The sequence below is a fragment of the Cricetulus griseus genome, chromosome 6 (genome assembly GCF_003668045.3).
Source record: "Cricetulus griseus strain 17A/GY chromosome 6, alternate assembly CriGri-PICRH-1.0, whole genome shotgun sequence".
In the NCBI taxonomy this organism is placed as follows: domain Eukaryota; kingdom Metazoa; phylum Chordata; class Mammalia; order Rodentia; family Cricetidae; genus Cricetulus; species Cricetulus griseus.
Window position 1 is genome coordinate 74,528,293 of NC_048599.1, and position 144,179 is coordinate 74,672,471.

Below are 144,179 nucleotides of genomic sequence, written 5' to 3' on the forward strand. Positions count from 1 at the left end.
CTTGTCTTTAATCCCATTAATCACATTCAGGAGGCAGAGGCGGCCTGATCTCTGTGAGTTGGAGGCCAGCCTGGTATACAAAGTGAGTTTCAGAACAGCTAGGACTATAACTCAGAAAAACCCTGTTTTGACAAAACCAAAACACCCCCACAAAAGAAAGAAAGAGAGAGAAAGAAAGGAAGGAAGGAAGGAAGGAAGGAAGGAAGGAAGGAAGGAAGGAAAAAAGGAGAGGGGAAGGGAGAGAGAGAAAGAAAGAATGGCAGGATGGAAGGAGGGAAGGAAGGAAGGAAGGAAGGAAGGAAGGAAGGAAGGAAGGAAGGAAGGACAAACACTAAGCAAGCCATGTGAAGCAAGCCAGTGAGCAGCACTCCTCTATGGCCTCTGTATCAGCTCTACTGCTTTCAGGTTTCCTGCCCTACTTAAGTTCTTGTCCTGACTTCCTTTGGTGATGAACAGCAATGTAGAAGCATAAGTTGAAGAAACCCTTTCTCAACTTGTATTTTGTTCATGGTGTCTCATTATAGCAGTAGAAACCCTAACTAAGACAGCACTTAACATGAACTTCTGGTATTCACATTACATACCCACAATTATACATCACACATACATGAGCACACATATACATATGCACACAGAACATTTGCCCCCTGTATAAAATTAAATAAGATTAAGAATGGAGGAACAGAAAGCAGGCAATAGTCATCACAACAGAAAATTAGGATCTTTTGTTTCCAGATCTGAGTCAATCCTTAGGTTCAGAATCCACTGAAGTCAAAAGGGGTTGACTTATCCCATTTAATAAAGTGCTAAAGCACCATGGAAAGTGTCTAGCCATGATTCATTCAGTTCTTTGCCAATAGAAGCCATAGGTATTTGCAAAGATACCTATATCCTGAGGAAAGAGGAATCTCCATTCTTCCAAGTACTATTGGATCCAAGATTATCTTGATCTGTGAGAGTGCCACCAGGTAGGAAGTGGAGTTCTAAGAATGTCTTGGAACTGTATTGACTTCACAGATGCATGTAATTATGTTTGGAAGGGTTGAGGAAAATCCTCTTGCTTCCATTTATTCAACACAGAAGATCAAAAGACTGTAATTTCAGGCAATGGCAGATTGCCTTGTACATATTCATTGTGAAGGGGAGGTCACACTCAAAACATCCCCATAGAGCTTATCAGAGTGGCTTATGAGAAAGTAAATGTTTAGGGGTATCCATATGTTACTATAAATTTAGCCAAGTAGTATCCCCAGCTATAGATGGTTTTCACTAGAGAAAATAAACACACACACACACACACACACACACACACACACACACACACACACACACACACGTACACACACACACACACACACACACACACACACACACACACACACACACAGTACACTTGCCTAGTGTGGATTTGTCCTCAGTACCATAAAACAAACAAATAACACCCCCCAAAAAATCACAAAACAACCAAACAAAAAACAAACAAAACCTCAGAAAGAACTGGAATTGTTGACATGCAAAAGATGTGATGAACAACTTACCACATTTGAAATTTTGTCTCAGAGATGCATTTGTTTCACCCTTTTCTGTGTAATCCTTAAGGATCTAATCTATATAGTGGCTGTAGTAGACCATTGCACTGATCCACTGCCTGTTAATAAGGCCATATAAAAAAGTGGTATATTTTCTGGATGCTTTCGAAAGGTACACATGGTTCAAGGAGTAGGAGATAACACCTGATGAGTTGCATTGTAAAGTTCTTAGGAGTCCAGTCAACTAGGGTGTATGGAGTTGTTTTAAGAAGTTGCTGTACTTGTATCTTATGCAAATAAGAAAGAAACATAATGGACTGTGGAGTGCTGACCCCTAAATGGAACATCTGTATAAACTCCCTGGCCAAGGATCAGGGTTCATTTTGGAAAAGGCAGTACAAAGAATGTAAGATCTGGAAAATGAGGAGGAATGCTGTCAAATGATGTCTTCTGGACCTGACAGGACAATCACACTCACAAACCCACTACAACTGTTGTCAGAATCCCAACATCAAAGCAGCAAATCTGCTGGCATTCCAATGGGCAGCATTGATTGCACTCAATGGGTTATGTAAGTACAAGGAAAAGACAGGACAGTGGAGTAGGGGATATGTTAAGGGGGTAGTATCAGGGGAAGAAAGGGAGGGAAGAGGGGTGAATTGATCAAGACATTGTATACACATATGTGATTGTCAAATAATAAAAGATATCCCTAAAAATTAAACTAAAATAAAATTAAAAAGAAAAAAGAAAGACACAATGTTTGGTAGATATCTCTGGGTTTAGAAAGTAGAATTACCCATGCTGGAGCATCAGTCATTTTTATGGACTGACATAGAAGAATACTAGATGGATAGGAATCTAATATTCACTCTATTAAATCTAAGTTATCATTTTCTTCTTAGGCTCTGCTTCTAGGGACACTGACCCAAGATGGGTGCCTCAGAAGAGGCCAGGCTGTTCTGAGCCAGGGAATAGGAGACCTTGATCTTAGCTCTGAGTTTCTTCCACCCAAGAGATCTAAGCATGTTCTGTTACCTCTCTGGGGCTCCATGTTCTCAAGTGTAAAACATGGGGTTTGTGTTGTTTCAGCACTTCTTAACCTTCTCCCATCAGATAACAGACATGACAGATAAGATTTACACACATGACACACTTCCAAGGGTGTGCACCTTGGCACCCAGAAGAGAGGCTGCATGTTACGTACAACTCCCAGCAGGCAGTCAAATAACTCCACCTCTTCTTCTCAGCCAAGAAAAGATACTGGCATGCCGAAGATAAAAGTGGGACAATATGGTGGGGGTCTCCTGAATGCTGTTCTGGTTTGTGTAAGCACTGTTCAAATGGACCATAGTTGAATGTGCTTTTTGAGATTGACTTTGAGCAAAGCTCACAATGAGCATATCTTGACATGGTTCAGAACCTGTAGTTTACATGTTCTTTGGAAGATTGACTTCTAAATAAGTTCCTCTGGAAGGAATTCTAGATTCTTTGTATAACATCAATGTCTCTTTGATACTTGACATTAGGACACTTTTAGGTGTAAGCTAACTATAGAACAGACAGGTCATTCACTCCCTGTTTACTGAGTTGGTGCAGTTTTTCTGCCTTGCTTTCTTGTAGCATTTTGAAAGGTTCAATGTCAAAGAAGAGAGGGGTTCTATAGTCAAGAAACTTTGGAGTGATTAAGCCTCCAAAGATTTCTGGGTTACAGAGTTTCTCGGGCCTTTTAATCTAATTGGTTACTATGTCTGTAAATCTCTAACAGAGGAATTAAGTTCACAGTGTTTTCCCAAGATTTTGAATATGGAACCAAGTTGTTAAAGAAATGCTAGAAGAATTATCCTTACAGTAAACTGCTTTTGTTCGGGTTTGATGGCTCATGAGTAGTTTGAGATAATTCTCTGATCCTATCTATGCTTGCCTACCCACCAGTGGGAGAATTGCACTGCTGAGTTATTTGAGGTGACATCTACTAAATAGTTTTCCCATCCCTCCTCATTACTTCCTTCCCGGATTATTCCAGAAAACACAGTGACTTCACCCCTCTGAGGTACTAACAGGTTATTTGTGGACTTAACAGACCAACAATCAAAAGATCCACCTTTGGACTTTCCTTTGAGTTGTGTTAATAAGATACAATAATTAAAAGAAAACCTCTTATGTTTGTGACTTCCAACAATGCTTTAAAATGTCACTTAAACCTGGCAGTGAAGGCTCACACTTTTAATCCCAGCACTCAGAGAGGCAGAGGAAGGCAGGGCTCTGTGAGTTTGAGGCCAGCCGTGTCTGTAGAGTGAGTTCCCAGACAGCCAGGACTACACAGAGAAATCCTGTCTCGAAAAATCAAAACAAAAACCAAACAAACAAAAATGTCATTTACTCGTAGCTGGCAAGATGCCTCGGTAGGCAAAGGCAGTTGCAGCCTATCCTGACCAATGGAGTTTGGTCCCCAGGACCAACATGGTGGAAGGGAAGAACCAAAGAACTGACACCCATGAGTTATCCTCTGACATCCACATTCAAGCTGTGGTAATTGCCCATACCCACACACCCCATGCCCACAATACATAAATAAAAAAATTAAATAAATATAAATTGAAAATTGAAAAACAAACAGAATGTTGCTTAGAGATACATTTGAAGAATACAATAAAGCACCTCCCATAGATCTCACCTCCCATAGATGTAAGCACCCATTAGCATCTTGAAGTTGAGAACCTGGAAAGTAATATAGATGTCCCAGTGACTAGGCAGTCAGATCTTTGCTTAGATGCCGTCTGCTCAAAGATGACTTGTATAATTATATATTGCAAATAAGCTGCCTGTTATCCTCTGTGCCCTCACCAGGCTTTACACATTTTAGAATTTGTCACCACCCAGCATTACTCCATTCTGTCTGCCTTACCCACTGGAATTTAAGTTCTGTGTAGTCAAAGCTTTGTTTCTTTTCTTCTAAGCTGTATCCCTACCATCTAGAACAGTGTACACAACATACACGTCCTTGGTAAAGGATCTTATACAAGAAAGAAATAAGTGGATGCTCTCAGGGAATTCTAAACGCCCTGGGAGCAAAGTCCTATTATTATCTCCAGGAGACCAGGCCACAAACAAGGTTAAGTCACTTGCTCAAGGACATGATGCCCAATTAGGAAGACAGTGTTAATTAGGTTCCTTTTGAGTTAGCAAATCTGCCAGTAAAGAGACACAGCCTTGTCCCAGATTCTAGAATCCTCAGAAACGGCAGAGGGAATCTCAGTCATGGGACAGCAACAGAGAGGGTGAACTGCCAAATATCAGGGTCATTTGCAAAGCCCTGTGTGATGTCATCTGGGCACTTGCAGAAAGCCTTGCAGGGTAGGCAGAATTTGCCAGCTTGGAACTCTCATTTTAAATTAAACCAGCATGGTGCTAGCTGCTGACAGTTGAATTGTTTCTAATCATTCTTTCTCTCCCCTTGTCAGGTCCCTGTTTTCCTTTTGTCTCACTGGGTCTGTGGTTCTGCTTCCTGAGGCCATGCTGATTTACTGAGCTTTGACACTAGAAAGGTGAACCAGAAAGGAAGACCTACGAACCAAGTGCAACATTTGTCTTCTCTTGATTTTTTGGGCTCTGTGTGTGTGTGTGTGTGTGTGTGTGTGTGTGTGTGTGTGTGTGTGTGTGTGTGTTGGGTGGGGTAGGGTGGAAGGAGGGCTAGAATAATAACTCCACAGGCAGATTCAGAATTAGCAGTGAAGTCCTACATTCAATGTCCCATCTGGTGGATATGGGAAAGAGAAGAGTCCCTTACTTTCTATTGATCCAAGCTGAGAACCTTGTGTTCTACACAGTGTCCCAGGACATGGGGGAAAGCTTTCTTGAGGTCCCTCTGGTCTCACCAAGCCACTCCTTTATTTACATATTGGTTAGGTGAAGTACATCCACTCTGATTGTGAAATGCCTTGTATTGTTTTTAGTGAGTTGCTGTTTAGGTGTGGGCAAGAGGTCTTCGAAAGTGTCTCATAGCACTATCAATCTGATAGATGTGCACCTAAGCAAAGCCATTGACCTGAGAATGCTCACAATAGGTGAGGTAAGTAATTAAAGAAGGAGCTGTGTTTCATTATACAAACCACACCACATTTACAATGAGCTAAACTCCTGTTAGTCCTTCTACAGTCCTCACACGTAATGGCTTAATCACTAAGAGCAGGTTCCAGGACTTCAGAACAGAACAGAACACGTCTGTCCTTTACATGCCATTGGGAAAGAGAAACTAGATTGCTTTGGGAAAAGGCAGCTTTCCCAGTCTCTAGACATTGGAAGCTTGGCTTGGCTTCAGGGCTGGAATTCTGGTTTTCCCCCCAAAACTCCCTAGCACTGGGTTATGCAAATCTTAGGTGTAGCAAGAATTGGGCATGAAATCAATTGCAGGTTTTAGACTGTGGCTTACCTGTGTGTTGGTAGAGCATATTACTGTTTTCTTCTCACCTGGGATGTTTTCCTCATTTCTCTGGAGATGGGAAGAGTATAAGCATGGCTTCAGAATCCCAGTGAACACCATACATGGATGTTCAATGTCTTCCCCTAGAGGTGGGCAAAACAGCTACTTGATTCCCCCATCATAAGGCCAAATATATATATACATACACACATATGCATATGTTCCTGCCAAAACTGATGACTATGTCCAGGTCAGATAGTCCATGCAGATGTTCTTTTCCCAGACCCTGAGAAGAATATATTTTCAGCCTCGATGCCAAGGATAATGATAATGACAAGCGATGTCTCACAAGCAATGTGATAATGAGGGGGGGAAAAGAACAAAGCCTTTAAGGGATTTCAAAATGCTAGAATGATTATCTTGTAGAAGGTGTGAGAACTAGCTTTGTGATCATATACATTTGTCATATTTAATATGTATTTATTTGTTGTTGTTACTTGAAACTGAGTCTTGCTATGGAAGCCAGGCAGGCCTTAGATTCAGAATCTTCCTTCTCAACCCCTCCATTGCTGGGATGACCACTGTTCCCAGCTAGAAAATAGTATTTTAGATCCCAGCCTTGGTATCTGGAGCTGAGATGAAATGAGGGCATGGTGTTCTTGGCAAGTGATGAGAACAGGTAATGTGTCCCCCACACTACCCAGCCTAAATAGGTTTGTTTGTTCTTGTAACAGCCTTTACTTATTATAAAGATGGCTGGTTTCCTTAAGAAGTGTATATCCAACTAATCCTCCACATAGATTCTTGGCTTCAGCAAAGACAATGAGTTTGCCATATTCAGCGTAAAACTTGATTGCACTTGCCTCCAGGCCTTTGAGCAAGCAGGCCTGCCTTACCTGTGATCATGGCTCTACAGGGATAGTGCCTAGGAGTGTTTCAAGACCCAGGGGGGAGGGAAACAAAGAAATGCTTCATTTTCATTGAACACTGTGAAAATACGTAGGGATGTCAACTTCATTAGTTATTAAATTTAATATTCACAAACATCTAGTAAAAAACAATTTGTGGATGAGTTGTGTTTTTAACTTAAAAATTCTCATGGGTACCTAATGATTGCTGAAAGAAATCATTAGCCAATTATAAAATAATTAAAACAATTTCATTATTTGGAAATATAATTATATAAAAATTGTAACCAATTATGAATCAAAGGAGTTACTAACATAGGAATAATTTCAAAAGCCAAATTAGAAAATATTTTGCCCCAGAGTTATGTTGGCTGTGGGTACATTCCTGTATGTTTGGTAAGATTGTGGGTGGATGTACATAAGATTCAGGAATCCCTGGTGGGAGGTATTTGCCCTTTCTGGAATACTCTATTGGGTAATTTCTGCCATCTACATTCTTTCTCTACCTGAGATCTGTAGTAGAAATCCTCCCAAGAATTTTTCTTTACTTCTACTCTACTTACCTCCCTCAGTATTTCTTTAGCAATCAAACACAGACTTTGGATTTGCTTATGTAATAGACAACATATATTCTTACCTTTTTTGTTTTAAAGACGTTTCTTAACGTCTATTTTACATATTTGTGTTATATTTCAACTAAAATGAGAGCCTAAACTAAAAAGAAGGAAAGTCTTTTGCCCTGGTCTTCTGAGACATCTAAGGGCTAAAAAAAATAAGAGAAGCTGTGTGATAGCTAAACGGGGTTGGACTGCCTCCTGGAGGGGGACTCAGTTGCTGAGCCTGGCTCTGGGCTCAACATGTTTATACTTAGTTTATAAGAACGCTCTGTGTGTCCTGTGTTCAGCACTATTTTAGCACAGAAACTGATTGATGCTTTTACAAATATTAGCCCATTTAATTCTAAGAGAACTCCTCCTGAGTGTTCCTGCTAACCCGTTTTACAGCTGAGGATCCTGAAGTCCCAGGTCAGTCACAAGGCAAAGAAATAACAGAAGCAAGATTTGAGCCTGGTTGGCCTGTCTTCAGAGCCCTCACCTGACTTGTAGTGTGTGACTTGAACTAATGAAAGTGCAAGGAAATGCTGCATAACTGATTAGGGTCAGGGAGGATGATAAGTGGAGAAGCCTCACAAACAGGGACTGGATCAATGCTTTGCACGGAAATACAAACTTGGTCAACAGACATATTTCGGGTTCGAGACTGAAAAGGTATTCCAGACAGAAAGAATGGCCTGTGTCATTGTCTGTGTAGGCCAAGCAGATTCTGTGATTTGTCCTAGGAGATGCAACCCACTATATGATTGGACTTTGGTTTCCTTGGAGACAATTGACAGAGGAGATAGGACTTGAAAGGGAACCAAAGAAAAGAGAATGGGGTGTTTGGCTTTTGATCAGTTTTGACTTTGGTAGGCTGACTGTTAGTTCTCTCTCTCTCTCTCTCCCCCTCTCCCCCCCTCTCTCTCTCCCAGTTTCTACATGAGAATTATGAAGGTATATCTTGATAAATGCAGCTATGCAAATAAATAAATAATGAAACAAAAATTTAAAAAACGAGATTCAATTTACAGGAAGTGTTATGCATCCGTATGGGAGAAATACAGACAAAAACATTTAAGTAAGAGATCATAATCACCCTAGGTTTTGCAAAGTTTAAAGAGCTCAGAGCACACTGGCTTGGATAGTGTTTGGGGAACTAGCCCCTCTCCACTCTTGCTATACTGAGAGTAATTAGAATAGTTCCCATGAAAGCATTTGCTATCAAAATCATGCATGTTTCTAATCTAGCAATCCCACCCCAGATATATTCAAATATGGAAGTGTCTTTGTGCTTACAAGGATATCCATATCACAGCATTATAGCACAAGATTGAGAAGAAATCCAAAAGTGCCTTTTAAAGCATTGTTTTTAATATTTAGTCTATCTTTAATTATGCAGATGTGTGGGGCATCTGTCTATGAGTGCAGGTGCTCACAGAGTCCTGAGTTGTTGGATCCACCTGAAACTGGAGTTACAGGCAATTGTGAGCTGCATGACCTTGGTGCTGGAAGTGACGCTGTATCCTCTGCAAGTGGAGAACACACTCGAAACCACTGAACCATCTCTCTGGCCCACATAGAAGTCCCTGTTGGGGAACTGGTGCAGGCCCTGTGCAGTGTATTTATAACTTGAAATTCTTTGCTGTCTTAGACAAAACAAGCCTACCTTATGCACTTCAGACCAGCTGACTCTCCAAGAAATGATAAAAAAGGAGCAATGGGATGGGTTTGTCACTGTATGCATGTGCATGTTTACATTTAAGGAAGACTGGAGTGATTCTCAACCTGTGGGTCACAATCCCTTTGGGAGTTACGTGTCAGATATGCTGTATATCATACATTTATATTATTATTCATAACAGTAACAAAATCACAGTTATGACGTAGCATTAAAAAGCTCAAGAACCACTGAGCTGAAGAATGTATTAAAGGGCAGAAGAGGCGGCAGGAAGAATGTAAGAGCCAGAGAGGATGGAGAACACTAAGAAAACAAAATCCTCTAAAGCAACATGACCAAAGTTCATAGGAACTCACAGAGACCAAAGCAGCATGCACAGGGCCTGCATGGGTCTGCACCAGGGACAGAAAGAGACAGAAAGAGAGTGGTTCTGGATGGGAGGAGAGGTGGGGGGACCTGGGGGGAGGAGAGGGAGGGAAACTTTTAATCAGGAAAAGAATCTATTTTCAGTAAAAGGGAAAACAAAGGGTAGTTAGTAGCTCAGAGGGAGTATGCTTGCCTAGTTTGTAGACAGCACTGCAAAACAAACAAACAAACAAATAAATCATTAAATACTTCTGGAAAACTCAAAGTCAGTAGCCTCTAGGGGCAGAAACCTTGTCACTGAACAGAGAGAGACAGAGAACATCAACTTACTGTGTAATTCAAGCTTTTTTTTTTTCATTTTAGATTTTTTTTTTTGCTGCATATTATCTACCTTCAGTTCTTTTCTCTTTTGTGATATATGATCTGGATTGAAATCTCTAAGTTTGTTTTTTTTGTAAGAGACAATCATTTTGCATATCAGTCCCCACCCCCCTGTTCCCTCTCCATCCTCCTATGCCCCCTACCAACCCTCCCAACCCACCCTCCACCCTCTCCCCAAGGACAGTGAGGACTTCCATGGGGGAATCATCAAAGTCGGTCATATCATTTGGGGGAGGGCCTAGGCCCTCCTCCGTGTATCTAGGCTGAGAGAGTAACCCTCTATGTGGAATGGGCTCCCAAAGTCCATTCGTACACTAGGGATAAATACTGGTTCCACTGGTCCCATAGACTGCCCAGACCTCCTAATTGGCACCCATATTCAGAGGGTTTGGTTCAGTCCAATGCTGGTTCCTCAGCTTTATGATTGGGGTCTCTGTGCTCCCACTAGCTCAGGTCAGCTGGTTCTGTAGGTTTCTCCAGCATGGTCTTGACTCCTTTGCTCATCTCTCCCCCCTCTCTACAACTGGATTCCAGGAGTATGGCTCAGTGCTTAGCTGTGAATTTTTGCTTCTGCTTCCATCAGCTACTGGATGAAGGCTCTAGGATGGCATTTAAGGTAGTCATCAATCTCATTATAGGGGAAGGGCATCAAAAGCGGCCTCTCCACTACTGCCTAGATTCTTAGTTGGGGTCATCTTTGTGGATCTCTGAACATTTCCCTAGTGACAGATTTCTCTTTAAAGCTATATTGTCTCCCTCTTTAAGGTATCTCTTTTCTTGCTCTCCTCTATTCCTCCCCATCTCAGTCTTCCTGATTCCCTCTTGTTCTCTTCCCCTCTTCTCTTCGTCCCTTCTCTTTTTCCTATCTCCCTCCTTCTCCTCCCATGCTCCCAATTTGCTTGGGAGTTCTTGTCCCTTTCCCCTTCTTTGAGGGACCATGTATTTTTCTCTTAGGTTCCTGTTTGTTTCCTAGTTTCTCTGGTGGTATGGATTGTAAACTGGTAATCCTTTGCTCTATATCTAAAATCCATATATTGGTGAGTACATACCCTGCTTGTCTTTCTGTGACTGGGTTACCTCACTCAGGATGGTTTCTTCCAGTTCAATCTATTTGCCTGTGGATTTTAAGATTTCATTGCTTTTTTTCCCCACTGAGAAATACTCCATTGTATAAATGTACCACATTTTCTCCATCCATTCTTCAGTTGCGGGACATCTATGCTGCTTCCATGTTTTGGCTATTACAAACAATGGTGCTATGAACATAGCTGAACATTTGTTCTTGTTGTATGAATGTGCATCCTTTGGGTATATGCCTAAGAGTGGAATTGCTGGATCATGAGGTAGACTGATCCCATTTTCCTGAGAAACCATTGGGCTGGAGAGATGGCTCAGCCACTAAAGGCTAGGCTCACAACCAAATATATATATATATATATATATATATATATATATATATATATATATATATATCTAAGTTTTAAAATGTTGGCTCACCCTCATTTCATTGTCCTTTATTTGGTAAGCAGGTCCATCAATCTATGTCTCATGGATTTAGCTTTCCACAAAACTCTCAGCAAAGTTAGCTTCCCACAAGTGGGAGAAGGGCAAAGAGCTTGAACACAGTCTGCAACATTACTGGCAGAAGCTGGCTTTTGGGAATGGCTGCTTTTGTCTACTGTCTGGGCTTTCTGTGTCTCTGGCCTTCCTATGGCACAGGCAGGTGACAGACACAGTGTGTCTCAGGCAAGGTGCTCAGCAGAGCTCCTGGTAATACTTTTATTTATGCACTGGCTGTCTTAGCACTTAAACTCAGAGATGGAGGCTGTGAAACTTCTGCCTGGCTTCGGTTTGGGTGACAGTCCTATGTGTGTGTGTTCCTTGACACATTCCAGCACAGAAGTAATTTTTTCATTGACCTTTGTCAGTGTGAAGTTTGGGCTTGCTGAAAGGGATAAATTTTTGGCAAGTATCTGATATCAGTCTGATTTGTCTTAAGATGCATACATGACCTCACTGAAGGACTGCAGGGGAGAGTACAAAACAACCAAGAGCCCCATAGACCGCATGAGCTATCAGTCATAGCTAATAAAGGAAGCCAAATGTCAAAGACCATTTCAACTGACAATGCCAGGCCCTTCTCATCGGTGAAAACTGCCCAGTTGCTACCATGTGGTGTTTTCTCTGCCAGAAGACAACTCCTATCTGAAATGTCAGTGCAATTTCTTGCTGAGCTGGTTCTGGGATTAAGCTGTGTAATTTCATCTCTCTCAGGTGTGGGACACTTGTGTGTACAGTAATATGATTCTGTACGTCAGGGAAACAGTGTGCCTTTGTCAGCACTGTTGACTGTCGAATCCCTGAATCATGACCTCACTCACAGGCAATCCCTCTGCAGGCCTAAGCCCCTTGTGGTTGCTGCTTGCCCTTCTGCTGGGAGGTGCAACACTTTGGCTGCCTGCACTTGGTCATGTCACTCAGCGCAGTGAAGCTAATGAGTGTCACCAGCCAAGCCGGACCTCAGAAAGACTTTCCTTTCTAATCCTTTGGAGTCAGCTCCTTGGCACTAAGTGTCTGCTAAAAGTACAATATTTTTAAGAAAGGGGGAAGATAAAAATATTCAATAATTTGCATTTGTTTTAGTTGACAGTTATGTCAGTTACTTTTCAGATGCTTTTGTTTCCTGCTGAATTCTTGCATCTCTGAAGTGTTATATGTATTCTAGAATATAAAATTCAAGTTAGATTGGCAATCCTAACAACTAATGTTCACTGCATTCTCAACAAGAGACATGTACTATTGTACATACTTCATACACAGTTTGCTTATTAGAGCCATTCTTGTTGAATACTGGGGATCAACTCAAGGTCTTAGCCATACTAAGCGAATGCTCTACAATTGAGCTATAATCAATGCTTTACAAGAGTTATTGCACTTAATACAAGATGCAATCTCATGTTTACTTTACAGATTGGAAAATGAAATATTGGTGAAGTTAAATAACTTGACTAAGGCATCCATTCAAGCAAGCAAGCAAATAGTTAATAAAAATAACAGTTACAATAATACTTTCCTATTCTTTATTTTACAACGTGAGGTCATCTGTTTTTGAACACTAAGACTTTAGTTTCTTTATCATAAAGCTATACAGACAATTTGAGAAAGATAAAATTGCTGCTATCTTACAGCCAAAATTTGAATATCATCGATTTCTTAGGGTTCTACCTGGTGTGTGTGTGTGTGTGTGTGTGTGTGTGTGTGTGTGTGTGTGTGTGTGTGAAGCAGCTGTGTGCTTGCGTGTGTGTGGTCAGAGAATATGCTTGTGCATCATGGGTGTTGTTCTTTAAGTACCATACATCTTTTTCCTTGTGCTGCACCTTGAGCTCTTAGTAGTGTCTACCATATAGTAGGCACTCAGCAAACATGTCAAACAAACGAATGAACAAAATGCAATACCTTTGGATTCCTATGTTCCTCACTCAGCAAAGCCAATGTAGGAATATTTTCTGTACATTTAATTTCAAGTAGAGATATTTAGAAGATACCTATTTTACTACCTTTAGGGGAGCCAGCCAATAGCCTATAGCAGGTAGAAATGTTTGCAAGAGTGCCAAGAGTTCTTGAAATGTCTTTTTTTTTTTTTTTTGGTTGAGAAGCTAGTATGTAGACTAACTTAAATATGTGTATCAAGCTTTAGTGAGGGGTGGTTTTTAAAATCTATCTGCGACATAGCATTGTGAGCTTCTGGGACAAACACTCTGACAATCTCTAACCTCCCTGGTCAGTACATACAGGAAGGGAGAGCCTGTGGACCAGTCATGTGGACACTGGCGGATAGGGATTTTTTTCTTAGGCAACAGGTGCAGGAGTTACAGGCAAGCTTCTACAAGATTAGTTCATGGGGTCCAATATTTTGTATAATGTGTTTGCATAGGTTGGGTGAGACCTGGGACCAACTGAGCACAGTAGAGGACATGCTGGGACAGACTGAGAATTTTCAAGATTTTTGAGCCAAACTGGAGCCTGTGTCTACTGTCACCTATCAGTTTTTAATTCAGAGGAATTGAGTTGACCCTAAAGGCTAACTTTACAAAAGTTATCCCAGAGGCCTCCCCACCTGCATCCCAAAGCAGGACCCAACATCATATTCCACGTCTTTGCAGAGACTATGACTTCTAGTGACTTCTGTATTTGCATACGCTAATGCACAGAGTGCTTTTCCTACACCTGGGACCAGGACAGGGTGACCTGACACTTTAACTGCTCTCTGCTGCTTAGCAAAGATCATTATCTGCAGGTAGGGCGTGCTACAAAGAGCAGTCTGTGCCACTAACATTGCATGGAGAATAAGATGGTCTACTTAGGGCGCATGAGAAAACCAGGTCCTGGGAAATTGCTGAGGTTGATTGCTTGCTTGGTAATCCAGCTCATCAAACAGGATGTAGTTTAAATAAATAGTCTATGCTAAGCTTGAGTTGGTGGTGCATAGCCAGAAAGCTCTAGCTCCATCTTCATGACACACTTCTTCAAGGAGTGAAATAGGCATATTCTTTAAGGTGATATCTCCTTAGTCCTCTGACATCAGGTCCTCTACCATGCTGGGTCTGAGTTTTCTGGTACTTTCTATAATAGTACCCACTGTTTCCCAAATGGCTCCCCACTGTCCTCATTGCCACAGTCCAAGTAAAGGGAGAAGGAAGTGAGTTTGTAGCCTTTTAACTTGAGGTGAAGCCCTGTTCTTCTACTACAGGGATGGAAAGATAGAGTCCTTCTTACTGTCAAGTTCAGAGTCTCCAGAACCGAGATGTATAGTCGATTTTAATGTCTGTCTGTGTGGCTGACCACATTGCTCAGCTAAGAGGCTGTAGCATCTGAACAACAGCAACAATCGAGGCCCTAAATACTTATCAGGAAAGCCCCCTTCCAATACCCCTCCCCCACTTCTTATAAGAGGGCACATAGTGGAAGACTGTTGCGGTGAGGTTGTACAGGCACTGGAAGATTCCATAAGACAGCGCTTGTTGGATTTTAAAGTTTCCAGAATTTAAGCAAGTGTCCTTTAGCAATTATTGGGCTTTTTTTTCCTACTTCATATTCTTGATTATTTAGCAGGTTATGATGTTTAACCTTCTACCCTTTTGAAATTCTCATATATTAAAGATTTGCTTCTATTTTTTTTTTAATTTATGTGCTCCCGTGTGAATCTGTATGTGTGTATGCCTATTATGTGCAGGTGCCAATGGAACCCAGGAAAGGAAGTCAGAACCTTTGGAGCTACAGGTGGTTGTGAGTCACCAGATGTGGATGCTGGAGGTGGAACTATGATCAGCGGCAAACACAGAAAGTACTCTTAACTGCTGAGCTGCCTCTCCAGGCCCAGAGATTCTCATATCTTACTACACACTCTACTATTCTGGTTTCCCACAAGTCCTCTTTCTCCATTTCTATAACTGATTCCTTTCCTCTCTTATGCTCCCCACCACATATGCTAACTTAGGGTTTCTCTACACCAGTGGTTATCAAGCTGTGGGTTGCAACCCCTTTGGGGCAGTCTAATGACCCTTTCACGAGGGCCTCCTAAGAGCATCAGAAAACACAGATATTTACATTATGATTCAGAACATTAGCAAAATTATAGTTGTGAATAGCAATGAAAATAATTTTATGGTTGGGGTGACCACAACATGAGGAACTGTATTAAAGGGCTGCAGAATTAGGAAGGCTGAGGATCACAGATCTATATCCTTGGAAAAAAATCATTCCCACTCATGGCCTCAGTCATCTCTTTCATCATCCTACCAGATTCCAAATTCTAGAACGACAGACACCCAATCTCTCTTTCCTTCTGCCAAAACCCTAGTATCTCAAAATGTTCCTGAGACATTTTCAATAAATACTATTGAATGAACAAGTAAGCAAGTGAATCACTGGTGTGCTGAGAAGTCTTCCTCTTGCTTCAACATCCATACTTTACTTCTAGAAGTTATTAGATAGTTCCAACTTAGCATCCTACCATTGCTGTGAAGTGGTACTAAAAGTTTAATAGAATATCAAAATTTTCAGTAGTTTTCTGGGCTGCAACATTAGTTGGGCCCTCTTGTGTACTGGATTAGCAAGTTGGGGTATAGGCTTCCTTCCTGAGAAATAGCAGCTTGATTTCTTCCATTGATATTGATTCAAGATCTTTTGATGGGGAGGAAGGTCCCAAAGAGGCAAGCTGTGTGACATACTTGCTAAGCAGACATTGAAGGAGGATAATCGGCACATCTGAAACAACTGGTTGCTCATTTGAGGTGACAATATCACCACATTCATTTGGGAAAATGTGTCTATGTATTCACCTAAGAGAGGAAATTTAATTCCAGGTCAAGTTTAGACACGGGAGAGTAATGAGCTTGTAGCCATGCAGTCTGATCCTATCAAGGCTTCTAGATCTGTCTCCTTGTTGCCTCCTCTTGCTGCTTCTGCAAGTTCTTTATATGCCCATAAAACCTGGCTATGAATGTCAAAGTTAGAGGCTGTCCTTAGTTCCTAGGGGTGCGGTCCATTGAGGATTTGTGTTGCTTGAAATAATTAATCAAAGGCAGGATTATCAGAGAGAGGTTTAGAGACTGGATGGCATCTCCTGGCTGAATCATCCAGTCCTCCTAATTGCTTCATACCTGTTCTGTAGTGTGCCCTACAGAACAGGTGGGTATTAGCACAATTCCAAGATGTTTAATACTCTGTGTCCATGGATGTATCTGTTCTCCATGCTTCTATAGCAGGCTGGTTTAGTCTCACTTTTCTTGAGAGAGAGCATAGTACAGCTTCAGTCCACTCTTGGCTTGCATGTCTAAACCAAATTGGCCCTCCCAGAAACAAAGCCCAGGTTTTGTGTAACAGTGATAAATGATGTGGAACCCCGGGCTATCTGCTTTTTTGGGTTGCTTGTGACCTCTGTACTAGCTCATAAGTGACACCATGTATCCACTTCTGGGTAGGTACCTAGATGAACCACCACTTAGTGGGTCTGATAAAACTCAGCTCTTAGCAATGAGTATTTTAGATGCCTGGCCACTTGGTATATTAGGATACAACAGATAAACAGATGACAGTTGATTGTCCCGCGCGATAGTCTCACCGGCAAGAACCACACAGAACATTCGGATCCTTCTGCAGTAAAGCTTTAATGCGTCTTGAGAGGAGAGCATGAGCTTACCAGAGGGGAGACCCCGAGCCAAGAATCCCGTCCCCTAATAAAGGCTGGCAACTGCCGCCTGGGACGTGTCACCCCATGATTGGCTGTAGCTCATCGGACCATATGACGCCATGGAATAGGCAGAGATCAAGGAATGGAAAGTTACCCAGCGCCTGCGCGCATTAACTTGTTTACATTCAGTGCCTGCCGGATGCAGGCGCCATCTTGTAATGGAGAATGCAGGGACGGCTCCCTACAAGTTGATATGTATCTTAATGTATGCAGGTGGTACTTATGATGATTCTACTTAATGACAGACTTTATGTTGGTATAAAAGTGGATATGCATTTAGTAGCAACCGTACTTCAAATTTTGATCTTTTCTTAAGTTGTCTGATGCTTTCTTATGATGCAAGGCAGTGGCACTGTGAACCACAGCTCCCAGAAACCTGCATAATCACGATGATAAAAATAATGAATACTAAATTATATAATATGCTGCATTTGATAAGCTGTATAAGATATTCACTACTTTATTAAAGGCATTCTGTTAGTTGATTTTGCCCAGCTCTAGGGCAATTAAAGTGTTTTCAACACAGATAGGTTAGGCTAGGCCACTATATGATGTTCAGCAAGTGAGGGGTATTGAATAAATTTTCAAACTGAAATACTTTTGTTTGTTTATGATAGATTTATCAGGCACAGTCTCATTACAAGTTAAGGAGCATCTCTGTATACATATATATAATATACACACAAGGAAAGAGGGGGAGGGGAAGGAAAGAGAGATGGAGGTAGAGAAATGGAGGGAGTGGGAGAGGCAGAGTTTTAGTGAATTGGTCCATACCACTGCAGAGTTTGACACACCCATAATTTGCAGGCTTCAGGACAACTGGAGACTGGAAAACTGATGCTTTAATCTGTGGTCCAAAGGCAGTGTGGAAGCAGAGGTCCTTTTTCCTCAAGGGATTTTGGTCTTTTTCTTTAAGTCTCATTGTCTTGTGTCACAGAGGGGAATTTGCTTTGCTCAGTCTTTTGATTTAAATATTAATCAGATATATACTTTTAGAGTAACCTCGAGACAGATGCTTTACCAAACATCTGATCACCAATGCTCCCTTGGTGTTTCTGCCAAGGTCCAACACTAGAGTTTTCAAAAGACAAGTAATTATTCCCTGTAAACAGGATGGCCTTGATGACTGCCACTGAGATGTCACTATAATGTTCCCATTATAAACTCTCATATATTACAGGGCCTTCCAGTCATTCATTTCTAATGTCAGGGAACTATTACAGAACTTTCTTGCTCTGAGTCCTACTGGAAACCCGTTGACTATTAAGACACCCAATATGTGGACCAGGTCAGGGTGATCCCCATATGTGAAATACACTTAATTCCGAAAAATGAAATTGTAACATTTGCAAAAAAATAGCCGAACCTGGAAATCATTAAGTGAAATATTCCAGACCCAGACAAATGCCATCTATTTCCCTCATACAAGTAATGTAGATTTAAGGAGAGGAGGGAGAAGATCTAAGGAGGGGTGGAGGGTGATAGAATTCACAAGCAGAATGGAGGGGCATTTGAGGTAGAGGGAAGAGAACCAGCAGGAGGTAGATAGAGAGCAAGAGAGGAGGAGGGAGAGCGAGGAAGAACCAATCAAACAACACTCACATGAAGCTGCCACAAGGAAAGCTGTCTTTGTATACTAAAAGACTAAAAGCCAATCACCCTCAAAAATAATCACTCCTCAAAATGACAAAACACCTCAAATTAGATGAATGTAAGGAGAATTTCTAAAAATAAAGCCTCTTAAAAAAGAGTAGAATAAAATCAAACTATCACTGGAAACATGAACTGGGACACAAATAAAAAGAGGGGACACTCAAAAGGCAAAGGGGGGATTGGAAATGCATAAAAAGTATTAAATAAACATTAAAGGCAAAGAAAAATGCAACTCAATATATAGGGGAAATGGAAGGGGTAAACGCATGTGCTCGTGTGTGTGTGTGTGTGTGTGTGTGTGTGTGTGTGTGTGTGTGTGTGTGTGGTGTGTGTGTGTTTCTAGTTCTTGAAGCTTGAAGACTTCCAGGATGTGCTAGCGACCAGAGTGTGAGGTGAACTTGGGCCTCTATGGTTTGTGTGTGCTGTGCTGATGCTGCTGAGCCTGAGCGGGGGAGGATTCTGAGGTCTGCAGAGATGTCTTCACTTCAGTGGCTTCCCCTTTTGCAAACCAGAGGGCTCTGCTAGGCACATTTTGCTTCTTGGTGTGAGCTGGGCGGGTTCTCCCACTCTCTGAAGTCTTCCCAGTTCATGCCAACAGAGCATTAATTACCCTGATGGTGACATGTGGGCTTCAAGTAGTCCACTGGACCATCAGTGTTTCCAGACTCTACACCAATGAACTCTGTGGAGACAGATAGCTCCAAAGAATGAGTGGACCACCTGCTGACTTCATGCTTTGGGAGAACATCTACTCCCAGGTTCCAAGGGTGGGTCTACCTTTCCCCACATGACTTATACTGGCCCAAGCCTTCTGTCGTCTGAATTCTTTGTCTTGGTAGTGTCCAGCTCTCCCATTCTCCAGAACTGATTCCCAGGGCTGTCTCTCACCCTAGGTTATGTGAGGTTGAATCCAGACTCTCTGACTTGTGTTGGTGCCCTGTTCTCAGGCTGAAATATAGCTGAGTTTAGATTCCCTCTCAAGACAGAAGCAGTCACAAGCCCTCTGACATAAAGGAACTCCTTTCCACAGTTAACCCACCCACCAGAGAATTCACTATTTCATCAAGACCGTAGCTGAATTTGATGCTTGTGGGAGCAGTGGGCTTGCCAGATGGATTGCACACCAGTCTCCACCAGGGTTTTCTTCCTTATTTTTGGATGATCTGTCTCCTTCACTCATGGAACAGGGAAGCCAAGTGCTCTCTTTAGTTTTCTTCATTGTCGGTCATTGCCTTTCTCATCATTCCTTAAGGAGGCACTTCCTCTTTTAAGATGTAGGTGTAGGAGAGCTTTTGCTTCTCAAAGGCTCTACTTTCTTTTTATATTTTTTTATTTAATTTCTTTAATTACTTCTCATATTTACATACCCATCCCCCCATTCCCTCGCCCTCCCATCCTCCCATGTTCCCCACCCAACCCCCCAACCTACCTCCCAACTCCTCCCCAGAGATAGTGAAGCCCTCCACCAAGGACCTTCAAAGTCTGTCATATTGTTTGGGGGAGGGCCTAGGCCCTCCTTGCTGTATCTGGGCTGCAATAGTATCCCTCCGTAGGAAATGGGCTCCCTAAGTCCATTTGTGCTCTAGGGATAAAGACTGGCTCCACTGTTAGAGATCCCATAGACTGTCTTGGCCTCCTAGCTAGTACCCACATTCAGAGGGCTTGGTTTGGTCCAATGCTGTTTCCCCAGCTTTATAACTAGGGTCTCCATTCTATCACTAGGTCAGGTCCACTGTTTCTGCAGGTCTCTCCAGCCCCATCTTGGCTCCTTTGCTCATCCCTCCTCCCTCTTCACAACTGAATTCCAGCAGTATGGTTCAGTGCTTAGCTGTGGGTGTCTGTTTCCGCTTCGAACAGCAACTGGATGAAGGCTTTCCTTCCTCTCCCTGGCCCTGGGCTCCAATTTGGTCAGGGGTTCTTGTCCCCATCCCCTTCTTCAAGGGACTATACAATCTTTTCTTGGGATCCTCCTTGTTTCCTAGCTCCTCTGGCAGTGTGGATTGTAGGCTAGTGATCCTTTGCTCTATGTCTAAAAATAAAAAATGAGTGAGTACATACCATGTTTATCTTTTTGTGATTGGGTTACCTTACTGAGGATGGTTTCTTCTAGTTCCATCCATTTGTCTGTGAATTTCAAGATTCCATTGCTTTTTTCCTCTGAGTAGTACTCCCATATGTAAATATACCACATTTTCTCTATCTATTCTTCAGTTGAGGGGCATCTAGGTTGTTTCCAGGTTCTGGCTATTACAAATAACGCTGCTATGAATATAGTTGAACATATGTCCTTATTGTATGAGTGTGCATTCTTTGGGTATATGCCCAAGAGAGGGATTGCTGGATCTTGAGGTAGACTGATTCCCATTTTCCTGAGAAACTGCCATACTGATTTCCAAAGTGGTTGTACAAGTTTGCACTCCCACCAGCAATGGAGGAGAGTTCCTCTTTCTCCACATCCTCTCCAGCATAGATTGTCATTGGTGTTGTTGATTTTAGCCATTCAGTACTAAGATGGTATCTCAGAGTGGTTTTGAGTTGCATTTCCCTGATGGCTAAGGATGTTGAGACTTTCTCAAGTGTCTTTCAGCCATTTTGGATTCCTCTGTTGAGAATTCTCTATTTAGTTCTGCACTCCATCTTTTAATTTCATTGTTTGGGGTTTGGTTGCTAGCCTCTTGAGTTCTGGTGGCATCACCATCCCTGACTTCAAGCTCTATTATAGGGTCATAGTTCTGAAAACAGCTTGGTATTGGCATAAAAATAGACAGGTCGATCAATAGAATCAAATTGAAAACCCAGATATTAACCCATGCAACTATGAACACCTGATTTTTGACAAAGAAGCTAAAGTTATACAATGGAAAAAAGAAAGCATCTTCAACAAATGGTGCTGGCATAACTGGATTCGGACATGTAGAAGATTGCAGTTTGATCCATATCTATCTCCATGTACAAAACTTAAGTCCAAATGGATCAAAGACCTCCACATAAATTCAGCCACACTGAACCTCCTAGAAGAGAAGGTAGGTGGCACCCTTGAACAAATTGGTACAGGAGACCACTTTCTGAACATAACACCAGTAGCACAAACACTGAGATTGACAATTAATAAATGGGACCTCCTGAAACTGAGAAGCTTCTGTAAAGCAAAGGACACAGTCAGCAAGACAAAATGCCAGCCCACAGAATGGGAAAAGATATTCACCAACCCCACATCTGACAGAGGGCTGATCACTAAAAGGCTCTACTTTCACCTGATTTTAAGATGCAGCCATGTCCATAGCCTTCTTGGAGTCTGCAATCTGGGGCAGGTGTCTTCTGTATGCCACAGGAAGTTAACAGAGGATTCTGAAACTTTGGAATCAGATTATCTTCTTTGCCATGCAGAATGGATTCATACAGACTTCTTGCCCCTAAAGTTTTTCATATATTTCTATAATAATTTCATATATTTCATATATGTCTTGTTAACTGCAAGAAATCATACCCTGATTTCTTCAAAGCAATGTGCCAAACAAAATTGCCTATGAGCAACTTAAGGTCCATGTCACACCAGGTTACCAACATCATTTTTCTGTTCACAGCTCTGTACATAATGCATACAAAAGGTCATTCTCTATGACAGGAAGGTGAGGAAGGCTTTTATTTCATACAGTTGCATGGCATTTGGTTTGCCACATGACCAAGCATGGCATTAGTCAATGTTCCATAATAGTTAATTAGACATTAACTTATTCTGTCACAGTAGTTATTAGAATGTTGGTAACCATGAAAAGTGAAGTCCTTTTATGAAAGAAGCCATCTCCAAACAGGTTTGGAAAGGAAGTGAACTTGAACACCACTGCTGCCTTGAGAGACAGTGAAGGCAAATCTAAAGGGATTTGGGATCCAAGTACAGGCACAACATAGTTAAAACTCTATTTTCAGAGCAGAGGACACAACTCAGTTAGAAAAGTGCTTGCCATGTAAGTGCGGGTCCTGAGTTCAACCCTAAGAACCCACATTTTGTGGTGTGCTTGGAATCCCAGGCTAGAGAGGTGAAGATAGGCAGATCCCTGGAGCGTGCTGGCCAGTCAGTGAGTTTCAGTCAAATAAGGCACTTGAATAAGCACAGGGGATCGCCCTCTGGCTCCTACACATACACACACACTTATAAAATAACGTCCTTAAAATGCCCTCTCTTCTATCAATTACTGCAGTTAATTATATACCAGCATTCACTAGTGATCTTATCACACAATAGAATCAGTTAGCTCATTTCAATAAACATTAATCAATGCCATACACCAGCAATCAGTATGTCTCCTAGAAATATCCCAAAGAACTCCTTCCCTCTTCCTAAATTTCATGGCCTATTTTGATTTTCTACTTTGCTTCCTTTCCCCCAGAAATCAGAATTAAACTCCCACTTTGAGTTGTTGATTGCCCTACCGCACCAGGTATGGTGTGCCTTGCTGGGAAGCATATTGCTTTGCTTCAGGTAGTTTGATGGGAATGCCACTTAGCATATATAGTGACTCTGGCTCATCACATAAAAGGTGTGATTTTGTTAACAAAATAAATGCTTTAACTGCTGCAGTAACCTTTAAAGAGCCAATGCCCCTCACTTCAAGCATTCTTCTTACTTAAGAAGCAAATCACTGTCAATAGTTCTGATATGAAATAAGATGATTTGCCTTAAAACAAACCTATAATACATCACTCCTCACTCAAACATTCTTAATGCTAACATCCCGGAGACTCAAGTCCCTACTGCTTTTCCTTGTTCCCAATTTCCTCCTCCCGTTTATATTTAATAAGGGAAATTGTATTTGTTGCCATATTACCCTTAAGACCAAGCAATCCCCACTGCATTCAGGCGGGGCAAGACAATCCAGCTTGAGGAACAGCTCCCCAAGCCCAGTGAAAGCACCAGGGACAGCCCCTGCTCCCATTGCCAAGAGTCCCACATATAGACCAAGCTACAAAACTGTCACATATATGCAGAGGGCCCAGGTCTGTCCCATGCAGGCTCTCTGGTTGTTGGTTCAGACTCTGGACCACATGATTCTTAAAAAGACGACCTGAGAAGTCAAAGTGCTGGCTAAACTGCGTTATTTTTTGCAATCATTATTATAGTTATTATTGTATTAAGTGATTCATGGTGTCTAATGGGAGGACTCATAAAAATTAAAGACATCTAACAAAGATATCAGATAATCTTTATTGGGTCAATAAGATTTTATAACCCTATTCCTCCAAATTTCTTCATTTGACTTGTAATATTTTATTGATTTATTTATAATCTCCCTCCTAATTCTGTCCTAACCAAGGATTAAAGACTTTTCAATCTATTCCATTAACCACAATGGCCAATTATGTCATCATCTATAGTGACAATATTTCATTTTGTATACATAAAAGTTAACATGACATGCATTTTTTTTCCTAAGCTCAATTCTCTCACAGTAAAATTCAGAGCCGGTGAGGTTGACATTTCATTTGATTCTTCCTTCTTCTATATTGCTGGAGGGCCAAGAGTCATCTATTCAATATTGATTGGCATTTGTTTCTTGGGCTTACCAAGTTCACAGCAATGCCATTTCCACCCAGGCTTGGGCAGGCATTAAGTGCTGAGGATGTCTATTGCCATTTTCTTGCCTGTTGTACACTCATGTGGTATTTTTAGGTCAGTTGCATTAGACAGATGAGCTTACAGAGGGCCATCAAGGCTTTGGTCTGGACTCTTTCATTTGACATTAGCTTTGACGTATATATTGCATTTTCTTGTTCTAGAGTACCTTAATTGATATTGTTTTTAGAAAATAACTCAAGCACAAATGAGCAACACTTATACACATATACAATCAGCTTTACATTCAAAGCTTGAGGAGAAGTGAGTATTAACAGGAAAGTTTATGCATGAAGAAAGAGAAGGGTGACAAGTTAGCCGGTGAGTATCAAGTAGAGTAGTATTGAATCACTTAACATTCATGCAATGGGACTGAATACCAGGGCAGTATCTCCTTTGCTGTATGTATATTGAAGGCAGTGGATAGAATTAACCCTGAAACCTGAGTATTTGTGAAACAAATGGGGAAATTTGTGAATAATTTAAAAACACATTAGATAGGCAAGTGATGGTGATGGCTTAACATCTTCAAGGAAGTATCAAAGACAATTTATAAACAGTTCATGCCTATAACCACAGTACTTGTGAAGCCAAAGCAGGAGAAATATGACTTTTGAGATTAGCCTGAGCTACATAGCAAGATCCCACTTATGAAAGAAAGAAAAGGAGGGAGGAAGGAAGAAAGAAATGAAGGAAGGAAGGAAGGAAGAGGGGGGAGGGAGGGAAAAAGCCAAAGAAAAGAAGGAAGGAAGAAAGTATGAAAAAATGGCTCAGTTAGTAAAGTGCTTGCCACACAAACATGAGGGCTTGAATTTGATCCCCAGAACCCAGGTAAAGCCATTGTACATGCTTCTAATCTCAGCACTGGGGAGAAAGAGACAGTCAGATTTTGCTGGCCAATTCAGTGAGCTCTAGGCCAATGAGACACCTAGTCTCAAAAAATCAAGATGGATGGTTCCTAAGGGACAATTATCTAAGGCTGACCTCTGGCCATCATGCTCATATACACCTGCTCACTCATGGATACCAGCATAAACATCCACAGATTAAGACACATGCGGAAAAAGAGAGAAAGAAGGGAAGAGTTGGGGAGGAGAGAGGAAGAGAATTTCATTTGAAATGATAGGACCTTTGCTGCAAAATCAATATGAAGTAGGATGAATATGAATAAATATGAAGTAGGTAGTCATTAAAAATTGCCTGTAAAAATAGAGGAAAGACACCACTACAGTTACATTAAACAGGTTAAAATCAGTTATACAGGTGACTAATAAAGAAAAATCCAATGCACCTTTAATAAACAGTTCTTGAAGTAGTTAGTTTTGGGAAATGTTAGGTCCATAGGGCCAACAAAGTTTATCAAATCTTGAGTCCACCAGTTTACTATTCATTAATGAAGGCTGGGCCCGATGATCCAATCACTTACTTCCCTAAGGCTCATGTTTGAGTACTACCTGCATTAGGGGCCAAGCCCTGAAGACAGGAGCTCCTTTAGGGGACTCCTTATTCTTAACCACAACAACAACAACAAAAAAGAAAACCAAATTTCTTTCTCTTATTGTTTCATTTTAAAGAAGTTTGATGAGAAAACTTTAATCACATCTTAAATGACACAAATATCCTGTCAGCCTACTTTGACCAGAGCTGCTTTTGAGATCCTGGCCGTTTTCTTTCTTGAAAGGGAAATATTTGACTAAATTGAACATAAGGCAAGACATTTCTTAAGATTCAAAATAGTTCAATGGGATTAAAGGACTCTAAAATAATTGGAGAAACACATGACAATCTTTTGACTAAAATGTTTATCTCTTATTCAGTTGGGAGGTGAATGCATGCATTGCACTTCATTTAATAAAACTTGGTTTGCTTTAGGACTCTCATCAGCTTAATCTTTCACTCATAACCAACCTTTGTCACCCTATTTGAAGAAGTTGTAGGGAGAACAAGAGCTCAAGGACATGAAGAATGTCAGGGGTAAGAGTGCCTATTGCCTATCAAATCACTGAACACGGCCAAGCCAAACACTGGGAATCAGCCCTACTGGGCTGTAACTTCATTCAATTTAAAATGGGTCCTATTATTTCAAAAAGAAAGGCTAAAGTTATGGACATCCACTAACCCCCAGACCAGATTTACAGGAGGTGTACTGCTGCACTGTAGTGTCCATGGCTTATCTGAATGTCAATGACCTTGAGGAAAGCTAGGCTGGGGTTTCCTGGGAAGGAAGCTAATATTTGAAGTGCAAACCATATATCTGATAGGTATTGTGCTAAGATGTTTATATACATTGCTTTGTTGAAATTCAATATATTTATTTTCTAAGCTTCAATTTCACCTACAAACAGAAGAATCTCTATCTTGAAAGATTGTGAACCCAAACTCTTCATAAACTAGTTTAAAAAAATAAAACTAATCTTGTATTAATTGGGACTTACAGAAAAGAAGGCAATTAACTGAACACCTACTATGGATCAAGCATTATGTTTTTCATGTGTTATCTCATCCTTAGTCCCACCTTAAAAATAAGACAAGTGAAATTAGGCAGAAGTGATCCAAGCTATGTTCCCCAGTGGTGAAATCTCCACCAAGAATTTAGAGAATAGCTGGGCAATGGTGGTGCATGCCTTTAGTCCCAGCACTGGGGGTACTAGGTGGATCTCTGAGTTTGAGGCCACCCTGTTATACAGAGGGAGTTCCAGGACAGCCAGGGTTACACAGGGGAACCCTGTCTCAAACAACAAAACAAAACAAAAAGAATTCAGAAAATATTTAGTGAGTAATTATGACATGACAGGCATTTTTTCTTGCTTATAGTGAATAAAATAGATTCTACCTCAAAAAAATTTTGCCACAAGTTTCTAGAAAAATGTCTGGAGATGAAGTGAGATGATGGAGTATAGAGATGAAAAGTCAATGGCACTGTGGGGTCATGGTAGGTAGGGTTAAGATGCTAGTATTAGCTAACCAAAGGATGATAATGAGCAGGGCTAGAGGATAACTGTCTGGAGTGTAAAGGAGGGGTTGAGGCTAGTGATAAATAGTACATGTTCAACAAATAGGCACTATTTAAATCTATTCACCGAAGGAGGTTGTCTAGGAGAAAAGAATAGAAGGGAGGCATGATTAATAACAGAAGTCTGTGGGGGATGCGGGAGACACAATACCTTGGCCTAGAGAATTGACTCAAGAAGGAGGTAGCGAATCATAGGTAGCTGGTGTAGCAGAAGGCTAGAGAAACATCTCCGAGAAGAAGCCTATTGCTGAGGAGAAAAGACAGAGCACCGACCTCAAGTTCTGGTGGGAAGGCGGTTGGTTTCATTCCACAAGTATTCATTATCAACTCTTTACTAAATATTGCTTGAGTGAGTAGGGATACACTGTGGAACAAAAGTGAAGATTCTAGAGGAAGGATAACCACCGAAGAATTCAATTGTAGCATAGCAGCTGGTTAACAGCACTTCATAGAAAATTGAAGCAAGTAAGGAAAGCCAGGTGGTAGCTCATACTTGTACCAGCACTGGGGAGGTTGAGGCAGGAGGATTGTGAAGTTTAGACTGGCCTGGGCTAGTGCTTTCTGGACCATCATGGACTACAGACTGAGAAAGAATCCAAAAAGTAAAACAAACAAAAACAAAAAGCAGGAAGTAGAGTTCCATGTGAAGAGGGATATGGTACAGTTCCAAATATGGAGGCCGGATGACATTAAAGCCACGAATGAGTAGATAGAAGTTAACCAAATGTGTGGAATAGAGGTACTTCAAGGAGGGAAGAAAATATGGAAGTGCCTTGAAAATTCAAGTGTTCCCAGTGAGTGGAGCAGAGTGTATGGAAAGGATCACCAAATGGGCTTGCAAGGGAATGGGCAAAGTGTATGGAGCTATTGTTCAAAGACAGGATTTGGAGCAGAGACCCTAGCTGATCTCCATGACAGTGGGATGATGGGAGCTAGTGTTGATTAGTAGATTTTTGGGATAAGGCCTGGGGCAGTGGCTGAAGCAAGGAGATCTGTTAAGGAACATCTCCAGGACATTGTGCAGGGTGGGGGTGGGGGCAGCAGGTGCTGAGCCACATGACAATGGTGAAACAGTGGAAGATTTGACTGCAAATGCTTCTGAGTGTGAAGCCGGTGCTGATCAACTAGACATTGTATGAGACTGGTCATTCCACCATCAGTGTCAGCCTGAGCAACTGGAAGGAACTGGGGGAAACTTCAGGGAATTGGGGCTCGTTTTGAATCTATCAGGATACACACACACACACACACACACACACACACACACACACACACACACACACACACACACACACACACACACATATATATATATATATATATATATATATATATATATATATATTGCTGTGGCAACATCAGAAGCCAGGTAAGGTTTTGGAGACAGGAAAAAATAGATGGCTGAAGACACAAATGTGTGATTTGATGGGTGCAATTGGGGTTTAAGTCCACAAAAAAAAATAGATGAGATCAGTGAGTTTTGAGAAAAGTTGTTCAAGGGATGCTGCAGTGGACCAGCTGAGACTACAGAGCTGAAGAGGGACTAGCATTGTGTGGAGCCTAGCAACCTGAAGGGTGGAGAAGGCCAATGCTAATGGGAAGCCTATCACTAGTTTAGCTGTGTAATCACCATGGGAGGTTGTAATAGCACTTCCAGTCGAGTGGTATAGACAAAAACCCAGCCAAACTCAAGCCTGGGAGAGAAGTGGGACCAGTCCGTGAGAGCACCAGAAACTCTAAAGCAAAAAGCAGAGGAACAGGGCAGTATCCCAAGCGTAGTGGGGTATGAGGCGTTCATAAACCTTAACAGCTATCTCATGTAATAAAGGTAAAGAATTAGTAGAGAGAGCAAAACTGATGATAAAGGAGACAGGAAATAGCTCAGTGATGACCTTGAACACAGCAGTCTCTGTGGGTATCAATGGGCAGCAGGGCCAGCTTACCTGTACTGCGTGGAACATGTAGGGCTGGAAAGCCCATGGATGCTCTCTCTTGATGGCATCATTTCTCTTTCTTGATGGTGTCTTTTCTTTTTAGTGAACCAGCAGTCAAGGTCATTAGCACAGAGTGAATAAGCAGGGAGATGCTTGAACTTTGAGAAGAAACAGCTGTCTGGAAGGGGGTGGTGAATGGATGAGGATAGAAAGATTCCCTGGCACCACCCAAGGCCCACTCGACAGTAACGTAGCAGTTTCTTCTGCCCTGCTAGGATGCACAGAGGATGACTGGAACTATTAGTGAAAGTTTGCTGGAACAATAAAAAGAAACAGATTTGATATTCAAGGAATTCATTCACCTTAATCCCAGGCCCAGGGATGAGAGGAAGTAGAAGGAAGCACCACTTCAGCTTCAAGGGAAAGTGTCTTCAGGGAGAGACTGTTTTCATTTACAGCATGGAAGGGAAAACAGCATTCCGAGGGGGAGCACACAGAGAAATCTGGCTATTCTTGGTAAGACCTGTTTCAAGAGTGGTGGGGACTGACTGGTCCAAGTAGGAGAACAGATAAACAGGCTGAGCAGCAGATAGATGCTAGAGCTGGCTGAAGTCTGAAGGCAAGGTAGCAAGCACATAGCTGTGCATGTTTTAAGAATCCTGGTAAGAGCAAAGGCCATGGGAAAGTCGGAGGATGACAATGACAGGGCATAGTGGGAAGATGACTTAGATCACTCAGTTGAAGGAAGTGGTAAAGATGGCTACAGCCACAGGGGCTGACTGCTCTGTGAGGCGAATCATCAGATATTTCTCTCATGGATTACTCTATTTGCCCTCTTTTGGAGTGAGGTGTGAGATCTGACAAATGAGGAGAGTGAACGAGGGGAACAGTAATGAGGTTGGAACAATGTTAGGGACTTGTAAGTGGCCTGCTTGTCAGTATCCAGTGCTCACCTGACATAGGTGGTCATAATGATGACATCGCCAACATGGTAGTTAATTTGTCCCCACCAGGCCTTGCTGCTTAGGTCAGGTGCCAGGTAAGTAGCTTAACCAAGAGTAAGGTCTTTCCCATGGGAATCTGACTGAGGTCAAGGGGTTAGGCTGCTTACTGTGAAGTAATAAAAATGCTGATGCATGTACTCTTCCTTTTTTTTGAAGCAAGGATATAAAGGAAGAATGGGTAGAGACAGAATCTGGATGTCTGGGTAAGGATGGATAAAGGAAATGACCTGGGGTAAATAAGCTCAAGAGGTGGAAGATGATGACCTGAGAGGGAGAGTGATGGCAGAGACTATCTTTTCTCTCATTAGATGTAAGGCTGGGGTGTACCTCAGCAATAGAGTACTTGCCTAGTCCACGGGAAACCCTGAATTGGGCATCATTTGATTTGAATCGTATAACTGATAGCACTACCCAGTAAGTGCCTTATATCATGTTGTAGGTTGCTTGTCTCTCATTTTATGCTTGGGACTAGCAGTGTTTAGATTTGGGGATGTTTGCATATACCCATACAATGAGATATCTTGGGGATGGAAATGAAGGATAAACAGACTTCATTTGTTTCACAAACAACTTAGACAGGAGGGAATGTCATACAACATTTTTTAATGCATCTGTTCCTTCACTACGACCTGCTACACAAAGTGAAAGTGTGCATTCCTTATCTGCACTCAAAGTTTTGGACTCTGGACCTTTTAGATCATAGGTACTTAGCCTGTATAGGGAAGCACTATAGCTTATAAGGGAAATCTATACAATTATTTTTATATCAAGTGTGAAGGATACAGTAGTCATAATATTTCATGTAAGCTTTATGTAACAAATTAAAAAAGTGTTCATTCCTTCATTCCACAATTACGTGGAAAATACTCAGTGAATTCTACTAACAGTGTTTTAAAGATGAAAAGAGAATTCTCTAAGAGTGTATACAAAAGGAATTAACATAAAGACAAATATTTTGCTGTTACATGCTTTAAAATAAGGAAATACTAAGTAAAAAAAGGTTTTATCTTATTTCTGTGCCACCTAAAACTGGATGAACATGAGTAAATGTTTAGTGTGGAGGAGATTAAGTGTGACCATTGGCAGTATTTAGTGACAAATTAGTGGTATCAAGAAAATTTCCAACTCATTTAAAAATAGTCAAGTTTTATTTAAGTCATAATTAAGTTTGTTTTATCCTTGAAGATACTTAGGCATCCACTTGGCTCATACAATTCCATTTTCTCCAACTGGAAGCTGTGCTGGATCCATTCCCATCTTCTTCATGGAGACTGCAATGTCAAACAGGTAGTCATAACACTCACACCTGCAGAAAAGAAGGCAAAAGGATTGAATGTGTGTCAGGATGAAGCTCTCCAGTTCTCACCACCACGTTTCCCAACGTTAGCTTTTCTTTGTTGCTACACTTGCTATGGAGTTCATGCCAAAAGTGTCCTACTTTGATCCCAACAGTTTTCAAACATGCAAAGGAATCACACTGAATTGTGCAACTACATCATTTACTTCTTGGGTAGAGTGAGTAGTAGATATACTACTCACGAGAAGTTATATTTTTTTATTATGTGCTATATTTTTTTAAATAGAATTTATATTATTTAAGATCTGTGACTCTCTTCCTTTGTAGCAAACTTCACAGAGTTCTCCTAAATCAGAGCTGACCTAATCAACATGTCCTGATGATCCAACAGGGTAAAAATCAGGTCTCTACAAATAACAATGGCAGATTACTTAAGTTGAAACCAGTTGACCAACAAACTCGTGGAAAACTCATATTTAATTTTAAATCCTAAAATGTGCTGAGTTCATTTTCACATTTTGAGTGGTATTTGTACCAAATATTCTCAAATTCAGTCTTACATGGTTTTTGCTTTCTCCCATGTTTCTCCCCACACGTACACCCCGTGACGCCTGACGAGCACTGCACAGGAGTCTGGGTATTCATTCATTGCATGAGCCATTCGTTCCTTGAGGTCCTTCTCTTCAGGAGTGTTCTCAATAATGGGTACCACTAACATGTCATCATATCTATAAATAGAACAAGACACTTACTAAAATATCAATATCAATCAATATTGATTAATAACTAAAATATCAATCAATATTCTATTTGTAATTTTTCCTGTTAGTAACTAGTTGGATACTCTTTATATCTAAACAGCACTCCAGCATCTCCAACTTCAGAACAAGATGTTGCAACTCATTTTGATATCATGAATAAACATCTATATAAAAAGATACCATTTGGCAAGCAGCCCTGAGTTTAAATGGCAGAAATCTGTATAGTATAACAGAACCTAACAAAGAAATCAAGATCATACAAGCATTTCCTTGAAGCAAAGATAATCAGAACATTTTAAACATGAGATGAAACACTGAACTATATATTACATAGTGGGAATATTCCCTGATATAAAATTCATTTATTTCATCTTGGCAGAATACCAAATGTCTTGACAGGCAAACCAATCAATGTAGGTGTGGTATGTGGCACCAGGACAGAAAGAATCACCTAGCAACAATTACCAAGGTTATGATAGAAACTTGCTGCATTAGAACTTTTGTTTCTACTTTTTTTCCTCAGTAAATTCATGAGATAAAGTCAGAATGTAATAATATTCAAGCAAGTGACTTCTCCATGAGTAAAACTAGGTCCACTCTTATTTATTTATTTATTTATTTATTTATTTATTTATTTATTTATTTATTATTCATTTTTACATACCAACCACACTTCTCCTTCCGCTCTTACCCCATCCACCCTTATCCACTCCTCAGAAAGAGTAAGGCCTCCCATGTGGAGTCAACAAAGCCTGGCACAGTTAGCTGAAGCAAGACCAAGCCTCCCTTCCACCCCCACATCAAAGCTGAGCAAGGCATCCCATCACATGCAATGGGCTTCAACAAGCCAACTCATGCACTAGGTCCATTCTTGATGTTATTTATAACCAATGACAACTAAGACAAGTGTTCCATTATACATGGTTTCCTCTCACACTGCCTTTTCACCAAAGCAGCAAGTAAACTTAACAACAAAAATGCTCAGTGTTATCAGAAATGACCTCTTTCAGGCAGGCATAGACTAAGCAGCTGTCATGTGCCTAATAATTTGGGCAACTATTATTGTAGTAGTATAGACTTGCCCATGACTCCACTGTAGTTGAGACAGAAGTAATTATATAATACCATAGTGTAAAGGAGTGAATTCTGTTCTCACGTCTTTCCTGAATGTAGCCAGAAGAGTGACAGAGCATATTCTAGAAACACATTAAATCAGTGAGAAATATTTCCAGGTGCAAAATAATTTCAAAGCACAGTGAGAACAGAAAGCAAATCCAAACCAATTCCTTATTTCACCAACAGGATACTGATTCACAAGTTAAATATGAAACAGAGCCCTGAAAGTCCTCTGATTGACTGTCAGTATCCTTTGCACTCTAGCATTCTCTGAATGACTGTGAGTATCCTTTGTACTCTAGCATTCTGATTGACTGTCAGTATCCTTTGTACTCTAGCATTCTGATTGACTGTCAGTATCCTTTGCATTCTAGCATCCTCCGAATGACTGTCAGTATCCTTTGTACTCTAGCAGAGGCATGTGGCTTCCAAATGCACAGCAGCTACAGTAATGCATGCTCACCTCAGCTGGAAACGAGGGGTGTCTAACACTGACTTTGTTTTGCTTAGCTCTGCTGCTAAGGACTGAACCCAGGGCCTTGCAAGTACTCAGCAATACTCCACTGCTTTAACTTTGACCTTTTCTACATAATTTTCATAGTGCCGAGGAAGGCTTTAGGCACACAACAAATAGACAAGGAAATCAAATGTGATGAATTTTCAGCACAATGGTTTAAACACATCCAGCCTGTTCCCTGCAGTCACAGTGAGACACTGCTGTGGTGTCTTTAGTAACAGGGAGCACGTCTCTCTGAAGGGGATGGAAAACCAGGCCCTGGAAATTAGGAAATCAGAAGAATGTTACCAACTAAACGCAAGGCTCAGCTTGTACCTGGACACCGAAACCCATTTCTTCAAGCCATTCAAATATAGATTTATGAATAATGGCTACATGTTTTGCAGTCTAGTTAGATTTAGTTACGTCATTGTTCTATACTTTTACGTCACCCACATCACAAATCCTGAAATATAGTTATTTATCTAATTAAAATGAATAGGAAGTTTTTATAATCAGGAGCATATTCTAGAAACACATTAAATCAACAAACTCCATTGGTAGTCCCAGTTCAAGATTCCTGAAGACAAGGTGGAGGTAAGGAATCTTTCTAAGTGCTGAAAAGCAGCTGCCCTCACTCATCTTGATAGAAATTCCAGCCAAGACTTCTGTTCATGTTAATGGAGCAAACATTCCATTATTCATGTTGCTAACAATTCACCATGGCAGGGGAACTGAGGAGGAGTCTGTGTAGCAGAGAGCACGTCTCAAAGCATATTGTTAAGTGGGTTATTACCGAACACGGATCCCACTGCATCTCATTATATGCATAAGAAGATCATGACCCAACTTACCAAAGAGAAGGAAGAATGCATGCCAAATAATTTAATAATAAAATTATACCTGTAATACCCTCCTGAGGTACATTTCTTTATTCCTTTGATCATCTCTTGATGTGTAATTTTAAACTCCTGTCCTGGGAACAGAAGGGTGGCCATGACAGCAGCCTTAGAGTGGGTATGAATCACGGCGCCTGCTCCTGTAGGGTGAAGGGTTAGCTGCTCAGTGAAAAGAACTTGGACTTTAAGAGAAAATCAACACCTGTACCTATGTACTTTATGTATGTATATGTTTCATTATGGATGTAACTTTTTCTGTCATAGGAAAAACTGGTGATGGGTAAGACAGCATCCTAGTTGGTTTCTGTTGCTGTGATAAAATGCTGACCAGAGCCAACCTGGGAAAGGAAAGGGTTTATGTGGCTTTCATGTCCTGGATCACAGTCCACCACTGAGGGAAATCAGGGCAGGAACTCAAGGCAGTAACCTGGAGGTTGGAACTGAAGAGGAGGTCATGGAGGAGTGCTCCTGACTGCCTGGCTCTCATGGATGGCTTAGCCCACTTACTTATACAATCTAGGACCACCCACTAAGGCACTATCCACAGTGGGCTGCACCCTCCTACATCAGTCACTAATCAAGAAAATGTTCCCACAGACCGGCCTACAGGCCAGTCTGATGGAGGCAATTCCTCTGCTGAAGTTCCTCTTTCCAGGAGACTCTAGCTTGTGTCCAGTTGATGGGAACTAACTAACTAACTAACTAACGGGAAAGAGAAATAAAAATGGACCTTTTTCAGAGGCTGATAAGAGAATGGAATGTGGGGAAACAAAATTCTTGTACACGTTAGATACTTGAGAGCTGTTAAGTAAAGTCATGATGACTATTATTTAGTGAGGCCAACGTTGTAAGTGGTCTTTAGACCAATTACCTCTCATGGTGTAAGCATTCATGAAAAGAGGAGTACACTGGCTCTTTTTGAGCTTCTTAGATGCTGGAGGCCCACTTATGTCCTGTTCATTGATGTCACAAACAAACATATCTTCTGGCTATTTATAGAGAGAGAAAATGAAAAAAAAAGGCCTTAAAAAATAACAATTAAAATGTCTCTACTCCATGTACTTATACAGTATATGCATACATACGCAAACACATTTAACATTCAAATTAAACATTCATATTTGAGTCCCCAAAATTTTAGTACTGAGAAAATCTTTTTTTAAAGTTTTATACTGTGATTACAGTGATGGCCCATTGGTTCTTCCAAAAGACCTGGGTTTGGTACCCAGCACCCACATGGTAGCCCTCAACCATTAACTCCAGTCCCAGGGGCCATGACACCCTCTTCTGGCCTCCATGCATGAACATGGTGCACAGACACACATGTAGGCAAAACACTGATACAAACAAATAAAATTAAAAAATAAAGTTTTATACTATCAAAAACTTCTTAAGAGTTAGAAGGCTACTTTCTTTTAGAATTTGAAGGATAAAATCAGATGTAGAAACAATTATGTACGCAATGGTATTGCTATCAGTTCTTGGACTTAGGCCTGCCGTTTCACAACTATATTTCTGGGAAAAGATATAAAGAGATCAACATGCCCAGATGGGTGTTAGAACTTTCTTATCCCTCGAGAAACATAGTAATGATATCATTCTTCAAGTGTTCAGGTGTGTTGACCTAGCTTTTTCTTAGTGATGCCTACATAGTTCTGATTTGCAACTTCCAAACACCAGGGCCTACCATAGACTATAATATAAACTTTCAGTAAGAGAGCTACTTTTCTTTTTTCTTGGCTTTGATCAACGTTTTATGCATCTGGTTACATTTGAGGAGTAATTCTCGCATTGATATAGAATGCCACTTCTCCAAGTTTTGAAACAAAATTCCCCCACTTTAAATTGGAACAGTCTTGCAAATGAAAATATGGATCAGTTTGTGTGACCTGAAGCTATCAGTAGGGCCAGCTCACTAGTCTGATAAAGGTGGGATGAGGCTGTGCTAGTCACTGCTGCTTGCTACAGTTTTCTCAATGAGATTTTGAAGATTTACTTATGTTTTTTACTCAGGCTTATGTTTGCCTGCATGTATGTATACACACCAAGTGCATACCTGATAATCTCAGAGGTCAGAAGAAGGGCTTTAGATCCCCTGCAACTTGAGTTACAGACAGCTGTGAGCCACTGAGTGAGTGAGAACTGAGAACCAAACCCAGGTACCCAGTAAAAGCAGTGAGTGCTCTTAACAGTGAGCCCTCTTTCTGTGAGAGAGGGCCCCATGGGAGTTTAAAACCCATGCTGGATACGTGGAAGATACTTGCCACCTTAAAAACCATTTCATAATTACTCAACAAATATTTAATAGTTACTTAGCAAATGTTTGTTGATTAGTTATTTAAATTATTACAACAGAACCACCCTTCACAACTAACATAACCTTTTAGAAGCAATTCCACTCCATGGAACGGCAGTTAAGGAGGACAGGGGGCAGAGCGCTTATGAAGGATCCTTTAGCATACCTGAATGCGTTCCTTTTGCACGCCTGAGGGAGCAATGTAGATTTCATTGCTGGTAACACAAAATATAGAAATTGGTTTTTGTTTAGCTAAATTTCTGGTTTTGAACAAATAAAGTGCATCCTTGTAGTGTAACCATTATGTCTTTTATACACCAAGCCCAAACGGCTGCTTGGTTGAGTGAAGGAGTCAGAGTGCACAGAATGAGTTCTAAGCTACTGTGAAATGTTAGAAAACTCATGGTAGTTGCTTTTGTCTTTCCTGCTTTCACATACATGTATTTCCTTTCATGGGGTTAAAAAAAAAAAAATTAGTGGTAGCCGGACTACTATCCAGAGGAAAGATAAATTTGAAATGTTAATTCTTTAGCACTTTTGGAATGAATGAACAGAATTTCAGTACATATATGTACATATAGCATTGAACAATGAGGTTCTAATTTATTGCAGGAAGTCATGAAGCACAGAGCCCTCTTGTGGACAGTTTGCTAAATTACATCATGAACACTAGGTAACTGTAGAATTTCCTCTATGACAAGCACACAAATCTTGGAAATTATTTGGCAATAAAGCAATAACAAAAGAAATGAAAGTAGGATAATGAGTATGGTTGCATATTCCTATAATCATTGCACTTAGGAGGCTGAGCAGAGAAGATCATGAGTTCAAGACCAGCATGGGAAACCCAGTGAGCAAATGCCTGAAACAAAACCAGGGGGGTGGGGTGGGGGAGTGGGGGTGGCGGGGTGGTAGGCTGAGAGAGATGCTTTTTGTTTGTTAGCTGAGACCTATACCTTGCACCATCTTCCACAAGGCCCTCTACCGTGCTGTCAAATTTGACTTGCAACATAATTTCCAAATCTTCCCCATTCTCTCCACACATCGAATGATCCATTTTCTCACTTACCAGTTTCAGTTGCCAGAGCGCATTAATGAGCTACCACAAAAAACGGAAGCCCAGAGACTAAAACTTTTACCATGGAGGCAGAAATGCACAGTAGACAAATATCAAAGGCTTCAAAATGACAACAAAGATGGCCCAAATGAAACTGTCAAAGCGGTTACTATAAAATACACAGACTTGGAACTGACAGGTATGCCAATGAAATGAAAGTTTCTCAGTAAACTCTACGGGTCAAGATAAACGCCTGATAGGTAAGCAGAATCCAGGAAGCAGTGGGCTCATGCATAACTAGGTTTCCTGAAGCCACTTACAGTGCTCAAAATCTGTTGCATGGGGCAACAGTGTGGAAGCCCTTCTCCAGAGCCAGAAGTCCCAGAGATCTACTTGCCAGCCTTGTGATCAGAGAAGATGTTCTAGCTGTGCTAAGTCTATTTGTATTGTTGTCTTTGTAAGTTGGAGTTAATTTACTCTTTGATTAACTTTGAGAAATTCAAAGATAAGCCAAGTAGGTAAGTTTTTGACATAGCAATACCAACACAGAAAGAGAAACACGGGAAAAATACAAAGTGACAGCTTTTGTTTTAAGAGATAACACGCAAAAAGACTGAAGGAAAATGTCTGCTTGGCTCTATAAGCCACAAATAAGAAGAACTTGGAAGCTCCAGGGAATGAGTTCTGGGGTTTAGTTCTCTATACTCCCTGCTCATTCACCCTATGGCAATAAAAGGACAGAAGAACAAGAGTTCATACTACATCTGTGTTCAGGTATGCCTGCTTTTACTTATCCTCTGGTCATTAAAAATCACTGAAATATGTCTCAATATCTCATCTACAATATGTGATTATCAAATATGATTCCAATAGCATGTAGCATGCAATAGTTTAGTGTGGCTGGCACATACAGATGAAAATAGGAAATGGTAAATTTAAACATCACAGACCAAGCCTAAAGGTGATGGCCACTGAGTGTCTTGGAATGACTTTGAGGACTCTATGTGCATCCCCACTTTCAATGTCTATGGGTGTCCTCACTGTCATATATATGTGTGTATGTGTGTGTATACACACACACACAAACACTCTGGTACCATACACTAGTCATGTAATCTGGAGTGGTATTAGACAAACCTTGAAATCTGTCAGTATTTCTACATGCCCAAAGATTCCATTGTGTGTATGATTCTAGAACATTATCTACTATATTTACATGTCTTTTCAAATTTATTTACACCAAAAGTCAGACAAAGAAGACAAAATTATTACCAGAAACATGAAGATGAGTAAAAGAGGCTCATAAAGTCATTTGAATATTAGGGATGACATTCAACATTTTACTAAAAATGCCCATTTTAGTCTGTAAAGCACAAATTCGAAGCCAAACAATGCCTTAAAACTCTGCTTCTTCCCTTTTGTGGCCTCTAGGGGGAGCTCCTTGCCCATTAAAAATAAGGAAAAACAACACATGATGCAACTTTCCTATAAATTGATTGTAGGGCTATAAAAGTCATTACATATTAAGAGATGTGCCAATAAATAGTTTATGTTGGCCTCACACAATCAGTATACAATTCTTCCAGAAAGAGAAGTCCTTTACATTTTCTTTCTTGCTTTAAAAATATTCTCTTTGGAGTTTTCATTGTACTCTTTGTAACATATATCCAGAAATGACTATTTTAGCTCAGTTTGGGAGGAGCTCTATTATGTACAAAAATCACTCTCTGCACATGAAAATACATATAAGTTAACACATTTAGAACATGATTTATCATAAATCATACATCAGGGAAATTAAATTATAGGCACTCAACTTTTAAATAGAAAAGTAAAATGGGAACAAATGAATAGTTTGTGTATACTGTGAACAAGACAACTATAAAATTTAGGCAAAACAATCTGAATGTCTGAACAAAGCTGAACTGACACATTAGCAGCTGGGGTGACTGATGGCGAGAGGGGGCACAGCTGGATGTGAGGCCCATCAGGGACCACTGTATCTGTACTCTGAGAGTTTCACAACTGTACAAGCTGTTGACTAAGGCACCTTTGCTACTTCCTACTATTGAATTAGCATTTCATGAATTACGTTGTAATTTGAAGCAGATGAAATTACAAAATCATCATCTTATAGGATATGTAATAAAATTCCTTTTGCTTAAAAATGTTCTGATTTTATTTTACAGTTTACTATCGTGAAATGCAGACTCCTTGGGATCTATCTATCTATCTATCTATCTATCTATCTATCTATCTATCTATCTATCTGTGTGTTATATGTGTATATGTATATATCATGTACACATACATATCATGTACATATGTACTCAATGTATAAATGTCTTAATAACCCAATTTTGCTGGAGAAAAAAGAAATAAAGCACCATCACTCAGTTAAACATTCCTCCTCCAGGCAACAATATTCATACCTTTCAGGAGGAAAACATTAATCCTACTTCAGAAAGCCTCGGGAGAATGAGGCGTCACCTTAAGAGTCATTGCTAGTGCTGTGTTCATTCTTCATCTGCTCAAAGACAAGGCATTCCCTGAATCCAATGAGCAATAGAAAACGATTCCTTCTTTCTGATTTAAATCCAGTGCCTCAAAGGAGTACATATCAGCAGGAGCTACACCCATTAATCATCATATCTCTGCTTAGAATAGCACATGGCCTGTTTCTGAACTCAGTAAACATGGACTCTTGAATTTTTAATGATTAATAATTTGTTTTTAAGTGACTTCAAACTATGTCTCTGACCTTTTGGAATAAATCTTTGACTGTCTAGAGAGGATCCTGTAAAAGCTCAGAAACGAACATACATACTTGCTGGACTTGTTACCTACCTTCAGTATTCCAAAGAGAGAGAACCAAATTATCCCAATTAGCAACTGGGATCCAAAAGCCTTCAGTGTTCATTGTGCTTGTTGCTTCTGCTCCTTGGTTCCATTGGGTTGTGTAATCATCATTTAGAAACTAAACAGCTTCAGTATCACAGTACACTGACTATCAGCTGGGTTTACACACACCACCTGTGGCTTGCTGAAACGGACAACTCCAGAGCTGAAATCAACCGGAAACTTACCCATGCTTCAAGCTAATTCCTCCTCCAGTGCCGGTGACCCAGCCCAGATGGTAAAACTGTTTGCAAAGTTCTGGGATCAGGAATCTGGGATGTTCCTTGTCCTTAAACAGAAGATAATGATTTTTTTTTAAACAGGCTCTTTTTAAATTGTGTATTCCAGCTGGCATTTCTAATAAGGAACCAACTTAAGGACATACAAGGAAATCTACCTAAGAAAAGAGGCAGTTAAGGAAACAAACCCAGAATGTTTCTAATATTTAGAAAATGGATGTACTTAATTATTTGGCAACCTGGGATTGGTCAGCATAGGGGCCTATAGTCTATGGAACAGGCTGTAATAACAAGGCAGGGAAATGCCAGGGATCTATGACACAGTGTTGGCAGAAAGACAGTGGAACCTAGTGCTAAAAGGAACATGCTTCTGGCTACACAGCAAAGTTATTCACACAAAACACCCACTAGAACACCATACATTAGACAGTTGTTACTTGCCCAGCATAGTCTGTGTTGGTTCAGTTTCATTTTTATCTTAAAAATGTTGTTTTCCAAAGTGGTTTTAATATCTTCTCTTATTACAATTATAATAAACACTCACCATGAAAACTAAAATCAAGAAAATAACAATAAGCAAATGCTACTCAAAAGCAATCATGATTCTTTTCTACAAAAGCATTTTGTTTAAAGGAGCATATGAATAAAGGCTGGGTAACCATCAAGTCTTCTGCATATGTGTAACTCCAATAATTACATCTTTGTAAAAACTATGTTGGCCGCATGGTGGTGGCGCACGGCTTTAATCCCAGCACTCAGAAGGCAGAGGCAGGTGGATCTTTGTGAGTTTGAGGCCAGCTTGGTCTATGGAGTGAGTTCCAGGATAGCTAGGGCTACACAGAGAAACCCTGTCTCAAAAAACAAAACAACAACAACAAAAAAAAAGAAAGAAAAACTAAGTTAATTTGTTTCTCCTTGCTTTTTTCATAGCAGTTTAAATTGGTGAAACAAAGAGGAACAGAAGGAACTCCATTTTGGCAGTATGATATATAGCATTACCTTGAAAATAAATAACAACTGCTGATTATGTCATTTTAATAAATATTTCAAAATAAATTGCTGAAGTGAAAAGTAAGATATCACAGGGGTTGTAAAAGAAATGAAAGTGAGACATTTTGGGATCAGGAAACCCTACAACCAGGATTCTCTTCAAGGTGCCTGAAAAAATTCTGGGGACCCCAAAGTTCTATTGCAATAGGTGGACAAGTATTAAAAATCCAAGATAAACTCCAGACTTGCACCACACAAAAAATCCCCATATAAACCCAAGACTCAGTGGGCTGCATTCTCAGGGAAAAGGCAAACAGGAATCCCTTGCTATGGAGGAAAGCACAATGAATTACTGGACTACTTCAGCCCTGGGTAAAGGGGTAAAATCATTCTTGAGGACAGAGAAAAATCATTTCAGCAGACTAGATCCTCAAGTAGCTGAAAATTGTGCTTTCCCAAATTTGCTTCTGATTCTCATTCTTCCTCTCTCTCTCCATGTCTCTCTCTCTCTCCATATTTAGGTATAGATATACAGATAGATATAGTTTAGGTATTATGAATGATTGTTGATAAAGTAGCCTTCAAAACATAAAGCTGAGAGCATGGGAGAAAGCCAGACATTTTGTAAAGCTCAGATCAACACAGGTTTAAGAGTTAGCAGGACTTAGAAACTACATTATATCTAATTCATTGTTTATATGATGCTGAGTGTGCCGGCTAGTTTTTATGTCAACTTGACACAGGCTAGAGTCATCTTGGAAGATGGAACCTCAACCGAGAAAGTGTCCCAACCAGACTGGTCTGTGGGCAAGACTGTGGCACATATTCTTATTGATAATTGATGTGGATCCAGCTCACTGTGGGCGGGGCTGCTCCTGGGCTGGTGGTTCTGGGTTGCATAAACTAGGAGGGCACAGCACTCCTTCAGTTTCTGCTTTAGCTCCAGCCACCAGGTTCCTGCCTGGTATTCCTACCCTGACTTCTCTGGATGGTGGACAACAAGTTGTAAGCTGAAATAAACCCTTTCCTCCTCATGCTGCTTGTTTTCAGTGTTTATCATAGCAACAGAAACCTTAACTAAGGCACTGAGCCTCTCTTACCCAACCATTAAATGAGAACACTTTGAGGAATAAAATGAGATAAAATGAAGATAAAACACATAGCACAAAAGCTGAAGAGATGGCTCAGCAGTTAAGCACATGTTCTTGCAGAGGAGCAGAGTTCAGTTCCCAGCACCTACATCAAGTGGCTCACACTACCTCTAACTCCATCTACAGGGGATACTGAAGCCTCTGGCTTTGTCAGGCACCTGCATGTGTACCTACCTACCTACCTACCTACCTACCTACCTACCTACCTACCCCCCCCCCACCCCCCCCACCCCACACACACACACTCACACACACACTTTAACAAAAACTGGGGCTAGAGGGATGATGGTTCAGAGGTTAAGGCCCATTCCTTCTTGCACAGGGCTGGAGTTCAGTTCCTAGCATCCATGCCAGATGGCAGCTCACAATCACTTGTTACTCCAGGTCCAGAGGAGCCCTCTGCTGGAGTCCATGGGTACCTGCACTCATGTGCACATATCACATAGAGCTACACATATACACATCCATTTAAATATAAAATTTAAAACACTCAGTACAAAATTGTGTGGCACAATACTCACTCCCATTTTAAAGAGTTAAAGTTCTTAAACACTAATTACTTAAGTTAATAATAAAATGGATTTCTTAACTTTTCTCAAGGAAACTAGCCAAAAATTTCTATGCCCCATATAATTTGCTATTTCCTTTTTTGGGGGGAACATAAATGATATTTTAATTACATATTAAACACAGCTAATGGGAAGACTCCTGCAGTGTTCCAATCATTAAGACCAAATTTGCGCAACAAATTGCAAACATTACAGAAAATGGTCTATTATTATAGATCCCCCTTCCCTTTTGTCTTTCCCCAGTACTGAAGTATTAGAGCAATTAGCCAGCTTCCTGCTACAATGTAACAATGACAGGGCAGTTCAGTTACTGCATCTCCCTCGGTCACTCAGATAGCAAGATACAATTACAGGGAAGTAATGAAGCCCTGGCAAAGACACATTTGCTGAAGGTACAGTCACTTAACCTGTGCAGCCCAAGAGTGTGAAAATGGAAATGCTATCTTCCGGACTGGCAAGAAAGGAAGGCTTAGCAGCTGTCCACTGCTCCCCTGGATGCCAAAACTACCTGTCAGCTGTTGTCGGAGCTGGCTTTCAGTGAGCATAATAACTATATGACACAAAGCTGAAGACCCACCACAATGAAGTATTTACAGAAGTGCAGCTCTGGTGCAGCAGACGCAGACTCGGTGGCATTCAGAATATATTATAGACATTAAATTGTAGAAAGCTTCCATTCACTTTGAAGAAATTTCAGCCTTGACTATCACAGAAATACCTCCTCATGCCTAACAGTGGCACCATTTATTTCCTTTCCTTGCTTTTCTTTCACATTAAAACACCAGCATGTACCTGGACCCAGGATTTCCTGGGAGACTCTGACACAAACAGGTGAGGGGTGACATTGGATGGTAAAGTATATGTTTATTAGTATAAGCAAGGGCCCAGATGTGACCCAGGGATGCTTTCTGGGTGTTGGTTTCCTCATATGGATCAGTGATTCCTAGACTTCTGACTTTCAACGCCAGCTTTCTTTCTTTACTAGTTGGGGTGGGGCATGCATGTGGAGGTCAGAGCAGCCCTTCGTGGAGTCAGTTCTCTCCTTCTACCTCTGTGTGGGTTCTGGACTATGTCCTTGGATCAACAGGCTTATGAAGCAATTGCTTTAAACACTGACTCAGCTCATAGGCCATGGGTAGTTTTATTAATTTTAAGGAATGACACGTGGTTGCCAAGTAATGACACTAATTATATTTAACTCTCCACTATCACTGTCTTCAGAAAAGAGTGGATTTTAAACGTAAAGAGAATAAGGAGAATAATGTCAGAGTAAAGGATAATCTTTTAACTTGAATGCAATTAATTTGGGGAATTCGTATTTTCATTGTTCTCACTTTGTAATTCCAATAAAAATTCTCCCCAGGACTGACACTTAGAGGTAGAAGGTATACTTTTCTTGTTTGATCTCCTTGTTTGCATTTTATTCTCCAGTTCATCCTCCATTCTACCATGAGCATTAAACTAACACAGTACTTTGATCATTGAACTTGATCCCTCAAATCAACCAAAGCTCAAATACCAGTTCCTTGATCTGTTATATCAGTTTTTGTCCTAATTTTCTTTTTATGTATTTTTTCACTATTGTTTCATATAAATCCCTCAGCTCTAGTCAAACTCCTTATAGAATCAATTACAAGATGGTTCTTAGGGATCACTGTATGTGGATGGTCACACTGACTGTCTGTCTCCGGGGTGACAGCGTTGGCCCATGTGCCAACAGACAACAGCAAAAATGGCTACTGTGCCTCATCGCAGATGAGGCCATACAATGTGAGCTTGGGTTTCAGTGTTGGATCTTGGGAATATCTCTCTATGGGACCACTGGTTCTTTGCTGAGTCAGCCCACGCAGAAGGCCACCACAGCCTACAGAACTCACTTGGGTGGCCAGATCCTCCTTGTGCGATCCACTTGATGTGACCACCGCTCGGGCAAACAGCCTGGATGCTGCCTCACGAGACCCTGACCTAGAACTCAGCTCAGCTGCTTCTAGATTCCTAATCCTGAGCATCCATAGGACACAATCAGTACTGTTTCCATCTGCTAAATTTTGGGGTGGTTTACTGTATAGCAATAGGTAACTAAGTTATGTCTTCCTCCCAGGCAAGAATACAGTTTTGTTTACACTGTTGCTGCTCATGCTGAATCTTCAGGGGTTGCAATTCTCAAACCCTGCTGGTTAGCTTTTCCTCAAGCAAGATGTGGTCACCTTCCCTCCAGTTCTGTGTGACAGCATTTGTTCTTTGCACTTGCATCCTGGCATTTAGTATATACTTCACTTCTTCACTCAACAAACCCTGAGTGCTAAATACATGATAGGCCCTGAAGAAAGAACTAAAAGATAAGATCCACTCTGAGGAGCTTAATCTCCTAAGGAACTTCACAGTTATGGGATGATAATTAATAATACAAAATGGGTAGGACATAATGGGAGTAAAGGCTACACATAGGGAATAGATAGGGAGGGAAGCAGTTAGGAAGGGGGCTCGAGCTCATTAAGGGTGGTGAGATGTGCTGTGCGGGCGGATGGGAGAGAACTCAGGAGATGGAACCTGCTACAAATTGGATTCTGAGGATGAAGGTAGGGAGGCAGGGAATATCTGACTCTTCAGAACTTTGAAAATTTACGTGTGTGTGTGTGTGTGTGTGTGTGTGTGTGTGTGTGTGTGTGTGTGTGTGTGTGTTTTGCCTGCATATATGTCTGGTGCCTATAGAGGCCAGAAGAGGGCATTGGATCCCTAGAACTAGAGTTACAGATGGTTGTGAGCCACTATATAGGTGCTGGGAATGGAACCCGTGTCCTCTGGAAGAACAGCCAGTGTTCTGAACCACTGAGTGATCTCCCCAACTATTTTTGAGATGGGTTCTCTCTTTCTGAACCTGAAGGCCACAGTTTCAGCTAGCTTAACTGGCCAGCAGGTCCTGGGAATCCTCTCATCTTCATCCATCCCAGGGCTAGCATTACAGGAATGTGCCACCACATGTAACTTCTACGTGGATGCTGAGGATCCAAATTAAGCTGGCATGCTTCAGTATCTACTGAGCTCACTGAGCCATCTCCCTAGCCCTCATATCCTGCTTTCAGACACCTGACTACGGAACAGGAGAAAAGACACTGAACGGTAGTGAACACGAAATGAAAGCAAGACCAGACCAGTAAGAAGGCCAGTGAAAAACTCCAGAAGTGAAATTGTAAGGGTGACACTGGAAACGAATTTGGAAGACTTAAGAACTTAAGAGTGAGAAAGTTAAAGGGCATGCACAGTAGAAAAATGACATTGGGGGCTGGAGAGATGGCTCAGCAGTTAAGAGCACTGACTTCTCTTGCAGAGGACCCAGGTTCAATTCTCAGCACCCACATAGCATCGAACAACTGTCTGTAACTCCAAGACCTGACACCCTCACACAGACATACCTGCAGGTAAAGCACCAATGTACATAAAATAAAAATAAGAATTAAAAATAAGAAAAAAGAAGAATGACATCATTTGTCAATCATATGAGCCACCCTCATTATGCCCTTTAGTAACCAGTCTCCCCTTGAACTCTGGAAAAAGAAGCCTAATAATCAAGGTTCTTGAGTATCTTCATACATATGAACACCACTCCATTGTATTGTGTTCTAATCTTTCCTATTGCTTTGCTTTAGCATTTCCTTGTTAATTTTGCAAATCAGTGTGGACTTTTATTTCAATTGCTTGAAGAAGTAAAAAAAACCCTGGAAATATCTGATCCTGAACTCAAGCACCAGGAACAGCACGAGACGCACATGAAGGTAAAAAGTAGTCACTGTGGGGAGGGAGGCACTGGCGACTAAGGACTGCTGGGAAAAACAGAAGTGCTGCTGGCAGTGTTGAGGCCCCATTGGAGGGTGAAGTAGCCAGGATGAAGTGAGACTAATGAGTATAGCTGTAGCACCATATTCAGCAGCTGCTCTGAGGAAGGACAGCCAAGTTCTAGCAGAGGGCTGCACAAGGCCAAGGGTGTCTATAAGACAGCCTTAATTACCTTAAGTAACATTTTTAAAACTGTTATTTATTTAGTTATTTGTATGTATGTATGAATGTATGTATGTATGTATGTATGTACGTATGTATGTGGACATGACAGCTGTGTGGTCAGAGGAGAACTTGCAGCAGTTGGTTCTGTCTTACCATATGTGCCCTGGGGACAGAACCCAGGTTGTCAGGCTTGACAGCACACACTTTTTCCCACTGAGCCATCTTATTTGCCTCCTAAGTAACAAATACTTTGAAGAATTGGATTTGGAAGCCATACCAAAGTGGGGTTTTACTCATGTCATTTAGAAGTAAATGAAATGTGCAGGCATAAAATCCTAAATTTAGACTCAGTAATGGTGTTATGGCGGGGAGTCCTAGGTAAGGAAACAGACTGAATAAGTCAATACAAACAATTTCCTATAATATGTAGTAGTAATCGCTTTTGAGACACTGTAACAAACTACCTGGGGGCAATTATCACAAGAAAAGGTTTATTCTGGCTCAGTTTTATAATCCAGTCCATGATTAGCCGGGTCTATTACTTTTAGGCCTTTGGTGGGGTGCAGGGTATCCATGGTAAAGCGCACAGTGGCACTAATGGCTCACCGAATGGTCAGGAGACAAAAGAAGAAGGTACATAGGGTGCAGCATGCCCTTTGGGGTCGCATGCCCAATGACATAGGATCTCTCACTAGTCCCATCTTGTACAGGTGCTTCTACCTCCAAATGGTGCAAACCTAGGGAATAAGCCTTTCCCATATAGGCATTTGGGGATATTCAACATTCAAATGATAGCATATGCTAAGAGGCAGAGTTAGAGGACAAGAAGTGACTGAAGGCATAGGAGAGCTAAGGCCTAACTTCTCTTGAGTGGGGGAAGAGAAACAGAGATTAGGAGAACAGGGAGGTAATTGACTTCAACCAGGGGAAGAATGAGGATGCAGGTAAATATGATACTACCAGCAATAGGGTAGTGTTTGTTCTGTGACTGTTAGGACAGTATGTCAGGCTACTTTATCCTTACACAGACCCTATTATACTAAAAGATGAGCTAAGATTTGAAATCCCGGCAATATGGATATAGATACCCACTCCTTTACTTTAAAATTATACTGTAGATGGAAAAAGGAAGACATTGAAGTTGAAAAGTTTATATCTAACAGCTTTTCCCGTCATTGCAATTCCAGGGCAACAGGTTTGGGGCATGAGATGAAGAGAGATGGTAAGGTTTTGGAATAACCACCTAAAACAGCATGAAAGGTAGCTCCCCAGAGGGACAGCACACAGGGCAGGGCACTATAATGTGTGTGTAGATTTACCAATTCATAGAGCTGACCTATCCTTCCCTGTTATAAGTTCTCAGCAGCTTAGGGAAGAGAAATTCAAGAAACGGTACTAGTTGCCACACAGTGTAAAGGATACTCAAATGAGGGCACATAGGGGTAAAAATAGGTATGAGAAAGAAAAGTGTGTGTGATGAACAGATAGGGATTGGTCAGGGCAGATATGGCCAGGAGTTGGGGGTTGTGGGGACTGAGTGAAGGGAGGTAAGCGTTGGCAGAATGCTGAGATCAAGGAAAACAGGAGGCAGGGATTTATACGGTCTTTGATTGTAGCATTAGTACAGAACCAGGGCCACTGTCCACCTGAAGCTGCCCCCACCTCCACCTCCTAGTTGCCAGCAGGTACCCTACAGCGACTCCATCATTCTCATGGCCATAGGGAAATGACAAATACTCTGCTGTGATTGTGAAGTTATAAAGGACCAAATGTTTTCCCTGTCCTCAGTCCAGGGAATCAGAGGCAAACTTATTGCAAATACCTACTAGTCACATGGGTCTTCTCTGTTTTCAGAACCCCATAAGAGGGGAAACCCTGCTGTGTTTCTTGGGACTGACCTCTATTCTAACCCCGTTGTGCTATGTGTTCTTAATAACTTTTCTGATGATCTCTGACACAAAAGAAGGAACTGAATCAGACCTAATCAGATCGAACCTTACAGTCATTATATATGACACCATGATAGGTAAGGCAAAATAAAAAAAATAAAAGTGATGCCTTCCTGGGTTTTCTCTCTAAGCTTAACTTTCTAAGGATTAAGAAACATGTTCTTCATAAGCTACACCTACTACAGTGCTTTCCTCAATAAACACTGGATGAACGAAGATCACATTTCTTACATTAAGAAAAGGCTTATATCAAAGGGTTCAAATTTGTATCTTGTGGTCTATGCTGGCCGCTTTTATGCCCTGCTGGTGAAGACTTCCAAGCAGGTAACACATAACTAAGTCTTAAAAGACATATAAACTAACCAAGAGAAAAAGTAGTTATGTGTCTGTGATGGCTAGTTTGATGTCACAGACTTGACATCAAACTAGCATCAACTTGACATCAAACTTGACACAAGCTATACTCATCTGAGAGAAGGGAACCTTCTCTGAGAAAATGCCTTTGTAAGATCAGGCTGAAGGCAAGTCTGTAGGACTTTTCTTAGCAATTGATGGGGGAAGGCTCAGCACATTGTGAGTGGAGTCATCCTTGAACTGATGGTCCTGGGTTCCATAAGAAAGCAGACTGAGCAAGCAACGAAGAACAAGCCAATAAGCAGGACCCCTCTGTGGCCTCTGCGTAAGTTCCTGCCTCTGGGTCCCTGCCCTGTTAAGAGTTCCTGTCCTTATACTTCCTGATGTGAAGTGTAAGCCAAATAAACACTTTTCTCCCCAAGTTGCTTTGATTATGGTGTTTCACCACGGCAACAGTGACCCTAACTAGGACATGGACCAAATCAGACTCACAAATAGTTTATTTGAGCTATACAATACATAGAACGCAAGTCAATACTTTTTTTGTTTTGTTTTGTTTTTTGAGACAGGGTTTCTCTGTGGCTTTGGAGGCTGTCCTAGAACTAGCTCTTATAGACCAGGCTGGTCTCAAACTCACAGAGATCCGCCTGCCTCTGCCTCCCAAGTGCTGGGATTAAAGGCATGCGCCACCACTGCCCCGCCCAAGTCAACACTTTTAAATCAAGAGATTTCACACAAAATGTGACTTTCTAGTTTCCCTCTAAAAAGGCAGAATTTAACAGTGAGTCCATACCCCCACACAGCAAGAAAAAGCTAGAGACATGTGATGGGATCTCCAGTCAAGGTGGCCTTAGAGTTTTCTTTTGGGTTTCCTCAAAATCTGGGTCATTCTAAAATGCTAGGTATTCATAAAGTTTCTCATGAATCACTATCTGAAACTACCTTCCTCTTCTTCTGTTTATGACAAATACCTTCAGCTTCTTATTTGTGTGTGGCTAATTTTTGTATTGGTAAATTCATTCACACTTGGATCACAGTTTATCTTACCAACCTGGCACAATACTTAAGATGAAAATAAAAATCTGTATGTCTATGATGACCTTCACCAAGATTTACTAATCGGCAGACTTAAACACTTGTGCTATGGAGACATCTTAGCAATGATTCTTATATTTCGCTTCTAGTTTCCTCATACACCTGCCTAGGGATGGCCACCAATGAATGTGTCTTATATGCAAGATCTCCCTCTCAATCTTGCCTAACTACAAGGTTTTCTTTCCTTCCTTCCTTCCTTCCTTCCGTCCTTCCTTCCTTCCTTCCTTCCTTCCTTCTTTCTTTCTTTCTTTTTGTTTTGTTTTTTTTTTTCGAGACAGGGTTTCTCTGTAGCTTTGGAGCCTGTCCTGGAACTTGTTGTGTACACCGGGCTGGCCTTGAACTCACAGAGATCCACCTGCCTCTGCCTCCAGAGTGCTGTGCCACCACCGCCCAGCCAAGGTTTTCTTTATGAATTTGGGGAAAGCCATTTATTCAAAGACAATAACAGTTCACAAATTCTCTGCACCAAAAATTTCCTGTATTTTACTTTTAATTGAGACCTTAGGCCTAAATACAGGCTAATAAAAGGAGATAATTCCGTGCACTTCCCCCTTAGTCTTCTGCAGGGCTTTAGTTCTCTTGATCACCATTTTCTTAGCACCTAGAAGGCATTCCATAGACTGTGGCGTGTTTAACCGGAAGAAAAACCCATGCACCCCGAGGGCCCATTTGCCTTAAAGAAGAATCACTTCCACGATTTCCCATTTCATAATGTCAAGTAAGGCAAACAAGGACAACTCAAAAACAGGTGCTGTCTTCCAGGAGCCTGGGCAGTTCAGGTTGAGCACCCCACTACGGGTAAGGAGGGACCTCGGACTGGCGCGGACTGAGCTGGGGATCAGGCATCTAGAATGCCCGATCGAAACCCCACCCTGTGTATCGCAGACCGCTGTCCTTACCTGCACGCCGCAGGGACGCGAGCAACAGTTTCCTTGAGCGTGACAGCCAGACATGGCCCTGACCTGCGCTGGGTTACCCGCCGCGCGCTCTTTCCAGGCCAAGACTCCTGGCAAGAACGCTATTAAGCGGCAGAGAGGGCAGCCTGGGGGCGGAGCAAGAGCGAGAGGCGGGATCTCATAGGGCCTCGTCCATTAGGAGAACCTGCGCCGGCGCAGACCAGCTGGTGGGCGTGCCCATGAGGGTTGGAGGCGGTGTTAGAACGATAGTCCTCGAGTCCTAAGGTGCGGAGCGCGCCCTGTGGGCGGGGCTAGCCCATGCAAGGCGGGGCCTGGGCGGTCCTTGAGGCCGCCGGTCTATCCGCGCTGTAAGCCGTCCCGGAGAAGGCCGGGAAGATGGCGGCCTCCTGGAGGCTTCGCTGTGACCTGCCGCTGCTACGTTACCTCCTGGGCTTCGGCAGCCGTCGAAGCCTGGGCCGGGCTCAGGGTGCTGCAGCGTGGCCTGTCGGCCGTGGAGCGAGCTGGAGGTGGTTTCATGGCGCTCAGCCGCTGCAGGGTGAGTGGCTGGCGCTCGTTGAACTTCTCTCTTTAGCTGAGCAATGGGCCTGGATCGGGGTGTTCTTGTTTGGGGACCCGCTTTTGTGAGTGTAGGTGCCGAGTCTCCCCGTTCCCTTCAACCTCCCCCAGAACGGGTCTCCTGAATTAGCCTATGGCAAGCCTTGCGGCAAAGGACCGTCTTCAGACTTGGTAGAGCTTGACTCGGTCCTTGGCCTCCAGGGCTATATGGCTTCTCTGTGACCTTGCTTTGGAATTTGAGTTTATTTAGATGTTACCGAGATGGGGTCTGTTTTAAATCCCCTATTTTAGACCCTTTTCAGTCACATGTCAGATTCCTTTAGTTTCATCATTCATCTCTATCGTAATAAAGATGACCATACACTGTTACCCATCCTTATTCATTCAAAGGGCCTGTCCTTATTGTGAAACCTTGAATCTTAATTCCATTTAATGGCTCCTTTGCAGCATACAAGACTTAAATTAGAAATACAGAATCACAGACATGACCAGAATGTTTCAAGTAAAACATGTAGCATGAGATTCATACAAGCTCTTGCATAAAATTGCTCTTAAGTAATGGTATTGGACTCGGAGATAAACCCACTGTTCTTCCATTATTTAACATACAGAATATCAAATGGCAGGACCTTTCTTACATGTGTGAGTATGGGCTGGGGTTTAGAGGGACAGAGATGACGTTTTTCAGAATCATTAGAGATGTAAGTCATCATTCTTAGCACCATCTGGTGAAATAGGCATTGTCCACACTTTCAGAGGTGTTTGAGGCCCAGAAAACAAAACAAAAACAAAAACACAGCTTATAGAGTAAAGTGGGTGCTTTGGGGTTCCTAAAGAGTGGGTAATGGGAATTAACCTAAGTCATTTTTGGTATGATGTTTAATAAATGCCCCTTGATAGTGGTCTTTAACAATGTAGTGTATACTGTTTTCTCTGCCCCGTCCTCATCCTCATTTGTGAAAATTGAACTTTCCTACATTTAGCTGAAACGTTGACTCAGGGATGCTTAGGAATCTGCTCCTTACACTTTGTAAGTCTTGATGGATCAAGACTTTTGAGACTCCCTGCCTCAAAACATCATGGAATGTTACAAGCTTAGAACTGGGTGGAATTGCCTGTGAAGGGTCTTACCCTTGCTTGTGAAATATTTTTGAGCATCTGAATGCCCTAAACTCTAACAAAAAAAGAGTTTATGTGCTTGCATACAAAAATGGGCAGTTTCCAAGATCTCCTTACAGTCGATTGCTTCTGCCTTTAGAAATTCACATAGGCAGTTTCCAACAGATAAATCTTGACATTTTGCCTGTTCCTCACCCTCCAGACAGACACCTTGAACAACTTGTCTCTAAGCATCATCTGTAAGGAAGATGGTACTGAATGAGTAGTTTCTTATCATTGCTGCCACTATCAACTTAAAGCATAAATTCATCATCTTAAAGTTCTTGGAGTCAGAAGCATAAAATGGATGTCATCAGGCTGACATCAAGGTGTCTAGTTGAGCCTGCCTTCTTTGGAGGTTCTAGTAGACATTCTGTTTCCTTGGTTTTTTTTTTGTGTGTGTTTTGTGGGGTCTTTTTTTTTTTTTTTTTTTTTGGTTTATTTTTCCAGCTTCAAAGGGCTTCTTAAATTCATGGGCTCCTAATTTCTGTCTACCTTCCAGCTCAGTAATGGCTAGTCTATCTCTCTTGCCACTCCTCCTGTCTTCCTTCCATCAGGGGGATGAAGAAGTCTTGTTGCTATGGTGTGCCCACATGGATATTGGATGTTTTCCCTATCTCAAAACCAGTTGATAATGACCTTAGTTCCACATACATCTTCATTCTCTCTTGTTATATATGTAACATATTTCATGGTTTTGGATATTGTGACAGAGACCTCTGATAAGGATATTATGCTACGTGTGAAGCCCAAATTTATCTACCTACTCTTACCTGTGGGCTTTTGTTAAGCTACTTGAATATTATCTATTTTAGGAAATATGAAATTACAGGGTTGTCTTTTCATCTTTATATATAAGGAGTTTCTTTATGAGTTGGTACTAAGAATGATGACTTAAATGTCTAATGAATCCTAAATATGTCTTCTCTGAACCCATCCTAATCTCCAGCCATACTCACACATATAAGAAAGTCCTGCCATTTGATATACTGTATGTTAAATAATGGAAGGACAGTGGGTTTATCTCCATGAGTAAAAATTGTACTTTAATAAAACTAAACTGCTTTCTGGGTAATCAAAGACTCTATGAGTTGGGTACATTTATTAAACCCATTTCTCTTTAACACACTTATATAGGATTTTAAAATCTGTAAATTTGGAAGTACTCTTGTTTTGTTTTCCCTAAAAGGTATTTATTGGCTACCTTTGTGAGCTATGACACATGCTGTGTTCTTAGCTAGTACTTCTTAAATTTTTTATTAACTTTCCTAATGATCTAAAACTTTGGCATTATTGCTATTTACTTGGGTTAAACTACAAAAGCCTAGAAAAAAAAAGTCATACTTTTGTTTTGAACTAAACAATGCTCTGTGTATCTATGTTCAGCCAATCCCTTCTTTCATTCTTTCAACTGAAATGCTTTTTGAGAAGGCAGTGTTACTTGTCACTAGCCTGATTGCATAAATGAGCAAATGTCTGTCAGGTAGTGGGCACATGGCAGCCTACTTACAAAGTGTGATCTACTGAGTAGAACACATTCTTGGAATTCTGCCACCTGGCCCATTCAGTTATATTAAGTTCTGGACATGCAATCCTGAATTTATTTGATATTCTTATTTTTACTGTGTTTATAGGCCACTGGAGAGATATGAAGACAGGAAGGATTTCAGTGGTATATGTAGTGAGCCCTAAGAAGTAAGTTTATGTTGATGAACCAAGGAGTACCTAGAAGAGGGGGCAGTCCTTCCAGGCTGAAGACACAGCAGAAACCCCCAGAAGCCACATATAGTGGTTACGGAATGACACAGCATTTGGAGTTTCTCTGTTTCTACCTTTTTAGACTAGATGGGATTTGGGTTAGGTTTTTTTTTTTTTATTGTTATTTATTCATTTATTTGGGTAGGGTAGGAATGCCACAGAACATGTGTGGAGGTCTGAGGACAACTTGTGGGAGTCTGTTCTCTCCTTCTATCATGTGGGCTCTAGGGACTGAACTCAGGTCATCATATTTTGCTGAAAGCTCCTTTACCTATTGAGCCATGTCTTCAGCCAGAGACTTGGATTACTAAGGTATTTAGTATTACCCCAAGCATCAAGGGGGAATGTTGTTTGTGTTCTTTTCATGTACACTGCAGTGATGTGTTGGAAATTAAACACACAAATCCACTTGGTAATGATATTTTGGGGTAGAGTCCCTAGGGAGGGTTAGAATTAGGTGATACCAGAAGAGCAGTGCACCCATAATGGATGGCATCAATGTCTTAAAAAGAGGAAGTTAAACCCAAACTCAGGCCAGCATGCTATACCAAATCTCCTTGTGTTGTGTTGGGTAAACTAGTTCATAAATCAGTCATCAACTTTGAGCTGTTTTGATTTCTCTAAAAACAAAAATGAACCTTGATGAGGGTATGGGCAAAGGACTGTAAGAGCCAGAGATCAGGAAGAAGTGGGATAAAACAGTGTCTTCTGGGCATGAGGGAACTGCTGCATTCCTGAAACCTTAGCAACTAAGGTACCCTGCATAGGATCCCCATACGATCAAGCCAGTCAACATTCCAGCATGAGGGTGGAGCTATTGACAGTTGATGACTGCTAGTCAGTCGGAAAGAGTCCTTTTAGGATTTAGTCCTTGGTAGGTTGACCTCCATCCAGTGGATAGCACCACTGCCATGGATATATGGGCAGAACAAATTCTACTCCATGAGTTTAAAGAAAAAAGTGTACCTGATGTTGGGAGGGGTAGACAGGGAGGGATGGACTAAGGAGTTGAGAAGGAAGAATAGGGGTTGAATATGTACAAAATACATTGTATGCATGTATAAAATTCTCAAAAATATTAATACAAAATGTATTTTTAGAATGAGCCTTGGATAGCAAAGTTTAGGAAGTGGGTTCAGAAGTGATATATAATTTATTGAGAGCTTCCCTTGCACTGTGCAGTCTTCCCAATAATTAGCATGAATTAACTCCTCTGGTGCTCACAGACCCATGGTATATGTTCTATGATAATCAGTTTCAAACCATCTGCCCGACACCAAAACTACCTATCAAGAAACTGCTGGGTCATAGACAGCAGAGTAAATCTAGCAGCATGCTGGCATTTTATTCACTGTGTGTCTATCCTAAATGAACTCTTGTAAATATTCTTTGTATTGGGAGTGAGACATACTTTAATAGCTACAACATGAAATAGTAGTTTAGAAACAGTCCTGGTGTAACTACTATTTAACGTAATTTTGGATAAATGCAATTTTAGGCTACATAAGCAGTAGCAGAATTACACAGTATAGTTTGAAAATGTTTATTTCTTACTATCTTATGTTTCCAATTTGCCTTCTTAGTGTTCCCTTAAGCCTTACTTGCTTTTGACAGCAAAATGTGTCTCTGACACATATGTCCATTTCTTTTGCTAAAGTAATTGGAATGGTGATTTCCTTTTGCCCATGTTGCAGCCTTGAAAATAAACTGGGATCCATGTAAACTTTTACTTTCTGGTTTAATGTCAAGCAGCCCAGCACAGAACTCTTCTGGAGCTTGGAGTATTCAGTGTGAGAACATAGATTCTTCTCTTTGAAACTGTCACCTTTCTAGTAGCCTTCTTTGAAATACGCATTGACTATTTCCTGAAAGTATGTGAAACAGTCAATAAGCTGATGATTGAGGCAGGAGGATGGAGGACAGGGAGTTGGAGGCCAGCCTGGAGTACACAGTGAGACTCTCTCTCAAAAACCAGGGGCTGAGATGAATAACACATAGCCCTGGGTTTAGTTCCCTATATTGTGGGATGGTGCTGGAGGTATCAACAGATTGTCTAAAGGAATTGAGCTGTATATGACCCTGGAGTAGGTAGTATATTTGCCATGTCTGCTTTCTGCTCACTACATTTCTATAACTGCATAAGAACTTTCTTCCATTTTTTTCCCATTACAGAAACATTTCTAGGGGAGAACTGACACTGGCAAGCAAGCGTTCAAGACAGTCTTTGGGGAATTTACTAGCGCTAGTTTTGAGAGGGGCACATATCTTTTTGAACACTGATACAAAGCTCTCCCCTCTTCAGAAAAAAAATGCACATTTGCAAAATTTTGTGTTTCAAAGGGACATGGATCCTACCACAATTTACCCATAAGTACCACCTATCCTGTTTCTAGAGACATCTTGGCTATTTCCTATAGAAAGTATTTGTGTTGCTTTGCAAACATATTAAATAAATCTGAGAACAAGAAAGATGTATTTTAATATAGAAATTTCAATTATAAACATGTATATAAGTCACCACAGTAAAGCCAGTAATTGGAAGTCTTGACTCATATCTAGATGTGGGTTAAGGTCACTCTTGGACCATGAGACCATTTGTCCCTAAACATAAATACTTTGTGTTTTCATTTGCTCAGACTCTTCCCTCAAGTGAAGAACTTTCTTCATTATTTAAATGCCTCTCCCAAGTCTTCCCATATAAGTAAACATCCAGACAAGAAATAGTGCTTTCTAAAAGGTAATTGAAGGAGGATTTAGTAAGTGACATTTTTGTGAATTCAAGATGCTGTTTAGAACAAGATGCTTGTCTCCACTGCCTAGAGGGAGCCAGTTGGGAAGACCTCTGAAGTGCTGTGTCCTATAGTGGAGGATTTAGCCAGCCCCTGGTGACTCCACAGGAAGCAGGGTGCTGCAGAAGAACTATACCAACTTCACTCTTCTCTCCCTTCAGTTTCCTGACTGCCCTTTGGCTGAACTCAACTGGAGGTCAAGTGCAAGGAAGCCAGTTTATGTAATCCATTCAGTGTAGTGTGGACAAAGACGAATGAAGACAGCCCCTACATCACTGACTTTTTCCCCTCAGCTGTTACACTGCATTTCTCCCATCATTTTAATGTTTAAACTAGTAACCACTGTATGATGTAAGTATAAAAATTCCCATGTTAAAAAGTAGAATAATCCAAATATAATGTCTGTTCTTGGAGAAGTCAAGTATAGCTTCTGTGGATTGTATCTGTAGAACAGTAACAGGATTTTACTCTGCAGTCTAGGCTGGCCTTGAACTGAAGATGCCTATGAAATATTCAGCCAAGATTTATTCTTTATGTAAAAGTAAGCAAGCACATTCATCTATAAAACGTTGCTTCTGTCTTTAATAAATGATAAAATTATGTACTTACTTTAAAATAAATTTCTTTGTAATTTTGTGTATTTGTGTATACATGAACATGTGGAGGGCAGAGGATAACCTCGGTCATTCCTCAGGATCCTTCTTTTATGTTTGAGAGAGAGTCTTATTGGCCTGGAACTTTGAATAGGCTAGACCAGCTGGAGTGGCTTTTCAGGGGATATGCCTCTGTCTCCCACATCTCTATTGCTGGGGTCACAAGCATGTGCCATGGCACCTTGTTCCAGACTTTGGAGGGGGGACACCAAACAGCTCCCAAATGAAGGCATGGAGACTTATTAGTTATGAACACTCAGCCTTATCTGAGCTCTTATTTCTTGCTAGCTCTTATAACTTAAATTATCCTGTTTCCCTCCATCTACATTTTTCTCAGAGCTTTTTACCTTTCTTTATGTATGCCCAACTCTGTGTCTACTGACTGGCAGCTGCCTGGCTGGCCATGGTGTCTTCCTCTCCCCCCACCCCATCTCCCATCCCCTTCCCCCCTCTCCTCCTCCCTTCTCTCCTCTTCCTAGATTTTTCCTCCTACTTATTCTCTCTGCCTACCAGTTCCACTATCCTTTCTCTGCCTACCTATTGGCCATTCAGCTCTTTATTAGATCAATCAGGTGCCTTAGGCAGGCAAGGTGAAACAGCAATACATCTTTTCATAATTAAACAAATGCAGCAAAAACAAATGTAACACCCTTATGTTGTTAAACAGGCAGCACAAACATATGTAATATACCTTTATGCAGTTATTCCATAGCAGCTCCTGACTTTTGTTTTTGTTCTTTTATTATTATTTCTTTTACTTTTCATATAATTACATCATTTTCTCCTTCCCTTTCCTCCCTTCAAATCTACCATATACCCCTCCTTGCTCTCTTTCAAATTCCATTTCTTTTTCATTATTGTTGTTGCCTGCATATATGTGTGTGTATGTGTCCATATTAAATATATATATATATATGTATATATATCCTAAATATAACCTGTTTAATATCACTTGTATGTATGTTTTCAAGGCTGACCATTCGGTATTGGATAAGCAATTGATATGTTCTCTCCAGGGGAAGATAATTCTCCTGCCTCAGCATTCCTTAGTTGTCTGTAGTTCTTTGTGTATGGTTGAAGCCTCATGGTCTTTCCCCCAAGAACTATGACTTGTTTGCTGTCCTTGTTCGGCTCCTGTTTAAACAGTCATGTTGTGGGACTTTATGGGCATAGCTTCTGACTTTACTAGGAGGTACATTTCATAGCAAAACACCCTGATCCTCTGACTCTTAAAATCTTTCTAACCCCTTTTCTAAAATGTTCTGAGCCTTAGGTTGGGGAGTTGTCTTGCCCTGGGACTGGGTTGCAAATCTCTGCCTTTTGATTGGTTGTGGCTTTCTGTAATGGTTTCAGTCAGATGCTAAGAGAAGTTTCCTTGATGAGGATGGGAACAATAGATTTTGAAAGGAAAAATATTGGCTTAGGACCCTCAAGACCAAGTTGTCAGCACAAAGAAGGGACAGATGGTAGGAATAAGGGACAAAGACAGGAGATAGAGTAAGAGGGAGAAGGGGAAGGAACAAGGGAAAGGAGAGAAGGGGTACTTTCCCTAGAAGCAAAAGGACTGCCTCTGGATAGAGAGGAGATAGACCTGGCCTATAGGAAAATGGCAGCTTATAAAGATACAATGGGGGCACCCCATGTCAGGATGAGGTATTTAATTTTAATTGGGCATATTAATTAGATGAGCCAAATGGGGACTTTTGATTGCAGGATTTCAATACTTTGATAGCTGGACCTTGGTATCAGTGTCAGGATGGGGGATTGGACAAATAGGAATGAACCTTGGGGCTAGCTTTAGGGATGGAATCCAGTGGTTTTTAGAAAGACAAGGAATGGGAGAAGGGCAGGGCCTGCCAGAGCCACATGATGGAGTGGACTACTGTACCTTCACATTTAGTAAAGTGGTGGTTGTAGGTTCTCCTAGAGCCACGACTTCACTAGCCCTGAGTAATAATTGGCTACTTGTCCAGTATCAGGCATGATTTCCCTCATTGAGTGGGTCTTAAGTCCAATTACATTAGAAAGCTGCTGGATGCTAAGGTTGTGTCCCACCGCTGCACCCTTAGGGTTATTGTGCCATGCTGGTCATTGCTGTGGTTCATAGGTGCTATTGCTGATAGGACTACTGGTTACTTCCCTCATTTGTACATTGTTTTAGTCTTTGTTTATGTGCAAACAGTAGGTAGCAAATGGATATCATGTATTACCATTGTCTTTGGAGTGTTTGTTAGCATGTCAGGCAAGCCCTGTAGCAGCTGTTTTCATACATAATGTTGTATATTTGTTTCTGTCACAGGCTGTAGATGTCTCAGTCTGTTCTACCAGCACTACAGAAAATAGTGAGGCACAAAGAAAGCTGGCAGCAGTCATTTATTTTAAAGTGACACTGAAATTGCCTTTATGCACTGCTGCAGTCTTACTGTTTTGTTCCCTGGTGCTGGGTTTAAATCACATGTCCTTCATTCTGCTGTATTCCATTTAGCCTGCAGATGGCAGGATTGCTTTATTTGAACAGCAATTTTGAAGCTGCATTTTATTAGTGATTCCTGTGTTGGAGCTAAGAAAATACTGAGCAATTTACTTTTGTCTTTGCCTATTCATTTCAAGGTTTTTGTGTGCTTAGGTAACAGTCCAGTAAATGGGCTAGAGCATGCCTTGGCTGTACCATATATAAACTGCCCAATGTCCTTTAATCACTTTCATTATTGTAATGGAGCTTAGATCTGCTTCATGTTAACAACACAAAGCAATTAGTTCTGCATTTATATTTTAAGAGTTTGTTATAGTAATTTCTGTGTTAATCCAATGACCTTTTATAATTCCTGTATCTATCATGAATTTAAATCTTCAACATAATTGATTTTGCTTAAATATGAGATTTGTTGCCAGGATAAAAATATACATTAGGAAAGAGAAATTAGAATCAGATTATTATGCCACATTTAAAATTAAAGCTGAATCTTGCTGTAGGAAAACTGACAACAGATTTGAAGAACTAAATAGATCACTTCAATTTGGTGATAAATTGTTCATACAGTTCATATTGTATAATAAGCAACATTCCAAGCAGTCATTTATTGTGTTGTTCATATGAGACAGAAAGACAGTAAAATAGTTTTATTGGTTTGTGGGACATTTAAAGGTTAGTGTTTTAAATATGGAAGCAGAAGTAGAAATCCATAACTAACCAAAGGGCCAAGCTCCTGAAGTACAATTGAAGTGAGGGAGGAGTGAAAATATGAACAAAGGAGTCACGACCATGATGGGGAAACCCATGGAATCAGCTGACCCGAGCTAGTGAGAGACCACTGACTCAGGTCTGACAATTGGGGAACCTGCATAAGACCAAACTAGACTCCCTCAATATAGGTGACAATGGTGTGATTGGGACAGTATATGAGACTACTGTCAGTGGGTCCAAGATCTAACACTAATGCATAAACTGACTTAGTGGAGCCCATTTTATATGGAGAGAAACCTGCCCAGCCTAGACACAGGGGTGTGGGGTGGAGAGGTGCATTGGTCCTGCCTCAACTAGATGATGGGACAGATTTAGTCTACTTCCTAGGGGAGGCCTTACCCTCTCCATGGAGCAGATGGGAGGAGGAAAGGGGAGTAGAGGGTTTGGGAGGGAAGGAGGGAGGAAGAACTGGGATTGGAATGTAAAAAATTAATTAAAAAATGAACAAAAAAAGTGTTTTAAAATGAATTAGTAGAAACATATAACACTATAATCTTAATATTTTTATTGTTTTATAACTTTTGTATATTGACTCACTTGCCAATCAGGAATATTCTAACTTATTTATGAAAAGAAACAGGCACTGAACTGCTACAAAAGTTAAATTCTGGCAAAATACTAAATATGATTAAGTATTATTTTAAATAAACTGGTATAACTAGTTGAACAAAAACCTGACTTCCTTTATCCTCATGTTTCCTCTAGTCTCACTGATAGTTAGGGAAGTTGAAATTAGTAGGAAATAGTTGGTGCACATTTCACAGTCTTCTCAGTGAAATGTACTGTTTACTGGAATGAAGGAGGAGGCTGTAAATACTATCTAATGAAAATGAAATAGCATGGGTACAACTTAATCCTATTCCAGGGAGCTAAAGAAGCATATACTAGGCCTGATACCTAAAGCCTGGTTTATTATTGTATGCTTACTTTCCCCACCAGAAGAAAAAAAATGTTTGGGAAAAAAAGTGTATAATATTCCAATCCAAAGGGGATCTGTTAGGATGAAACATGTATTCTTGTTAATAAGTTATTGTGAATGGTTTAAAATGGCATTTCTAGCTGGAAAGTCTGCAGACAGGTTGGTTAGAATTGGAGTATATGGCACATCTGTAGTAAACCAGCACAATCAGTCAAGAGACAGCACTGAATAATGACAGTGTCCAAAATAGCTTTGTTTGCTTTTTGTCATCTTCACAGAGTGAAAGGGTAGTGATCTACTGTGGGATTTTTTACATTTTATTGTCATCATTCAGAGAAGCAATTGTAGTTCACCCATAAAGAGTGACTGTGTGAAGAATGTTTAATTTTTTTTACTTTTAAAATCAAAATTCTGGAGTTCTTGATGTTGTACTTTGAAAAATAATGCTTAATAAATGCAGACATTTCATAATATAGTCTTTAACATTAGGAGTAGTGGGAATACGAAGGTCTCTTGGGTGAGAGATTACCAAAGGGATAATAGTAAGAGCTGCTCATATCATGGCATCTGAACCAAGTGTAGAAATACTAGAAAGTCTGTTTTGAGAGAACTGATTTAATGTTTGTCATAAATCATGATCCGATTGTGGAAGCACTGTGTCCTTCTATTTCACCTCTCTGAAGTAGAATTCTAGGTGGCAGATTGACATTTGTATGATCGTGACATCCTGTCCCATTATGCCAGGCTTGAACTTTTTAATAAGAGCTATGTATGGGGGCGGGGGTTGTTTGTATTTTTGAAGCTATGCTTTTTAGAGAGTGGCTTGCTATTTAGAAATGGTGCTATTTAGAAATAGCACTAAATAGTGGTGCTATTTAGAAATAAGGGTGATTTTGCCTTCTTATTTTCCAAGCATGTTTGTCCCTGAGTTTAAAAAATACATGTTGAGAGTTGAGCTTGATGTCTTCATTTGTTTAGCAAGCTGTGAAAATCAATACTCAACATAATCCGAGATTTAAAAACGCATTACTTCAAAGTATGTTTCATGTATTAAGTTTTGAACACTTGCTGAACTTTTCATAACTATGAGTATACCATCGTTGTGATTTGGAATTAGACATACATTTCTAATGCTTCAATAAGTTAGCATTCACACACATGCAGGTATGTATGTATGTTTTCTCTAAGTAGATTCCTACTTCCAGTTGACTTAAGACTTTGATGACATCTTAAGAGAACAAGAGTATTGAGGTGGTATAGTTGTATTATTTCTACCTATCTAGAATCCTAATGTGCTTCTTTTAGTGCATAAAGGGTTTTTTTTTTTTTTTTAACCAAGAAAAAGACTTTTAGAGCTGTGTTGTGTAGCTATAATTTGCATCTCAATTGGTGTTCATTTGGGAATTAAATGAAATTATTGGTGATAATGAAGAAAGCCAGAGTAGACAGGAGTTGGATGGTCTATGGTCTCCAGGCTCTTTGCAAACTACAATGCTTTAGTAATAAATTTGGAGTAAGAGACCCATTTAATCTATTTCTCTCTCATATTTTTTGTTAATATTTTAACTTTATTTTACATGTGTGGGTGGGCATTCTAACTGTATGTATGTCTGTGTATCCATGTGTATGCCTGGAGCCACAAGGCCAGAAGAGGTCATCAGATACCCTGGAACTAGATAGAGTTACAGATGGTTACAGGCTGTTATGTGGGTTCTGGGACACAAACCCAGGTCCTCTGGAAGAACAGCAAGTTCTTTTAACCACTGAAATAACTCTCCAGCCTGTATTTGTATCTGTCCTAATACATCTGAGATTAGCTGCTCTCTGCTGCATTTGAAACATCCCTTATCAGTTGTGAAAGTGCTTTCTTAGTACTGCAATTCTTTATGCCCAAGGAAAAGGAGTATTAGGTATTTTGTTAGACTTATGAAGACTGCACATGTGGAGTTGATATGTCTGGTTTGCTGTCGTTGATTTCTTCGTGACTAGGTTACCCATAACCAGCAGTTAAATGATGAGTTGCATTTAAGGGACATTAAGGAACACAGAGACCCAAAGTGAGGTAGCATAGTAGGGGCTAGCCCTGAGGTAGGCAGGAAGACTAAACTCTCTTACTATGAACTGCAGTTCTGTCATTGAAAATGGGAATGTTGCCCTGGTGGTGATGGCTGCACACCTTAAATCCCAGCACTCAGGTTACAGAGGCAGGCAGATCTCTGTGAGTTTGGGGGCAGTCTGGTCTACACAGTGAGTTCTAGAACAGCCGGGGCTATTTGTTACTTGGAGAAACCCTGTCTCGAAAAAACCAAAAAAAGAAAATGGGAATGTCAACAGGGAGTACAGTGTAGACTCATCATTGGGCTGTTATGAGTGGTCATTCCACTTTTCTAGCTCTTTAACACTGTGATACCAGTTAAAAGTCAGGTAAATGGAGATTAGATTGATAGGTAGAGTCTAAATGCTGATGGCTTTATTGGAATGGCTTAAAATCTGAGGCCATCTGTGTTATCCTTCTCAGTATAGCCCTGTATTTAGACTTTGGGTTTTTTGGTTGCGGTCAGGAGGTTGTGTGTGAATTGCTGCCTCAAGCCCACAGAACCCCAGTGACTGGAGAAGATAGAAATGTACCTATGGATCTCTTTGAAAGATGATTGATTATCACCTAGCCCATGGAAGGAAAACCTAAGAGGAAAACATATTTCCTATAACCAGAAAACTTCAAAGAAATGAATGCTTTCCCCTGACTACGTGACTTGAAAGGACTGAAAATGCCTTTACCATGAATGGCATTCTCCATTTGAAACTACAGTAAAATCAATTAGGTTTCCAAAAGGAAATTTCTGATCCTCTTAAGCATTCCTGTTAAATCCTCTTGCTTGTAATCCTCTAATATCAACAGAGAAAAGGAAACCATATTCTAGCCCACATTTGGAATGTGTGAGCTGTGCTGCAGTCCTTGAGAGTTCATTGGGACAGAGGACATTCTGTGTTGCTCTGGTATTCTACTGCAATAAGTTTCATATAAGTTGTAGTGTAAAATTCACATGATCTTCCAATGAGTTCCTCCTATACAGTGAAGACTTTTGGGAAGGCTGTTGCGTGATCAGGTGGTATCTCCGTTAGATGTCTAAGGAGAAAGTAGTTCCTTAGCTGTGCTTCACTGAGAAATCTCATGGGTCACCTATTAGGATATGAGGTCTGCTTATCACCTTAGGTTTTCCTGCCCAATCCCCCTTGACAAGACTGTTCCTGCTCATACCTACTAGCAACAACAGTTGCAGATTGAAAAGTGTAGAATTAGAACAAATTAAAATAATCAGGTTCATAATGTCTGATCTCGGCCATTATTTTGTAGGACATTAGAATCCTGTCTTGATTTTGTTTCATGTCTTTTGGTCATGAAAAAGGAGCTGAAAGTATTCTAAATATTTAAGTATTCATTAAACAAACCTAAAATTTTGGTTTTTCTGTAGTCACTTCTCAATAGGCTGTGAGGTACAGTGTGTGTGTGTGTGTGTGTGTGTGTGTGTGTGTGTGTGTGGTGTATGATGTATGTGTGTGTGTATGTATGTGTGTATTTTGGTTAATCTTTTCTGTTTTCAATTTCAGCGGATCCTATTAAGATCCTAATGCCATCACTGTCTCCTACAATGGAACAAGGGAACATTGTGAAATGGCTGAAAAAGGAAGGTGAGCAGTGTGTGCCAGTGTCTTCCCAGCTTGCTTATTTGATCATTTTATTCCCATTACACCATGTATTTTATTTGATTCGTGTTACAAAGGAAGAAGATGTGTTTCTTTGCTGGTTAGTGTAAATTTATGTAAATAAAAACTTCCCATATTGGTGTATCAGAGTTTTCTGGGTTAAACTATGTCTTTTTACTTTCATATAATAGTGAACATTTCAAGACTTTCCCTTTCAATATTTAGTTCTTTTCATGGCCATTGGTTTCAAAATAATTATCATTCTGCTTAATTTATGACGTTATTGTAGTACATTTGTGTGTCTGCTTGCTTTCCTGGAAGTAGGAAAGTTGGGAGGGTTTTTCATGAGAAATAACAAATAAATAAGAATATAAGGAAACTCTTTAAAAAGAAGCAACAGCAACAGGAAGGAATATGGTTTGCTAGCTACTGGGCCTTTAGGCTCTGTAAAACTGTGTGTGATAGGTGCTTCAAAACACAGACTGGTGGAACAGAATAGAAAATTGGACAATAAATACAGATGTTTTGGGTTTGAAAACCACACAATATTAGATTCCTTGTTTGTGTTGTGTCAAGACTAAATTACAAATAAGTCAGATTCCATATAAAAATAAAAACATTTGTTGCAAGTACTAGGAAAAAGCTTGATAGATTCCTCTACAGCTTATAGTGTTGTGAATTCCCTGCCTCTCAGAATCCATAGGCAAAAATGGGAACAAGTGTTAAATTTGCTGAAAAAAGAATTATATTGTAGGTCTTGAGAAAATGCTTAGTAGTAAAGAGCACTGGCTATTCTTCCAGGGGAAGTCCTAGCCACCCACATGGTAGTCCAGTTCCAGGGAATCCAACTCTTTCTTCTGGCCTCCATGGGCACCAGGCACACAAGTGATACATATGCATACATGCAGACAAAACACTTATGCACAGAAAACAAAATAATAATAATAATAATAATAATAATAATAATAATAATAATAATAATGTGTTTATATAACAGAAAACACGGTAAGCCACATAAAAAGAATCTAGTGGCAAATTGAAAAACAAGAATATTTGTAGCTTGTATCATGAAATGTGAATGCTCCCAAAAAAAGTCAATATATGATCAGGTGGGTTACAGAAAATAGGTTCCAAATTGCTCTTAAATGTGGATTAAAAGATGCTTAATCTGTGTACTGATAAAGTAAGCAAATAAGTACTACTGAAATATCATGTTCACTATTATATACAGAAATGTAGAAGTTTGACATTTGATCTGTGGATGGAATGGTGGAAGTGGGTACTCTCAAATACTGAGAGTGCAAAATAGTCTAAACGCCAAGAATCCTCAGTGTTTAGAAAGATTATGTTTGTATTTATTTCCAGAGACTTCCACCTTGATGTTACACTGGTAAAAATAAGACAAAACCTACCACACATGAGACTATTTATTACAGCCCTATTTATAATAACAGAAAATGGAGGCAGCCCAAATGGTGGTCAGGATGAGAGCTGTTGACTTTTACAATGTCTATAATAGTATAAAGAAGTGAACAGTACCTCCTGTTGTGGAGTAATGGTCAGTGAGAAATAGCAGGGTAGAAACAAGGGCAATGTAATTTATCAGAAAGAGGAACGTCAGTGCCCGGGCTTTGGTGGCCTAGGACTATGGGTAGAGTTAGTGGTAGAGCACTCACCAGCAGGTGAGAGGGCCTGGAATCAGCATCAGGGGAAGGATAAGAGAAAAGCTTAAAAACACCAAGCGCTTGTGATGACAAGGACAGGGTGGGGGAGACAGAAAGACTAGAAGGTCTTTCTGAAAAGGTGGATGTCTCTGAAAAGGTGGATGTATATTTTTGCAGGTGAACCTGACCATACATCTGGTTGTGGGTAAGGCTATTTTAAATGTCAGTAAATTTGCCTATAAATGCCTAATGGATTCTAGCTGAAGGAGCTCCAAAAACAATCCTGGGGGTGAGTGATAGTTGGATAGTGATGTGAATGTCAGGCTTATATATGTATTTTACAGAATAAATCAAAGGAATAGTTAAGCTCATGGGTCTGGGACCCTGTGCTTTGCTGTGAGTCACAGATAAAACAGGTGAACAATAGTAGAGGTTAAAGAAAGACGCTGTGGCAGTAATTTTCAAGGTCTTTCCTGGAAATACGTAGAAACAAGGACCAACCTAGAAGGCAAGAGCACTGCCATAAAGCATTGTGCTTTAGTCTCTTCAGTCCCAGCTCCCACTGAAGTAAGTGAAACTCCTTGAAGCATGGTTACTGCTAGAGTAGGAAGTATGCCTTTGAAACTATAATACCCTGTTAGTTCAGGAAGCAAGGGTACGATCAAAAACCTAAGAGGGCATTTTATAGACTTCAGGAGCCAAAGCAAGGTAGTTTAAGGATCAATAAGGATGATAAACAGCATTTGAGTATACACTAAGTAAGTGTGTTTGAACCCTAAGTTCTGAGTTACACTAAAAACTAATAGTGATTGAAAAACTTCGGAGGATTCTAGAAAATTAACTCATTTTGAAAGTAGTAATAAATGGAAAGACTAACTATCCCTCCCCATCTTTTCTCCAAACTGTAGCTGAAGGTAATAACTGCATAATTGATAAGAAGAAATGTCTCATTGTTGGCATACTTCAGCTGTTAAAAGTGTAAAAGTCATTCTAGTATCAGTGTGTCACTATTTTACTGTCTGTTGTGAAATAATAGACGTAGCTAGTGATTGGTGGTGGCTGCTAGCTCACGATAAGAGAGGCAGCTAGGTAGTCTGTGGGGTTAATATACCCCACCTGTCATGAGCAGACTGTACTTAATTTAAGCCTGCCATGTTCAGTGAGAAGTGGGACGTGTTTCATGACACCATGAGGAATGGTGAACAAGCCATAGATTGGGGAATGCTACAGGCCAGTTTCTTGAACAAATAAATTTCAAGAGTGGCATGCAGGGAGGCTGACCTAAACCATAAAAGACTTAAGAGACTAAGGCAGTGTGGAGACCTTATTTTGATTATGATTTAATCAAACTGAAGAGACATTTTTAAATCTGGCTGGATTTTGAATACTATGAAGGAACCATTCTCTTTAGAAGTTTAATGGTGCTGTAGTTCTCTCCAGGGGCTAGCACTTGTAACAATTGTGTATAAAATGATGCTAGGACTATGATTAGCTTTGAGGTGACAGTGGTGGAAACTTTAAGGCCAGGGACAGGGATGGGTGAAACAAGACTACTTATGACTACACTTGATGATGTGACTTCATGAACTTTCCTTGCCACTTTTGTGTATGTTTGAACATTTGTAATAATGTATATATTTTAGAAGTTGTATTTAGTACCTCTGTAATATAAGCTAAAGTGAGAAACTACTCTTTAGTTTTTTAAAGTATCAGATGATTTTGATTGTTGGTATTACTAAGTTATTAAGAATACTTGATACAAAACTGTCTTTAAAGTCGTGTTTATCTACTGTGTATAGCAGCCATTTTTCCAGAACTCTTATCATGGTGGTTAGAAAAAAACAAAAACCAAAAAAACAAAAAACCCTGAATTTCCAGGCCAAGGAGGTGACAGACAAGGGGGGAAAAAGTACCACCAGTGTGAAGGAAGCTGGGGAAAACCCTCTATTTTCTGGACTCTGCTTTTCTTTTTCCTTTTTCCATCTTTTGGTCATTGTTCCCTTGGTAGTAAGAGTAATTGTTGTGCCCAAATTCTGAACCCTCAAAATCACCAAGAGACCCCATCCAATGCAAAAGTAAATAAGTTAACAAGCTAACTGTATTAACTTGGTTCCTTTGTCCTACTGACATGGCGGGTGGAACAAGAAGGACCCAGAGACACCAAGGGGCAAAGATGTTATTGGGACAGAGCAAGGGGAGTGTCTAGGGGTCCACAACCATCTCAGGATTGGTGCACTTCTGGGCCTGGGCTAATTTGTCAACTGGTTGCTATGGCCTATAAGCCCTCCCAGGGCAATTGCTATGCTCTGTTACTGTGAAGCACATTCAGAACCCTCCAGCTAACTTCTGATTGGTTCCTTGCCACATGGAGGGTATCTGACCTCCTAGTGACTGGGGCAGGTCGGGCAAGGTCTAAAGGCTGGAAACTCAGCAACATGTGCTGAGTCAGAGGCCTACATCTTACTGGGTCTTTTCTGCAGCCTGCCATGGCTGCCAAAACAGGGAGCTGGGTAAGAGTCTGGTCCCTTCATAATCCCTCCAGATATTAGCCACTGGCAGATGTCTTCCTACATGCTGTCTAGCTGTCCTTCCCTCCTCTTTATTCATGCTCCAACATTTGAAGGAAAAAGGACAGATTTTTAATCTATTCAAAATCACTAGATATACAGAGAAATTTTAGGCAACCAGGTGCACTCTCCCTAATATTTGTCTTGAAGGCTGGTCAAGCAAGTGCTAAAAGAGAACAGAGGAGAGAAGAGTAAGTGGCAAGCTCTGGCAAAGACTTTGAGGGGGTCCCCATGTGATGTGAGCACAAATGTCTTTAAAACAATGCTGTTAAATGGTCCAGTCTGGTGTTTAATGAATAGTACATGCAACATTGAGAGCATGGACATAGATTGTAACCCTCACAGTTATGTTCTGACTCCCAGAGGTCTAGCATTCAGATGTCACTTCTGCCACTGATGACATGTGTGGAGACCAGGAAGAGAGTGGTCAGGTATTTAGTTGAGAAATATGCCAGAGTCCATCAGGGTCATAGTCCCAAAAATGAGGTGTGGAGTCAGTGAGGAAAAGAGAGAGAGATACAGAGATCTCTCAGGGATCTCCTCAGAGAAAAAGAGAGGGAAAGTAGGCAGAGCTTGTTCTCTTAAATGGACCTTTGTACCTGTGTACTGAGCCAAGGTACTGCCTGACATGGGTCCCAGATCTCCAAGTGATGGGACCAGGTTTGCATTTGCCTGCATGGTAAAAACTCCCATAACACATTTAAGAATCATTAAAAATGAAAGTAAAGGGTGCTGAAGAATTATAATTCACAAAGTCAAAATGCTGGGACTTTTGCCATGTGGTTCATGCCAGAAGTGAGCTTGCTAAATGAGCTTGGTGGTTTAGGACAGCACTGCTTTTCTTTGAAAAACATCTGGGTGCTAGGAAAGGCAAGAAAATGCATGACAACGTGGACCTCACAGCAGAAGTTTGGTCATAAAAATCAGGCTGGAATGGAGGTAAGGGATATGGTATAACTGATGGATCTTAGATATTACATTTGACTGGTAACGTTGCTTAGCTCTTTTTCTTTGTGGGGAATGTGTTTGTGCATTAGTATGCTTTCTTCCCTGGTTATGAGCAGTTTGGGCAGCTGCTGTAAGCAGTTAATGGGTAGGGCCAAAAGCCTGGAATGTAACAGAAATCCTTGAAGGCTTTAAAGATGAGCTAGTCCCTATAGAATAAATGGACTTTAAAATAAAGTGAGAAACCCCCAAGAGCCCACCCAGAGCAGGGAACAGAAATGTGGAGCTATGTGCTCTGCTGGACCTGAGCTGTGGCTCTGGAACTGCAGAGAAGGAGATTTGAGCTGGTCAAGAGGTAGGAAGACAGAAGCCAGGCGTTAAATTCAGGCTTGAGTGTGGTTGGTTTTGAGATCCTTGTTAGACACTGAAGCAGGTTGCTCAGTGTGTTACAGAGCATAAGGGCTGGGTTGGTGACAGAAGAGTTAGTCATTAGCATATGGGTAGAGTTCAGTGCTATGTGACAATATAGTTATTGTTGAGTTGTCAATCTGTATATAATAAGAATGCCTATACCCTTAAGTTTCCTCTCAGGGGCTAACCTTGTGAGGCCTTGGGGTTCAAATTTACAAATGGGACTTTGTGAGGGAGAACTCAATGGCTGAAGCAAAGGTTCCTCAACTTTTAATACCTTTGAAATATCTGGCCAAAGCCATCCTGTTACGATAAATCTTTCCGCCAAAAGACGCCAGAGCCCTACTGCCACATGGGCGGTCTCTGCCAGCCGCCTGAGTTCTGCCCACCCAGTTAGGGCCCAAATTAATGCACAGAGACTTATATTAGGTACAAATGCTGCTTGGCCAATGACTAGAATTTCTCATCTGCTAGCTCAGTCTTAATTATCATAAATCTATATATTTTATAAGACTTATAGAGGATGCCTTCCGCTGGCACCCTCTCTTGCTGGTGGATCACATGGCGCCTCTGGAGGATGCAAAGGGGAAAAGGGGACACTTCGTGTTTGTCCTTGCTTAAATATGAGTCTTCTTGCTATGTCACTTCCTGCCTGGATCACCACTTCTCAGAACTACATTTCCCAGAATCCTCTTTGACTCCTAGTCCCATCTAATTTGTTGCCTCATTGGCCAAACAGTACTTTATTTATCATCCAGCAAGACAAACACATACACAGAAGCACTTCCCCCATCACCATCCTAATGGAATAATCCATGCAGGATTCCAGGGTCCAGTCCCATTTGCTGAGGGCTCTGTCCCAAACTTAATGATGTGCCCAGAAGCTGTCATCTAGGAGTGAGACTCCGAAACATAGCCGGCAGAGACTATTCCCCCAGGATCTACCAGTAAACTCAAAATATGTGAATTTGAATTTATTAAACATATAAGAGAAGGAATTTCAAATGACAACATAGACACATTATGCAAAAACATCAGGCAAAGAGAAGACCAAATGGAAATTCTAGTCGTGAAAAGTGTTGGCCACAAACTGGGAAACAATATTGAACGTTGGGTGAAAAGAGAAGGTTTGTGAACGCCACACAGGAGGTAATAGTGGGGGATTAGAAAGAGAAGTCTAAAATGAGACATCCAGTAGGGCTAAAGGAGAAGATGGAAGACAGAAAAGATTCAAAGAAACATCTGACAGTGCCTTCTAGAACTTCAAGAGTCACATAAACCAAAGCCAGTGCTTCACTCATGCACTTGGGGGACTGGCTTTGCCTGGCTACTGCCATTGTTTAAAGTAATTAATTATCAGTGGCTAAGGAAGCTCCACGTTTCCAAGTAATGTGATCCCTGGGAGTCTGTTTTCCCCTCATGACTTAGAGCCTTGTCTGTTTTCATACTCATTACTGCAGGAAATTGGTACCTCTAAACAGTGATTCAGAAATATTAAGTTCCTTCACACTTTGAGAATTTACGGGCCTGTAGATGTGAGTGTGGCAGCTCACTGGCAGTCTGATGAGGTACTCCCAGTGGAACCAGGCAGGATCAAGAGGCAGGATGAGTGTAGTTCAGCCATCTGTTATGCTTTTCCTACAATGCACTCCTTTCATTAATGACAGGCAATGATATATTTCAATCTTCTGGAGCATATTTCCCTGCTGTTTGCTTTTAAAATCATGTATTAAGCCAGTTTGTGTTGGGGTGGGGGGTGGGGGGTGGGGGGAGGGGTGTGAAGGGGGTGTGGTTTAGTAATGTATTGGAAGTAATTGAGACCATTCTTAATCCTTGTTTTCTTGGTAATTCAGGAATCCTTTAAAGATTGTTGCCACTGTGATCTAATGTGCTTAATGCAATACATCTATAATAGCTTGGTTAATTCCTTTTGTGTTGAAAACAAATTTATATTCTGATATACAGTTTTTATTCACTGTTTTTGTTTGATAGATCTTTATTGACAATAGTCACTATAATTTAAAACAATTACTTTAGTATTTAAAACATCTAAGAAGGTTGAAATTGCAAGGAAAGACTAGATAATGATCTGATACCCTCTAAGCAGAGTGTGATCTTCATAAGCATTCCTAAAAGTCTGAGACTTGGTAATTACAGCCATGTCTGACAATGCTGCCATGACTACATATGTGTTAGATGCTAGAGGATGCAGCAAGATGAAACCTGCCCTAGGATTCACGCCTGTCCACTGTGCTCTGGGAATGAGTTAACTGAATGAAATTCAGTTCTAGCAGATCTCATCTTTATTTGATTTTCTACGTTACAGAAAAGTAAGATAAGAACATATATCAGCTCCATCTTTTGAATAAGTGAGTCAGAACAGTTTTGTATTTTATATTATAATACTTAATTTCACTCTAAGACTGGAACAGAAATACCATAAAATTAGAGACAGTGCTTTGAAAATGTTACACTGTATCCATGTTTCCAGTCTATTGGAAAAGGAGTTGAGCTGGAGTGAAAGTTTCCTATTTGGGAGTATGTTTCAGTGGTTTTTTTTTGTGTGTGTAAAGTAATTTTAGTTTATTTTTCTTCAGTTGAAAAATCAAGTGTATTTTAAAGATTCTTGGTTCCCACTTTGTAAAAGTCTGTTTTCTGCTCTGAGGTGAAGCTCTATGGAACAAAACCAAACTGAGATGATGGTGTACAGGTCGGGGAGTGTCTGGTTGGCACAGGCAGAGTAGGGAATATGTTTCTTCAGAATCCACTCTTAATGTCCTTCCTCAGCTCATGAGACTGAAAACTGTGACTATGTCACACCACTTTTGTGTAAGTCGTAGATGATCTGTAACTGGTGTCAACCTACTGTGTAAAATTCCAAAGCAGGGGTTCTGAAGGAAGCTGCATTCCCTGAGTAGGTGCCACTGGAGTTGTCAGAGTGGTTTGTACTATAGCAGAGGCCTTGGCTTCTGTTTGTGATGCTAAAGTGGAAAAATTTGAAAAGTGAATTTCACAATAACCCTTGTCCAATGCAGCACTATTTTGACAGTTTTATCAAGGAAGTCCTTTCCATTCCCATAACAATCATCGATTTTCAGCACACAATTCCATAAAAGTATGGATGATGTGACTGTCAACCACAGTTCAGTTGTAGAATGTCTCTCACCCCAAAGACACCTGCTGTCTAATGCAGCCACTTCCTTCTTTGCCCAATTCTTGCCAACCTGCCCTATCTTTAGCCCTTTCTCGACGTTTCTTCTAGAATATAGGAGAAAATGAGCTTTTTTGATTGGCTTCTTTAATCAGCCTGGTGGTTTCCATGGACTCACTGTATCACTAAAGAGCACATTCTCCTTGACCTTCATACAAATCTAACTTATGGGCTCTACAGAAAACAGCCGTACTCCACACACATCTTTGAAACAGATGTCTAGACTTCATTTTTGGTAGAGCAAAATTGTTTTGTAGGAGGCAGGGGATTGTGTTTGTTAATAAAATAAACATCACTGTTAAATGTATTTGAGACATGTTTAAGAGAGGGTCATCTCTGTGGACCTCATCCTCAATTCTGTCAGCTGCCGATCTGGACAAAGGACCTGGACAATGCTGCTGGCTTCGGTGCCGGGGAGCGGCTCCCGGGCAGGCCTCTGCTCTGGCCCCTCCTGGGGCCCGCACTCTCGCTCCGGGCCCGCTCCACCTCCAACACTGACATGGACCAGGAGGAGATGGTACAGGAAGCAGAGGAGCTGCTATCTTCTACAGCCAACCATGTGGTGCTGAGAACCCACCAGTGAGCCTCAGCTAAGAATGACCCACTAGAACATAAACTGCTGGGCAGAATTGAACGCTTTGTTGTAGCCAGTGCTTTTTGTAGTGCTTTCCGTTCTTGTGTGTGTACGTTGTACATGAATGTTTGCTGAATGATGTGTCTAAATGACAGACTATGGAATGAGGGAGGCTAATTCTTGATTATTAGTGGCTTAATAGCTAGCAATATATCTCTATCTTTATTTTTAGCAGGAAATGTTGCATATGCTATTTAAAGGTGTGTGTGTTTGTTAACATAAAACTCCCGGGTCTGTGATTTTGCTTTTCATATCCACACACTCAGAATCTTCCTGAGAGTTGGAGAGATGCGTAACTTGGAGGAGACTGTTAGCGTCTGGGGTTGGAATAAACTTTCAGCGGGGTTGGCAGAGGCTCCTCCTCAACTCTGCCAAGCAGCTCAATGCTGAGCAGTACTGGAGCCCTGGATTTGGATCTTTGGGTCTCATTACTCAGTCTCAAATGTCCTGCGTGCACTCACAGTGATTATTGCTAGAGCTTCAGTCTCATGATCATTACAGACAGTGCTTCCTCGTGTAGTAATTATTTTAAACTCCTCTGTGGTTCAACAACTGCCTGGTTTTTCTGTGTCTTGCTCTGTTGATCACATGCTCTCTTGGCTCTCCTAGCATGCTCATATTGCTGACCTAGTCCGTAAGAAATGTCTTTTTCAGATGTTAGAAACCTGCTGCAAATCAGATGTTATACCCAAGTAAAGAATAATTTCATGTTTTCCTTATGAGGAACTAATGATTTCTGAAGTTCTGCAGTTTTTTCCCTAAAGCATTTGATCTGAAGTTAAGTGGGGGAACACTGCCTGAGACTTGGGTAACGGTGGGATTATGATGAAGCTTGTGACTGCTGACTAGGAGAAAGAATCAGCACTTGCAGTGAAGCATTTTCTGGGGTAGTTTGTGATTCTCTTCAAATTAGCAAAGGATCAGAAAAGCAGAGGTGAGGCAGTTGAGTGACTCAGAAACTCACATGCCAAAGCAAATTTGTACAGAGTTCTTTAAAGGTTGTTGGAATTTAAATGAGAATGAAAAAATAGTTCATTATTTTATTCTTTTTCTTTATGGCCGGAGTTTATTGTGTGTGCATCTAAGAAGTATTTGAAAAGTTGCTTAGTCTAGTCTCTTCTCCCATTGCTCCAACAGAAACACTGGGGCCAGGTCCCACTTGAAATAGAGCATTTTTGACTCTTAAAGCACTGGTGATTAATATATAATACAAATACATACATACATACATACATACATACATACATACACACACACACACACACACACACACACACACACACACACACACACACACGTACGTACGTACGTACGTACGTGCGCTCACAGCGCTGGAGCAGCAGGGAAGGCTGGCAGCAGCTCTCCCTGCTGACAAACACAGGTTTCTTTGGTCTGTTTCTGCCTTTCCCCAATCTGATCCACATGTTCCCTTGTTACGTTTGCCAGGTGCCTGAAGTGCCATGTTCTCTTCCCAGGGCTCTGGGTGTGTACCTTTTTGCCTGGTTCATTGCCCTTTGCACTTGTCCACTTGAGGAGCTGTCCTCTTATTCCAGGAAGCTTCTTTTCCCTTCTAGAAACTGAGTTAGGTGACTCTGCTGAATATTCTCAGGGCATTCTGACTTCTTACCCTGCTATCATCTCCAGTTGATTTTCCCTAGGTGTACAGGGAGCTTCTTGGGGTAAGAAGTTCAAAAAACAAACAAACAAACAAACAAACAAACAAAAAAACCCTGCTCTAGCTTCCCACTGCAGCATCCTCAATGGATAAACATGTTTTCAATAAATATTTGTTGGCCAGAACCTTCCCTTTGGGGATAGATGAGGTAGGGACCTTTTGGGTGTTCAGTAAATACCATCTAACAACTAAGTTTACTTCATTAAAATATTTACTATTGGTAGTCCTGGGCTTCTGGGTCTGAGGTAAAACCTCCTGGTTGTTCATTCTGATATACAGTTAAGTTTCCATACATTGAATTTTCATGGCATATTTATTAATGCTTTAGGTTTTCTCTTACTGTATTGGCCAGTTAATATCTCTGCTGCATACAGCTGGGGACTATATGTGAGGAGGTATGCTTATATATCTCGTATTTTTCTGCCCCTGCGTTTTTCATTAAGTTTTGGTTTGGGGTCTGTCTCTTTGGTTTTTTGTTTATTTGTTTTGTTATTGTTTTTGTTTTTTTTTTCTTTTTTTGTTTTTTGAGACAGGGTTTCTCTGTGGCTTTGGAGGCTGTCCTGGAACTAGCTCTTGTAGACCAGACTGGCCTCGAACTCACAGAGGTCCACCTGCCTCTGCCTCCCAAGTGCTGGGATTAAAGGCATGCGCCACCACTGCCTGGCTGGGTCTGTCTCTTATATGCCACATTTGCAAAGATTTTAGTTTTGTGTTCATTTTGATAATCTGCCTGTAAGAGATGGTTTTAATTCATTTATGCTTATTGTGATTACACTGGGCTGATTTCTGTAATTTTTAAAACATTTCTGTTTTATTTCTGTTTTTATTTCTTCTTATATGCCCATTTTCTAATAGATAATTATTTTGTTGTTTTCTATTTTTCCTGAGTTTTGAATCCTGTAGATTTTATTTATATTTTTAATCCTTAAATTTTGCCAGTTGGATCTAGAATTAATTGTTCTTTTTTTTTTTTCTAACTCTACCAAGTGGTGAGCACAGTTAGCGCTCACTGAACCTTCCCTTTATCTAGCCTTTTATCTCTTGGAGTTTATTTTTACTTTTTAAAATCCTCAAGTGCTTCATTTTAATTGGGCAATGAGTATTAGTGCCTTCTGTGGTAACTTTCTTGTGTCCATCTGTCCTGCTTGTGTCCATCTGCCATTTGTGTCTGCTTTTCCTGAACTACATTTTGTAAGAGCTCCTTAAAGTAATCACTATTAGTAAATTTTCCTACACTTTCTGTCCCTAAAAATACTTGACAGTTCATTCTTAATTTTGGTTTGGCTGCGTCTAAGATTACAGACGATTTTTTCCTTCGGTGTGAATGTTACTTCCTTGTCCTCTGACCGTGCAGCTGCTGAAGTCTGCTCTCAGTCTGTCATTCCACTGAGGTAATCTATTTTTTTTCTCTGATAGCTTTTTAAAATGTTTTTTCTATTGTTCATAGTGTACAAGTGTGCAGTCTCTCTGGTTATCAAATGTGGATTCATGTATATACAATCTAATACACTTTTGTTTCCTGCTGAATATTTCATCAAAGTAAAGCATATATAAAATTGAAGCCCATTTAATTTTTATGTATACATATTCCCTTGTTCCGAGCCTCCCTCCATGCCACAAGACTCCTTTATGTACCCATACCCGTTCTAGTCAGTCCAGCCATTCACAATCTTCACCCTGACACCCGTCTAGTACTAGGAACGTCTCTTCTCACCTGCTTCCCAACGGTCCTCTAGCCACGCTGCCTGAAACTCCTGAGAAAACCATCGGCCTCAGACTGTCACTCACCTGCTTTCTCCTTTAATTTTCTGTTTGCCCTTATTTATTACTGTCAGTGCCTCCTTCATTACCATGCTTTTGCTGTGTCTCGTTGGTGCCTTAGTTCAGTGGCTTGAGTTCTTTCCACAATTTTTAATTTTTTTCCTTGACACTATTTTGTTTCATTTCTGTAATTTTTAAAAATCCCTAGTGTTTGTAATAGCTATTTTACCTCAAAATATTTATTTGAAAATATTTGCTATAGTGTCTTTTCTAAAATTCAGTTTCTGTTCCAATTATTAATTGTGTATTTTGTTTTCATGATACTAGATTTCGTGCTTGAGAACCTTGTTTTGTGATTTGCTTTTGAGTGGACAGTTTTTTTGTTGTTTCCATGTCTTTCCTCCTGCTTGTTCCCCACATGCTGGGTTTTGTTCATGTTTTGTCTTCAGGAGTAGCTTGCCATAGCTCACGTTGTTGAGAGCTTTCAGTCCTCCCATTTCGTACCCTTCAGCTCCTGAGGAAAGTCATAGTCTGTCAACAGCCTTGGTTGCTCATCCTGCAGCCCCACAGCATCCCTTTCCATGCTTCTCAGCCCAGAACCCTGCAAGTCTGCAGTGCTGGCTTCTGGCCATATTTTGAGTTTCATCTCTTTTCTGTTGCATAGAAATGTATTTTATTTTCTGTTTATGCTTTTTATGCTTTGTTTACTCATGCTATGTAGTGCTATCAGGGTTTCCGAATTTACCCTAAAGTGTTAGCCAAAAAGTATTAAATTGATAAAATGTCTCTCTTAATGGACTAGTCAAATTGTGCTTTAAAAAAAAGGGAAGGTCACCTGAGAGGAAGAGGGATCAGGACTCCAAGGCTATCATTGTCTACTCAAGCTTAGCATAGACGACATGAGACTTCATTTCAAAAAGAGAAAATAAAAATAAACAGACATAGAATCTTGATCCTAGAGAAGAAATGCGTTTGTTATTATCTCTATAGATATGAATTCATTTTTAATATCTGGTCTAGATTTGTAATCATTTTTATTATAGCAAATATACTTAGTATAGAGCTTTTAGAAGACACAAGATGTCCACATGAGCCATGAGTTGAATGCATGTATACACACATACACACACTAAATAATAAATACAATGTAAGTTTAAATTTTTCCAAAAAGCAGAATAACAAAACAAGCCTGATTTTGTTTTTTTTTAGGTGAAGCTGTGAGTGCTGGAGACTCATTATGTGAAATTGAGACGGACAAGGCTGTGGTCACCTTAGATGCAAACGACGATGGCATCTTAGCCAAAATAGTGGTAAGACGTGACTGTCTTTCTTTATGTAAATTCCTTACATAAAATCCCTTCTGTTTGTCTTGGTATTTACTGTATAATATATTTTAAAATCACATGTACAATGTTTTAGTGCCAAAATTTAGTAATTGCTCTTTTCCCCTAGATTTTTTTGTCATGTATGTGATGGTTTTAGGATAGAATTTTAGACCATTTATACAAAAGCAAATATAACTTAACTGGCTCAAAGCTGTGGGTGGGTGAAGCATGGCTTTTGGGCTGTGCCATGTGCTTACTGTAGAGCCCATCAGCATGTCTCTACAGCAGACAGTATGGTGAGACTGTGGGCAGCACAGTCACTGCCAGTTGATAGTAACTGAAAGGTGCTGCCAGTTCTGCATGACGTGTAACGAGGAGCAAATTCATTTTGTTGGAGTCTTTGTCTTAGAATGTGAAGTGGGGAAGATTAAGTGAGAAAATACATAAATGTTCACTACAGAATTCCAGTAGTACTGCTGTATGTATCAGTGCCACTGTTTACTTGGTTCTTGGTAACTCTTAGTGCATGTCATATTGGCTGATCGTGACTGGGCAATGAGTATCCATTTTGCCCTCTACCACTTGAACTGCACAAGCAAGCTGCCTCTCTGTTGGCCTTCTTTGTTGATGGGTGTTTGGGTCTGAGACCCCCGTTCATCTCTAGGTGAAACTTAGGTATAACCTGGCTTTTGTCTGTTCTGTTCACATACACAGTACTTTAGGATTTTATACTCTAGTGTCATATAGACCTTCTTTTTGTCATTTGTGTTTCCTACTATAAAATAATCTTTGTTGGCTTAGTTTTCCTAGCCTTTGATGTTTTATTCTTAACACTGTAGTATTTCCAACATTCATTTCTTGCTATGTATGTTATCAGCATCTCAGTTAAAACACAGCGATGAACATAGAGTTAATGCACTTGAAGGAAATGTGAATTAAAGGGTAAATACTTTTGTGCCTTTATAACTGGAAAAATCCATACTGAAAGTAGTTTGCTTAATAATTTTATGGTGTTTTGCAAAAGAAAAAAAAAAAACATTGCTTGGTTTACCATATGCCTCAAACTCAACTACATTTTCCAGTGTGTGCTTTTGGCAGCCTGTTCTTGGCTGCAGCTCTTGATTGTTTGGCTGCATAAGTCTTCCATGATAATAGCATTTTCCACTTAACTGCTCCGTAATGCATTTCAAATTGCTAGCCATTCCAATGGGTCAGTAGTGTCTGTTTTTCTAGTCCTAATGCCCTGAACAGAGGTGGGAAATGGAGGCCGTTAGCAGCTGCTTTAGTGACAGCTATTTTTCCACCAGAGGGAGGATATACATAGATTTAGGCCTTTGTGATTTTGGTAGCGTCCTAATGCTTTCTGAGTAATGGGAAGAGTAACAGTATATTGCTGCCTGTGTGCAGTTTTACCAGGCAAATGGGAACAGAAGCCATTAAGGTGATATTTCTAGTCCTATTTTCCTTCCACCCTTCTCTGTCCAAGCAAGAGCTGTGTCTTTGCTTTTCATTATGGGATAGTGCTCACATTAGTGAATATAATAAAATGATTTGCTAGGAGATGGTTGAGATTATTAAAGGTAAGGGTACTAGTAAATACATCCTGCAGCTATTATCACTAAAGCAGTAGTGTGTAGTTGGAAGTCATAGTTTTGACAAGATTACAAAGTATAACTTGTTCACTCTTGGTAATGTAATTCCTTGGTCACTGGGAAATTTCTGAGTTCTTTTGTCACATAATCTTATCTTTGTAAGCAGTGTTATAACTTTTGTATCTAAATTACATTGAAATGTAAAATATTTATTACATTTTAATTAGAACCAGGAGATACTTAAATGTTCCTAATATGTTAATTAAGAATAAATATTGTTGTGTGAATAGTTTTGTGGCCTAGTTCCAATTTATTTCATTTAGTACAAGGGCTTTTAAATTTTCCTTTGAGTCATAGTAAGTTGTGCAGGAAATTTTAATTATTATACGCATAGATCAATTTGTCAGCTTAGTCTTCAGGTTAGTATTCAGAGGACTGGGATGACATATTAAAAAGGTTTATTAGAAGTTCTCTGATGCTGCTTCCACAATATTTAGTCTCCAATGGCAAACATTACATATATACATATAATCCAAATATACAACTACACTTTCCAGTTTTTTGAAATTAAAAAATGTATGCTTATTCAGTATGTATACTTGTATGTGTACATACATGAGCACTTGCTGTGATGCTTATGTGGCAGTCAAAGGACTACTTGTAGAAGGTGGGTTTCTCCATATGAGTTCTGGGGATCATACTTAGAGCACAAGCTTGGCTGTGTCTCTACTCAGCCATCTCACTGATTCCATTGGTAGTTTTCCATAGTAGTCAATCTTTATTTAAGAATGTGTGTATGTATGTACAACACTGCCACCAGTTGTGGTGGTGCATGGCTGTAATCCTAGCACTTGGGAGGCAAAGGCAGGAGGATCAGACATTCAAAGTCATAGTTGCCTACATAGCTTGTTAGAAGCCAGGCTAGATAGGCTATATGAAACCCTGTCTTAAAACAAAGTTCCATGAACTGTAAAGCAATTAAGAAAAGACTTGATCATCTAGATATTATAAAGAACTGAACAGTTATTCTCGGCATTGTTTACATTCTACAGTGTCAGCTGTTTCTCTAATGCCATGGCATTGCCATTTTCCATTATTTTTCAGTTAAGCTTTGTTATGTTACTCCCTCCTGTTTTCATTAAATTGCCCAGTTACCTTCATAAGTGCATATTAGGACGTGAAGGCTTATACTTAGAATTTGAACCCGTGTAGATCTCTGTAGATCATATTGTAATTATGAAAGCGCCCTCTCAAAAGCTCAGAGAAAATTCTACCAAGTGGAGGATATTCTCAGTTCTAATCTTTTTTCAAAGTGATACAGTTTGAGGGTGTCCTTTTGTAGTTAAAAACTTGGTCAATTATGGCCACACTGGCACCAACTTGAGATGACAGGAGGCAGCAATGCACAAACAGTGTGGTGCTGATCTAAGTCATGCCGCCATCTATGGTCAGTTCACTTAAATCCTAGCTGTGGCATCCTGACCAAGTTGTAACCTTGGGCTTCAGGCTCCTCATCTGTTTATTGGGATACTAATTTACCTCTTGGGTTTTCAGGTGCATTGAACGTATCAATAGAACCTTGCCTGGCACTGGGAAGGCAGGCAGCTATTACTTGGATTTAGTGTCTCTTCTTCTACATTTTAGCTGTCATTGATGTGCTTTCTTCTTTGTACTTCTTATATTTCGTCCTTTTGAGTGTATATATAAACTAAGAAGGTAATACTGAGGTGTAAGAGCTGTTTAAAACTGTAAAGAGACCCTGAGCCAATATATCTGTTATGTGACTCAACTCCTCTGTACCAACTGCTGTTTGAACTTCAAAAGTCAGTTCAATTTTAAAAGAATAAAAATATTTAAATAATTACTTGGCTTACTGGTTATTTTGTAATGCCAAAAATCAAAAAAATAGTATTTATCATTAGCTTTCCTCACTTAAAAAATTAACAACATGAAGCATACAATGGAAAAGAACGGATATATATCACTCTACAATCGACTATATAACAAAACTTAAAGAAAAGAATGATCATAACAGTTCCACTTAATGCTGTTAAAATCTTGAAACGAACTTTAGACATTCCCTATTCCCTTAACGCAGTAAGAAGTCTTTTCCAGGCATGCCAGTTTGATGCATTTACTTCGGTTGCTGCTAGCAAATAGTTACTAGCTGACTGTAATGTGTCCCTGTCATTATGCTAGGGTATGTGGGGAGTTATTTGTATGCTTTGTAGTAAGTGAAACAGAAAGTGAGGTGTCAGTTTCAGGGTTAGGATGTTGTCCAAGTCACTTTCCAGAAATCTATTTATATTCTGAAGTGGAAGTCTTCCCCTAAATTGCTTGTTATTAGAATCTTAGCCTTTTTTGTTTTGTGAGGTTTCTTGGGGGAGGGGAAGTTTTTGGTTTTTTGGGAGGGATTGTAAGTAGACATTGATTTTTATCTGGTTCAGTTTTGAAAGGAAGTGTACTTCATAACACTGTTGTTTTGTTGTCTTTTTAATTAGTTGCTTTTTGATATTCAGTTAACAATTCATCAGCAGGTAGGAGAAGAAAAGATACAAACCCATTATAATTTTTACTCATCTTTTTTAAAAAGAAAAGGTGGGGCTGGAGAGATGGCTCCCTATTAAGAATACTTGTTGTTCTTGCTGAGGACCCAAGTTCAGTTCCCAACATCCACATGGTGGCTTCCAGTCATCCATAATTGCAGATGCAATGGATCCTGTAATGGGAGTCTGTCACACCTGGTTCCGAAGTCCTTTAGTCCTACATAAACACGCTGATGATTATATTAACTATAAACTGTTAGGCCGATGGCTCAGAATTCTTATTGGCTAGCTCTCTCTTAATCATTAACCCATTTCTATTAATCTGTGTATCTCTACATGGTCTTGGCTTACTGGAGAATGGCCAGGCATCCTGTCTTCCTGGTGGCTACATGGCGTCTCCCTGTTGACTCACTCACTGCCTTCCTCTTCCCAGCATTCTCCTAGTCTGGTAGCCCCACCTATACTTCCTGCCTGGCTACTGACCAATCAGTGTTTTATTAAACCAGTAAGAGAAACATAATATTCACAGCATACAGGAGGACATTTCCCCATCATCTCCTCTTTTCTAAATAAAAAGAAAGGTTTTAATTTTAACATAGTAAAATTATATATAACAAAACAGTTATCAAGCAAGAACTATAGTTACAATACTTAGTCCATTAACATTTGGCAAAATTTAAAGAAAATATTCTATTTTCTATCTGTGTGAGTTTTATGTGTACCTTATCTTTTATCATAACTAAGGAAAACCATAACCATAACAATCTGTCTTCAAGTCCATCAAAGACCTCTGAAGGATAATATGTAAACTCTAGAGTTAACAGACATCTCACTGCCTGGACAGTCACCCAAAGTTCTTTTTTTTTTTTTTTCCTTTTTTGGTTGGGGCATCTATCTCCAGCCTATAGGCCTAGAGTGTTGTGCAGACTTCTCAGTGAAGCAGGAAGGAGGAGGAAATCTTAAAGGAATAGCATTGTCTTACACTACCAAAACTATTCAATATTGTCCTCTTTTAATAAATTAATTGCTGTTGGCATGTTTAAAATATTTTTGTCTTAAAGAAGTCTTTATCTAATTTAGATTTTTAGTTGACAGATACTATCTGAAAACTGTCTTATTAGTTAGGACACCACTGTGTCACTGATGCATTCATGAAAAACTCATGATACATTTCCTGGGTTTTTAAGTAGATATTCCAGGAAAGATTTAAGTAATAGAGAAAGACATAACCTATCCTTAAATTAACCAGAATCATTAACTAGCTTTATCTTCATAATGGGACACTTTCTCCCCACAGACTAAATTTACTGGGAAAATCTTACTTAAAATTATATTCTAGTAGATAGGACTAATTTGGATAATTTAATCCCTTAGGAGCTGTTAAAATTCTGAAACTATTGTAAAAACTAGTGAAGATAAGTAACTGACATCTCTAACCACAGCCTCCATGGATGTGAATTAGTAGACATCAAAGAAGTAAGGGAAGCTCTGGTTTTGAAGGCTGTAAGCAAAGGGCCTGGGTCTCGCTCATTTCCAGAGGCAGCATTAGTACTGGAAGAGGAGGAGGAATGAGAGGGTGCAGGGGCCAGAAGGTGGCAGTCTTTCTCACACGTGCAGAATTAGTGACTTTCTGTGATCCTGGGTCTTTCCATTTTTAACCATTATTTATTTTTATAAATAGGTTGAAGAAGGGGCTAAAAATATAAAGCTGGGTTCACTCATTGGCTTGATGGTTGAAGAAGGAGAAGATTGGAAACATGTGGAAATTCCCAAAGATGTCGGTGCTCCACCTCCAGTTTCAAAACCACCTCCAGTTTCAAAACCAGCAGTGCCACCTCAGCCCTCTCCACAGCCACAGATTTCGAGCCCTGCCAGGAAGGAACACACAGAAGGAACACCTCGGTGAGTGTGCACGTATGTTCAAATCAAACATGATTATTATCATGTAAAAATGGTTAGGATTGTTTTGAGGTTTGAAATCGGTATCCTATTCCAAGCATTATCATTGGGATTTGCTGGTCTTCCACTTTTTCCTCTTAGGACAATGTAACAATGATTATTTTACATCCTTCTTCATTTGATGTTAGTGAATACCTGTTTTGTTTGGGCCCCCTAAAAGCCTTGCTTGCCCAATATAGAATAAAATTACAGAATGACACTCATGAGACCAAGCTTCATTTTTTCTGTTCCCATTCACAGAATTCTAATTACTAAAATGTGAATTCTGGTCTCCAGAGTATAATTCATATGAGATAGAATTGTCATTTTAGCATGTGTTCCTGTTCAAATAGTTCTGTATTTGAGATCCTGACAGGAGTAGATTTTTTCCCCCAACCATCCTGTGATAGAACAGATCCTTGTGAACATTGTCCCTGCCTCACCAGTACCAGTGTTGAGCAATATGCACCTCTACACTGGGCTTTTATGTGGGTACTGGGGATCCAAACTCAGGTGCTCATGGCTCAGCCCCGGCATCACTGTGTACAAAGCATGCTGTGATGATTTGATCAAAAAGTACAGTAATGATCGGATCTGGGTATTCACTAATGATTTTTCAGTTCCTCTTACCACAGAGTAGTTCTGAGTTCCATGCCCAGGCTCCCTGTGTTCACCTCTCTGACTTGTAATAGTCAGAAGCCATGTCACCTGTGTTGTGCCTCACAGTCCTCTCTGCATTACAGAGATAACACTGTGTGTGCTCTGTCTAGCTAAGACTAGCCATGATTAGACACTCTGATGAATATGCCGTGACCTGTTAAAACCACCTGACCCATGGAACTACACAGTATTGACCACACTATGACTTTTCAAAATTGCTTTGCAGTCAATCAGTTTTATCTTCCAGAAAAAAAATAAAAAAATTTCAGAATCCTGAAAAATCTAACAAAGACTTAGTAGCATGAGAGCCTTTCACCTGGGTCTATTTCTCCAAAATTCTAGGGAGCATCACAGTTGACCCCCTCTATTTGCTTCTTTTAAACCATCTGACCCAGCTTGTTTTACTTCATTTGTCTGAGTACATAGACATTTACAGTACACTTATCAGCTATAGGACAGGACCGTGTACCTCAGCTCTTTGCCTGTAAAATCAGTAGAGTTTTCTGCTGGGTGTGTTCATATTTATACCAAGAACTTGAAAACATGCATCAAAAGTACAATTCTGAAACAGCAGAACAATCTAATTCGAAGTAGAAGGGCTTAGAGCTACTTCTTCCAGTGCTGAGGTGGCTGGTAGACACATGAAAATGGACTCTACCACTATGTGACACCACTGCACACCTAGAAAGATGTCTGCTTTCAGATACCCCAGAGTATAGCAATTATGTGTGGATTCTCTGGAGCCCTCGAACACATACGAGTGAGGATGTAAAGTCAAAAGGCTGCTGTGGAAAACTCCATGGCAGGTCCTCAGAACATCTCAAGGAGGATTTCTCTATCATCCAGCAACTTCTGATACTCCGGGATCTGTACACAGAAGAATCAGAAGCAATGATTCAGTGTTTTTGAATCTGTGTTCATGTATTCTTCACAGTAGTAGAAACAACTCATACTTCCAAAATGCTATGTATGTGAACTGAAGCATTTAGCCTGGAAAGGAAAGATAATCCAATACATACTAACTAGTACATAAATGAACCTTGAAGCCATTAGACAAACCAGCCACAAAAGGACAAATACTATATTTTTCTTTTTACATTCATGAAGACTTGACTGGGAGGGACAGTAGGACAGGGGATCCCAAATCAGAGGAATGAAGAGTTACTGTTGAGTGGGTGCAGAGCTGGCATTTGGGAAGATGAGAGAATCCAGCAATAGATGGCAATGGTGCTTACACAGCAGTGTACTTGCACTCAAAGCTGCTCCATTACATACTGAAAAGTGCTTGGAGTAGAAATTTAGCTTATGGTTGTACTGTGCTAAGTATATGAAGGAGCACCATGGTTGGTTCCCTCTTGGTGTCAGTGATGCAGAGCCATACGACATGTAATCAGTCAAATTGGGTGCTCTTTCTCCTAGTGAATGTTTACCCTTATTTAAAGATTATTTGAATTGGTAACTACTTACTGCTTTACAAAAGTGTCTTGACAATAAAATAGATTGATATAGATTAATTTATGTGACTGTGACCATCTTTGAGAGTCACTTTAGCTTCAGTGTTAAGATTTTACTTTCTAATTATCAGCAAAACTGTTGACATTTAGATCTATTTGAATCAATGTGTTAATTAGTTTCATTCATCTTCATGTTTTTATTCTTAGGTTTCGCTTAAGTCCAGCTGCCCGAAACATTCTGGAAAAACATTCATTGGATGCCAGCCAGGGCACAGCCACAGGCCCTCGAGGGATCTTCACTAAAGAGTATGTGTGTGGTTTTGTAATCATCAATCCCTTCACTATCTTGTTCTGAAAAGATTTGAAGAGCTTATTCTGTGTTGAAATTTAAAATGTGGTACACTGTTCTCGTGTGGTTTTAATTGCTTTTGTTAGTGTAAATTATGATCTATGCAAGGATTGTTTTCTCAATAATTGTACCATTATTAAGAAATAGGTCTAATTTAGTAACTAAGCCACATTCTTAGAACTAGTGATAATGTCGAAAATGAGAGCACAGAGCAGAGAAATGTACTTCAACTGGTTATAAAATCATCACCAATCCCATTTAAATTTCCCAGATATGGCAATATACTTTTTAAAATAATTTAATCCTTCGATCTTCAGACTGTTTACTTTTTCCAGAGGTGTCTCCATCTGCAGTCAATTCTCTTTGGAGATTTCCTTTTCTCTTTCATTGATCTGTCTGAGTTGATACCATTTTAATTACAAATGTTTTACAGTATGCTTTAAAATCTGATATACACATCAGATTTCCTTTGTTCATTTTTTTTCAACAAAATAGCTGTATTGGTATATCCTCCTCCTGAATGTAAAACAGTTCTTAGGGTTCTGTGGACTGGGGGAAGAACATGATCATTTATGAGATGTGTTGAATTAGCTAAGACATGACCTCTATATGTGAACAACTTTCCACTCAAGAAATTGGTGCATCTTTGCTTAAAATTGTCTATTAATTAAGAGTCTATTAATACAGATGAGCCTTTCTCTAATAGGACTTAGCCTAATAAAGGTACAACAAAGGCTAATCAAATGGGCTTACGACCACATGTAAAGTCACCAATAGAAATGTGTGCACCTTTGCTGTTGGCAGTTGCTGAATATTTGGGACAGAGTTCACATTTTTAGAATTGTGATAATTCTAAGCTTAGTGAATATTGATTGGAAATGATGATGTTGTTGATTGGAAATGATGATGTTGCCTAGAATTTTTATAAATTTAGGTAGAGCAAATAGAAAAAAAGTGGTGGTCTGGCCCAGGGACTGGTCTGTTTTTCACTAGCTTATATCTTAATTTTGTTACTCACTCTCCAGTCTGTACCTTAGTAGAACTCTGCAAAAATGGACTAAGATGCTGGGTGGTAATGACTTTTATCCCAGCACTTGGGAGGCAGAAGCAGGTGGATCTATGTGAGTTCAAGGCTAGCCTGGTCTACAAATTGAGTTCCAAGACAGGCTCCAAAGCTACACAGAGAAATCCTGTTTCAAAAAGCCAAACCAAAGGGGGTGGGGGGAGACACACTAAGACAATAATCATAAGACAGATTTTCCTTGTCTGTTATCTGAGGGATAGGATAAAGTGCCTGTTTAATTCATTAACCACTGAAGATTTGAAGAAATGCAAAATAATTATAGCTATACCTGAGAAGGATCAACATGGCAAGTTTGTGCAGTATAAATTGCAACAGATAAGGGCCTCTGAGGTAAGGGGATCAGTTGAGGTAGAGAAAATCAAGTGGCGCAGGCAGGAGGTAATGAATACTGCCCTTCACATGGTTGGAAGTCATGCAAAAGACATCTGGGATCCTGTTCTGGGTAATTGAAATCTTGGCTCCAGAAGTAGATTGGATAAGGGGTTTGAGGAAGAGCTCACCTTAGCAGAGTAACTGATGTCTAAGCTTATTGTCAGCACTGAGAAGCCTTCTAGGGATCAGATGATGAAGATGAAGGAGATAGTTTGAGTAGATCATGAAGCAGTGGTTGTCATAGAGACAGCTGCATCATTTAGAAGACTAAATTTCTGTGGTAGGATATTGGGAAATGGTCCACAAGTCAAGGAATATAGGGTCCGAGGAAAGGTTCCTGAACCTGGTGACTAGGTACCCTTTGGGAAAGCAGCTTCATAGTAGGGCAACAGTAGAACAAAGACATGGGACTTAATGTTTTTTTGGTTTTGTTTTGTTTTGTTTTGTTTTGTTTTGCTTTGTTTTTTCCCCTGAGTCAGGGTTTCACCACATAGACTAGGCTGGCTTTGAACATGTAGTAGCCTTTCTCCTGTCCGCCGTGTGCCACTATGCTTAATGCATACACAAGTATTTTAAGAACTGGTTTAAAATTGTGTTAATACAGTTGTCTTCTTGATACTCTAAGGAAACAGTGTTAAGAACTGTGCTTAGGATGCTTCTGCCTTCTTTCTCCCACTATTTACCAGTTCTTTCCCCAGCCTATATGCCTTCTCTACCAGAAGGAAGTCAACTTGAGTCTTCTAAGTATGAACCTTTACAGATTTCATGAGAAAAAGCTATCCTTAGTGCGTGTGCTATACAGGGTTTTTGCTTTTTGTTTGACATTAAAGTGAAGTTTAGAGAGAGACATTGTCCCGGTGGCTCCAACAGAAATGCACTCTTCTAAAACAGTTGTAAAGCTCAAGACTTTGGCCTGAGCTTCCCCAACTATGCCTTAGCACATGCCCTGGAAATGATGAGTGCCATCTCCCATCTGCTCCTCCTCAGTTGAGGACACAGGGCGAGTGATATGACACTGGTCCTGGCCGCTGAGCCACACTGCTGAGCCATTGTGTCTGTGGAGAAGAGCACAGGCTCAGAGCTGTCTTTTAATTTCATCTTAAAACAAAGTTAGTGCTCCAGGTACGTGTTGTGAGGAAGCCTTGAGTCATCAGCCCACCTGCCCGTGTGACTCTTTCAAGACAAGTGCAGGCTACAGTCAGAGGTTCGTGAGCATGGTTAGAATCTTTGCCTTATTTATTATCTTTAGTATATATGATTATTAAATCAGAACTGGACTTAATGTTTTTGTTTATGTCAACCACAGCATCAAACCTTGGCATGTTGGCAGTTGTCTGATTTTAAGTAATAGTCCTTAAAATTAGTAAATGATGCACCAGAGTTAACTACTTTCTGAGGGGTGGGAAAGGTTGTACCTGAGCTAATTTCCCAAGCAATTCATTTATTTTCTCCTTTTTTAGAGTCTTTAACGTCCAGTCAATGCTTCCAGTTTAATCTGATTAATTGTTTTAATGGGCAGAAATTATTAAAATCATCTCTGCATTATAGCAGCTAAGTTGTTGGCTGTTACTAAACAACAGTTAACAGTTATACTTCATGAGCTATATAATAGTAAAATCAATAATAAAAGTTTATTGCAAATCACTGGTCAGAATTATTTGCTACTTTTTTATGATTAATGGCTCCTCTTCACTTTTATTCCTCACCAAGTACTATTTTGCCCAGTAATCTTAATTACTTCAGAAGTAAAACCAACTCACATCTTCCTTGATGAAGCAGTCACGCCAACAGGGAGATAGGGCTGTGCCTAATTAACACCACCACCCTCGTTGTTTTTAGATTGATGAGTCAGGTACCAGCCTGTTAGATGTTTATTATGTCCTTGTGTTTGTTTTCATCTGATGACTGAGAAAGCTAAAAATCTGTGTGAGAAGATGTGGCTGGTTTTTGGGGATAATACACTTTGCTAGATAAGCATTTAATTATTTCACAAAAATGGGAAGGGTCTATAACGTTGGTTTGTAACTTAAAAACACTCTAGAAAGGGAAATTTCCTTTCTGGGAGGTATTGTTCTGAGTCAGTAGGTTTTATTTTATATCAGTGCTTACATATTCATCTAGATGGCATTTGGGCTAATGACATCAGTCTCCAGGAATTGTGTCAGCTGTCATTAACCTTGACACAGTTTGGGTTTAGGTTATAAATATTATGGGTAAAAATTGATTTCCACATGGAAGTAAGCTGGTTAAAAAAAACAAACAAACAAACAAACAAAAAACCTTTAAAGAGGTCCAGAGGTCCATAGATTACTCCTTGGGACACTTGTCCCCTTTACTTCCTCTGCCACTCTGTCACCATCTCCAGGTTGTAAGAAGCAGTACTGCCAACAGCTTTTCTTCTGTGACTTTGTATATGGTGAGTAAAGGGACCTTGTCAGAAGGTCCTACTGTTAATTTTAGATTAGGCACATTCCAATTCCTTGTTCAGTCCTAGCATTCTGCTCATTGTGGGTTAATTCTTAGCTAGTCTGTTCTTAGGAGACAGCTCTGCTTTCACTTTATTTAATTTGCATAGTATGTCTACTGCTTTTAGAGAGGTAGAAACCGCACACAGGCTTTGCAGCTGGCTCTGAACCTGGACATACCCAAGTGTTCTCAACCCTGGATGTACTCAGCTGCCTTCCTCCCCACCTTGCTCACCACATTTCTGTTCTGGCCTTCCTTCTCTTAGAAACTTCATCTTCTTGGAAGTCACATGTTTTCTGCCTAGATACACCCTTCTCCCAGCCTTTTTACCTGCCTATCTACACCATCCTTCATAAATGTCCAATCTGCCCAGGCTGTCTGTTTTAAAATAACCAGACTTCTCACTCATTGCTCTGTCTCATTACTCAGCTGTGTTCCTTTTAAAGGATGGTTTCCATTGTTCTAGTTTGTTCGTGTGACTGATGGATGACTGCTATGTAGAATAAAGCTTGTTGGGAAGAGTCTTATCTAAGGACATTTTTTCCCAGCACCTGGAATGAGTGGGTGTTTGAGACAGACTGAATTACATACTGAGTGTAACTGTTTTGAGTCCACGTGTGTCTAAACTAGGAGTAATACCTCTCCCACCTAGCTGATGTGAGTTACATAACATGTGACACTTGGTTGGCTCTTCCTACTCTTCCCCCACTCTTTCAGTTATAGGAATCCAGAATGATGTAGCATTTCAGTTGTTTTGTCAGCTTGATCTCTCATCTAAAATATTCCAAGAACACCTGCACAGAAATGCCTGTACAGGGACTGGTGCCACACAGGGTGGGTTGGGTCCTCCTATATCAATTAACAATCAAGATAGTACCCCACAGACATGCCCACAGGCCAGTTCAACCTGGACAATCCTTTAATTAAGACTCCCTTCTCAGATGACTCTAGGCTGTGTCAAGTTGATAGCTAACTATAACCTAGCAAACTGAACTCAGGACTTCACATATCTTATAGTCTTAATTATATCCCTGTGTAAACAAATGCACCTTTGTTTTACAAAGTAGTATGAAACATGGGTCTGTAAGTACTTCATTTATTTTTTATTCTAAGTGATAATAATTTAGCAAGTATTTGTATGAAAGCCATAGGTATTATGAACATGGCACTTTCTGAATGCCATGTGACAACTCTGACATGAACATAGAGTAAAATGTTTTAATTACTACATTGCTCATCTAACTAGTGATACTTGTCTCCCATTAAAAGACAAGTTTTCTTTTTAATAAAAATTACTATCTTTACCCAATACTGAGGGGTTATGTGGGTTACACTCTAGGATCAAATAGATAGACCTATCACAGAATTTTGCTCATCATCTATAATAAGATACTAAGTTAAGCAAGAGGCTTTATTTGAGAAAGAATTATCTCAGATATGCCCATTGAGTTCTAATTATTATAAATTCAAATTATTAATTGGGTTTTGAAAATGTATGACTATCCATTGGATACCTAAAAAGAATCAGAAGACCGTCTAGGCCAGTGGTTCTCATCCTTCCTAACACTTTGACCCTTTAATACAGCCCTCATGTTGTGGTGGCCCCAACCATGAAAATATTTTGTTGCTACTTTATAACTGTAATTTTGCTGCTGCTATGAATTGTAATGTAAATATCTGATACAAAGCCCCAAAGGGGTCAAGACCCATAGGCTGAGAACCTCTGGTCTAGAGGAAAGACTTGCTTAGATTTTGTAATATTTGTTTTTAGTGTTTATCTTCCTCTCACACCTCAGCACTGTTTTTTAAGTCTATATTCCTCTCATTTCCAGAGATGCACTCAAGTTAGTTGAGTTGAAACAGATGGGCAAGATTACAGAATCCAGACCAGCCCCCACTCTGTCGGCATCTGTGCCTCCTCCAGCCACAGGCGGGCCATCTTACCCTAGGCCAATGATCCCACCAGTATCCATCCCTGGGCAACCTAATGCAACGGTAAGGTCTTCTCAGTAAGATTTTATGAGAAAGAAAATAAAAACAGGCACTGTGTGCTTTATAGGTACTTTTTAATCAATCCATTTTAACAGTAGCTTAAAGTTGTAAATGTAGACAGTACCCCAAATGGTTTTCTTGTAGATTTCTGGCACAAATGGAATGGTTTATATGGCACTGTCTTCCAAGTATAACTGTGATTCTGTTCCATTTTACCACGAATTCTAACCCCTCAGTGCAGTACATGTGTGCTGTAGCCATGGCATTTTCCTTGGATAACTTGTAGATCCTTTTTATGGGTATATTTGTTTTTTGTTGAGGGAATGAAGAGCTATTTAGAATTTACTGTACAACAGTCTACTTTGTTCCTCAGAGACAAGCAGTGTCACAGTTGTTGTGGTTTTCTTCTTCTGTTTATCCTATTTTTCTTCTCTGTGTCCCTTTAAAATCAGGGAGGTAAACGCACACTGCTCCCACTAATAGAGAAGATTGTTCTTTATCATGTTTGGAAAGGACTGAGGACTAAGTTTCATAGGCAACTTTTTTATGCACATTAACATTGTACTGTCTGTATAAAAATTTGTTGGTGTCAGATCTTCCTTAGAGTGGCTGTAGTAAGTTATTTAAAGTAGGAAGATAAGTCTTTCAAATAATCACAGGATATAGAGAGCATGTGATCAGAACACTTTGCTAACAGAAAGTGTCCTTAAAATATCATTTATAAAAGAAAAATAAATTATTGGTTTTTTTTTTTTTTTAATTATCCTTTGGTGGCTATAATTCCATCCTAGAATGGAATGAAGGGTGAGGAAGGGATTAAATGTAATTGGACACCCATGCCTTTACAAGAAAATTTATATTAAAATTGCAGGAAGATTTTTATTATATCATTTATACTTTATATTTTAAATTCCTAGGAAATAAGATATTCATGATTATTTTTAAATTACAAAAACATATGTTCTGTGACTGATTATCCATTATGTAATGTGTTGCCTTTTCCTATAGTATGCCATTTTTTTAAGAATTGCCTATAGTCAGCATTTGTAATAAAATCTGCCTACAGGCTGACTGGATGGATAGGTAGAGAGTTCTTTCTGTCTTCTCCTCATACTCAACATACCTGTGCATATGTGCACATATATGCATTGTACATATGTTTATAGTGATATGTTCCTCCCATATTCAACATGTCTGTATGTACACAAATGGTACATATGTACATGGTGATGATGGGTTGGTTTATTTCTAGCTATCTTAAACATGGTAATATAAGATGTCTTACTCATAACTGAAATACAAATTTTGCTATTTTTGTCTATAGTTGTGTAAACTCAAGCCAGATACTTATATTTCTTATATTCTCCCTTTATATAAAGATTTCTAATAGTACTTTTCTTAAATTAATCTTTTATGTCATAAATTATAAGACTGGATTTCAGATAGGTAGTTTATTTTTTTTTTCTCTGATTCTTACATTTTTCTTACTTACATTTTTCTGGACTAATTGCTTTTTTTTTTTTTTTTTTTTTTTTTTTTGCAGGGCACATTTACTGAAATTCCTGCCAGCAACATTCGGAGAGTTATTGCCAAGAGGTTAACTGAGTCAAAAAGCACTGTGCCTCATGCCTATGCTACTGCTGACTGTGACCTTGGAGCAGTTTTAAAAGTTAGACAAGATCTGGTCAAAGGTCAGTAAAGTTGAATGTACTTAATGCAGAATGTATGCTAACCTGATGATCAAGTCCTTTGTAAAATGTACCTTGTGTCACTTTTAATCATTTCATAACCTGATTGCACTCTACTCTGGCTTGTTTTAGCATAGGGATTGGTGGGGGCATTAATGGGTTTTTTCTTACATGAAATAGAGTGGGTGCATAATATTGAATTAATCACAGATTATTACTTTGTACAATAAGGATTTCTATTCTTCCATGCTTTCTTTCCAAAATCTCCTTTGTGATGTTTCCAGCCTGTTGTTCAGTTCACATTCATCCTACACTCTGCCACACACAGAGCCCTGCCAGTAGTATTATGGTGTCACTTTTTCATAAGTAAAAGTAAACTTAATATTTTTGTTTCCCTTAACTTGGTGGTTTTTGTTTGGCTGGTTGATTGTTTTGTTTTGGTAAGGATAGATGAATGACTTGCTCAGGCTAAATGCTTATCTTAATTTTGAATTCCTTTTCACAGTACTAGGTAGACAAAGATCTTATCTGATTTAAGAGTGCTTTGGGTGGTAAGTACATTTTAGACATCACGTGGGTGCCACCCTTCTTTATGCAATTTTTAATTGTATTTTTAAAATATGTTTTCTGATATTAAATTGAGTTATCTCTCCAAACACATTTCAAAATAAAGTTTCGAAGAGGTGTGGATTGTTAGCATGAATATTTTATTTCAACCTTCCCAATCCATTTGTTTTTTATTTCCTTATTGCACTGGCTAAGATTTTTGGTACCATGACAAATGTCAGTAGTATAGGCACATATTCTTTATATCTTCCTGTGTTTTGGGTGGGGAGAAGCATTCATTCTTTAACATTTACAGTAAGTTTTTTATAGATCTTTTTCAGGTTGAGGAAGTTCCCAGTCTCTGTATTCTGAGAATTTTAAGCATGAGTAGATGCCAAATTTTTGTCAAAAAGTTTTTGGTCATCTTTTGAGAGAACCTTTCCCTTTTGGTTAAGATGCCAAATTACATTGGCTGAATTTCAGTTGTTAAATCAACCCAATATTCCTCACACAAAGCTTCTTCATTTACTGTTTGATTTTATTAACATTTTGTTAAGAATCTTTCCATCGGCTGGGTGTCAGTGGCACTCAGGAGGCTGGGATAAGAGTATTACAAGTTCCCAGCTAGTCTGTATATGTATAATTATATTTATTATATAAGTAAGAAATACTGCCATTCTGCTTTCTTTCCTTGGGTTTGTTTGTGTTCACAGCATTTGTGTTCAGATCTTGTAGAAAAGTTGGAAAATGTTTCTTCCTCCTTTACTTTATGGAAGTGTTTTGTAGGATTCTTTTTTTAATATTAATAGAATTTAAGAGGGATTTTAACTGATACTGGGTTTGTTTGTTTGGTATTTTCAGGTAAGTTCTCTTTGTAGCTCACAGAGATTCATGATCGTCCTGTGCCTAGCTTTGCACATAGGGTTATAGGTGAGCATTACCAAATTCGGTTTCTTAACTATATTTTTACTAACTATCATCAGTACTTGAAATTTCCCATAGTAAGGAATTGAAAATAAAAATAGTTACTTAAGTCACCTTTGCACATCTTGGATCTGAGAAACCTGTAGCCTTGGAGATAGAACCATCTTACGTGAAGCTGGGTGGATATACAGTCTGAACATGAAAGTTAGAAGTGGAATTGGGGGGCGCGGGAGTTATCATCATCTTACTGCATCAGAACCATGGAACTGAAAGTTCCTGTCAGGAGCATATGAACACTAAGAGTAAGTGAGTAGTCAGAGAGGAGGACCTGGAGAGTCTGGGCAACCAAGGAAGTCAGTAAGTGCAAGTGTTCAAGGTGAAAAAAGTGATCGTGTGCAGAGTGGTTCTAAGGACTGAAGTACGATGAGGAGAGAATTCTAGGTGAGCACTGTGGACTTAGGCAGTGTTACTGGCTGGTGCTTATGGCCATAGGATTCTGGGTTGTCATTGTATGCCTGTTGAAGCAGCTGAGGGGGCTAGGAGAAGTCAGCAGAATGAGGTCCCAGTATGACTACCATATATTTGGATTTGTACGGACCAAATCTTTAGCCTGTGGTTATCCTTATAATGTATCCAAATACTGGAAATGCACTTATCTTTCTACTCCTAGGGGAGATTTTTAACAAACCAAACAGAATGCATATATAGTTCTGGCTTGTGACTAGAAGACTGGTGTGCAGCTGACACTTACTGCATGGTTTTGTAGTGTACGGGCCAGTACAGTTTGTCTAAGCTCTGTTTAAAATCTCCCATATACTTTTGTAGTGAGCTATTGTTCACAGAGAATTCATTGATGCCACAGTAACAGGATACATGTTTCTTTCCATATGTTATTCACTAGATCGTGATCTTAAGTCTTTCTACAAATTTTTAAAAGAAAGGGGTGTGCTTTACCTTCTCAGGTACCATCATACCCATTGGCAGTAGCAAAGGGAAAAGTCAGTTATGATCAGTGACATGGAAAGGGAGGGGACTCCACTTTGCCCTTCAAATATTATGTATTATGTATGTATACTGCAAAGGAAATTTAGCCATGTGGGTTTGCCATAAATTTACAGAGCTCCTCGGCATTTGAGCTAGGACTATGCCAGCATTACTTCATCTTTGAAAGTTGCTATATCCTTTGACATTGAGTTAAAAAGCAGATTCCATTTAAGCCCTGTTTAGTGCTTAAAGGTGCTGTCTTACATTCTTTTTGATGTACACTTTGTAGTAAAAAAGGAAATTTAAGTGCCCTTTATAAATACAGTAATTATTTGATGTACTTACATACATTGCTCTTCTAGTATATCAATATATTATAAAATGTGCATAGACTAAAGACATTTGGAAGTGAAAAAATTCTACACAAGTGTATAGATTGTTTGCTCTTTAGTGGCGTCCTAGTTGGGCCTTTTATTTGACTGTAGTTATAATGTGTTCTTCAAGTTCTCGTGCATGACTTCCGAATAACTTCACAAAATGGTAATCAAGGCTTAGAGGTGAACTTTGGTGGAGAAGAATTCCACTGAAAATGGAATGCAAGGTCCTGAGCATAGTAGCGCAGATTACCACTGCTGTACCTCAACCCCTACAATAGTGAGCTTTTGTGTCCTGACTTCCACTGTGTTAGGTCTTTGTTTAATCCACATTTTGCTAAAGCAAGGAGACCTGCATCATGAAGCAAATGTAGATCTGGTGTTTTTTCATCACTGTATGCCAGACTTGTCCATAATCTACAAGTTGAAGTCATAAGGGTCGGTGTTACAAATACTGGTTTGAATATGCTTTATTTTTCTTTCAGACGACGTTAAAGTCTCAGTGAATGACTTTATCATCAGAGCAGCAGCTGTTACTCTTAAAGTAAGTGGCCAAAGCAAAATAACTATGGCTTCTAAATGTCTCATAGCTTAAGATGTGTATAATTTTATTGCTAAAAATATCCTGTTACTTAATCTTGTTTGCTTTACAGGTAAGGAAACTGAAAATCAAAAGGACTCCCAAAGTAGTTATAGCAGAATAAGGATCATTTATTCAGTAAACACTAATTGTCCCCTGTTGTACTAAGTGAAGAGTAAGTCTGAGCAGTTACAATGAGTGACAGCATAAACAAAAGCCTCCATGGTTTCTGCAGTTGTGACTTTATGGAGTTTTGTTTTGTTTTGGGTACTGGATCACCCAAGTCCTTAGCCATGCCATGCAGGTGCTCTGTTTCTGCATTGTCCTGTCACTCTCCAGCCCTGATGGGACTTGATGAAATGAATTCTGGCTCTTTGCTTTAACTTTACCTGTACTCATTTCAGGTAATTAAAAGGGCTTTTATTTTTAGTTTTATAGAATTCACTGAGTCTAGTTGATATTTATGAGATCTTGGTGCTTTCTCATTTTCCTTCATAGTTACTATTTGCCTGATTTTCAGCCTTCTCTTCATTTTTGAAGTATATATTTTCCCAGAAAGTTGCCTGTGTCGTGCAGTTTCCCAAACATGTTAACCTGAAGCTTCTGCTATGATTCTTCAGTGTTGATGTTGTCTGAGACATTTTAAATGACCTTCTTGTATTGTTGCAGACCTGTGTTTCCATTTCCTTTTGTTATTGTGTGTTTCTTCCTTTGCTTAGGTCTGTGTTAGAAAACTTGAGTGTGGAATTCATTTTAGTAATTTGTAAAGAGGGTTAAGATTATGAATATTGTTTTGAATCCAATTTAGATTATATCCTGCGGGTCTTCATTATATAATTATTAAATAAATGTAATTCCAAGATAGCCTTCCATGTTGGGGGTTTGGTGTGTGTGTGTGTGTGTGTGTGTGTGTGTGTGTGTGTGTGTGTGTGTGTGTGTGTGTGTTTCTGTGCATGGGCTTGTACATGTGTGTGTACACCCATGGAGTCTTTAAGAGGGCTTCAGATCCCTTCAAGCTGGAGTTACAAGTGGCTCTGTGCCACCTGAAGTGGACACTGGGCATCAAGCCCTGACCCTCTAGAAGAGCAGTATAAGCTGTCAGCCTGAGCCATCTCTCCAGCCCCTTGTTTTCTGTATTTTGTATGATCTGAAGAATTTGGAATCTTTCGAGGGATTAGGATATTTTAACATTGTGACAGTGTTGTGAATGGACAGTACAGAGAAGTTCTAAGAACAGCTGACTAATTACAGTGTAGAGTAAAAACGAGAGTCCACGTAAGTGAGGAAGTCATCCTAGCAGAGAGGCACAAGCACAGCAAAACAGACAGAGCGGAGGCAGGCCGCTCTTCCCTTGGTAAATGACATGCCTGGACACTTCAACCTTACTCTGCCGGAAGCAGAGGATTTCTGAGAAGAGAAGCTGGCTTTTGATTTCTGTATTCTGCACTGGTTTTGTCCTGTGATACTCATCAATACAACATCAATATACAACTTCTAGGCATTTAGTCATTTTGTATATTCTTTTCATCCTTAAGGGTAGTTCTCTTTATGTTAAATCTGTGCCTGTGCACCTGTAATATCTATCTCTTTTTGTGATGCTCAGGAAATTTCTTTTAAATAGGGTACTCATTTACTGAAGGCTTGCTAATATGTATTACAGAGATATGCTAAAAATACAAGTTTTCATGACAAAGAAAAGTAGTTGAATGTCACTACTGCTTTCTGCTACATTGTCCCCTCAAGTTCATATTGGTCATATAGTTCAAAACATGTATATTATCAGAATTGTGTCAGTCATACTGCCGAAAAGTGTTTGTTCTTCCCAAACATGATCAGTGATCAGTGGTGAACCAAGCCATTTTTTCCCAAACCAAAGTCTTATGTATTTCCTTCTGTCCAGGTGTATTCCCATGCACAATAATGGAAGTCACATTTCTCTGACTACTTTAATCTCAAACTGCTTCCTTCATAGCATGTTTCTTTCCTACTTGCAGCAAATGCCTGGGGTTAATGTCAGCTGGGATGGAGAAGGCCCAAAGCAGCTGCCCTCTGTGGACATTTCAGTGGCTGTGGCAACTGATAAAGGTTTAATTACACCAATCATAAAAGATGCAGCTGCTAAGGGTGTACAGGAGATCGCTGACTCTGTGAAGGTATGTGTCCGGAAGTGGTACTTGACTAGACTTTCATCTTGACACCTGCTAAGAGGCCTTTTTGTTTTTAATGTGTATGTAGATATGTTTAGAGAGGGTATGTACAGGTGCCCTCAGGCCAGAAGAAGGTGTCCAGCTGCCCTGGAACTGGAGTGTAGATGGTTGTGAATGTAGGTGCTTGGAAATGAATCCTAGTCCTCTACAAGAGTGGTACATACACACTCTTAACCATAGAGCCATCTCTCATGCCCCCCTTCTGAGATTCTTAACATGATTAGGTTACACAGTGGTTTGTAGTGGGGATTAGTAGTGATCTCAGGTGTTTCTCTTACATATCTAGGCTTTCAGTTTTTATCAAGGCATTGCCTATTTTAAGGAAATTTAGTGTTCAAAATGTCTAAAAATAATGTATAGCTAAATTAGAGGTCAGCTTCATTCATGTTCTGGGCAAAACCCTAGTTTTTCAAAGTCCAAAATTTAGTATTAAAGATTGTCTTAGTTAGGGTTTCTGTTGCTTCGATGAAACACCATGACCAAAAAGCAAGTTGGGGAGGAAAGAGTTTATTTGGCTTACACTTCCACTGCACTGATCATCATTGAAGGAAGTCCGGACAGGAAGTCAAACAGGGAAGGATCCTGTAAACAGGAGCTGATGTAGAATCCGTGAAGGAGTGCTGCTTACTGGCTTGCTCTTCTCTGGCTTCCTCATCCTACTTTCTCATGGAACCTGGAACCACAACTCCAGGAGTGGCACCACCCACAATGGGCCCTCTCCCATCAATTACGAATTAAGAAATTAAGGTTTTTATGGAGACATTTTCTCAATTAAGGTTCCCTCCTTCCAGATAACTGTAGTTTGTGTGACAAGTTGACATAGACTAGCCAGCACAACGATGTTATTTCAGGTAAATTTTAAAGTTGTAAATTAAGACCACTGAAGCCAAGGCAAAGATACTTTAGCTTTCTTGAATCTCTTGAAAAGCGATTTTTGAAGTTCCAAGATGAAGAAATTTTTATCACTAAAGCATATCACATTCCAAAGTAGTGATGCATGCAGGTCAACTTTGACAGCCACCATAATTCCCAAGGGCATTTCTTCACATAAGTATCACAGGTCTTGAAGTGTTCACATTGAAACTTTGATACTCATTTGATTGATTGTTCTCATTTTTGCTGTAGTAAGGATGTATTTTATGCTGATTGGTAGAACAAGTTATATAGTAGATAAAAGGCAGAAGTAAGACTTCCTTGGGGAGCTCACAGTTCCATTTGCCCAAAGTAAACATTGCAAGTTGGCTGTTTTTAAGCATAAAGCTATAAAAAAAGATCCTACTTAGAATTTTAGAATTATACATAGTTAAAGGTGAATTTAGTGGGTCTGACATTTTTAGTTCTTCATTCTTCGAAAAGAGTTGCAGCATATATCTATATGGATTAAAATTGTTGTTCTTAATTTGAAGATTGTACTAGCTAGGTTAGTTTAAAAGTCAAAGTTAATAGACTGGTTTTCTTGGATATAGTGTAAGTTGTTTCTTCTTGCCCACAAAGGATGCATTGCAAAGCCTCCTCATAGATGCCATAAAACTTTTTCTTGTGGGTACAGACCTGTGCAAAGCTTAATTTGTAAATAGGGCACAGTTTGGGGTTAACAATAACACCAAAGTAGAACAGTTATAACAGTGTCATGTAATAAAATTGCCAGCATCATTATTCTTGCCCATTGGAAACATTTTTAAGTACAGTATGAATTATGTGAACATGAGCATGTGGTGAGCACTGATCTTGTGGAGAGAGCTACTCAGTGTCTTATGGGTGGACAGTATATACAGCATGGAAACACTGGAATAGAGAGGCATTGCATGCTTTGGATGGCTCCATTTGTTCATCATGCTCCTCAGAACAGCTTGTAACTTCAAAGTTACTATACGTATCTAGCATTTTCCATTTATTGTTTTCAGCGTGTAGGTTGACCACAGGGTAACTGAAGTGCCATCCACAAAGTGAAGCTACAGGGTAAGGGAAATACTGTTCATGAACTTTATTCATCCAGCATTTTCAACACTGTTGAGAAACATGTACTTCAGTGTTGTGAAGGTGAAATGAGATCAAGTGTTGAAATAACATTTTTAAAATGCTAGTAGAAGTTACTGATCTGTAGACCTGGGATTTCCCCATCTTGGTGTGCATTAAATGTTAACTATTATAGGTTTCTGAGCAATTTGGCAATTTTTACTACTATATAATACCACATCATTAAAATAACTATGCTAGCATTCTCTGGTCCTTGCATTTGAAAGAACCTTAGCTTAAGAGATGAGCAAGTAGTCCTAGCACCTCTCAGGTTTGCTGAGCGCAGGCTGAAGGTACAGCTGCTTCAGCCCAGGTCAGCATGCTGTTCTTAACCTGATGGCAGCCAGGCACTAACCTAGGTGCTGTGCCTTATCTCATCACCCATGGTGACTCAGCGGCAGCTCTCTGGTAATAAGTGCACTCACTAGCCTGTGCTTTCCTGTTGAATTGACTCCTTACCCTCCAGGAAAGGTAAGCAAGCTAAATTCCAGTTTTGGAATTACAGTTGTCATTTATATGTGAAGCATTATACTGTGTCTTGTTCAGAAGTATAATGCTTTTGTGTTTGAACCGAAGAAGTCATGTAGAATGATTTTAATTCTAGAAGTAAAATCATTTTGTGACTATATAAACTAATATGGCTATCTCTTAAATGAATGCTTTGCAATCTTGTTATAGAATTCTAAAGGTGTTTGTATAATTAACAGTGACAACAGTGACTATAATAACAGCAGCTGGCATTCTGTGTATCAGCTTTTCCCCCCTTTTTGGAAAGGATCTCTCTATGTAGCCCTGGCTGTCTTGGAACTTGCTTTGTAGACCAGGCTGGCCTCAGTCTCACCAAATGCTGGGACTAAAGTTGTGTACCACCATGCTAGCCCTGTGTGTCAGCTTTTGTTGTAAGGCATATATATATTAATTCTCTTCAGTTTTCTTTAAAGACATCCTATCAGGGACAAGATGATAATTTCATGAGATTGAGAAACTGATAAGGAATACATTTAAATAATTTGTGTAAGCACCTGTGCCATTACGTGATGGGTCTCTTGTTCAACCCTGTCAGCTGGGCTCTAGAGTAAAGCCTGTGCTACCAACAGCTAAGCTTTACACTTCCCACTAAGTTGTTTGGTGGTAGTGGTGATGCCATTGTTCCTCTAAATCAGTAACATTTTCTTTAAAACAACAAAGGAACAAAATCATATCCATATTAAAGAATTGAGCAGATGGAAATAGCTGAAGAATCAACCGTTATGCCACACATATTGCAGCGACTTGACTGAAGAAAAGGAATGCAGCTGTGCAGCTATGGTGTTCTGGCTGTTAGACTAATCTCGAGTCTCAGGATTGAGATCCTGAGACAGAAAGTGAAGAACAGAGAGGCCTGAGTGTACCAGTCATCCACCAAATAAACAGTAAAGGCTGTGCAGGAATGTGAGATCAGGGCTTCAGGCAGCTAGTAAGCAGGCTCTGAGGAGACTGGCACTCTTTGCCTGGGAAAGCGGGAGCCATCTTTGGGGCCCTGGATCTTGGGCAGGTTGGCCCAGGACCCATGCTGGCAATGTACAGCTTTCTCCTGGACCCTCACTTGACTGGCTGTTTCTAATGTTTGTATCAGTTCCAATGCTACCTTCACAGGCCTTCTGCAGCATCCATGGCTTGTACATTTCCCTATCCTGTGTTCCATGACCCTGTTGCCTCACTGTTGCAAAGTAAAGTATTCATTTGTTGACCTTTCAGGTTCTCTGCTACCTGATGTTAACTATCCTGTCCATGGTCATAGATCCAATTCTAAGAGAGTGCTTGGAATGCACTAGTTGTTCAATGAATTTGTATTTTTAATAAAACTTGCTGATAATTTTTTCAAGGGCTTGTGGGTCACTGTAAACCCATCTGTGGACCTCTGACTAAGTAGACCTATGCTACTTACTCACTTCTTGACCCCAAGTCATCCCTAAGATGTCAGTGTGGGGTTAAAGGCAAGTTCCAGACAAATTCAGATATGCAGAGTACACTGCATCGTTTGTATTTATTTTACAGAGAGTTACTATATTACATGTATACTATATGTAATATTACATATAATATGTAGTTAGTATTACTATATGTGTAATTATATTTATATAAAGTAGCAGACCCTAGGTCCTGTGCTATGCTTATTTCTTTATCAAAAGACAGAGGCAGTCTTTTCCTTATAATCTACAAAACATGAACAATACTATATTTTCTCCAAAACCTACTGAATTGACAAGAATGCTTACTTTAATATTTTTGTGGTACAAGAAACAAACTTTATAGGCAGCTTGTTAGTATTGTGTATGGAAGGCAAGGAACCATTGCACAGCATTGGTACACGGCAATCTGAGAGCTCGAAAGCTTTTCAGGGAACTTCGTTGAGCTTTAACTTCTCAGATTGTCTGTTCTCAAGCTTCCTGTAATTGCGTTAGGCAAGTGTTTAAACATTTAACACTTGCCCTGAACTACAAGAGTATACCCTGTACAAATATTTCCAGTGGCACAGTTAACTAGCACATGATTTTGTTGTTGTGCTCTGTTCTTTTCTCAGGTTCTGTCAAAAAAAGCAAGAGATGGAAAATTGTTACCTGAGGAGTACCAAGGAGGATCTTTTAGGTAAGATTTAAATTTGGAATTATCAGTAGCATCAAGCAAACAGAATAAGACTTACTCAGTCCATGTCAACCATTTTTTGTGTATTTGTTTAAGACATTTTAAAAATGCAGGCTCAGCATCATGTACTCTAAATAGCAGAACATGTGAAAGTATTGCTCAAAGTAGTTCGGCTTTCCTATCACAGCGAGAGACACCTATTGGTTGGGAAATAAACACTCTTTTTATTAGCTTTTAGCAATCATAAAATGACCTCCAGTTCTTAAATTTTTATTTTTTAGTTACTTTCTAAGCAAGGTAGATTTATAAACCTCAGCCATTTCCTTTCTTGTGATTTATTATTTTTATCATCTAAATAATGAACCTATGATAGGTTTTCATCACCAACACTAATTTTAAGTGTCACTAACATAAAATATACTGAGCATAGCGTGTGTATTTTGTAAGGTGAAGAAATATGATCCCCCCCCCAAAAAAGATACAGAATGTATCCCAAATGCAACTTTTTGTCCTTCCAAATGCCATCTCCCTTTCTTTTGGGGGGTGGTAATGGGGAGTGTGACAAAAGTCAGAAACCTGCTAGACAAATTCTAAAAGTGCTATAATACCTGCCATCCCTCTTTCAAGGGTAATGTTATTGTGAAGGTGATCATAGCTTCGTTTTGGTGCTTAATCATTGTATAATTAAAAGATATATACATAATACTTTGTAATTACAGTAATCCTATTGTCTAGCCTTTTGGCGTCGTGTTCATGAGAGTTTCACTGTGATTGCTGTTTGAAGCAGTCATTTGTTCGCTGCTGTAGTATATGGTAACCTCTGGTTAGTATACCCCCCCCAATAGGTATTAAACTTCCTTCCAGCCTGGTGCTCTTACAAATATGGCACTGTGTACATGCTTAACGTTGTCATTGTCTTATGGTGCATGCTTTTATTGTGTGGTCCTAAAAGTAGAATTCCTGGATTAAAAGCTTTGATAGATTCTGCCAAAGCGTTCTCCAAAATGATTATACAGATTTGCACTTCTGTTATTGCATGGAGTCCTAGTGTTCTGTTCTGTTCTTGACAACATTTTAATGTTAGGCTTTAAATTTTACCATTTCTTGCGAGGGGAGTGGTTAGTGGTGCTTTTTGTGGTCAGGAACACACTAATGAATAGTGATGGACACCTTTTTATTCATCAGTTATTTGGTTACCTGGTAGTTCATCAGATGAAGTCACTGTTAAAGTCTTGCTTCTGCTTTTTAAAACCAGTCTGTAGGACTTAGCACGTGCAGATGCACAGGTGGCTTCAGATCCCTCTACCATGCCTCTGGCTCTCCTGGTGATGTTTTAATGAACAGAGACTGCATCTTAAAGAATTTCTATTTTTCCTCTGGCCCGTGTTTTTCCTCTGGCAGGAACTCTGGTCTTTCCAGTGAAGCTCTTCTGGGTCGTCTTCTGGGTTGTCTTTGGGAGGCACTGCCATTCTCTTTTCACGTGATGCTAGATCACGGTCCATCTGGAATTAAAGTTCCATGCCCTCTAAAGTAGGAGTCAAAGATCTTTCTTTCCTGTAAACACATGAAATCAGCCCAGGATTGTATACTGAAAGTTTTCTCCCCGTAGCACTGGGAAGGTGACTTGGCTGTCCTATTCAGCTTCCATGTTGTGTTTTCTTTGTTTGCCTGGCTCTTGCTCAGTTAGCACTAAAACATAACTACCATGGTAAGAAAACTGCCCAGTTTTGTTCACACTCATGATTATCTTTTCTGGCTCCTCATATTCTAAAAACTTTAGGGTCCCTTTGTCACTTTTCAGACAGACACACAACATATGCCTAGCTGAGATTTTGATTAGATTCTGCATTAAATATGGCCATCCAGCCAGTATTAACTGCTTTGGTTTCTTTCATTTGTTTCCTATCTTTCTGTATAGAGGTCGTAGATCTTCATTACATCTACTACCCAATGTCTCTCTATTTTCAGATTTCACAGCTAAATATTAATAACTTATGTATAATATAATGATATTGACCTTTTGCCTGGCAGCATAAATTCACTTACTAATTGTGTTTCTGTGTTGAGTTTTAGCTCTTCAGTGTAGACCACCAGTTCATCTGTATATCCTAACAGCTGAATTTCTTCTGTGACTAGTCATACCTTACATTTCTTTTCCTTGCAGTATGTCACTGATTAGGACCTCCAGTTAGTACTGACTGTTTGATAATAAATAGTTGTGATATTCATGTGTAAGCTGCTAAACATATTCTTTATTTTTAAGTAGCATGGTATAAGGTTCAATAGCACACTACAGTCATTTGTTAAAGTACAAATGAATATTTTGGGCCATGCTACCTTCAGCAGTTTTTTTCCCCCTCTAGTATTTCCAACTTGGGGATGTTTGGCATCGATGAGTTTGCTGCGGTGATCAACCCTCCTCAGGCCTGTATTTTGGCAGTTGGGAGATTCCGACCAGTGCTGAAGCTCACTGAGGATGAAGAGGGAAACCCCCAGCTGCGGCAGCACCAGCTTATAACTGTCACAATGTCAAGTGACAGCCGAGTGGTTGATGACGAACTGGCTACCAGGTTTCTTGAAAGTTTCAAAGCAAACCTAGAGAATCCCATGAGACTTGCATAGTCTTCAAAGACCAGACGTTTACTGAGTAGTTGTTAGCCAGATATGCTATTGGGTATGAGTATGAAGTAGGTGAAATGCTTATTTATATAAGGCGAAAGCTTTTTGCCCAAGCTGTCTTCATTTTCCCTGTATGTTTATTGCAGAAATGTGTGATGATAAACTGTGACTAATAAAGAACATTTGGTTAGTCAAATCCATTTTTAACTCTGGTGCTGTATAGAAGGGTATTAAACTGATGTAAATCACATCCCATGTTTGGTTCATTTGAAATTTTGGAATAGTAGTGAATGTATAATATTGTAAAATTAAAACAAAATATATAGAACTCTACCTTAATCGTGTTGAAGTTATGATTGGGCTTCAAAGAGATGTCTGTCCATATTGGGACCTCTCTTTGTTTTTAATAAGCAGTGCTCTTGATATACTTGAACAATTTAATATGTACAGTTAGTTTATTCTAGATTAGTAAATAAGGATTACATTTTACTAGGGGTTGTGACAACATTATTAAACTTTTGTGTATATAAAGTTAGGTGTCTCAGCTATATATATTTCCAATCTTATTTTTTATGTCTATGACACTGTGAACTTCTAAAGAATAAAATAAAAATGAAGAAAGAGGAAGAACAAGAGTTGTTTATTCAGAGACCCTACCTCATAAAAGTTGGGGGAGTGACTGGGTTTGCAGCAGTCACCTGAAGCATTTGAAAGACTGAGAATAACTCTGAATTCCGAGCTAGTTTGGCCACGCCATGAGACTCATCTCACAGAGGGGACTGGAAGAATTTTTTTCTGTGAAAACCTGCAGTTGATCTAAACTTTTAGAGTGAACTCTTCCTGCTGAATTGGAATAAATGGAAATGAATTATGTTCTCTCTTACTGCATGTTGTAAGTTTGTGTTGTTTTAAATGCAAAGTGTTGTTTGTTAAAGCATTGTAATCAACTTTGTATTGTATAATCAAATGTGAGGAAATAAAAAATTCTAGTTTACTTTAATATGACATGCAAAATAGAAAAGTGGCTGATAAACTCAGCATAGTGATTCACACCTATAATCTTGGGAGACCAAGGCAGGAAGATTCTCATGAGTTCAAGGCTATCCTGAGCTGCAAAGTGAGACCCTGTTTCAAAAGAGATTAGAAGACCTAGGAAGCAGAACAGAGGAGAAATAGCCTTCTTTTACTCCATCTGTTGAACCAAATTGTCCCTTATTATCATTAATGTTAGAATAGCTCCTCTCTGTTGGCAACTCTGGCAAGATAACAATATTTAAATTGGATGGTAATGAATGGTAATTTAATTCACCAGTCACAGAAAGGCTCTCCTTAGTGTCAGTTGACATAAATCCTCCAGAAGAAAGACTATACAGTACAAGTTGTATTAAGTATGACATGATGAACTGTAGCCCTAACAAAAGAACCTTCAAAAATAATTAGTGCCCCAGTAGATCACTTGCTAAGCAAATACTTAATTCAGCTATTCAGTTTTAACAAGCCATTTTAAAATGTACTCTTTGAAACTTTCCTCAAATTAACTTAAAATTATTACCAAATACCATTTTCAAAATAACTTTTATAAGTTGAATTACTTTCAAGGTCAGTTTGGCTGAAATTCTTTAAATATTGTGTGTGTGTATGTGTGTGCTTGGTTGTGTGGGTGTGGACATGTGTTCCCTGGTGCATGTGTAGAAGGCAGAGAACAACCTTGGGTGTGGATTCTTGCTTTCTACCTTGTTTGATACATGATCTTTTGTTCGCTGCTGTGTACACCAGGCTAGCTGACATGCTATCTCCTGGCAATTTTCTTGTCTGTCTCCCATCGCTGTGTGAAAACAGGTAGGGTTATTGTGTCTGGCTTTCACATGGGTTTTGAGGATCCAAACCCAGGTTGTTAGGCGTGCATGTCAAATACTTTACCCTCTGAGCCTTCTCCTAGGCCCCCTTCTCTAATTTTTACACCTGAGGACTAAAGCAGAAGACAGCCATAAATAACCCTTTACTTGCACTCTGTCTTCTGTGGGAGGTGTCATTAGCATAGTGCCTTCATTTCCTGTAGATGCCAAGGACATTGATCCCCACCTACCATGCATAGAGGGGCTGTACAACTAAAGCCATGTCAGTGAATGGGCAACAATACAAACCTATTTGCCTCTCATGGTTTGACTACTTTAATAATTAAGTAACAATTGGTGCAGATGCTTGCCCCTTTTGATCAAAAATAATTTCCCTAGTATCTCTGAGACAATTAAGCTCATGTAAGAAAATTGTCATTTATGGAAAGAATCCTATTCATGAGATCAAAGAATGACCTCAGTTTGAAGGAATGTTGTACATGGTCTAAACTATGTGTCCATTATTTTGTATTGCATTAAAATCATCTGGCTGCTGCTGGCCAGACTTGAATGAAGCATTTCCAGGTAATTTATGAACACTGTTACAGTGTTATATAATAACAAGCGGGACTTCAATTTTTCCTCTTAGTTTTGTTTTTAACTTTTTTTTTTTTTTTTTTACTTTGTTTGAATCTAACTTTGCCATTAGGTGAAGTATATGGGTAAAGCCCAGAAGTAAACCATATGGGCTTATCTGGAAAATAAGCCTGTTTTCTCCCCTTTCTCTGAAAGGTAGGTGGTGCTGTGTGTTAATATATTGCCGTTCGAGCAGGGGAGAAATCATCTGGCCTACGATCTTAGTTTTCAAATTCTGTTCTCATGCCAGGTGGCATCATGATGGGCTTGGGTTCCCTTTGCATAGTGAAGAAATGAATGAACTGTTTAATTCAGATAAAAATACCACTTTAACCAGTGCTGTGAATGGGAAACACTAGATTTCTGAAGAATGATACAGAATGACTTTAAGATAGTCTGGCCATGATGCCAAGTAGCTTACAACAGAGGGTGCTAGGTAGCAGGAAACAGCTGCAAGGTTTGTACTAACTGAAGCATGGCTGAATCTGGATCAGCTTTACGTCGGGGTTTTTTTTAAGAAGAGGGAAGAGGAGGTGTATGCACCATGTCAGGCCTCTGTGTTTTATGAGCACAAGATAGGTGTACACTTTCCAAGACAGTGTGCCACCAGCAGAGTGGAATTCCCCTTCCAAGACACACTTCCTGATGGTTCACCATTGCCATATGAAAAGGAGAGAGGTGCTAAGCAATACAGCAAGTAGTATGTTTCAGAATGCATTTAAGCTTGTAAATGAAGAGAATAGTCTAATGGTTATTTTTGAATAGTTATGCCGTGTTACTTATTCTGGTATCTGCATTGGTTTTGGAATTGGCAATGGGAACAGAGTGATTTATCTCGTTAGTTATAGAACAATGAATCCACTTGCCTTCGGGCATCTAAATGCACCACTTGCATGTCTGGTGCCCACAGAGTCCAGAAAAGGCTATGAGATCACCTGAAACTGGAGTTTCAGGCAATTGTGAGCTGCCATGTCAGTGCTGGGAGCTGATCTGGGTCCTCTGCAAAAGCAGCCAGTACTCCAAATCATTGATCCATCTCTTAAGCACCCTTAACTGAAATGTACAAAGGTCATGTGCAATGAGCTTTGGAAGGTTACTAGCTTCTTGTATTTGTTTCTTTGATCATTAGTTTATTTTCACATTTTTAAAGTCATTTCTCTGGTTTCAAAGGAGTCCAAGCCATGTTTTTCTTCCTGAGAAAGTGAATGTTGCCAAAGCTTTAAACTACACCAAAGGGGACATAAATTTAAGGGAAATGTAGACTTCTGTTAAGAGAAAATATTAGCACTATTAGTCAAGATTTTCACATCTAAATATATTTTAAATTTTTCTTTATGATATCCTCCTTTGTTCCTATCACAGACAAATAGGTCTTGGCTGTTGTGGCCAAACAATGTTAGTCATAGCCTTTATAAGTCATAAGCTGTATGAACATAAGGTATTAAATTATTATTTGCATGTTATACTTAAACTTTTTATAGACTCTCATTCTATAGCCTTGGCTGTCCTGGAACTTGCTTTGCAGACCAGGCTGGCCTTGGAACTCACAGAGATACACCTGCCTCTGCTGGGATTAAAGGCATGTACTACAAACATCTGGCCCACACTTAACTTTCTCTCCGTGGCTCATCAGTCTACTTGGCAGAGAATGCTATATGCCAGGAAGCTATAGGATGAAGCTTGATAGTCACCCTTCCCAATGCTGTAGCTTCAGCTCTGTGGGACCATCCTTTTCTAAGTGATCATTGAAGTTTGCTTGCTTGCATCAGGAGTATTTTAAGCCTAGCTTCAGCCTGGCTTAAAATTACTAGACTTTTGGCAGTAAGCTTATTCTGTGCCCTAATAACTATTATCTATAGAGGGCAGAAAAGCTCATTTGTGTGGCAGATGCTTATCTTATGTCATCTCTTCAGCTGTGTGGGAGGTATATCCTGTTCTACAGCAGGCCTCCTTCACAGTTGCAGATTGTACGTACAGACTGGAGATTACATGAGCTGATCTCAGACAAGCTGCACCTGAGATTGAGCTTGTGTGGTACAAAGCTTGATGTGTTATACAACCTCCTGAGTTCTGACACTGGGCGAGCTGGTTCTACTGAAGTTCTTCAACAGTCCCTTCGTGTACTTCCTGTATCACTGTATTTTCTTTGTTGTTTTTTTCTGTGCCCTGGTAAGATTGCACAGAAACCCAGCACTTGGGAGGCAGAGGCAGTCAGATCTGTGAGTTTGAGGCCAGTCTGGTTTATAAAGCGAGCTCCAGACAGGTTCCAAAGCTACAGAGAAACCCTGTCTCGAAAAACCAAAAAAAAAAAAAGAAGAAAAAAAGAAAGAAAAAAGGCACAAGAGATACCGAGGGATTTATTTTTTGTCTTGTTTTCAATAAAATATATCTATGAAGTAATGCATTAAGTATCATGACTTATACCTAACTCCGAATAAAAATCTTAGAAAAACCAAAGCTTAAAATTTTTAAGGTCTTCTACTCTTAGGCATATACCCAAAGGATGCTTCACAAGGACACTTGCTCTACTATGTTTATAGCAGTTTTATGCATAGTAACCAGACTAGATGTCCCTCAGTGAAGGAATGGATAAAGAAACTGTGGTACATTTGCACAATGAAGTACTACTCAGCTGTTAAAAAAGCATCATGAAATTTGCAGGCAAACAGATAGAACTAAAATAAATAAATAAATAGCCCTCACTAGAAAGTGAGGTAACCCATATCCAGAAAGACAAACATGATATGTACTCATAAGTGAATATTAGCTGTTAGGTAAAGGATTATCATGCTAAAGTTCACAGACTCAGAGAGGCTAAGTAACAAAGTTGAGAGATGTATGGATCTCCTTGGCATGGAGAAATAGAATCAATTTAGGGGGGCAGATGGGGAACTGGATAAATCAGTCAGTGGGTGGGAGGGATAGAGGGAGAATACTGGGAGAGATGACAAACTGAGAGGGAATGTGGAAATCTAGTGCAGTAGAAATTCTCTGAATCTCAAGGGAGAGCCTAGCAAAGACTCCTAGTAATGGAGATACAGAGCCTGAACCAGCCATCTTCTGTAAACCAGCAAGGCTTCCAGTGGTGGGCCAGGGGCATCAACCAGCCGTAAAACATTTGACCTACAACTGTGCTGCTTGCAAGATGTGCTGGGATAATGGTGGCACAGGACTTGTGGGAATGCCAACCAATGACTGGTCCAACTTGAGCCCCATGCCATGAGACAGAGGCCATGCCTGATACTGCCTGGATAGCCCAAAGACCTAGGATAGAACCAAACATGACTAGCAAAGAGGAAGGGAGGGAGGGAGGAAGAAGAAGGAAAGGAAGGAAAGAAGGAAGGAAAGGAAGGAAGGAAGGAAGGAAGGAAGGAAGGAAGGAAGGAAGGAAGGAAGGAAGGAAGGAAGGCAGAAGAAAAAAAAAAAGCAATGAAAGTTTTCCTAGTCCAGTTGTTATCAGAGAGGCATCATCCAGCAACTGATAGGAGCAGATGCAGAAACCCACAGCCAAACATGAGGTGAAGCTTGGAGAGCCATGCAGAAGATGAAGAAGGATTATAGGAACCAGTGGGGTCAAGGACACCATGAGTACACAGCCCACAGAATCACCTTAGCAGAGCTCATAGGGGTTCCTAGAGACAGAAGTGGCAACCAGGAAGCCTGTATGGGTCTGAGCTAGGTCCTCTGTATATATATTATGGTTGTGTAGCTTGGTCTTCTTGTGGGACTCCCAACATTGGGGGTGGGGCATGTCTCTGACTCTTTTGCTTGCTCTTGGAACCCTTTTCCTCCTATTGAGTTGCTTCATCTAGCCTTGATTTGAGGGTTTCTGCCTAGTCTTACTGCATCTTGTTATGCTGTTCTGTTGATGCCATGAGAGATCAACTTTTTCTTGAAGGGAAATTGAGACGGAGTGTAGGAGAGGGGGAATGGGAAGAGTGGAGGGGGGGAAGTGGTTAAGATACAATGTGAGAGAGCAGAGTAAGTTGTTTAAAAATGTTTCCCACTGCAATTTTTTTAGTGCCTCTAGGGATAAAAATATGATACAGATAAGCCAGGTATTTTACCTTTGCATGTAGTCCAGCTACTGAAGGAGATGCAGGAAGATCACCAGAGTATATGCATTAGAGACCAACCTGGGCAACAAGATGAGAGTAAAAACAAGAAGAACTCAGCCAGGTGTAATAGCACACAGCACTTGGGAAGTGGCAGCAAGAGGATTATGACTTGAAGGCCAACCTGGGCTTTATAGTACCATCCTGTTTTATATTCAAAAAGAAAAATAATTTAAAAATAAATTCAATAAGAGCATCTTAGTTTTAATCTGGTCTGTGTTCAGAACCCAAAATAGTTACCTTAGTTTCAGTCCTGGTTGCTCCTGTCTTCTACATGAATAACAGTCCATGGACCTCCAATCAGTCAAAGGTTAATAGCTGATGACAGAGTTCATTGCCTTACCCAGACCAGATTTGTGGATTGCCACCAAATAAGAAAGTAATCCTCTAGGACACAAGTGAGAACAGGAGGCCTGTAGCACATGGTGTATGTACTGGGCAGAACGTCAGTTGGGGATCACCAAGCCAAGGTAGGGTGGCCATTTTGGGCCCTGCAGAACCAGTATCACTTTATTAGTAAGCCATGTAACAGCTGGATTCTGCAGCCGTCCTTCTGATGTCTTCCTCTGTAGAACTTTAGCTTCAAGTTTATTATAAAGGAAAAATGACAGAAAATATGCTTTGGAATTGTAAAACAGGCAGAATTTAAGAGTAAAATTTAGACTAAGTGACACTGATATAGTAACTGGCGCAAGAGAGAAAAGTGAAATGTCATTCATTTGGAGTAGGAATAACAGTAAGAAGATTATAAATCTATGGCATTACAGATGTGATGGTTCATTTTAATTGTCAACTTGAGACAGTCTAGGACACCCCGGGAAGGTTGTCTCAGTGTGGGGTTGTCCAGATTTGGTTGGCCTGTGGACACACCTATGAGGGATTTTTGTAGTTGGTTCACTGAGGTAGTGCACTATTCTAAATGTGCACTACCTACAGCCTTTCATGAGCTGGGTGCTAACATGAATGAAAAAGAGCAAGCTGACCACTAGCATGCTGTAGTTCATTGTTCTATGCTTTTAACTGTGCATGTCATCTGTGGTGGTTTGAATGAGAATGACCCCCATAGGCTCCTATATTTGAATACGTAGTCATCAGGGTGTGGAACTCTTTGCTACAATTAGAAGGATTAGGAGGTGTGACCTTGTTGGAACAAGTATGTCATGAGAAAGGCCTTTAAGGTCTCAAAAACTCAAGCCAGGCCCAGTCTCTCTCTCTCTCTCTCTCTCTCTCTCTCTCTCTCTCTCTCTCTCTCTCTCTCTCTCTCTCTCTCTCTCTCCAGATCAAGATGTAGATCTCAGCTTCTGCTCCAGCATCTATCTGCATGCCACCTGCCCCCACCATTAATGATAATGAACTAAACCTCTAAAACGGCAAGCAAGCCCCCAGTTCGATGCTTTCTTTCATAAGAATTGCCTTGATCATGTTGTCTTTGGTAGATTGAATGTAACTGGCCCCCGTAAGCTCATAGGTAGCAGTACTATTAGGAGATGGAGTGAGTATGACCTTGTTGGAGGAAGTGTGTCATCATGGGGGCAGGCTTTGAGGTTTCCTATGCTCAGGATACCACCCAGTGTCTCAGTCAACTTCCTACTGTCTTCTCATCAAGATGTGGCACTCTCAGCTCCAGCACCATGTCTGCCTGTACGCTGCCATGCTCCCATCATGATGATAATGGACTGAACCTCTGAAACTTAAGGAGGCCACCCCAGTTAAATGTTTTCTTTACAATAGTTGCCATGGCCATGTTGTCTCTTCACAGCAATAGGACACTAACACATCATCTTCAAAGCTCCCTCTGATATGACATTTCTGCCATAATGGACTATAACCTGGTATCATGGGCCAAATAACACTTTTTCCCCTTAAATTGTTTTGGTCAGAGTATTATAGCAATGAAGAGAATAAGGCAACCTATTGGGGCAAAACAAACCAATGTCATTAATTTCAATACAATGTGACCTGACATTTGTGCAAATGATAAGTAAAATGTGTACTTATCATTCAGCACCTGTGAATATCTATGTCCCTGGCTAGCAGCCCTTACCTACAGTCAGCTTAAACAGTAAGGGGCATTTGTGCTCCTGGAGATAATTTAGCAAGTTCTATAATCAGAGCATGTGTGCAACTGAGAAGTTTTTATGGAGAAAGTGACTTTTGAAGCAGATTTTTATTTACTGGTTACAATAACCGTCATTCCCACCTTTTTTTTCTTATTTCTCTAATTTTAGTAATCAAGTATACCAGTTTGCTTTCCAAGACCTTAGTACCTATTCAGTAACTTAAATTCCAGGGGGAAAATGTTTTATGACTTGCCAATTACAATGAAAATATTCTTGGTCAAAATCAGGGGCCTAAAGAAAGGAATAAACACTTGTTCTTTGTTTAATTGAATTTTTTTTTTTTTTTACTTTCTCCACTCTTCTACCTTTTCTCCAACCTCTAAATTATTTGGGGCATCTTGTGTATGCAAACATGTTTTTAGGAATCTCTATTCCTATTGTTTTCTTATCAAGGGTAAATCTGATAAAGTTTTGTTCTTTTTGAGACTGACTCACTAAGTAGCCCAGGGTGCCCTCCTCCTCCAGGTATTGGGGTTACGGTAACACCCCAGCTTACATTTGTTTTCAGGAATTCATAACCATTGGGTTTTTCATCGCAGAGCAAATTTGTGTAAGCAAATAAAAATTAAGGTTTGGGGGATTTTGGTTGTTTTTGTTTGCTTGTTTGTTTTTACATTTATTTATTATTGGGGGATGGGTATGTGCGAGCCATGGCCCTTGTATGGGGGAAAAGGACAAAGTTAGTGAGTCAGTTCTCCTTCCACCTTCTAGGTCCCAGGGATGAAATGCAGGTCTTTAGGCTTGATGCCCATTGACTTTGCCCGCTGCACCACAGTCTCTTAAGTTTTAATATTAGCCTTCACTGTCTTTAATGCTGAATGCTGTGTTTCGGTTGGGTCAGAATGAACTTTTGCAATGTGGAAGCCAAGTTTATGCACTAGGCTCAAGTTACTTAATTACATCTTTCAAAATAACTGGACTTCCTCACTAACTTCAATACGCTGTACCTGGGAATTTCATCATGACACCAAATCATTATTAGTAAGAATGTATTTTGTCTTATTAAATACTAATCTAAACATCAGGATGCATTCCAAGTATTTATGGTTTGCTACAAACCATAAGAAGAATGAGAGGAGATCTTAAGTTGCATGGATGTACCTGTTTCTGAGAGCAAGCTGTAGCCCTTTTAAACGTTTAAATGGAAGCTTCAGCCATTTTTTCAGAGACAGCCTAAATCATCATTACTGCATGCTGCAGATTCCTGAGCCTATGAACTGGGCAAAACGGAAACTCAGTATTGGGGTGAGGAGTAGCACAGCTTTTGGGTACTACTTTTCTCATTTCCCAAGTGAATCATCACAACTTTAGAAAATGTTGAGTAGGATAGTTTTCTAACAGTCTTAAATGTAGAAAAACTGATAAATGTTAATTAAGTACCATTTAGGGAAATTACATGATTTTTTGTCTTCTAAGCAGTTGGTTCACTATAATTTTTCTAGCTCTCTAGTTGCTTAGTTTTCCTTAAGCAGAAGCAGATCTTTTCACTCTTTCTGTGCTAGCTTTAAAATGCACTAGTTTAGTACTGGTGGATGACTTACTGAGCTCACAGAATTGCTCTGAACCCTGTAGATTTACTATTGACTCATAGATTCCCACCACAACCGGTAATGCAGGTATTATCTACTACCAGCATGTCACAAAAGAAAATAACTTGTTCAAGATGACACAGCTTACTGTTGTGCCCAAAGTCTGGACCCCCAATTCCACCAAGAGACCAGATCCCATGCAAAAGCAAAGAGTCTTTTTTATAACTTGTCCTCCTCCGTCCGACACAGAGGGTGGAGTAGGAAGGATCCCAAACAGCAGCAGGGCAGGGCATAAATTGGGGATAAAGCAAGGAGGGTATCTGGGAGTCTGCTAGTTGAATATTAACAGTTTCAGGATTGGTGCATCTCCATACAGGGGGAACCTGTCCTGAATTGATTGACCAGCTGCAGCTGTGAAAAGGTTGCTATGCCTAGATAAAGGTCATCCCTCTTCAATCCACTGTGATCAGTAAAGCACATCCAAAACCCACCGGCTAACTTCTGACTGGTTCCTTACCACTTGGAGGGTATCTGGCAGTTTCTTTCCAGTAATTAGGGCAAGGTTGGGCAAGGTCCAGGGGGCTCAGCACATCCTGCTGAGTCAGAGGCCTACATCTTGCTGGGTTTTTTTCTGCAGCCTTGTCATGGCTGTGAAAGCAGAGGGCTGGGTGAGGGTCTGCATCCTTTGTTACAACATCAGGATTTGAGCCCATAGTCGGGCTCTAGCGCCTCAAAACAGATTCCTCTTTTTAAAGCATAGAACAGTTAGAAAATTCTGGGGTTTAGACTAGCATGTGAACAAGATTTTTTGTGAGTGGAGCTATACTTCTCTCTTGATAAGGTGGAAACAGCATGTTGAATTTCCCAGTAGCATTTCCCATGGGAATCTCTGGATTCTATATTCATGAGTGATGTGTTTCTTTAACATTCTCATAATTGAAAGGGAGATAACTGGTACGGGTTAATAATTGTTAAGTGGTCTGGAGAGATAGCTCAGCAGGTAAGAGCACTTTCTTAGGTTTGGTTCCCTGAACCCACATGATGGCTCCAACCATCTGTAATTCCAGTTCCAGGGAACCTGATTTCCTCCTCGGGCATTTAAGGTACATAATACATACATACACACATACATACATACATACATACACACATACATACATACATACATACACACATACATACATACAGGCAAAACACTGGTATTTTTTAAATTTTTTTAAAGTTTAGGGTTGGGGCTGGAGAAATGACCCAGTGGCTAAGAGCACTGGTTGTTCTTTCAGAAGACCCAGGTTCAATTCCCAGGACCCTCATGGCAGCTCATGCCTGTCTGTAATTCTAGTTCCAGGGGATCCAACTCCCTCACACAGGTATACATGCAGGCAAAACACCAATGTACATAAAAATAAAATAAATGTTCGGGTCAAACAAAAAAGCACCATCTGTTTTTATTTAGGAGATAAGTTGCTGGGCAATAGCCAAAGTGTTTTGGTTTTTTTTGTTTGTTTGTTTTGTTGTTGTTGTTTTTTTTTTTTTTTTTTTTTTTTTTTTTTTTTTTTTTTTTTAGTTTTGCTCAGGAAAAGCTTGTTACAGAAAAAGAAATACAACATTTAAAAACTAAGCTGGGCATTGTGTGTACTCCTTTAATCTCAGTACTTGGAAGGCAGAGGTAGATAGATCCCTGTAAGTTTGAGATAAACCTAGTCTACATAGTGAGTTTCAGGCCAGCCAGGGCTACACAGTAAGACCCTGTGTCAATGATGATGATGATGATGATGATAGCACAATAAACATCTTTGTGGTTGAAAGTATACACTTTAATGCAAATATCAGGCCTTCATAGATAGAAATATATCTCCACTTTCTCAAACTGTTTTTGCAAGTTTCTTGATAGATTTTTTACATAAGTACAAGGTGTAAGTGCAAGGCTCATTCTTGGCAGTGTTCCAGGCTACTTAGATTGCACTGACTCCTCCACCCCAGGTCCCATGTTGTCAAGCTGACCCTTAACAAACAGTCCTTTCCTAAGGACTGGGGGACTTCTGTTGGAGCAATTCTTCTCTCTCTCTCTCTCTCTCTCTCTCTCTCTCTCTCTCTCTCTCTCTCTCTCCTCTCTCTGTGTGTGTGTGTGTGTGTGTGTGAGAGAGAGAGAGAGAGAGAGAGAGAGAGAGAGAGAGAGAGAGCATGCTCACGTAGCACTATTTGCTAAGGTGGATCAATACTATGCACCCAGATTTTTTTTTTTTTTTTGAGGCTGGTTTCTCTTTACTGGTGGATTGATATGTGGATATTTAAAGTGGAAACATCAGTTTATATCTTCCCGGAAGGCTAGAAAAGTCTCTTCTGTAATATTATTTTAAAAATTTGACAGCAGACTCCTTTTATCTGTAGCAGTTTTGTTTTGTTTTTAATTAAACGAAACATCCTTTAGCCATAGGATGACTTTTTAATCAGAGGCTTCTTCCCTAATGCTCAGATAGAAGCAAGATATTCTGCAGCGTGTGTATGCAGGTACTCAGATATCATATTCGAAGGCCAGAGGCCAACACCAGGAAGCTTCCATTGCTGTGCTTTTTGCACTGTACTTTTTGAGACAGTCAGTCACTGACCCTTGCTGTTTCAGCTGGAGGGTTTGACCAATGAACTCCTAGGGATCTGACTGTCTCCTCATCCCCCATGCCCCCCAGTGCTGGGGTTTCGAACTTACACACACACACACACACACACACACACACACACACACACACACACACACACACACACGCCACACTTTATTTGAGTGCTGTGATCTGAAAGCAGGTCCTCATTCTTACACAGTAAGCAGTTTACCCACTGAGTCATCTCCTCAGCTCCTACCTTTAAAGAAAGAGGAGGGCGAAGATTACAAAGGAGAAAGTAAGAAGAAAAATGAGATGCACAAAATGGATAAATGCTCATGAAAAATACTGGACATGCATTTTTTTTCTGATACTGTGAACATATAAACAATTGAGCAGGCACATGGAGAAGGACTAAGAGCAATGGAGTCAGTCAGCAATGGATTAGAGGCAGCACTAGCTATCTAAAAGCGAAAGTTCACACCCATTCTATTTCCTATGCTGCAGGAAACTCTTCTATAGTTAGGATTGGTCATTGGCATTTGCCTGAAGTTAGCAAACAGGTAACAGGATTTTTTTTTAAAGTTTCTAAACTTCTTTGCTGGTTGCCTTTTATTTTACCTTTGTAAAAATATCTTCAAATCACAAGTAATGAAGATTTTAAAATCGATGTGGGGGCTGGAGAGATGCTCAGTAGTGGAGAATGCATTCTACTCTTTCAGAAGACCTGAGTTCAGTTCCTATCACCCACATTGGGCATCTTGCAACAACTCCAGCTCCAGGGGATCGGATGCTCTGTTCTGGTCCCAAAGGTTACCTGCACTCAGAGATACAAACTTATACACAGAGATACAAACATATACACATAAATTAAAATATTTTAAAATAAAAACATAATGTGCTAGAAACTGTGTTACTCACCTGCACTTCATCCATTGGAAGATGAAGAGCTCACTTTTCTGAATCAGAAATAAGTTGAAAATTTGACAGGGATATTCCAATTCCTTTGTTCTCTTTGTTACTCCACAGTCCTCTGAGCAGCCAGAATCAGTTTTCTGTAGTAGTTCCTCTTCTCATTGCTGCAACAAAACACCTGACAAAGCCCCCTAGGACTGGAAGACTTTGTTTTGGCTCATGCTTTTAAGGCTATGGTTGGAAGGCACAGCCACAGAAGCAGGAAGCAGTTGCTCACCTCGCATTTGTAGTCAGGAAGCAGAATGCTGGATGCTCAGCTTCCTTCTCTGTGTTCAGCCCAGGACACCAGCCTGTGGAATGGTTCTACCCACAAATAGGGCCACATTCAGGCGAGGGTATTCATTAGACTATGGCACCTAGGCTGCCATCTCTTAGGATTAACTACCCATTTTTTTCTGCGTGGTGGGTGTGGTCAGATCAACCCAAAGCCATCCTTGCTTGACAGGCTCAGTAAAGAGGACTGAATTAGCAGATTAAGTTGTCTACTTTGAGTGTTAAGGAAAACTTAGCCTTTTGATGTAATGTTTTGTGTTTTTCTTGGTGGAGAGTTGAGGTGAGGGTGTAGATCTAGATAGAGGCAGCTAGAGACTTGTTCACTTCTTGGCTTAGTAGTCTGGTGCCAAGTGTGTAGCAAGCAGCTTTCTAGGGAAGAAAAATGCTGACAATAGAATTTACAAATAGCAAAGTGAGCAATTCTCTTTATTGGGCATTTTACACTGGTCACCCTCATAGGCTGCATCCCTGGTTTTATAGAACTCATGTTCAGAACTCAGCCCAGGGTTCTATCTGCTGAGTAACTGTGGCTCCTGGTAGGAATATCTGCTGGTGTTTGCCACTGTGGCAAGAATGTCAGCTGGCCAGTGCCTTTATATGAAGCAGGAAAGATTGATAGACTTCTCCTCATCAATGAAGAAAGTAATCTTCCAAAGTAGACAATGAAGAAAATTTCCTCAAGTTTAAGCTGCAGCCACACTAAGTTCAGGCAGGACTAAGCCCCCACCTCCATATGGAATGGGCTTCAAAACGCCAGCTCATGCACTAGGATTAGATTCTGGTCCCACTGCCATGGGTCTCACAAGCAGACCAGGCTCCCCAGCTGTCGGTCTAGAGTCCGTGAGCTCTCACAAGTTCAGGTCAACTGTCTCAGTGGGTTTCCCCATCATGATCTAGCTCATATAACCCCTCCTCCTTCTTCAACTGGACTCCAGGAACTTGGCCTGGTGTTCGAATGGCCTCACCATTTTCTTAAGTCCAGAGGCCATCAACTTTTCAAGCCCTGATATACTCCCTCCATTGGCTCATCCCCATAGTGTAAATCATGGCATTATTGAATGTGTAACTGGACAAATAAAATAAGAATTAGCACACAAGCAAAGATCCAATAGATGTAAAACTGCTCAAGAACACAGGTAAATGATTAAAGTGTGAACTTTGAGTATTTATTTCTGTGTGATTTGCTTAATCCTGAATTCATATCATTTAACTTTTAGTAATAACTTTGTTTAACCACCAGCTTCCCCATGATGCTAGGGAAACGAGAACACAGAATTTGCTTCTGTGTTGTTCTCTTTAACAAAGAGCTCCAGAGCCTCACCTCTGGAGGTAAGTAAGTCTGAGGTGAGACATGGCTACCTTTCAAAACAAAAACCAAACTCTTTAGGGAGTCATGTTGGGCAACCACATTTAAGAACAGAGTCCTTCTAGCCACATCAGATCACCATGGTGCACTGAGAGGATGTGAGGGAGGAGCCCTAATCATGATAGGCTCTTTCTTCTTCTGGTCTTGTTTGCATATATTGGCTCCTTTGGGAATCGTGGGATAGAGAATGGAAAGGGGCTGACATTGAAAAGGGTTCTTTGTAGCACACCCGGGGACTCAGCTGCCTATTTCTATTATGGTTGGCATAGAGCATGTTTGTTAATACCACTATTATCCTACAGAAGTTTTAAAACAAAAAAATCAACCCAATTTCAGTTCCTAACCAGAAGTTAGGGTCAGGGGCCACCAAGGAAGCAGTACCGAATGTGAAGGGCTTCGGGCTACTTAGCTGGAACTGTGAGCTTGTTGGCTGAAGCTGGTTAATGACTCATGGGGAAAGTTTTCTCTATCAGAGGCCCACATTTTTATGTCATTGTTTAATAATGCTCAAGGGCAAAGCATGATTGGCTTTTGTGTTGGTGTGGTGTTTGTACAATGAATGAAAAAGAATGGTGGCTTCATTAATTGTTTAAAATTAATACATGGCCACCTAAAGTTAGAAGATATGAATTAAGAACAATGATTGCTTTTGCTTTTTTTTTTTTCAAGAGAGTATTTTCATTATGAAAATATTCAGAGAAAGTTACTTAGAGACTACCCTTTAGATATTTTCAATGTTGCTTTTTAAAAAATCCTCTTGTATAGGGTTGGGCTTGATGGCACATGCCTTTGATCCCAGCATTTGAGACGGAGGCAGGTAGATCTCTATTAATTTGAGACAACTGTTCTCCATAGAGAGTTCTAGGACAGTCAGATCTACATGGACCCTGTCTCAAAAAAGAAATATTCTTGGATGTTTTCAGAAATTTACCTGCTACACTAGACCTATATTCAACACATAGCATCCAAGTCTGTCTCCTAACCATAATATAGAAACTGTGGCTCCAAGAGAATATTAGGGCTAAGTGATAGCCTGAGCATGTATTCATGGTCTGGGGAAATGATTCACTTAGAATGGGAGGGCTTGACTTCAGTCTTCTAGCACTTGTGTAAAAAAGCTGGGCATAACTGTACACACACACCTGTGATTCAAGAGCTGAGAAGTGGAGACCAGAGGGTTCTGAGGGCTCACTGGAATCATTGTTGCCAAACTGAGCTCCAAGTTCAATAATAGACTATCTCAAAAAGTATGGTGAAGAATGAAAAGTTTCTACACCCCATAAGCCTCTCCACCAACACAGCAATCCAAATCAGACCAAATCAAACCGAATTAGAAAAGGCCCATGTTTAATGGATACAACGCTCCTGGATGGCCTTCCAGACCCCCCAGAGAGGAGACAGGAAAGGGAGACCGGAAAAACCACCAGTCTGTTTTCTGGGGGACAGTTTAAATACCCTGTGAGAGTGGTCTTGAGTATCTCTGGGGGAGTGCCATCCATCATTTGGCAGGGTTTCTGAGATGCAGCAGGGTTTGGAGAGAGAGGGGGGAGAGGGGCTTGGGTGGAACCTCCACCATAACATTCCAGACTCTTTGGGTATATGGATGCCAGGGGCTGGGTGGAAGCTTCCACCATAACAAAGAGCAATACAGGACAGCCAATGTTGACCTCTGGCCACAAGTGCATACCCACCCATTCTACACACATGCCAAGAAAATGGGGGCGGGGAGTATATGTTAAGTAGTAACAAAGCAAACAACTTCTTAGGCTCAGAGGTGCCTGGACAGTGTGACTGAGCTGGTAATTTTAAAATTGCATTTGTGGTTCCTTCACTACTAATGAAAGTCACTAATGAAACTTAAGTATCTTAACTTGCGTGAAAGTTTTAAATTCCTTTTAAATCCCTAAAAAGTCAATTATGAAATGTATATGTAAGGGAAAATATTACAGGTTGCTGGGGGAGCAGGGAGGCACTGTGCTGCGACATCAGATGAAAGGACAATACAACCCTAAATGAATTTGACAGTGATTTTTTATTTCATTTGGTTGACATTTGCTTTATTTACTTACATAAATGTTAATTAACAAATAAGGAGACTAATAGTTTGAGGAGCACATAAAAATATATATGTGGGGAACTGCTAGGAGTCTAGCTGAGTGATTACCAGGGCCTATGATAAACCTTAGGCTCTCGGGTGCCCCTAAGCTCTGCTGCAGTTGCAAGTCACAATAGGATGTGATTAGAGCATGGCTTGAGGTTATTGAGGTTTCATTTCTTTTCCTTTTGTAGTGAATTTCCATTTAAAAGCATCCTTAACTCAGTGACTTCAGGACCTAAAAGGGAGAATGTCTAATGACAACTCTTGGGCATACAGAAGGGGTAGGAAGAAAAAACTGGTGATTGGTTTTATGAAGTTGACACGGTGTTAATGCTTAGGCAGTTTAATCTACTTCTTTTTATTTCAACTTCTTCAGTCTAGAAATTCTGTAATATTCTACACAATGAAGCTGTCACGGAATAGGTATGGTGATCCTTGTATGGTCCCTTCTATCCTATATTTGATCTGTCCCATCTACAAGTATCAGTTACAGTGTTCATCATCAGAGTCCTTCATTCCATGACCTTGTACAAATGATCGCATCCCAGGAAACTTCTAGGGCAGACACTACCCTTTGACCTCCTGTAGATGACAGAACAAGCACAGATCTTGTTGCTTTTCCTTATGACTGGGTCTCATGGAGCTTCCCAGTCTGGCTTCAGACTTGCTATGTAGCCAAAATTGACTCCCACCTTCTGATTCTCCTGCCTCCTCCTCCCAAGTCCTGGGATTGCAGGCATACACCACCATGCCAGGTTAGCATAGCTCCTTGAGAGCCTGAAGGTCAGTCTCCTGAGTTTCTCCACAAGTTTCAAACTCTCTCTGTACTGGGCTGCTGTTACCGAGGCCAAGAAATAATGTAAGATAGTGCCAACAGGGACTCACAATCTTCCTTTAGTATGGGGATTTGCTCCTTTTGAACCACATACCATGCATCTAGTGTGCTTTCTGTTGCTATGATAAACACCATGACCTAATAAAGCAACTTGGGAAAGGAAAGGAATACTTTACAGTTTACAGTCCATCATGAGGAGAAGGCAGAACAGGAACACAAGGCAAGAACTAAAGCAGAAGCCATGGAAGAGAGCTGCCCACTGACCTGTTCCTCGTGCCTTCCTCAGCCTGCTGTCTTATACCCTCCAGGACTATCTGTCTAAGGATGGTACTTTTCTGCAGTAACGGGATCCTCCCACATCAAACAATAAACAAGAAATACCCTATATGTATACATATTCATAGGATAATGATGGAGGTGCCCTCTTACCAGATTACTGTAGTTTGTATCAAGTTGACAAAAATTAGCCAGCACACCATGCTATGATATAACTGTGGAGTTTCTCCTGTTAGCTAGCTCCTTTCTATTTTAAGATAAACTTCAAATTTCTTTGGCCAAAGCATAAAACCCTTCATGATCTGGCTTTGACTCTTATGTATGCCCCTCACATTAACCCATCCATTGTTTGCACCTATGCTCCAGCCCCTTTAGGTCCAAGCCAATTATGACCCCTTTTGGCTTTAGGGTATTTTTTTTCTGGCATCTTTCTGGTGGGACCAGACTCTCCTCTGCTCCTATAACTAACTGCCATGCTTACCTTTCTTTAGAGCACTTCTAGCACTATGTTTAAGTATAACCTGTGTGTGTGTGTGTGTGTTTGTGTGTGTGTGTGTGTGTGTGTGTGTGTGTGTGTGTGTGCGCGCGTGTGTGTGTTACACCTATGAATGCACACTTTCATGTGTGCACCTATGCATACAGGTGCATGTTTGTGGATGTGGAGGTCAGAGGTCAACATCAGATGTCTTCCTCAATTGCTTTCACTATATTTTAGGCTACCTTATTTATTTAAAAAGGGTCCTACTGAGCCTGGAACTTATCCATTGTTGGCTAACTGGCCAGTGACCTCAGTAATCCACCTGTCTCCACTTCCTGTACACTGTGGCTACAGATACTTGTTGCCATGCCTGGTTATATGTGGGTGCTGGGATTCAGACCCAGGTCCCCATGCTTGCATGACTAGCACTTACTAACTGAGCCATTTTCTCAGCCTGATAACCTCTTTTGTGTACCATTTTGTGAGCTTCCTGCGAATGCATCATGATTCTTCATTCAGCTTTTCCAGCACCCAGGGAAGTGCCCAGAATGTGGCAGCTCCTGAACTGGGGTTTAAGTGAAATCTCTGACATTACTCAGTATTAAATTTAATGGCCAAGAACTGGGATGGGCATTGTCTTTAAACTCCACTGCAAAAGAAAGCAGAACATGAGGAGTGCCCACTGATCCATGAGAGAGGAGACGAGCAAGAAAATAGGCCTCTTGTTTCTTATGAAGGCTGAGTGCTAGGAATCTGACCAGGAGTGACTCAGCTGTGGTCAAAGCTTATGAAAAAGGACAGCAGACAGGAAGTGTTCAAAAGAAAAGTTATCATCCAACAAACAGCAAGGGAATGCAGTCTTCAGAGAGAAACCATGGCCTGCCAATGCATCAGACTCCATGAATAAATCCACATAAAGAGGAGATTATATGAAAAAAGAATCTGATTTTTAGGCTCAGAAGTCAGGAGGGATGATTCATAAGTTTTGGATTCTAAAATAAAGTCATAAAACCAATGATATAGTAGCAAACAATACACAGTTTATGGGGTGCTTGTAACTCAAGAAGCATGGCGTTTCAGTCAGGCTAGTAGTATATGGGTTGGTTGGATCAAAGAAAAAATTAATATCTGGTATTCCTTCTGAGTTTTAACATACATATCAGTGCCTACCAGCAGCCTGGGCTGTATTAGGTGGCACTGCCTTGCTGTTTTCCCCCAAAGGTGGAGTTGACTTAGAGGTGTGCTAGGTTGCATAAGGGCAGCAACAACCAGAGTTTATATTGTGTTGTACCCAGCAGCTCCACCCTGATGCCAAAGGATTAATGATGAAAAAGCCCAAGGGTACAGAACTGAATAACACTGAGCATTGTTTTTACAAACCTCCTCAATGGTAAAGTGAGAATGAAAAAAAAAAAAAAAAGTTTCATTCAGGATGTGGTCCTCATTGTCATGGACTCAGAATCCAGACAGCATTACAACTTCTCATCATTTCCCTTTTTCCAAGCAGAGTTATTTTTGGTTTGCAGATTCTTGATGAGCCTGGTTTACAATGAGCAAGGGTGTTGTTCTTCCTCTGCCAAGATCCTGCTCTGCTGGAATCAAGGTGCTTGCTTCTAGGAGACCCAGGTTGGCAGTCAGAACAGTGGCTGTTTTAAGAACTCCTTGAAACCACTCCTTTTTCCCAGTATCTTCTGGGTCATTCTCTCTTCCTGGTCTGGTATATTCCCTCCTCCAGTATTATTTGAGTATTTCCCACCTCAGGACACAGATGGGTCAGTTGGTGACAGAGACATCCCAAAGTGATCATGTTATCTTTGAACCCAAGCTATCCCAGTCTGTACCATTTCTCCCAAGAACTTGTGTTCCTCCATGGTTCTGTTGTGCCCTGGATACTGTGAGGAAATCTGCTAAGAGGAGAGAGGGCAACTGTAGCCTTGGTCATGATTCACTGCAGATACTGTTCTCTGGTTGATAAACTGATTGTCACACGGTTCTTTTGTCTTCCAAGTATGCAATGTCAAGAGCTGAGTCCTGGAATATGCTAATTATCCGGTGTATTTGGTGTTTAGACGTACATAGTCCAATTCCAGCTAGGTATGACACAAGTCATTACTCAGTCTCTATGCTTTTCCCCTCATCTAAAATGTGGAGGTCATGAATGTGATATCTACTTTGTGGAGCTATTGACATTAAATGATCAATGCATGTAAAGTGTTAAATAGTATCATTTTTAAGCCCTTTTGGCATCCACAAATTCTCAGATTGTCAAACTTACAGTTAAGTGCAGAGCCTAGAGATAGATCTAGAGAGGCATAATAGCTCAGTTGACCATGATGGCCCAGCTGCTCATTTTTAAAGACAAAAAAACTAAAGTACATGGAAGAGAAGTCTTTTCACAAGGTTATTTGGCTGACAGGAATAGAGGAAAACTATCTCACACAGGCAACTTACCACCTGAGAACTTTTCAGAGGTGCATGGTTTTTAGGCAATTAAGAGATGGCTTCTATAGACAAACTTCCCTACTTCCTAAGTTAGTCCAGCTTGCTTATGCTTCATCAGTGGGTATAAATTGAAGGACTTTAAGAATACAATATATCAGTCATGGTGGCTCACATCTATAATATCATTACTTGAGAAACCAAGACAAGAGGATCACTGAGAGATCAAAAACAGCATGGTATACACAATGAGTTCTAGTCCAGCCTGAAATACATAGTGAATTCTAGGTCAGTCTGGGTTTCAGAATGAGATCCTTTCTCAAAATAAAACAAAGCAAAACAAAACAAAGATTATTACCAAATATACAAGCATTCAGAAGGCTGAGGCACAGTGGTCATGAGTTCAGACAGACCCAGCCTGGGAAATGAAGACAGACTCTGTCTCAAAAACAACAGTAACCTTATGTTACTGTGATAATTTGAATATAATTTCCCCCATAAACTCATAGGTACTATTAGGAGGTGTGGCTTTGTGTAATAGATATAGCCTTGTTGGAGGAAATGTGTCACTGAGATCTCCTATGTTCAAGCTACACCCAGTGTCACAGTCCACTTCCTGTTGCCTGTGGATCAAGATGTACTCTCAGCTCCCTCTCTAGCCCCATGTCTGCTTGCCCACTCCCATATCCCGTCATAATGAAATGGACTAAACCTCTGAAACTGTAAGCCATCCAATTAAATGTTTCCTTTACACGAGTTGCTGTAGTTGTGTTGTCTCTTCACAGCAATAGAAACTCTAAGACAGAAGTTGGTACCAGGGACTGGGATATTGCTGTGATAGGCTGGACCATGTTTTTGCTTGGAAGAATATGGAGTATGGGACTGTGGATTAGGAAAGAAGTTGAATGCCTTAAGTGGGGGCATAACCCTAGTAGGAACATGGAAGGCGGTGATGGTGATGGATATTTGAGCTGTGGGGGGCCTGGCCCAAGTGGTTTCAGAGAAGAATGTTAGTATGTGGCCAAGATATTGTTCTTGTGATGTTTTGGTGAAGAATATGGCTGCTTTTTGCCCTTATCTGAAAAGTTTGCAGAGTTTGGGATTAATTTCATTTTCAGAGGAAATATCAAAATAGCCTAATACCAACTCTGTTATGTGGTTATTAGTGGTAACCCTAATGAAGATTTATAATAAAAAGGAGTAAGCTGAGAAAGTAAAAATACAAAATGTACAATTTGAAAAGAAAGGGAGCATCAGGGAATGAAATGGAGCTAAATCCTGTGTTCAAGGTGTTCAAGGATATAAACAGATTAAGACATGTAATAAAGGGAGTGTGACCTCAGAACAAGAATCCACCTAGCTAAAATTTCAACTTGTGAAAAGGGATTAAAGAAATACTCAGAGCCAGCTAGGGTGATGCATACTTTTAATTCCAGCACTCCAGAGGCAGAAGCAGGCAGATTTCTGAATTTGAGGCCAACCTAGTCTACAGAGAAAGTTCCAGAACAGCTAAGCTTAGCCAGTAAAGGAAACTACCAAAAGCAAAAGGCTGATGAAGATATAATTGAAACATTTCTAAGTTCAAGGCCAGTCCTGTCTATGGAGCCAGTTTCAGGATAGTCAAGCTTAGACGGTAGAAGAAACCATCAAAAACTGAAAGTGGGTGAAGATGTTACTGAACGAGGGAGCCATGTTCCAGCCCCAGCAAGCTGCAGAACATGGCAGTTTTGGTCATGTAATTCTGGCTTTAGAGTCAAGGATAGAAGAAAGAGGCCATGGTGTATTTGTCCACAACTAAGAAAAACCACTGAGGCCAGGCACGTATCAGGGGTGTCCCTGAATGGAGACCCAGAGAACCCATTGTGTGAAGCTGTGAAGGAGAACCTTGGATTGCATTGGAGACCACAAGGTATTAGAGATGCCAAAGAGAGATGTTAATAGGGAGTGGAACAAGCCCAAGAAAAAGAAGTATTTTGCAGTCAACAAAACTGAAAGGAGTTGGAAATCTGAAGAGTGTTTTGACATCAGACATGGAGAGGTAGAGTTTGGAGCTTACCCAGGATGGTTCTCAGTCTTGCTTTGGTCCAGTATTTCCTCACTATGATCCTTTTCCTACATTTTGGAATGGTGCCATTATATGTTGGAATTGTGTGATTTGTTTTATTTTGGGGAATTACAGTTAAGAGATTACATGAGTCTCAGAAGAGACTTTGAACTTCGTACTTTAAAACATTGTTGAGACTGTGACAGACTGTGGAGACTTTGAAAGTTGGACTAAATGCACTTTGCATTAATGTATTGTTACAATATCTTATGGGGACCAGGGAGTGGAATGTGGTAGTTTGAATGTAATTGGTCCCCATGTGCTCATGGGGATTGGTAGGGATTGATGCTATTAAGAGGTGTGGCTTTGTTGCAATAGGTATGGCCTTATTGGAGGAAGTGTGTCACAGTGGGGATGGGCTTTTGAGGTCTCCTATGCTCAAACTATGCCCAGTGTCACAACTCACTTCCTGTTGCCTGTGGATCAAGTTGTAGAACTCTCAATTCCCTCTCTAGCACCTTGTCTGCCTGTACAACTCCATGTCCCATTACGATGATAATGGACTGAACCTCTAAAATTGTAAGTCATCCATTTAACTGCTTTCCTTTATAAGTGCTTCTGTTGTGTGTTGTGGAATATTTGTTTAACTATGCAAAGACGTGTTGTATTGCATTTGTTTAACTATGTAAAGATATGTTGCATTTGTTTAATTATGTAAAGATGTGTTTCTGTTTTACCTTGCCTATTCTGTTTTACATTGCTCTAATAAAAAGTGGAACAGCCAATAGCAAGGGAAGATGTATAGGCAGGTCTTATGGGCAGGGAGATGCCAGGGCCAGACAGACAGACACAGAGGAATCATTAAAGTAGGACATACAGACTGAAAGAAAGGTTAAAAGCCACAGGCAAAACATAGATGAATAGAAATGGTTGAATTAAAAGAGCTAGTGGAACAAGCCTAATCTAAGGCTGAGCATTCATGATTAATCAGAGGTCTCCCTGTCTTTATTTGGGAACTGGTTGGCTGCTCAAAGTAACATCCAACTACAGTGGTCATAATGTCTCTTCACAGCAATAGAAACCCTAGCTAAGACAATTACCAACTTGTAAGTCCATGAATTCCAAAGTAAATAAGAATTACAAAGGATAAAAATTTTAGATAACCAATGGCCATGCTACCTCCTCTCTTTTGGAACTGCCTCAGAGTCCATTAAATGTACTTTAATCTTCATGGAAAAGGTGATGGAGGTGGGAAGTGCCATTGTATGAACCATCGGGACAGGGGTAAAGGAATTAAAAATCACCCTTAGGACAAAACCCATCCACAGGATCAAGTTTAGGCAGAGAATAGCGGGGCTTTTATCTGAGTAATTGTTGCTCTTACTGATTAGATAGTTCCCAGGTAAGGACAGCTGCCCATCCCCACCCTCCTGGGAAATCTATAGAATGTATCTTTTTCTTTAGTTTGTCCTATCAAAGGTTCCTTCTGGGCTGGCAAGGTGTCTCAGTGGTTAACGGTACTTGCTACCAAGTCTGATCACCTGAGTTCAATCCCTGAAGCTACTTGGTGGAAGAAGAAAAGCAATGCAAGTTGTCTTCTAAGACACACACACACACACACACACACACACACACACACACACACACACTTCCCTTTTCTAGAGAGTCTCTTTTTTCCCTTGGCAATATCTTCTGCTTCTTGGTTCTCAGGGACTGGAAGTTACAAGATTTTTATCAATTAGTTACCCTTTCTACATTAATGAGCCTAGAAAGACTGGGAAATAAATGGTGCTTTCTTCCAACTGGTCTGACTGCCCCTTTCCTTTGAATTAGGATGTGGCTTTAAGCATGAGTCACCTAAGAAAGCATTTGGAGATGTGAGTGAGTTAAAGCATCAGGGGCTTTCCCTCCATGTTTTAGACAGAGAGGAATCTACTGCTATAAAAAGTTGTGTGAAAAGTACCACCGTCAAGAATGAAGGGCGGATCTAGTGTCAAGATCATTTTAGTGTTAGGTAAGTCCACAGAGGGAATCCCCTCCCTTAAAAAATAAAATGAAACAAATTGCTAGAAACCACTGTTCTTCCCACATTCAGGTCTCCAGGGCCTTAAGAACAGGGTATTGTCAGAGGTTGACCCAGAAGACTTCCACCCTTGTGTCAAATGATGGTGAGAATGTGTCACTTGGGACTTGGTGCCTTTATAAAGAGGGAAATAAAAAGGCTATGATTGACATGAGCCAAGACATCAGAATGCAAGGTGACAAAATAAAGCCTGGGGAAGTACACTACTATTTCAGTATTGAAAGGTGGTATCCCAGATTTCTCAGAGTGGGAGTGGCCCAGCTTTGAAATTGTCTGCCATATACATACACGAGACAACCTAACTATCTATGCTATTCTAGAGTATGACCTGTAACTGCAACCTAAGGGACAGAGCTAGCATTGTGTCTTGGTTGCCCAAATCCCAGGTACCTGTTTGATGAAAGCAGTCAACCAGGGTTATGGCCTGGGATAGAACCTGATTATAAAATTTGAGTAGGCCTGAAATCCTTGCTTAGTTGTCTGATTTCTTGAGGACCATTGAATGGAAGACTTGGCAACAAAAGCCTAAAAGAAAGCCCAAGTTCCCACTCAGCCTCTCCTAAGGGTAGCTTTTGGTCATGAGTTACATCTACACATTGCCAGAGTTACCATCTGGTTAGTACAAGTTACACAGCATTATCCACAAAGGGAAAGCTAGCTTACACTTCACTGGCGCCTGCCTGAGATCTGTGGCTTCTTTATTGTCTTTGCTGTTAAACACAGTTTCCTTTTATTTTCTTCTCACCATGGAAACCACAATAAATAAAGAGAAGTGTGATTTTCAAAAGGTCTCTAGCTGCAGATGCACATGGCATGTGAGATCAGTCGGTAAACACGTGCTTACCCCACACCTGAGATAAGATGTAACTTCTGGGGATAAAGGAGGAGAAGGGGGAGAAAAATCAGAAACCATGATCAAGTAAAATAGGGTCTTCATGTCAATATCTTCAGGTTCCAGTTTCTAATACATGGTGGTGTTTGTTCACAAGGCTTTGTAGTATGTTCATTATGTAATTTTTTTTTCTGGAAAACTGAGTTAAATCTAATGGAATTTTGTGTTGTTGATATTTGATTGGGTTGTTGGCTCCCCCTCATCTAACTTCCTTATGGAGATTGTTTACTATTATGTTGGCACGGTTTCACACAAACTCATTCCAATGGAATCCAGCTAGGTGGTCCTAATGCTTTTGTCCCAGCTGTGGACATGTGTTTTGATTTATATAGTGCTTGGCTGGACCATGGTGTGCTTCATTCCTATGGAAGATGTAATTTTCAGCAGAAGACTTGGACTAGCATCATGCCACCTACAAAGTTACTCCTTTTGAACAGAAGACTTCCCACTTAATCCCCAAGTATAAATCCTTAGATATTAAGATTCCATCTCAAGTAGTTTTTCCAGTGTGGTCCTCAATCCTAGGTTTATAAACCTTCCCTGGTAAAGCATTAGCCTCCCCCTTCCACCTCCATACTGCCTACCCCATCACTCTCAGAGATCTAGACTGCCTTGGATAAATGAATGAAGTTGTGTTGTGTGTTGGGGGGGGGCATGCTTACATGCATCTGTAGCTATTGTTGAGAAATATGGAATTTTAAAAAAATGATCTTTCAAAAGCAATTTGTTTTATTGATGAATAATAGATGATCCTAAGGCTAGGAAGAAGAGGAGATACAGAAATAAAGATAGTCAAATAGTATCTGTGTTCCTGGAGGCTTTTCTTCATGGCTGTGGCCAGCCCTTCTCTTATCTTATGGATTCATTAGACTTTGCATAAACTTGAGTGTTTTAAAACTACACAATTCTGGGGCTGAGTGCTCAGTCGATAAGTGTCTGCTTGCAAACATAAAATCTTGATTTTATTCCTCAGGGCCCACATAAATAAGCTGGGTATGGTGTTATAATCTCAACACTGGGAAGACAGAAACAGGTATAATGAGTAAGATCCAGGCTAATAGAGACTTTGTCTGGAAGATAAAGTGGACAGCTCCTCGGTAACAATAGCCAAGGTTGACCTCTAGCCTTACTGGTGAATATACAATGACTGAACACATGAACACACCACACACACACACACACACACACACACACACACCACCACCACCACCACCACCACCACCACCACCACCACCACCACTAACAACAACAAAACACTATAAAAATCCCATCCATTTTGGAAATCAGTGGCATGGAGAAAAGTAACAGACTGCTATTTCACTAGGACAATATATTGATTGGTGAATTTCCATATAAGAGAACTGGTTCTTGGCCAGCACAGCTCCAGTTGGGCTGGCTAGGACTTTGTGAGGAATATTCAACTCATATAACAGATACACATGCTGTTAGTGATGACTCATCATTATCTTCACACTAAGTCCTTGCTACCTCATCCCTTAACATGAGAAACTAGACATAGACACTTGCCTACATTTTCTCAGCTAGAAAGCAGGGATTGGAGCTTGGGTCTGTGTTGCTCAAAGCCATACTGCAACTATATAAGCCTCAGCCTCATGCCCTGCCCTGTGGAATGGGCCATACTGGAACAGAAAAGACCATTAGCTAACTGATAAGAGTAATTACTTCAGGGAAATATCTAACACACATATAAGAATATGTACAGAAGACCACATACTCTGGTAAATGTGCCAGAGGTGACTGGGGAGCTTTATTAACAACGTATTAAGCAACTATGAAAGAAGACTACCCTTTGTTAAATCTGGGTGGTTTTGTTTACCTCTCTGTCATTCTGTGGGTTTGAAATATTTCATCACTAATTATTCTTGAGCAATGGGACGTAGACGATGATAAACTGCTTGGTATAATGAATTATTCAGGTGATTTTTAAATAAACTAGAGGGCAGATAGTAGCTGATATGACCTCAACAGAGAGATAAGGTGGAGAAAGGGGTGTTGTCTAATTAACTACAAAGGAGAGGGGAATATGAGAAATAATTAAATCACTGGCAGTCTGTGTTCTGTTGTATTATTTTCCCCCAAGCATTCTCCCAGTGTGACTCTTCCTGCTTAATAACTAAAAGCAATTAGTCAGTCATATGCTCAAGAAAAGAGACTTTAGTTTTATGTTTGATGTGGATTTTTTTCCAGCAAAATATTAGTGTTCATGAACCAGAGTCACTGCACCTCACAAACTCAAAACACTATAAGACCAGATACCACCAACACTGATCTGTTTTTGTTGCTGTTGTTTAGTGTGTAGGTACATGTGTGCACATGTTTGCACTTGAGTGTGGAAGGCAGAGATCCATGTTGGGTGTCTTCCTCTATTGCTCTCCATCTTAGTTTTTGAGACAGGGTCTGTCACTGAACCTGGAGCTTGCTGATACAGATAGACTGGCTAGCCAGCAAGCCCCAGGGATCCCTCTTGCCTTCAGCTCCCCGGTGCCAGGTACACACTGGCATACATGGCTTTTCACATGGGCGCTGGGGATGTAGACTCAGTTCCTCACGTTTACACAGCAAGCCCTTCACTGGCTGAACCATCTCCCCAACCCCGGGTTGTCCAGTTTTTGAAAGAATCTCACAGGCAACCCATGGATCTAAGAAGAATCTTCTAGAAGCAGCTTTTGTTCAAAAGAAGGTGAGTCTTGTTGACTCTTTATGCCCAAGTTCGTTATGACCCAGAAGATTGTCTTCTGGTTTTGACTCTTGGTTCTCGAAATGAGTACATGACATTTATTTCTCTAACCTTGTACTTGAGCACAGCTGATGCCTCTCAGCCAGCATTTTTGTGTATGTTAAAGAAGGGGGAGCCGTTTATCTCATGTTCTTGCTGTGGGCCATGAATATATATGTCTTGTTAGCAAGAGTCATTGACTGTGTGAACTTCTAAAAATAAGCCTTAACCCAAGAGTCTCAGCCACATTTTAATAAGACATTTCTCCGTCTCTACTAAGTTAAAGCAGCTACTTGACACTTAATTACCAATACAAGTAGCAATAGGAAGAGCAGTTAAACAAGTTTTTAAGAATTCAACACCATTCATACAAATGGAATCCCATTTTAGAGATGTACATAGCTAAATAAATGAGAGTGGGAGGGTATTCACAGTTGCTAACTTTCCCTTAAAGGAACAGTTTATGTTTTATTTCATCTCCCCCATTTTTTTCTATGTTTCATTTCTCTCTATCAAGCCTGTACAGCTTGTTCAACAGGTGAAAATGTAGCAAATGTCTAAAGGTCAGAGGGAAAAAAAAATAAAAACACAGTGAGCCCACTTGAATACACATGCACTTGGTACACCAGGCCAGTTCTGGCCTCAGATTCAATCAGAGGGCCATTGGTAATACCAACAAGTCAAATTACTATAATAAATATTGGCCTCTTGGTTTTTAGAATATGTAGCTGGAGAAGACCAACACTGCCTATGAGAATGCCTTTTCTTCTCCAGCCAGAGCCACTCAGCACCATCCTGTGTTTTAAATCTTTTACATTTCTTCCCTCCCTCCCTCCCTCCCTCCCTCCCTCCCTCCTCTCCTCCACCCACCCCCTTCTCTCTCTCTCTCTCTGATAAGTATTAGATCCCCAGTTATTGGGTTCTTCTGCCAATGTAATGAGCTAAATCAAACCAAATTAATAAATCCAGATTTAATAAACAGAGCAAAGCAAAGCAGAGTTCTCCCTGAAGACTCTTGGGAAGGCAGGAAGGAGAGCACATGGCAGATCTGGTGTTAAATACACTCCCTATACATGGTCTTGAGCATCTGAGGGGGGGATCAAGCTTTCTCGGGGACAGGGTCTGAAATGGGAGGAGTGGGGCTGGATGGAGTTTCCCAACAGTTTCTTTTATCTTTCCTTCCTTCTCTCCCTCCCTCCCTCCCTCCTTCCTTTCTTTTTAAGACAGGGTCTTTTACTGGAATCTGCAGCTTGTTAATTAATCTAGTCTGGCATCCCCTCATCTCCATCTCCCTAGCTTTTGTATCACAAGCATGGGCCACTCTGTCTGGATTCCTGTGTGTCCTAGAATTAGAACTCAGGTTCTCACACGTGTGAATTAAGCACTTCACTAAGTGAGCTTCTTCCCAGCCCTTAAAAACAAGCAAATACCTGAAGTCATAAATAAGGGGACTAAGGTTTAGAAAGTTTGGCAGACTTGGGGCTGAGATTTGAAAGCCCATAATCTTCCTGAATCCAGACCTGGGAAACTACAGAATAAAGCCCAAATTTTAGGTCTCTGTTGGAAAAGCATTTAAAGGGCTTAAATTAGAAACCATCTCACCCTGAGAAAAATTACAGAGAAAGTGTTTGTGGTGGAGGGAAAGTTTTTCTTTTTCTGGTGTAAGTTTTATCTTTCAGTTTGAACTTCTTGTGCCAGACAGAGGTATCTTCATAGTGAGCATGGATGCCCATAGGCTTGGTGACTTCCTCCTCTAGCAAATTCCCACATCTTTGTAAAAGGCTAGATTCCAACTCCTGGGATGAAGTTCAGCAAATGTCAGGCTGGGGCTATGGGTGATAAGTGAGTTCCTGAGCTAGCTCTTCAGCTCCCTCACTGGCTGTCTCATCATAACTTGTCTTCATTGTTCATATTTCATTCAATGACTTCCAGGGACAGGTTCGATTCGTCCTGTATACTGTGTCTCTGCCGTGGGACTATGGAGGAGCCTGACACACAGTCCAGTATTTGAGTGGTGTCCCTTTAGGATTTTTCACAGCAACCTTGCAACCCCATAGTGAGTGCCTTGGGTCCTGGTTACTGTGGCAGTTTGCCAATTCTGCTTCAGTCTTAGCTGTATAATTCCTACAAAGCATTTTGACACCATGAAGATGTTGTTGCCGTGTGGCTGAGGATGGGGAAGGGAAGGTAGAGAAAGATATTAGACCCACTGACTGAACCGTCCTGGGCCCCCAATAGCAGTGGGCAAAATAGGAAACTGAGGCAGAAACGGAATGATAGATGTTATGTAGTGTGTGGAAACTAAAGATACCTCATCCGTTCCCTGTGTGGCACTGCCAGTGACTGTCAGAGTGCACATGTGGACAGGGTTCCTCAAGAGTGAACTTGACCCAGAACATTGAGACTGTTGGGGACTGAGAAGTCTTAAATTAACTGGTATCTTTCATAGACCAACTGTAGCTCAGGGAGGCCATGTGACTTTCCAGCCTTACACTGTCATTAACACCTCACTGTTCTCAATCCCCCAATTTATCATCTTCATTACATGACTGGCATCTGTTCTGTGTTGCAAATTCAGCTGGCTGAAATGGAGGTGTCCTTTGTTTTCTCCCATTTTAAGAGACATCTTCAGTATCATTAAGTAGTGTTTCCAACCAAGGTCTTCAGAATGTGAGAGGCGATGTCTGAAGTTCTGCAGCTACATTGCCCACACAGAGGATTTCACTGATAGCTCACAGCTTAGGACTCTTGAGATGAAATGCTACCAAGACCTCATGCCACTGCCTTCCCACTTTTCTTCAACTATTTATTGCTACTAGATCACTGAGCTGGTTATGATAGGGAAGGATAGATGAGGAGGAGACTGGGAAAAGGGAAAGGGGTATCTAGAGCTAAGTTTCAGCCTATATTGAACTTGCAATAGACCAAGATTTTCTTCCCAGTGTAGAGGACCAAAATCAAAGTTGAACTGGTCTCTGTAGTTGAGCAGAAACATGGTTCACAGAGATCAGAGAAAACAAAGGAAATAAAAGTCTAGGTCGTGAACAGCATAGAGACTTCCTTTCTACTGCCTACACTGATCAACTGGTAGGAGCTACTAGAGCAATGGATTTGTAACTAAATGCAGTTGGATTGTTCTGTGATAGACCAGTATTGTCTGCTCTGGAGGAGGGAACAGTAAATGTACATATGCTGTATACGTGCAGCATATGGCCATGTGACAATGGGTAAAGTGTACAAGCTCAACAGGTGGTCTCTATCTCCTATGGATGGTGAATGTAGAAAAGTCACTTCCTCTTTAGTGTCTCATTTTGTTCTATTTATAATTCCGGTGATATTCTTGATTTGTACACTTGCCAGGAATGTCTGGAGAGCATCTGTGTTATGTAAGCATGTGGGTCAGATTTCAAGGCCATAGTAGTCAACTTTGGGTTAGTTGGACAACTTCTCCTTTGGAAAAAAAAAAAGTCCAGTGTTTCAAGTCTATAGTATTTAAGGCAAAACTTAAAAGTGTATTTTAAAGCAGAGGTTCCAGAATGCTTTCAGAGCAGTGTGCATTCCATAAAGCAGACTTAACCTAATGCACACTGGCACTAAGCTTGGGCATCCATTTAAATCACTTGCACCATTTAATTAGCCTTCTCTGTGGTTATTTTGTCTGCAAACTTTTGAAAATACTCCCTTCACACTGGAAGTGAGGAACAGGGTGGGAAAGAAGGAGCGAGGGAGGTTTGGAACAAGCAGGCTCAGATCTCAAGTTGTGCAAGTGACTTTGCCTTGTACGGATGAGGGTAGAAGAGACAGTGAATCCTCTCTGAACCCCACTTATCTCCCTAGGAAGACTCAGAAGTCTAGAACCTTGTCCCGTGGTCTCTGAATTGACAGTTTACTTTGTTCACACTCCTCAGACTTCAGGGTCAGGTGGTGGAAGAAGCAGCTTGTGTCTCAGTTCTTGTCCACCTGTCTCTTCTCTGCCTAAAGTCCCCTCCCTATTAGTCACATATTAAAGACTTAAACATCTTTTTTTTTTTCTGTTGGCCAGGCACTACTGTCATCTCAATGGCTCCACTTTCTGGTAGACAGCCAACCAAGTTCAGTTCAAGTTTTTCAGTTCCTTGACTTGTCCACAGTAATAGTTATTCCTCCATGCCATTCCACTCCCCAGATCATCTGGCCATATTGAGGCCACATCATCATAATGCATCACTTGAAATGTAGATGTAGAGGCCACTCTCTCTGGTATCTTACCCTTCTTCTCACCTCCTCCATCACTCTAACACAAGACCGATCCCTTGATTCCCTGCCACTCTCCCTTGAATATCAGCCCTGTATTCACATCTCATCTTAGATTCCAGGGTCCACTCTTATAAGAACTGTTTTTGCAAACACCTTCAGACATACAGTGTCATCCTCTGTCCTATTGACATGACATA

At 40.3% G+C, this 144,179-nt stretch overlaps 2 protein-coding genes and 2 non-coding genes across 9 annotated transcripts; 2 read left to right on the forward strand and 2 right to left on the reverse strand.

Moving 5' to 3' along the window:
• Positions 1-31,474: 31,474 nt before the first annotated feature.
• On the reverse strand, positions 31,475-52,567 carry Apip (APAF1 interacting protein). 2 transcript variants are annotated; one of them, XM_027422369.2, is made up of 7 exons: positions 52,414-52,567; positions 41,357-41,457; positions 37,380-37,428; positions 35,789-35,906; positions 34,922-35,057; positions 32,206-32,373; positions 31,475-31,654 (listed from the first exon to the last, which is right to left on the reverse strand). In XM_027422369.2, exons 1-7 carry the CDS (start codon positions 52,465-52,467, stop codon positions 31,555-31,557), a joined length of 726 nt encoding a protein of 241 aa, XP_027278170.1. In that variant the 5' UTR covers positions 52,468-52,567; the 3' UTR covers positions 31,475-31,554. The 2 variants fall into 2 exon arrangements, with proteins under 2 accessions (XP_027278170.1, XP_035302172.1); XM_035446281.1 differs by lacking the exon at positions 37,380-37,428 and having other exon boundaries at positions 52,414-52,432.
• A 189-nt stretch (positions 52,568-52,756) lies between these two features.
• Pdhx (pyruvate dehydrogenase complex component X) lies at positions 52,757-111,048 on the forward strand. Of its 5 annotated transcripts, XM_027422372.2 has the most exons (13): positions 52,828-52,966; positions 55,779-55,839; positions 58,853-59,042; positions 67,117-67,197; positions 81,290-81,390; positions 87,225-87,445; positions 89,803-89,901; positions 95,699-95,861; positions 97,402-97,549; positions 100,860-100,918; positions 102,949-103,107; positions 107,741-107,805; positions 110,166-111,048. In XM_027422372.2, the coding sequence occupies exons 4-13, from the start codon at positions 67,137-67,139 to the stop codon at positions 110,422-110,424; spliced, it is 1,335 nt and encodes a 444-aa protein (XP_027278173.1). In that variant the 5' UTR covers positions 52,828-52,966; positions 55,779-55,839; positions 58,853-59,042; positions 67,117-67,136; the 3' UTR covers positions 110,425-111,048. The 5 variants fall into 5 exon arrangements, with proteins under 5 accessions (XP_027278172.1, XP_027278173.1, XP_027278175.1 ...); XM_027422374.2 differs by lacking the exon at positions 55,779-55,839; XM_035446280.1 differs by lacking the exon at positions 55,779-55,839 and having other exon boundaries at positions 52,836-52,966; positions 58,685-59,042.
• On the forward strand, positions 76,402-76,491 carry Mir1343 (microRNA mir-1343). Its single transcript, NR_105115.1, has one exon. It is a non-coding gene; the product is annotated as a microRNA mir-1343 (primary transcript).
• On the reverse strand, positions 108,353-108,412 carry LOC113833220. Its single transcript, XR_003486678.1, has one exon. It is a non-coding gene; the product is annotated as a U7 small nuclear RNA (small nuclear RNA).
• Positions 111,049-144,179: the final 33,131 nt, after the last annotated feature.

Coding starts and splice junctions, on each gene's coding strand:
- Apip (XM_027422369.2), bottom strand. CDS start 52,467: ATGTCTGGCTGTCACGCTCAAGGAAACTGTTGCTCGCGTCCCTGCGGC. Junction 35,907..37,379: donor TGCAAAAGGAACGCATTCAG/GTATGCTAAAGG, acceptor CTCTATAAATAG/CCAGAAGATATGTTTGTTTG. Junction 32,374..34,921: donor ACCTCAGGAGGGTATTACAG/GTATAATTTTAT, acceptor TTCTATTTATAG/ATATGATGACATGTTAGTGG.
- Pdhx (XM_027422371.2), top strand. CDS start 52,807: ATGGCGGCCTCCTGGAGGCTTCGCTGTGACCTGCCGCTGCTACGTTAC. Junction 89,902..95,698: donor CGAGGGATCTTCACTAAAGA/GTATGTGTGTGG, acceptor TCTCATTTCCAG/AGATGCACTCAAGTTAGTTG. Junction 95,862..97,401: donor CTGGGCAACCTAATGCAACG/GTAAGGTCTTCT, acceptor TTTTTTTTGCAG/GGCACATTTACTGAAATTCC.